The sequence below is a fragment of the Muscardinus avellanarius genome, assembly GCF_963383645.1.
Source record: "Muscardinus avellanarius genome assembly, chromosome: 5".
Classification (NCBI taxonomy): domain Eukaryota; kingdom Metazoa; phylum Chordata; class Mammalia; order Rodentia; family Gliridae; genus Muscardinus; species Muscardinus avellanarius.
This window is the reverse complement of record NC_137790.1, coordinates 48,026,897-48,171,075: the sequence shown is the minus strand read 5'-3', so window position 1 is coordinate 48,171,075 and position 144,179 is coordinate 48,026,897. Positions and strand designations below refer to the sequence as shown.

General features: G+C 38.1%; 4 protein-coding genes across 5 annotated transcripts; 1 reads left to right on the top strand and 3 right to left on the bottom strand.

The window, feature by feature from the left end:
- Positions 1-27,983: 27,983 nt before the first annotated feature.
- Positions 27,984-29,066, bottom strand: GPR15 (G protein-coupled receptor 15; the record flags this gene model as incomplete). The annotated part of the gene is made up of 1 exon (XM_080696847.1): positions 27,984-29,066. One exon carries the CDS (start codon positions 29,064-29,066, stop codon positions 27,984-27,986), a length of 1,083 nt encoding a protein of 360 aa, XP_080552973.1.
- An 11,584-nt stretch (positions 29,067-40,650) lies between these two features.
- Positions 40,651-45,680, top strand: CLDND1 (claudin domain containing 1; the record flags this gene model as incomplete). Of its 2 annotated transcripts, XM_080696263.1 has the most annotated exons (5): positions 40,651-40,689; positions 40,897-41,206; positions 43,477-43,587; positions 45,159-45,296; positions 45,460-45,680. In XM_080696263.1, the coding sequence occupies exons 2-5, from the start codon at positions 40,915-40,917 to the stop codon at positions 45,678-45,680; spliced, it is 762 nt and encodes a 253-aa protein (XP_080552389.1). In that variant the 5' UTR covers positions 40,651-40,689; positions 40,897-40,914. The 2 variants fall into 2 exon arrangements, with proteins under 2 accessions (XP_080552389.1, XP_080552390.1); XM_080696264.1 differs by lacking the exon at positions 45,159-45,296.
- Positions 45,681-62,916: 17,236 nt separating this feature from the next.
- Positions 62,917-63,843, bottom strand: LOC308263222 (olfactory receptor 5K1; the record flags this gene model as incomplete). Its single annotated transcript, XM_080696134.1, has 1 exon — positions 62,917-63,843. One exon carries the CDS (start codon positions 63,841-63,843, stop codon positions 62,917-62,919), a length of 927 nt encoding a protein of 308 aa, XP_080552260.1.
- A 14,946-nt stretch (positions 63,844-78,789) lies between these two features.
- On the bottom strand, positions 78,790-126,310 carry LOC308263481 (olfactory receptor 5K1-like; the record flags this gene model as incomplete). Its single annotated transcript, XM_080696497.1, has 2 exons — positions 78,790-79,509; positions 126,062-126,310. The coding sequence occupies 2 exons, from the start codon at positions 126,308-126,310 to the stop codon at positions 78,790-78,792; spliced, it is 969 nt and encodes a 322-aa protein (XP_080552623.1).
- Between the last annotated feature and the right edge of the window lie 17,869 nt (positions 126,311-144,179).

Here is a 144,179-nt window from a genome sequence, read left to right as displayed (position 1 = left end):
CAAGTCCCATAATACTGATAGCGCATGCTAACTAAGGGGCTACCGTGTGCTAGGCACTGTTCTAACGAGTTCACTGATTCAGTATTGGAGATAGCCCTTTGAGGGAATTATCCCCATTGCATGCATGAGAAAAACTAAGGTAGAAAGAGGGATGAGGTATTTGTTCAACAACACAGACCCATTTTGTCCAAAAGAATGCTACTTCCACCAGGCATAGTGGCAACCTTGGAAGGCTCAGACAGAAGGACTGAAGGTTCAAGGCCAAACACTGAATTTAAACTCTGTTTCTAAATAAAAAGATAAAAAGGACTGAGGGTGTAGCTCTGAGGTTAAAAATGGCCTTGGGTTTAATCTCCAGCCTCAGAAAATCAAACAAGCAAAAAAACCCAACAACAACAAAAGTAAGCAAGCAAGTAAACAAACAAACAAAAAAACCCTCTCTGGTTCCAAGGTTACACTTTGATCCATGAAATTATGAAAGTCAGTAGGAACCGAGCCCCAACCCCCAGCTCAGTTACTCCTCAGCTCCCAATCATGATTTGCATTCAATAGAAAAATCTATAAATGTCTGTGGGGTCCTTGATATAGTTATGGAAACAAAGTGGGAAAAAAATCTAAAGAGCTTGTATTCTATACTATTTTTATGGTTTTCTCTTTTTTGCTTTCCATGTTATATTAAAATTTTTAGTTGAATCTTTTACCGAGTTCAGAATCAAGGAATGCTAATATTGAGGCTTTTCTGGCATTGATTTTTTTCTTTTCAGTGTCAACCTGTGATTTGATGACACAACTATAGAAATAAGGATAGAAACCCTTTATTATGCAACAAACCACTTCCTGGGTCTGTTTACTCATCTATCTGTAATGTTCCAGCTAAAGTCTCCTGCACTTGTAGGGCATGTGCAAGCACATGTACACAGAGTGCTGAAAAACATGGTCTTGAGAACCACAGCTTCAAGATAGAATCCCAGGTCATTCTGTGTGCATAATAAGTCCCTCAATAGGATGATGGGAGGAATCCCTATGTTGCCAGGCACATAGTAAGTGCTTACTATTATCACTTAAACTCTATGATTCCAGAAAATATACTCAGCTCAGCCTACTGCAACCAAAGGCTGCATCTCAGTTCAGCTGGAAGGATAACAAAGGAAAGCATTTCTTCTTACAAGGTCATCAGATCTTACTTTTGGAAGGGAACCATTTTGGTCCATTTTCTGTTGCTTTAACAGAATACCTATAACCGGGTAATTTGCAAAGAAAAGAAATTATGTATTACAGTTCTGGAGGCTGAGAAGTCCAAAATAAAGAGGTAGTACCTGGTAAAGATGCTCTGCAGAGTTCCAGGGCAATAAAGGGGCTCATGGGATGTGACAGGATAAGGGGGGATATCCCATTTATAACAAAGTCGTTTCCTTCTTAACCTGCAATCCATTAGTTCAGCAGTCCACCAGCCCATCTGTAAGAGCAGAGGCCTCATGACCTAGTGCCACCTCTGACTTTGGGAGTGCAGTTTGTAGCATATGAATTCTGACACATTGAAACCATTGCAAATATAACTATAACCATTATAAACTATAACTATAACCATTATAAACCATAATCATTATAAACTATAAAAATAAACTATAACCATTTTTCGAACAGTATAAGCATAAAACATAAAATAAAGCAGTTGTACTTCCCTAACCACTGACTGTTACCTCTGCTTCCATTACTCACTAATACTTCTCCTTATAAATTGTTGCAGAAATGTCTAACCCTTATGCATATAACTATGCCTATATGCCTATTTTTATGAAAACACCGAAGGAAACTTACTGCAAGTATATACATTTTTTTTACACACTTTACAATATAGGCATTTCTATAGCAGCACATAGAGGTTACTTTTTTATTTTTAATGGCTCTATAACATTACATGAAGTTTACAGATTTATTTAATCAGTGAGGCATAGTGGCTCATGCCTGTAATCCGAGTACTTGGGAAAGCTGATACAGAAGGATTGCAGGTTCAAAGACAGCTTCAGTAACTTAGCACACCTCTGTTTCAAAATTAAAAAAAAAATTAAATTAAAAAAGGGCTTAGGGTTCAATCCCCAGTACCTTTTTTTAAATTTTATAAAATTAGTGAGCCTTATCACGTGGTATCCATGCTCATGTGCGTTTTCTCCCTCCAACTGGGCCACACTGTGTAACGAGAAAATATCGTGGAAACAGCAAAACGTGACTTTCAGGACCAGGCCATAAAAAGCACAGTGGCTTCTTCCTTGCTCTCCCTTGAATCACTCATCCTGACAGAAGCCAGTTGGCATACCAGGGGCTCCCTCCGACAGTCATATTGAGAGGTCTGTAGGGTGGTGAGACACTTACGCTTCCTGGAGGTTGGCGGCCCCATAAATGACTCACATTGGAGCTGGGTTTTATAGCCACAGTCAGACCCTCCGAGGACTGTAGCCTCTCAACACGTTGACTACAATCTGCTCTTCAACTACTGAGATGCGGAAACTGCATGACACAGTCATGCTTATAGTTTAATGCCTTTAAGTTTCAGGGTAATTTTTAATGCAGCAATAGGTATCTCGTAAACAAGGCCACAATGATTATCTACGTCCACTTGTTTATGAGAGAATATAAATGTCTGTAAGACAAATTGTTAGAAATAGAATTGAAAAGAATGTGAATTTTAAATTTTGCGTAAGAATGTCCAATTTAGAGCTGGGCATGGCGGCACACACTTGAAATCTCAGCGTTTGGGAGGCTGAGGCTGGAGGATCATGGTTCGATGACAGCCTCAGCTACTTAGAGAGGCCCTTTGCAACTCAGTGAGACCCTGTTTCAAAATAAAGAATAAAAAATAGGGCAGGGGGTGTAGCTTGAAGGTCGAATGCCCCTGGGTTCCATCCCCAGACCCGCAAAAAAAAAAAGAATGTCCAATTTAATTTCACAATCTCCCACAGTGAATGAATGAGTGGGCTTCCTCACACCAACCCTCAACATTGTAGCTCACAGAATTTTGCTACTTTATAATTTTAAAAATAATGTATTTTAGTTTGAATTTCTTAGTTATAAATGATGTTGAACATTTTAAATGTATTTTTGACCACATATTTCTGTTAACTGACAGTTGATGTATTTTATTCATCATTATCTGTATGGCTTCTTTTTTTGTTAGAGCTATTTCTATAAGAAAACTAGCCCTTTTTAATATTTGTACATTTTTTCTCCATTGTAAAATTTTTATTGTAACATGGCTTGTGAGTTTGTTTTTAGGTTAGAGGATTTTTTTTTCATAGTAAAAATACATCTTTTAAATATATTTTGGATTGCTGAGCTTGGTAGTGCACACCTGTAATCCCTGTAACTGGGGAGGGTGAAACAAGAGGATCCCAGGTTCAAGGCCAGCATGTGGTAACTTAGCCCCTCAGCAACTTAGTGAGACCCTGCTTCACAGTATAAAATTAAAAAAAAGCCTAGGGGATAGCTCAGAGGTAGAATGCCCGAGTTCAACTGCCAGTACTAAAAAACATATGCATATATATATTTTGGATTTTATTAAAAACTTTTTCTACTACATTTAAAACTAAAAAAACCTATATTATCTTCTATTTATTTCTTAAATGTTTTCTGTTTGCAGTGATGATTGGAAAATTGGTTGTCAGCAACAATAACAAAAGCCCTAATCTGAAGTACTTGCCAATTTCAAAGTATAAGTACTTCCACCAAGTCCAATTTTAGTCTACCAATGTGACCTCAGTCGACACACAGGAAGAAATGTGTATAATTCATTCTTGCCAGCTGGTATTTCCTAGCACTAGCATATCACTAAACAAGAAATGCACTGTAACATAAAGGGCAAGAAAGACTCAGCTCTTTATTTTTTTTTTTTGACAAGTGTGGTAAATATTGAAGTGCATATAAGTCTATTGCCCTCGTTAAAATATGTAAGCCTATTTATTTATTTATTTATTTATATATTTATGTATTTTCGTACTGGGGATTGAACCAAGCAGGGGATTTCTACTTCTGAGCTATACCCCCTAGCCTTATTAATTTTTGTTATCTATCATCTATCTATCTATCTATCTATCTGTCTATCATCTATCTGCTTACTGCTGTACTGAGGCTTGAACTCAGGGACATTCTAACTCCAAGCTACACTTCCTCCTTATCTTTTATCCTTTATTTTGAAACAGGGTCTCACTAAATTGGGGAGGGCCTCACTAAGTAGCTGAGGCTGGCCACAAACCCTCGATCCTCCTGCCTCCGCCTCCCAAGTACTGGGATTACAAGCATGTGCCACCACACCCAGCTCCTATTTTATTTTTTATTTTGAAACAGGGTCTCACTAAATTGCAAAGGGCCTCCTTAAATAGAAGCTGAGGCTGGCTGCAAACCTTAGATCTTCCTGTCAGCCTCCCAAGTAATGGGATTATATGTGTATGTCACTACAGCTGGGTCAGAAGCCTGTTTCAAAATAAAGAATAAAGATCTTGTTTCAAAATAAAGAATAAAAAATAGGGCTGGAGGTGTAGCTTGGATGTAAAATGCTCCTGGCTTCAATCCCCAGTACCGCAAAAAAAAAAAAAAAAAAAAAAAAAAAAAAAAAAAAAAAAGTGAAGGTGTAACAGGAAACCTCTCTATGTTCTGCTAAGTTTTGCTGTGAACCTAAAACTTCTCTAAATACAAAATCTATAAAGCCAAAGCTCATCTCAGATCCTTTGTTATACTAAAGTGCAAATGATTGAAGAGTCAAGTACTACATCTCCCAAGAGCCTTTATCTTTTCATATTTTATTTTATTTTGGTGCAGTACTGGGGATTGAACCCAGGGGCGTTCTGCCTCTGAGCTATACCTCCCAGCCCCAGTCCTATTTTATTTTATTTTACTTTTAATTTGAAACAGGGTCTGACTAAGTTGTTGAGGGCCTTGCTAAGTTGCTGAGGCTGGCCTCGAACCAGCGATCCTCCTGCCTCAGCCTGACCTTTCTTTCTCTTTTAACAGGTCAGGAAGCTATAAAGCTAATGGGTGAGGGCTCTGGCTCAGGCTGCAGGTGGGTGTGAGAGTTTATGGGGGCCCTGGCTTTCCCATAAATCATAAGGAACGAAGAAAAGCAGATGAGTGGCAGCGAGGTAGGGAGCAACCCAGAGAGCACAGAGGGCTTGGGTTCTGGTGTGGCTTGATAGCTTCCTGGAAGCGTGGTCTCGAGAACTCCTTGAGATTCATTTTCTCACCTGAGTAATAAGCTGAAGACTATAACGTCCGCTCTGTGCCTTCATGAGTATGAACTGAGACAGCACAGGAGCACATGCTTCATCAACTGCAGTAATGCAAACAAGACACAAAGAAGACAGGTGTGCTTTGGAAGCATCTAGGCTCAGGGCAGGCAGTAGTGTCGACCTGTCTGGATTCCATCCACTTTGTCTCCTTTTTCCTTAACTCGGTGTCTAAACTTTCTCATCTCTTCAATTGCAATCAAAGCAATTCTTTGTCCTGGTTGTTTAAAGGATGAACTAGACATGCTTTAAACTATTTAGAAAACGTCATTTACGGTGAAATGGATGAAACTGGAGGACATTATGCTAAGCGAGATTAGTCAGTCACAAAAAATAAGAAATCGGATGCTCTCCCAATATGTGGGAGCTAGGGAGGAACTCGAGACAAAGGAGATACTATAGATGAGCAAATAAGGCAACCTCACTGAAAGGGGAGGAGTTTGGGAAGAGGGGAATTCTCTAATGCACATGCTGTTCCTTAACAAACATATCAATGTCAACCACTAAGCCAAACATGAGAAGGAGGGAGGGGGAGGAAATGGGGCAGACTTGGGTAAGGGCTAATTGGATGATGTGTGCATGTGTGACTCCACCATCTTGTACCCCATTAAGATGTATGACTACAATGCACCAATAAAAAAAAATAAAAAAATTTGTGCTTGAGCTAGGGAGTACTTGGTATACCAGAGAGACTTCAGATAATGTAGGAGATCCTCGGTGGAGCCAGAGAGGAAGGGTAGGGGAAGAAGAAGGCTAAAAATGCTACCTGTGACTATATGTATACAGGTGACTATAACACTGTTAACCTGGACACTTGGCATTGGGAAGGAGGCAAATGGGGAAGGCACCAAGTACCGTGTAAATATATGCCATTGTTAACGTGATCTTCATTAAGATGTGAGACCACAATGCACCAATAAAAAAATTTTTTTAAGTTAAAAATAGAGTAATGAAGCCGGGCGTGGTGGCACATACTTGTAATTCCCCACGTTTGGGAGGCTGAGACAGGAGGATCGAACAGGTTTGAAGCCAGCCTCAGTTACTTAGCGAGGCTCTCAGCAACTTAGTGAGACCTGTTTCCAAATAAAATGTAAAAATAGGTCTGGGAGTATAGCCCGGAGGTAGAAAGCCCCTGGGTTCCACCCCCAGTACCACACACACAAAAAAAAGGCAGCACATGCAAATAAAATTTAAACTGAAAAATCCAAATTATTTTTAAAAAATAGAGCGATGATGCATTTGGAAAAGGGGAGCATTTTTTAAAATACAGGCAGAACAGGGATCAGTTCTCTTATAACTTGCTATGTACAGTTGAGAGCATCGTGTGTAGATGGGAACTAGAAAAATCCCAACTATTCAGTACCATTTTAATTTAATATTTTTTGCTACTAGGGGTTGAACTCAGGGGTAGTCTACTGCATAGCTATACCTTAGCCCTTTTTATTTTTTGTATTCATTGTATAAAACAAGGTCTTGCTAGATTGCTGAGAAGCTTTCTTAACTGCTGAGGGTCACTTGAACCGGTGACCTTATTTCAGCCTCCCAAGTTTGGGATTACAGGCACGCCACCAGCATGTCTGGCTTGTTGCTATTTTTTTTTTTTTAAGGTTCCATTCTTTACTGTGTTTTCATATGCCACTTGTTTTCTTGGGCTGAAGTAAGTTTTTTCTACAAAGCTGCTGGGTCTCTCTGGGGAGGTCTGAACCTTGCGTGTGATGGCTTTCCTCAACTCAGTCATGGAATCAGTCACCAGGTCACCCTTTGCTCTCCATCAATGACTGCCACCTCTCACTTTCATGAGAAATGATAAGAAAAATGAGTCATCCACCAGACCCTTCAAGAATGGCACGCGATGCGCAGCTAACCTCAACCCTGGCTGTCAAGAGGTGCCATAAAAAGCCACCTGAAACCTTTCATCCAAAAATACAGGCGCACATCTGTCTTCCTTCTCTTTTTCTCGTCTGGCCTTCTGAGTTTCATTTAACTTTGAGGCCTCTTGTCTGGCATTCTGAATTTCCTTTAACTTTATGAAACACCCAAACCTGAATTTTTAGTTCGAATAAGAAAGGAACCTGTAATTTAGCAACCTGTGATTTTCCTGTCTAAGGTAAGTTTCTGCATATTCATATGTAGAGACAAGGCATTTTGAATAGTCAACAAGAGCAGGTGTGCTTATTCTTCTGATTATCAGTCACCTTCCAGTCAGCAAGTAGTTTTAGAAAGATCGTTTTGCTTAGGCAGCACTGTTAATTTCCTCTTCTTCCTGAGATAAGCTTTGTTTCAATGACTGTTTTCATAACCCTGGCCATAGTTTTCTAATCTGTTGTTTTTCTATTTTATTTTAAATGACAACAGTGTATTTTGTTTTAAATGCTTAGGATGGAAATACAATAAAATATTAGATTGTAGAAAGAAAATAAAATACAGGACAAAGAATTCTAAATGAAATTCAAATATAAATTTGTGTGTGTGTGTATGTGTGTTTTGCCGAGAACTAAACCCAGGGATATTCTACCTCTGGGCTACATACCGCGTCCTATTTAATTTTTTACTTTGAAGCACGATCTCACTACATTTCTGAGAGTCTTGCTAAATTGCTGAGGCTGGCCCTGAACTTGTGATCCTCCTGTCTCAGCCTTGCAAATACTGGGATTACAGGAGTGCATCATTATGCCTGGCTCAACCTTCTTTGAAAGCCGGTTTTGTAAGTATTCACTTATTTATAAAGGGAGTAATTATTCGCATGACATGAGTGGGAAGAAAGATTCTTGTTCTTTTGAACTTTTATATTGTTCCTGTATATATGTATTCCCTAGAAAGCAAGCAAGCAAGCCAATAGCATTTTGAAATTGTTTAGCTGCTAATCATATTTTATGAGCATTTTTTCTAATTTATTAGAATTCAGTGTCTAAGTTTAGACTAAGTGAAGATCTGAAGATGGGGCACTTTGGGTATCAGGAGGGTGAATCGAGGGAGAAAAGGAAACTATGATATTGCAGAAACTAGTTCAGCCCAGTGCACAAGACAGCACAAGTCACTATCTGGCAGAAGCATTCATCTTTCAAAGAAGTATGTATATATTTTGGTATTGGGGAATGAACCGAGGAGAATTTCTTCTAATTCTAAGGTACACTCCTTCACTATTTTATTTTTGTTTTGAAACATGGCCTCACTAGGTTGATGAGAGTCTCACTGCTTGCTGAGGCTGTCCTCAAACCTGTCATTCTCCTGTCTCAGCCTCCCAAGTACTGGGATTATAGGTGTATGCCACCACACCCAGTTAAAAACAGAATTTTAATCAAGCTAACAGATAGGACTTCAGTCTGAGTCTTTGTCTTCATCTATTTATAAAAATTCTTTAAAATCACCAGACCAGCCGGGCGTGGTAGCGCACGCTTGTAGTCCGCGCACTTGGGAGGATGAGACAGGAGGATCGCACAGGTTTGAAGCCAGCCTCAGCTACTTAGTGAGGCTCTCAGCAACTTAGTGAGACCCTGTTTCCAAATAAAGTATAAAAAAATAGATATAGAAAGCCTCTGGGTTCCACCCCAGTACCACCAAAAAAAAAAAAAAAAAAAAAAAATCACCAGACCACTGGGATTGGATTAGACAACATTATGTTTATACATTTAAGTTACATACACAGAAAAAATGTTGAAAGATTATGAGATATGTCAAGATGGACCCAATCTGTGTTCTATCCACTCCAATCCTACTTGTTTCAGACTGGTACAGGGTTAACATGTGTAATGACCTGGTAGCTGCCCTCCGGAACACTTCTAAAATCTAGAAAGCGCCTATAAATTTCTACAACAGTACCTGTCCAATGTTCACCTTGGGAATGTTAATATTTGTTCAACAAATGAAAGATATACTCTACTGCCATGTAATTATATTACCCTGAAGATAATCTCACGTCACATTTGTATATGACAAGGTTTGTTCTAAAGATCTAAAATTGTTTGAAAAAAAATTGCCTGTCTTAAGCATCGAGAAAGTTCTTTTTCCAACATTAGTATTACAGGACTTGATTTTGATCTGTCTTAAATCCTATGAAATGTTATACTCCCATTTGATACACTTTCTACCCCAGTTGAACTGCACTTCCATTAGGAAGTGAAGAGCTCTGGCTTAGATGGTAAACAGTAAACCCATACGAAGACAAATCATTTTGCACAGCCTTTGCAATAAGTTGCATGGCCTATCTGAAGGATAAATGTGAATTAGTTATGACTTTTTCTAACACAAGGCTATTGCAAGATTCACAGGAGTGGATAAGAAAGAGAAGCATGCCTTATTAGTGATGCGGGTAGAAGGTTAATTACAGGCAAATGAATTCTTATTATATGGTGCTAATTCAGAGCACTAGACCCTAACAAAGCTTTTAAAGTACATATTAATGCTGATTCTAGAGGCTGGGAGGGATTGAACAATAAAGCAAGTAGAAGTCAAATTTTTTTTTGTGGCCAGGAGGGAGTCTGGTGACTGAGAAACTCACTGTAATATTTTTATCATGTTTTACAATTCCTAGGAACTAGGACCGATAATTAGTCACATTTATTGAGTAAAGAAATGATAAGTGGAAGCATTTTGCCATATAGTTGCGAGTCCAGGCCAGACCTTGCAAAAAAATTTGGATTATTGTTTTCAGTAGAAAGCCAGATAAAAGAATAGATCCAACTAGATTTTGATTTTTTATTTTTGTTGTACCGGAGATTGAATCCAGGGACATTCTACCTCTGAGCTCTACTCCCAGTCCTATGTTTGTTTGTTTATTTATTTATTTATTGCAGGTCTGGGGATGGAACCAAGGGACATTTGACCTATGAGCTACACCCCCTGCTCTATTTTTATTCTTTATTTTGAAACAGAGTCTCACTAAGTTGCAGAGGGCCTCACTAAGTAGCTGAGGCTGTCTGAGAACCTCGGTCCTCCAGTCTCAGCCTCCCAAAAGTTAGGATTGCAAGCATGCGCCGGCTTATTTTTATTTTTGAAACAAGGTCTCAATAAGTTCCTGAGGACCTCATTAAGTTCCTGAGGCTGTCCTCAAACCTGGGATCCTCCTGTCTCAGCCTCTCAAGTACTGGGATGACACGTGTGTACCACCATGCTGGGCTCCAACTGGATATTTTTTAATGAAGAAATATACTGAAGAGTGCAAAAATTCACTAAGGTTGTTAAAATTTTGAGAACAAAATAATTCTGTGGCAAGACTGGAAGTTTGACCCAAATGGCCTCCTGAATTAAAGTTGGATATTTAAGAGGACTCTGGTGCTGCCTTCCTACCAGTTTTAAATCTAGGGGTTTGATCATGGGTTATGCATATTTACATTAAGTGTAAATATGCATAGAAAAACCAGTCTCTCATGTTTTTAATTACAAGAATAACAAGTATCAAACTCTCAGTCCTCTCTTTCTTCTCAGCATCTCAGTATCTGGTAGAGAAACAATTTTAAGGAATTACTTTTGACAGGTGCTACCCTCACACCTACCCCACCTTAGAAAGTCAGCATTGTTTAGAGGGTACATTGGTAGAATTTCCTACCTCTGGGTTTTCCTTGCTAAGTTTACATTTTCAGCAGACTGGGATCATTGGGAGAAATGCTTTTCAGGAAGAGCTTCTACTAGTGAGGACTGAGATTTTTTTCAAGATGTCTCATCCTGGCTTTCAGGGTACTGATTCCCAGGCCACCTACTCTGTGGGGTTGCTTCAAGCCATCAGCCTTCTCCAGAGATGTATAGAGAACCCTGCATACTTTCTTCTTTCAGGGATTGGAAATTACTCTTCTTTTACGGCATAGGTAGGACCTCCATTGTTAGCAACCTCCAGCCACTGCACTGCTCCTGTGAGTCCCCTTTAGAAAGCTCCCCTGAGCCGGGCGTGGTGGCGCATGCTTGTAATCCCAGCATTTGGGAGGCTGAGACTGGAGGATCGCGGTTCGCGGACAGCCTCAGCTACTTAGGCCCTTTGCAACTCAGTGAAACCGGGTTTCAAAATAAAGAATAAAAATTGGGCAGGGGGTGTAGCTCAGAGGTTGAATGCCCCTGGATTCCATCCCCAGACCCGCAAAAAAGAAAGAAAGAAAGAAAGAAAGAAAGCTCCCTGAAGCATCATACTTTTGGTAAACCATTTGTTTCATCCTGGGTCTTGATATTTCTAATATAATCCAAGAATATAAGAATTTTGAAAAATAATTTTCAGTGTGAAGTAAAAGTTTAAGAGAGAGAGGAGAGAGAGAGAGAAGGGGAGAAGAGGGGAGAGGAAAAGAGAGGAGGGGAGAGGGGAGAGAGGAGAGAAGAGAGAGGAGAGAGATGTTTCACTACTGGATCACTCAGCATGTGAGGCTTTGGACTCCAACCTCAATGAACATTGAATGTAGACAGTGGGCCAGCTCCAGTGACACAACACCAAGGTGTGTGCCTGCCCTGTGGGGTCCACTGCCTGGCCTAGAAGGCTTAGTTCTCTATTTCTAACTAGGATCATTTCATACACGATGAAATGACACTTTCCTTAGAAATCTATCATAAAAGCTCTCTGTCTTCCTTCGTTAATGTCACTTCTTTTGTTAACAAACCCTCCTTTCAGCAAGGATTGTTTGTTTGTTTGTGGTACTGGGAATAGAACCCAGGGGTATTCGTCTCACAGCTACACCCCATTTTGGTTTTGGTTTTGAAAAAGGACCTCACTCGGTTGCTGAAAGTCTTGCTGAATTACCGAGGGGCTGGCTTCAGTTCTGCAATCCTTCTGTCTTCAGCTTCCCAAGTACTGGAATCATAGGCATGTGCCACCACTCCCAGGGCATTCTTTTAAATCTTAAAATTAACTTAATGTGTAAGATGATTGCAGCATATAGACCTACTCCCTTGTGAATTTAGAATCGTAGTCAAAATTTTAAGTTTGAAGCTACATAGCACAACTTTATCCCAAAGCAGGAAAGAAAACAAGGTCTCAGAGGCTTCTCACCAGAACTTCAGAGCTAGTGGCTGTTGTGGGTGCCAGATCCCATGAAGCCCACGGCCCGGGTTTTCTCTCATCTAATCTGGAGATCTTAGACTTGACTTAGAGATCTGAGGAGCAAAGTCCTCTCAGAGAGGATTTTTGTAAAATGAGATGGGAAAATGGAAGAATACAAAAAAGGGAACATGTTTTAACACCTGCAGAAATTGTTGAAGGTGGTTTTATTTTATTTTTTAGGACTGTGATTTAGCCAGGAATGCTACAATAACCCAGTCCCCTAAAATTTGTTCCATTCTTAAAAATAGACAAGAAAAAGTAAACAGTCAGAGACAGAGGTCACACATGAGACAGCCAGACTGGGAAAGCAGCTCCACCTCCAGGTTTGCTTTAGCCATGCTATATTAAAAGTTGTGAGAATTTTCCCAGAAAAGAAACCTATATAACAGAATGTTAAGATTGAAATTTCAACTAAGGCATCAAGATGAAATAAATGCAAAATTCCCAAGTAGGTTGCTAAATCACAATATGCAGATGGAACCGGCATAATTTCTGAGAACATTTTCCATAACTCTTGAATCCTTTTAGAAAATAAAGAGAAAGGATTTTTATGATCTCCTCAGACCAGTAGTCATGGAGTGGGGCCTCAATCTTTTTCTTTGGGGAAAGTTAGTTCCTTTTGCACTAAGCTCAGCAAGTAGGGGCTTCAGTAGAACTATTTGGAGAGTTCATTGTGTGTTCTTGGTACCTTAGGGACAATAGAGACATTGGTCATTCATTAGCACTTTTGTGAAAGACAGGAGCTCACTATTGTACAGTAGTAAAGACGGCTTAGTGGATTAAGGCCTAAAGGAGGCTGGACATCCAGGAAGAATGAGAAGTATTCCTCAGGTGTCAAAGTTGATGCATCTGCTATGACAAAATAAATGTTCAAAGAACCCCTACAACTGGCCTATATGAGTCACCTTCTCTATCTGCCACACCCAGTGAACACGAAGTCGCTCAGCAAAGAAAAGCCCATAAATCCCCTTCTCTCTCTCCCTGTCCTCACCTAAGGTTGACAGATAAAATCCAAAGGTGCTCAGTTTAATTTGAACTTCAGATAAATGATGCACATTTTTTATTCTATGTCCCAAGCAATCCCTAAGGCAAACTGAAAAAAAAAAGTAATTTGCTATTCATCTGAAATTCAAAATTTATCTAAGCGTCCTATATTTCTATTTACTAAATCTGACACCCTTACCCGCACTCCACCTTTCTCTGAGCAGCTGGTGAGTAGGTGAATGGTGAAGGGGAGGGAAGAACAGAAGTTGTTCTTTATTTTCTGAATTGACGCTGTTTTGTGATTCAGGGCTCTTTCCAAAGAGTAAACACAGAAGACAATGGACCTGACATGTTTTTCAGGGAAGGGCAGAGGAAGATTTCTCTAGTAAATATGTTTAAAATGACTGGATAAGAACAAAACAAAAATGAAAATTCTGTTTTGATTATACCACAGACATCTTTGTTAAATGACCTAGGCCTTTATATTGAACTGTTTATTGAGTGGCTCTTTTCCAAGACCACAACTATTAACATCTCTTGGAATTTGTGCTCTTCAGATCATATTTTGGGAAATTTTACTTTGTGGCATAGCTGTGATCATAATGAATAATTTTGACAAAACTTTGTTGAGAAATTAGTATATGAGTTACATTCCTAAGGGTTTTAAGAAAAAGAAAATTTAAGTGGGCTTAAGCAACAAAACAGAGTTTTAGGTGGAGGTACTGGGAAGCCTAAGAGTTGAGAAGACTTTAGATTCATCTACAGGATCAGCCATGCCAGCAAGGACCTGTTTTATTTTTATGTTTTGTGTCACTTTGGTGTTTTTTGTTTGTTGCCTTTTTTCTTCTTTCTTTCTTTCTTTCTTTCTTTCTTTCTTTCTTTCTTTCTTTCTTTCTTTCTTTCTTCCTTTCTTTTTTGTGGTACTGGGGTTCCTGGAAGCCCTTCTACCTCCGGGCTACACTCCCAGACCTATTTTTACATTTTTATTTGGAAACAGGGTCTCCTAAGCCAGCACACGCGGCTGGCTTGGAACCTGCATGATCCTCCTGTCTCCGCCTCCCAAGCGCGGGGATTACAAGCGTGGGCCACCACGCTGGGCATGTTGCCTTTTTTTCTTTAGTGTTAACAATGTAATCTTGAAGTCTGACTCCCTTGTTGGGAATAAGGTGGCTGCAAGTTTGGATGGGCCGCAGTGGGAGGAGAGAGGGCTGTCCTGGATTCCAGTCAGGCTGGTTGGTTCAGCACATACTCACCCTGTGGTGTCTGTGGCCAGGATGGATCTATGGAGGTCCTGAAATCTATCAAGGCTTTGCCATGGGCTGGGAGTGGGTCCAACTTTTACTAAAACACATGAGCTGTGTGGGAAAGAGCAGATGGATGATTGTCTGGGGGAAGAGAATAGGGGAGTCTTTTAACTATTGTTAGAAAAAAAGAATGTGTGAAAATGGGTGTTGTATCAACTAACAAGTGTCCACTACAGCTGGAAATTTAAATTTCTGCCATTGGCCGCATGTAGGGGTACCACAAAGCTCTTTAGCCAATCAAGTACAAAGGACACAGCTCAGTGCAGGACCCTGCATCCCAAATGTTCCCTGTTTGAAATGTGGTCATTCTTTGTTTGCTTGATGTTGAGGGGTCCAAAAGGTCCCAGGGAAGGCGAAGGGCTCTGATTGGGTGGGTCACTCGGAGGATGCAGGACAGTGGCTATTTACCAACATGAATAGCCATTTATCAACATTCTAACAACCTTCATAATCATACCCATGTGTGCTGGTTCAATGCGTACTATGAAAAATCACCCGACATTTTGCTTTCAAATAGACTCTTAATTTCTCTTACTTTCTACATTTGAAAAATGAGTGGGTTGAATTCAATGGCTTTAATAATTTCTCTGAGAACAATGTTTGCATTGTGTTCTGTAACAATTTACATAAATGAGCCTTTAATTCTACCTAGCGAGTACACTGCCATAGGTCTGCCTTGGGGTAAAATAAACAGTTGTGACACATTTCAAAATGCAGAGAACCAAATTTCCATTGGAGATCTGGCTCATTTTAATGAAATTTAAGTCCCAATTTAACCGGATGTCATCATTGAAATCCCCAAATGTGTTGTTTCTAAGATCATGAGGGTTTTCTGGTTGTTTCTCATTTTCTGTGTTTTGCATATACGATGAGGGGGAGAAAAACGGCCATTTAACATCTTTGAAACCACCAATGCTGTTTTGACCCTAACAGAAAGCAGAGGTACGCAACAGAAACAGCTAAAGGGAAATCAGATGGAGGATATTCACTCACCTGAGGTGTCTCAGTTATTGGCTCTGGGTGGGCTCTTTTGAGGGGAACACACACATTTGGCCTCTCCCCACTGGGATGAGTGTCTTTAAACCTATCCAACCTCTTAGGTTTTGCTTGGCTAATCATCTTAGATAGAGAAGAAATTTTATCCTAAAATCCATGAAAATCAGCCACAGTGAAGCTACTCTTTCTACCTCCTACCTTTGTCTCCCTCCTCCCCTGCCCTCCCTGCCCACCTGGCTGAAATCAGAGCTCATTATCCTTGAGGGCAGTTAAATTAAAGGCAGGAGGGCACTATATTGTATCCACCCCCTTTTTTTTTAACCTAGAGACGTGCATATGTTTGTGATATTTATAAATTTGAGTCTATCTGATGGAGTGTTTTAAGGATTTGCAGGTACATTTCTAGATTTTTTTCTGTACTTTTTATCATAGAAAATGTCAACGCCAAGAAAAACTGTTGACTTTTGAAAGGAGAAATGCTTGCCTATAGCTAGCATTTTCTCTTATTTTTAAAGCAAATCTATGGCTCGGTAGAATCTTAAACCTTTCCCTCCTTCTTAATATATTATTTCTGATTTAGTAATATGTATATACATAGCTATATTAACCAGCCCAGCTAAAAAATGTATAGAAATTTTTAAGGAAAGGCATAGAGTCACAGGGATACATAATGATCCTTTTATCATTTTCAATAAAAAATAGTTCTCAAAAATAATTTATAATATTTTCTCTGCTTTTTTTCCCTCCTTTGATACTAGAGGTTGAACTTAGAGGATCCTACCTCTAAGCTACACTCCCAGCCCTATTTTATTTATTTATTTATTTATTTATTTATTTATTTTTGTGTGTGTGGTACTGGGGTTCCTGGAAGCCCTTCTACCTCCGGACTATACTTCCAGGCCTATTTTTATATTTTTATTTGGAAACAGGGTCTCTTAAACCAGAGAAACTGGCCTTGAACCTGCCCAATCCTCCTGTCTCTGCCTCCCAAGTGCAGCGATTACAAGTGTGCGCCTCCACACCCGGCTTATTATTTTTATTTTGAAACAGGGTTTTGCTAAATTGCTAAGGCTGGCCTCAAACCTTTGAACCTCCTGTGTCAGCCTCCCAAGTATTGGGATTACAGGTGTGCACCACAAGCCCAGCTGCTCTGCTCTTTTTAGGAAGTGGCAACTAGGGAATACCAGCTGGTATAGAGTTATGGAGCTTATTTTTCAATCAGTTATTTGTTCAAAATATTGCTCTCACTTCCATTTCAGAAGCAAAAGAAATAGGAATGTAAATTTTTAACATTTCATGCTTGTAAAAAGCATTCTTCATTTTAATTTTAGCCAATGGTGTGATGCATCTGGCAGGTTCAGTTCAGTTCAACAAGCATGAATGCCTAGTATGAAAAAAATACAACCAGCAGCTATTCAAATACTGCTTCCCTGCCATGCTCCTGCCTCCCCCCAGGGTGAGTGGTGGGCCCTTCCTGACTGGTAGACAGACCTGGCACCCGATGGCTTGCTATGAAGAATGCATGTCCTACAAGAAGACAGGGGAATGGGGGGTTGCCTGAATGCTGGAATGATCATCACCATTTAAAATTTTAAGTGCGTAGCAGTTTTCAAACAGTTACCCTTATGGAAGTGGGTGCTCATAAGGTGACAGAGGGCCTTCCTGAAAAGAATACAAAGGTCATCATTAGGGAAGGTCTCAAAGCTAATGTTGAGGTTATGCTCACTCACAGAAAAAAACACAGCACAATGAAGAGGGAGGACACTCTCAGTATTTGTTTTACCACAAATTTATTTAACTACTTTTGCCTTGTGTACCCCATTTAAAAAACGGAACTAAATTTTAGCTGTTTTGGAAAATAAAGCAATAATAAAAATAGAAATTACCAGGCTCTAATATTTTACATTCGTTTACTCCTCCTTCTCCACCACTACCTATTTTTTTTTATCACCTCCTCCTCCTCCTTCTCGTGTGTGTGTGTGTGTGTGTGTGTGTGTGTGTGTGTGTGTGTGTGTGGTACTGGGAACTAAACCCAGGGGCATTCTACCATGGAGCTACACCCCCAGCCCATTTGTGTTTTCTTTTGAAGGTGGGTTTTCCTCAGTAGCTGAGAGTCAAGGCTGCCCTTGAACCTGAGATCCTCCTGTATTAGCCTCTCAAGAACTGGGATTACAGGTATAATAAGCCACCACACCAGATGTATTTTCACTTTTATATAAATGAAAGTCGTAAACTTTTAATATTCTTATAGGTGCTGTTTTGTGGTATACATTTTCATTTTTTTCATTATGGTATATGAACTCTAACTTATGTGTTCAATTCATTTAGGTTGTTTTTTCTACTTTTAAAAACACGGTTGCAATAAAAATGCATATACAGACATCTTTGAACATATTCATAGTTTCCAGAGTAAAATTCTAGAGGTGGAATTCCATTTGATATAGATTTCTAAATTTTTCTTAGAAAGAGAAATCAAATGACACAATAATTCTTCCTTATATCACACAGCACAAACTCTGGTCAAACAGCATTTAATGTTTAAATCTTTCCAAATATTAAAGGCAAAGCTTGTATTTTGTTATTTTAATTTGGCCGCCTTGATTATTTATATTAATATTTTCATAAATTTATTGATATTTTATTTAATTATAGAAATAAAATAATGGTAATTTGAAATTCTAAGAACTGCATAATTTACATAGTTCTGCATTGACTATTTTTTCTTCCCTAGTTTTTCTGATTCTACACTATTTGTAATAATGCATAATGGGCAGGTCTGTATTTCATAAGCACTTGCAAAATTGCTGCTGCCAAGCATTGGTGGCTCATGCTTGTAATCCCAGCATTTGGGAGGTTGAGACAGGAGGATGGCAGTTTGTGGCCAGCCTCAGCTACTTAGTGAGACCCTATGCAACTCAGTGAGACCTGTTTCAAAATAAAGAATAAAAAATTGGGCTGGGGGTGTAGCTTGGTCAGGACTGAAAAGGAAGAAGAAAGAAGAAGAAGGAGAAGGAGGAGAAGAAAAGGAAGAAGGAGGAGGAGGAAGAGGAGGGGGAGGAGGAAGAGGAGGAGGAGGAAGAGAAGGACAAGGAGGAAGAGGAGGGGGGAGGAAGTCACTGGCAAAAATTTTTCCCACCCTGTCAGCTCTCTGTTGAGGTTCTTGATGGTTTTCTTTGCTGTACAGAAGCTCTTAAGTTTAATGCAATACCACTATTGATATGACTTTTAGCTTCTTGTGCCTTTGGGGTCTTGTTGAGAAAGTTTTTACCTGTGCCAGTGTGTTGAAGTGTTGGACCTATGGACCTTTGATCCATCTTGAATTGACTCTTGTGCAGGGTAAGAAAGTGGAGTTTATTTCCATTATTCTGCATATAGTTAACCAGTTTTGCCAACATTATTTATTGAAGAAGTTATATTTTCTCCAGTGCTTTTGGCCCCTTTGTCAAAAAACCAATTGGCTGTAAGTGCGAATTTGTTTCTGAGTCTTCTATTCTGCTCCATTGGTCTATGTATCTGTTTTTGTACCAGTGCCACGTGTTTTTATGACTATTGCTTTGCAGTCGAGTTTGAAATCAGGTATTGTGATGCCTCCTGCATGGTTCTTGTTGCTGAGAACTACTTTGGTTATTCTGTTTTTTGTTTTTGTTTTTGTTTTTGTTTTTTTTTGCTGTTGTTCCAAATGAATTTAAGGACTGATTTTTCTATTTCTGTGAGGAATTATGTTGGCTATTTAATGGGTATTGCATTGAATCTGTAGATCACTTTTAGAAGAATGGCCACATTGATGATATTTATCCTGCCTATCCAAGAACATGGAAGATCTTTCCATTACTTAAGTTTTCTTTGATTTATTTTTTGTTTTATATTTTTTTACATGATGCATATTCACAAACATATCAAATTCAATCACTAAGCCAAACATGTAAGGGAGGGGGAGGAAATGGGGTGGGAAATGGGGAAGGGCTAAATAAGTGATGTGTGCATTTATGCCTCTACCATCTTATACTCTATTAAGATGTATGACTACAATACACCAATAACTTTTTTTTAAAAATCAGAAAAAAAAGAAAGCCGCCATTTCCATCTATCTTCGAGTCCTCCAAATTTGAATTTTTGCTTTAAAAATGAAACTACAGACCAAGTTTCGTTTCTAATTTACTACTTCTCTACTTGACGTGTCAGTTTTGCTTTGGCTCCAATCTGAGGGCAAGCGAGAGGGCACCGCGTCTAAGCACTGCATCTGAGCAAGGTTCTCGTAGCTTTTCTACTTTGCCTTGTGTGCACCTTTTTTAGTTTGCCGTTTGAAAAGTAACTATAAACTCAGCGCTATCAAAGATGTGCTCTTGTGTTTAAAAAAATCTATTACATCTAAACATTTTTAAAGACCATGACAGTATTTTCATTTGAATATGCCAATGTGATCCCTTCTTTAAGGAAGTACAGCAACATTTAGGAAATAACCGTTTTGAAATGGCAGTTACATGAAATGACTTCTATATAAACTAAGTGTGGATTTTCCCTGAACACTGAAAAATTGAACCCAAGGTTGCTCTAACCCTGAGCTGCACCACCAGCCCTTTTTTATTTTTTATTTTTTATTTTGAAACAAGATCTTGGTAGGTTGCTGAGAGCCTCACTGAGTTGCTGAGGCTGGCCTTGAACCTGAGATCCTTCTGTCTCAGCCTTAGGATTGGCTTCAATTAGATAAGAGCCTTAGAATTGGCTCCTAAAGTCAGCTTTGCTTTTTATACATCAGTTCTTAAAAAACTCAAGTTCTGCCAGGCCTGGTGGCACATGCTTGTAATCCCAGCATGTGGAAGGCTGAGATAGGAGGTTCGCGGACAGTCTCAGCTACTTAGGCACTCTGTAACTTAGTGAGACCCTGTTTCAAAATAAAGAATAAAAATAGGGCTTTGGTTGTAGCTCGGAGGTTGAATGCCCCTGGGTTCCATCCACAGACCCTTAAAAACAAAACAAACAAACAAAAACAACAAAAAACAAAAAAACCCACCTCAAGTTCTGGAATTAAAGGCATGTGCCACACCACACCCACTGATATGAGGAGCTTTAGTGTCAGTACTTCATTATTTGATTAAAAAAGAAGTTAACTTTGTGGGTTGTAGACTCCATGTAGAAGTTCTGTTTCTACCTCTTTAAACGTTAGTGTAATAAAGTACTGGGTAAATTACTAATAGGTAAATAGATAAAACTGTGTAATGGGTTTTTAATCATTTAGTAGAAAATTCTAATCCACTTAATCCACTTATATGTTTTCTTGAATGTTAATGTATTTACTCTTTTTTATAGTTTTTTGTGCATTGTTGATATTTTATATTTATATATTCTATTTTATTTTGTAGTTCCTATTTACTGTGTTTTTTTCTTTGCTTTATATTCTTTGTTATTGTCTGTGAGGTAGATATAAAATGACTCTTTTTAGCTCAACTCATTTAGTCTGAATTTCAGTAACAAAACTCCACAGATGTTTATGAGCTGTGGTTGTCCACAGTCTATTTGTGTATTTGTGTGTATATGTGCTTATAAGAGAAAGAAAGTAGTTTTGGGAATGTAGTGACTGATGGCGAGATGCCTGTCTTAGAATCTCCCAGTTACCTTAAGGAGATTTAACAAACTCATGGCTGTCGTAATGCACTCTATACAATAGACAGTTTGTATTCACAGCTTAATGTCAGAAGTTTTCATTGCTCTCAAGAAACTCTGTATGCCTACAAGCAAAGAAGGCACAAGTCACTGACCTATTCCTCGTGATGAGGAATGAGTTACTAAACTAATGAGTCAGATCAAAGCGTTAGGATTGACTTCTTAATTCAGCTTTATTTTCTACACATCAGGCAGTAGATCTGAAAATTTACTTTATTAAACTTGTATGGAGGAGATCCTATGTTATACCAGAAGGGGCAAGGTTAGGAATTTGTGAAGGTTTTGCATTTTACAGTTTTTAAATACAAAGAGTCTATACTCCCTAAGGGAAAAAGCAAAATTGCTTTTAATGACTTTGTCACAGATTTTAAGTTAAGAAATGGACTACTGAATAGTAGTCTATTCATTTTTTTGATGAATAAAATTTATTTGATCTAAAGACATCACAAGAATATCTTATATTTTCTGCCTCATATATAGTTAAGAGCAAATGTATGATTTATGGAATGCAGATCACAAATTATGCTAGCAAGGAGATCTTTTATACTTTATTTTGGACTAATAGAAAGATGAAGATGAAATCTTTCTAGCCAGAATTGATGAATTGATAAGAATAGATAAAATGCTAAATGTCCTATTAATGTTTACAAATATTAAGTACTCATTGATGAAGCTTGATTCTTGTTAACATGAGAGTGATAAGAAACTAGCTCATTATTAAGTCTTTTTTAATATATACTGGGGATTGAAACCATAGAGTTTTTACCTCCAAGCTCTTTTTTATACCCCCAGGTCTTTTTTAAATTTTTTGTGGCCCTGGGCATTGAACCCAGGGGCATTCTACCTCTGACCTACACCCCCAGCACAATTTTATTTCTTATTTGGAAACAGAGTCTCACACTAAGTTGTGGAGGACTTCACTAAGTTGCTGAGGCTGGCTTTAAACCTGTAATCCTACTGTCTCAGCTTCCCACGTACTGGGATTACAAGTGTGCAGGCTCTCCCAGAATTTTTTTTTTTTTTTCAGTCCTGGGGATGGAACCCAGGGGCATTTTACCTCTGAGCTATGTCCCCAGCCCTATTTTTTATTCTTCATTTTGAAACAGAGTCTCATTGAATTGCAAAGGTCCTCACTAAGTAGCTGAGGCTGTCCTCGAACCACAATCCTCCTATCTCAGCCTCTCCCAACTCTTTTAATATTTATTTTGTAAAGAGGTCTCCTTAAATTGCTGAGGTTCTAGCCAAGTTGCTGAGGCTGGCATAAAACTTGCGATCCTCCTGTCTCAGACTTCAAAGCACTCTCAGTGCCATGTATCCATCTTATTAAAATTTCTTATTTAAAAAAATAATGTCTGAGCCAGGCGTAGTGGCGCACGCTTGTAATCCCCGCGCTTGGGAGGCAGAGACAGGAGGATGGCGAAAAGTATAAAATAGGTCTGGGAGTGTAGCCTGGAGGTAGAAGGGTTTCCAGGAACCCCAGTACCACCAAATAATAATAATAATAATAATAATAATAATAATAATAATATCTGATTGATGATATCTTTTACTAGGTATATAAAGGATCACAAAAATAATACGAATATCATATCCTAAATCCTTTAAGTGTACCATTTGTCTAACTTAACCACAATTTGAGATAGCCGACTAAAAATGTATCACTGTAGTTTTAAAGTGCCTTTCAATCTTAGGAATTTTGTACTCTGATACATGATCTAAGCATATTTAACTTTAATAATATCTGCAGCCTGGTGTTGTGGCACACGCTTGTAATCTCAGTATTTTGGGAGGCTGAGACCGGAGGATCACAGATATGTGCCCAACCTCAGCTACTTAGTGAGGCCGCCAACTTACCGAAACCCTGTTTTAAAATAAAGAATAAAAAAATAGGGCTGGGGGTGTATCTAGGACATAGAATGCCCCTGGGTTCAATTCCCAGAACCAATAAATAAATAAATAAATAAATAAATAAATAAATAAATAAATAAAATCAATATCTACAGAACTGACTGAATACTTTGTCCCACTGTTTGGTTAATAAATGGACATTTTTTTTTGGGGGGGGCGGGTCTGGGGATGGAACCCAGGGACATTTGACCTCCGAGCTACACTCCCTGCCCTATTTTTTATTCTTTATTTTGAAACAGGACCTCACTAAGTAGCTGAAGCTGTCCGTGAACCACGATCCTCTAGTCTCAGCCTCCTGAATGCTGGGATTACAAGCATGTGAAAATGGACATTTTATGAGTTTATATTTTACTGTGCTTTAGGAGTCTTTATTAATAGTTTGGTACATTGAATAAAGAGTAGGGTTTTTTTGCTGTTGTAGGTTTATCTTAAGATGCATTCTCATTTATCAAATTCATTTAGGATATGTGGCTTCATTAAGGAAATGACAAAGACAGCAAGAAGGAATGAGAGTAACTCATCTTAAGGAGGATTTTTACATTTGCAATATACAATTAAGGGCCTGCACACTTAACTGTAAAACATAGTCACAGCTCTTTACAATTCCTTACTCCTGCAATTGATAAAGAATGTTGACTTAAATTAAAAGAACTTTAAATTAAAGAACAGGTATGTGTAGGGAGAAATCCGGTCCACGTCAATTTTTGTAAAAGGCAAAAGGAGCCTGCAGTAACTGCAAATTTTTTGGCTGTTGGAATTACCCTCTTGCTTTTTCTCTTGATGGCCCCTCTCTCTCCAATGAGGTGGGAGCCATTGTCAGTGGCCTGGATTTAGAAGGAAAGGTGTAATTCTTTTAGCATTGCTTGACTTTTGTGAATGAGCTCTGCAGGAAGACCAAGGCTCACTCTTTACTGGGGCACGTACACTCAAAGAGTCATTTTTCACTTCTGAGATATCTAGGAAGTGATAGAGAGTGATTTGAGGAGTTGAGATGAATCATAGAGAAAGGTTTTTTTTTTTCCTGCTCACTTTACCATCATGCTGTGCATTTCTGCATCTATTTAAAAATTAACTTGTAACCCCTAGTAATGGAACACTCTCAGTCACACACATCGCTTCCTTTTAAGACCATTAGTATAACTTCTGTGCACCATAGGAGTGGTGTTGACTGTCAGAATGGACAGATTACAGGACTCTCGAGGAATAGCAGGTTAGTTTTGATTTTTCATTATGGCCCAAATGGAATAAGTGAGTGTTTGTGACTGTGTGTGCCTTGATTATACTTACATGAAAATAAAATTTCAAACAATAGTTTGCCCAGGGTTTAATAAAAGTTTTCAGGGTAAATTCAAGGAATACTGCTTAAGAAATGCTTCTGAGGTTATTTTTCTTTTGTATTTGTCACTAAAGTCCTCTAGCTCTAGACAGCTTAAGAAAATGATAACAGGTAATATTAATTGCTAGTGATTTCTTCATACATTAACACTAAAAAAATATCATTTTTTTGGTATTGGGGATAGAACCCAGGGAACTTCTACCTCTGGGACACACTGTCAAACCTATTTTATTTGGAATCAGGGTCTCACTAAGTTGCTGAGATCCTCACTAAGCTGCTGAGTCTGGCTTCGAACCTGCGATCTTCCTGTCTCAGCCTCCCAAGTACTGGTATTACAAGTGAGTGCTGCCACATTTGGCTTGGATTATAAAATTTTATTTTGTTTTTCTAACTTTGTGAGTAACCTGCAAGGTGTGATCAAGTAGGATGTCAGAATAATTTTCTGAAAATTCTTTGCAATATGTGTTCATTTGTCCAATGCTGTATTAAATTACCACAAACCATTCCTCTGAGAAGTTTGAGATAAATAGTTTGAAAAATTTTAAATTTGTCTATTTCTCTCTCTCTATCTATCTCTATATATATATCTGTATCTACATATACACACACATATATATAAATTGAATTTGTTCATGTTAAACTGTGGGAGCTGGGTGTGGTGGCGCACGTTTGTAATCCCTGTGCTTGGGAGGCAGAGACAGGAGGATCGCGCGGGTTCGAAGCCAGCTGACTTAAGAGACCCTGTTTCCAAATAAAATATAAAATAGGTCTGGGAGTGTAGCCCAGAGGTGGAAGGCCCCTGGGTTCCATCCCTAGTACCACCAAAAAAAAAGTGTGAAATGGCACATAATTTAATAGTTTTTGGTAAGCTTTTCAATGCTACTATAATATCAATGGCATTTCATAATGAAATATAAATATTGTATTCATGTAAGTGTGATACAATAACATTCCAACTTAGTAAAGTTTTAAAATGTTTTCTATCAGAGCTGTTATCTGTCAAATTCTATTTTTCCTTATACAACTGAGTAATTATGAATATAAAATATTAATATTTTAAGGCATATAATGGTCATATCTATTTAAATTATCAAAAAGTCCAACAATATATTTTTATTTGGTATTATTCTAATTGTTATTCGTGATAACTAAATAAATGAAGCCATAGTCTCAGTATTTGTTAAGTAAGGGTGATTAAATATCATTGGATATTTTGATTTTTGACTTTTAAGTAGTGCTCAGTAACTTATAGAAATCCAATCACTTTATATAGTAATATTTTATTCAATATTTTAAAAAATTCTTTTGCTCATATTTCTTAGTCTTGACAATTCTAAAGACATATATATTACCAACTATATTCAGGTACAAAAGATTAAAATTTCTTTCTCAATTCCCCAACATTAAGAATGAGCTAAAACAAATAACCAGGTTTTCTTATTTTCCAACAAATACCTTAGCTGATTGATTCAGCTATTTTTAAATGCAATATTTCTCAGAATCAATAGATTTTATAGTTAGTGATAATGCTTTTGTTGATTCGCTTTAAAGAAATTTGTATCCATGTGTGTCTTCTACCTTCTGTATTTTGTTTTTGTTTAACCTCTGGGGAGCTACTCAAATTATTTTAAACTCAATGTCAAGTTTTCCATGAAACTTTACTTGTCATGATTTACAGTCTTTTTTTTTGTTCTTTAACCATAACAAGTTATTAAAAGACTGTTAGAAGATTGGTATTAATACTAATATGACATTAGAAACTATTACTTATAAAATATTTATATTTTAAAATTATTACATTTAATAGTGGCTTAGGGTATATTAACCAATTTATAAAATAAAAACTGTTTTAAATAAGCTATAGGAGGATGTCCAATATTTGAAGTTCCTCTAAATGTGAGAAAGACATAGGATGAAATTAAATTGCTTAGTCTCTGAAAAGTTTCTAAGTTCTTATTTCTGAACCTAATATTTAGTAATAAAATGGTAATTCATTCGGGTCAACAGAGGGGGTAAAAACAACCCATTTTTTTTCGAACTAAAAGATGTTTACAACTGTATGTTTGCCACTGCAAAGCCTTTTGGGGTGGCCACTAATTACATGTTTTTCACTTTAGAGTCTTTAAAGGGAATAGGCACAAATTGATTTAGTAAGTACTTTATTAGGTGAAGGCATTCAGAAAGTCCATTGGGTTGGGAAAAATGTGTACAAAAAAATAGTAGCCGGGCGTGGTGGCGCACGCTTTAATCCCAGCATTCGAGAGGCTGAGACTGGAGGATCACAAGTGAGGCCCTCTGCAACTTAGTGAGACCCTGTTTCAAAATAAAGAATAAAAAAGAATAGGGCAGGGGGTGTAGCTCAGAGGTCAAATGTCTCTGGATTCCATCCTCAGACCCGCAAAAAAAAAAAAAATAAAATAAAATAAAAAATAAAAAGTAACATTTTTGTTAATCGATTTCTTTCACTTTGAGTACAGAACATCCTGTCTCCTGTATTACTAGATCTCATCTTGAAATTATACACACCAAGCAAATGATGCTATAGGGAATCTGTAGCACAAACATTTTAATTAAAATACAAAATAATAGTCTGTATGGTGTATGGGGGTGGACCTAAGTATTTGTCAAGCTCCAATTACATTAGTAGTAACATTTTCATTTGATAAGTAGATAACAGGGTGATTAAAAACATATAATTAAAGCCAAGTCACACCTAATTTATACAGACAATGAAAACAAAGAGCATAATTTAACCCCATTAAAAAGTAACTATAGCACTATAACGAGATGCGTTTCTACCAACATATCTCATAAGGCAAATAAAGGCCAGATCTCGTCTTAGGCTTACTTGTCAAAATACTTTAGAAGAGCAAGTGATACAGCAAGTCCCGATCATGAAACCATACAAACTGATTTTTCTTCATGAGATTCTTTCGCTAGCTCAGAGCTATTTGTTTTAAAAGATGATGCTAGAGAATGATGAAGAGTCACAACACCTAGCTTTCTGTTGAGGTCAGAATCTCTTAGTAACTCAGAAGCAATTACAGAGAGCAGGTCTATTTTTTGTTACCTGCATTGTCACCACATTTCTCACCAGAAGAAGGTGGGAAGAATCCTAAATGTGTAATCCAGCTTAAAGTCCCATATAAAGGGAAGTGTAGAGGAAGGTATCATGGTTCTTGAGAAGAAAGACCCTGCGGTATATTAACAGTCATGAAGAAAGACACTGCTCCCCACAGAAGCTTTTAAGAGTTCAAGGATGGATGGGAACTGTGGTTTGCCTGATGATTTGATTGGCAAAGGTCAAATATAGCCCCTCAACTGAAACTCGAGCCCATGGCCTAATTATATCTACAACAGTGAGACTTTTTAGTGCTGCTTAGAAAAATTAACTCTGCCTTGGATTTATGAAGCAATAAAATTTCTCAATACTTATTCTTCTTTCTTTTTGGCTGATAAAAATTAACATCAAAAGAACAACAAGATTTGAAACGGCACAGCCCCTTTTAGAGTGACACAGACCTCTTTCTCCTTCTAACAAAATCCTCGGTATGAATGAGGTTGGAAAGAGCCTTAGTGAGGTGACTGTCCGATGTCTCAGTGGTGCTCCCAGCATCATAGTTCTTCAGGCAAGGGCACAGGCAGTGCACTATCGCCCGGCGGATGTAGCTGTCAAAGACGTAGTAAATGAAAGGGTTGACACAGCTGTTGGCAAATGCCAGAGGCCCACTCACCTCCATGCCCAGCTGAAGGAGGGTTGAGGAAAAGTGGAGTTCTTGCTGCAGCCTAGACACGATAGCCAGGAGCTTGAAAGTATTAAATGGCAGCCAAGAGAAGACAAAGGCAGCCACCACAATAAATATGATCTTTATGGATTTCCTCAGCTTTTTGTTATGCTTTCCTGACTGCTGGTAATGGGCACACAGCTTCCTGGTAATGCAGCAGTAACAGGTCACGATGGTCAGCAGGGGAACAAAAAAGGTGAAGATTAAGGCTACCAGGGCCCAGGTCAGTTTAACAGTGGTGGCCGTCTTCTCTGCACAGTAGGGCTTACCATCAATCAGCGTGAGCTCCCTGGACAGGGCAGTAGGCAACCCCAGGAGGCAGGAGGCACACCAAACACAGGCGCAGGCTCTGTAGGCACAGTCTCTCCTTCGGAACTTTCTGGACGCAGCTGGGTACATGATGGCCAGGTAGCGGTCCACGCTCATGCAAGTGAGCAAGAAGACATTGCAGTGCATGTTGACCGAGATCACATATGAGCTGCCTGTACACAGGAAAGAGCCCGTCCTCCACAGTCCTAGAGATGCTTCCTTATCCACCCAGAGAGGCAGCGTGACCAGGAAAATGAAGTCGGAGGCAGCCAGGTTGATGATAAAGATGTCGATTAATCTGCGGCTGCCAGTTTTGAAATGCAGTGAGGCAATGAGGATGAGGTTCCCCAACACTCCGGTCAGGAACACAGCCGAGTAAAAGATGGGAAGGAAGACAGATATGTAAGGAATGTGGAAGTGGGTCTCCTTGGTGTTAGGGCTCCAGCTTGAAGTATAGTAATAATCCAAATAGACTGAGGTCACTTCTGGGTCCATCACCGAAGATCAGATGCCAAATTTGGTACTAGGAAGTCTGGATATGAATTGTAGAAATCTGGAAGGGAGCTTCTTTTATATAGTGCCGCCTCCCCACCCCTTGCTTTAAAGATTTTGGACAAGCATGAAAACAGATTAAAAGAGCTGTTTCTACCAATCTTCAGAGAAAGCCCACAAGGCACACCTCTCTGATTGGTGTTGGTTGGTTGTGGTTGTGGTTTTCTTCATTTGCACTTGTTCATGAAGCTGAGTTGCTTTTTGACTTTTTTGTGTGTGTGGTACTGGGGATGGAACCCAGGGGCATTCTACCTCCGAGCTATACCCAAAGCCATATTTTTTATTCTTTATTTTGAAACAGGGTCTCAGTAAGTTGTGGAGGGCCTCACTAAGTAGCTGAGGCTGGTTGCGAACTTGTGATCCTCCTATCTCAGCCTCCCAAGTCCTGGGATTAGAAGAGTGTGCTACCACACCGGGCACTTTTTGACTTCTTTATTCAAGGTATTTGATTTGTTTTTTTAAATCTAGAAATTTTAATGAACCAACCTTTTAAAATTCTCACCTCCTTTAAAGACTTTTCCTTTTCAGACACTACATTCTCTTGATCTAGCCTTCTGTTTCACCTTTAAGATCCTGTTTACTAGCTGGGTGTGGTGGCATGTAATCCAGTACTTGGAAAGGAACACAGGTTTGAGATTACCCTCAGCAACTCAGTGAGACTTTCAGCAACCTAGTGAGACCCTCTTTCAAAACAAAAAATAAAATAAAGCAAGAGGCATAGCTCAGATGTAGAATACTCCTGGGTTCAATTTCTAGTACCACCCCCCCCCAGAAAAAAGATAGTGTTTTATTTTAAAACTTGTAAGATTAAGTTGATAAAGATATTCTTTTTTATTTATAATATTAGTGATATATGAAGAATATTAGTTTCTTGCTACATAAAAAGTGAATTGGAAATTTCCCAAGTCATACCAATTTATGCCTATGGCAGACATAATTGCAATTAGGGCATGGCATTTTTAACTTTTGTTTCACATATAATCAACTCTGCTTCATTCAATAACTTTTAAAAAATTCCCCAAAGACTGGCATCATGACTTGATATTTTATATTTATTTCTTATTTTCTTATAGATTAGGAGGTTTTCTCACTATTAACCCTCCATCAGACTGCAGCCTGCCTTTGATCTTCCCTTTGTAACACTACATTTTTTTAATTATTTCTTTTTCTTATTTTTTATTATAGCTAGTATAGCACCTTGCACATAGTTGGTTTTTTAGAAGTATTAGTTTATTAGATTGCTTAAGAAAATTCTCATTTCTATAAGCCGATGTAAGTAGCAGGGATTCATTTGTTTGGGTCAAACTGACTGCATTGATGTTATTTATGAAGCTTATAAACACATGTAAGAATCATGAAATCTGGTATTTTTACCTTCTTACCTGCTACTGTAATTCAATCAGTGAGGTTCCTTTTTGTTAAAAGTTAACATTTTAGATTAGGAGATTTTCTCACTATTAACCCTCCATCAGACTGCAGCCTGCCTTTGATCTTCCCTTTGTAACACTACATTTTTGTAGTGGTTATTTTATTTTATTTTTAGCTTTTGAGCCATGACTTTTCATTAAGTACCTCTACACATCAGCAAACTTCACTTTGGGAATCCTTGACCTGGCAGATGTAGATACCTTCATTAAGTGACATCATAATGGAGCTGCCAGCATAGGGATTCTAAAAAAAAAGATTTTTGGTAAAATCAAAACACTCAAGAAGACGACTAACACAGAAAGAATTTTTTTCCTCCTTCTTTCTTCCTTCCTTCCTTCCTTCCTTTCTTTCTTTCTTTCTTGCTTTCTTGCTTTCTTGCTTTCTTTCTCTCTCTCTTTCTCTCTCTCTCTCTTCTTTTTTTCAATATCAGGGATTGAACCTTGAACCCAGGGTCAATCTACCTCTAAGCTATACCCCAACCTTTTTTTTTTTTTTTTTTTTTTTTTACTTTTTATTCTGAAACAGGGTTTCTAGGGCTAGTCTCAAACATTCGATCCTCCTCTCTCAGCCTCCCAAGTACTGAGATTATAGGTTTGTGCCACCACTCTTAGCTCACAGAAAGGATTCTACCATAGGTTTTTCACATTTATTGCCTTGTGTATTATGATGACCAAAGTAACATTTAACAAAATTTGAAATTCACTCAATTGATTTCAATTTGTTACTGGCCAAAGTGGCTCATGGCTTTTTTGGACTTCACGATCCAAGCTTCTCTCCTCCCTTCCATCTCATTTAATGTCTAAGATTCCCGTTTCAGGTTGATATTACCATTGCACAAAGGAATGTATGTGTGTAGCAGACAAAAATATAATTGTTAAACACCCAAACTCCTTCATGTGAATGTCCATTTCTTCATAATTGGTATATTTAAAAGAATGTTACTGCTTGTCATACTCTTTCTCACTCATCTTAGTTACAGGCGAGAGAGGCAAAACCAGGGAAGGGTGAGAGTTGCCTTGACCTGGGGCAACCCCACGAGGTTACTCTGGAGTTGACTGATGGGCTTGGCCTTCCTTTCTTATCCTTGGCTTCTCTGTGCTATCCATTAATTTTATGGTGTGTGGGGGGGAGGGGACACTGGGCATATCTTTCACTAAATATAGACTGCAGATCAGAGGAACTAATTAACAGCACTGACATTTCTGGGACAGAAATTTTTCCTACTGGGTAAGCCTTAATTATTTATTAGCATAATCCATTTTTCAAATTCAAAGTAGGACAATATTTACTTAAAAACATCAACAGAATAATACAAAATAAACACTGACTCTATGTGTATGTGATCAAGTACTAATCATATATATTCTTTATTTTGTAAATGTACTTAAATTGTAGTATCAGAATTTTGCAATCAGAGGCTCTTTGGGTGTTTGAGAACATAAGACTGTTTCTGGGTCCAAGAATTTGTTTATTCTTTAGATATGTTTCATGAATTCTACATGAAAGTATAAAATGTAAACTAGTTCATGCTCAGACTCTAGAGAAAAACATTTGGTTATGCATTCATTCAGTATGCCTTTAATTGTCTTTCAAGTTTCTAATGTTGCTTGGCTGGTGATGTAAACAATTTCAAATAAATCTGGGTTTCTAAGAAAGCCATCAAAGCAATTGTAGACAAAGTGGCTTGTTTTAACATATATGGCTAATTTAAAGTGTAATATGTGGTGTAAAATGCCAAAATATGAAAATATCCATCAGGGACCAATGGTATTTTGAGACCTGCAGTAGGTAACAAATTAACCCGTTGAAGCCAAAAGGGGAACACAGCATGGTTCTGGGCTTTTAGTAACTCAGAGTACAATGCTGGCATGAGGGAGAACCTGCCTATATGCCAGCTAAAGTAGGGGATGTCATAGTTTTGAGTGCAATGGTCATGTTTAGGGCTTTGTATGCCCCTTGAAATACACAAATAGTAAGAATACAATAGTCACTTGTGGATAGATAAAACTCAGGAGCAATATTTTACCCAATAACCATGTGAAAAGGTGGTAGAAACACGGTGCTGACAATAAAAGGAAAAGTTGATATTAGTAACTGAATTACAGCAGGGATGCTCACCTCTTAAGAGTTGTTTTCCAAGAAAAATCTACTCCCCACTTTCCTCCCCAACACATGACAGAATTAATGCATCTGCCTTTGAACCCTCAAAGGCAGAGTCTGGGTATCTGACTCCCTGAGCGGATTATGAGTAGCTTGAAGGCAGAGCCCAATTGTTCTCTCTCCACTTGACTCTAGCAGACAGCAATTTCCTATCTAAAGTCCAATTTTGGAGTTTGAAAGTCATTGTTTCGGACCTGTGGACACAAGACCACATTACCCACGTTAGGGTCACCCAGGATGCCTATGGAATTGTAGATTCACAAACCCTGTACTAGGTCTATTGAATCAGAATCTCTGGGGATGAAGTTTAGCACTCTCTTTTTAACAACTATCTAAAGTGAATATCACACACATTGAAGTCTAGAACCCATGTTCATATTTACTAAATTAACCAACATGATTTATTATACCTCTTATGCTTTGTTATTACTTTGGTCATTGTTTTTTGAAAAAGTTTAAAAATTACCTCAAAATTTGAATTTTGTAAATGTCTTATAGCCTGAATCTCATGACATTTTAGGAATTAATTTGGATTTCTGGACCTACATATTCTCTTTCCAATTCCTGAGATATATTCAGAACTGGACCAAATGTTGAAGATGAGAAGAGAGTTAGGGTTTCTTCACTGAGGAATTTGTTCAAGCAAATATATTATCTTCTCTTCTATGGCTGAAGTTATGGCTTGCAGCCTCTGCACTACAGAGGGAAAGACATTGTAATAACAGAGCTACTCCAGTTAGGTTTTGATTCATGACATTATGATTATGGTACTTCTGTTTCTTTCTCATCAGCCAACTATGACCCCATAACAAGGTGGAGATTATATCATCAGATTAAATGCAAATGGCATAGCAGAAAGAAATCCCCTAGATATAAAGCTTTTTGTTCATAATTCTCTAAAGATATATTCTAGGATAAATGACAAGTAGCATGAAAGGAAACTGTTTCTCATGAATCTAATCTGGAAGGCCATGTGTATATTTTTATTTGTTAGAAAGATATACTCTCATCTTTTGCTTACATGAGTATCACAAAGTCACAAAGTACGTAGTCATTTAAGTAGTCCAGTTTAAGAAAATTGCTTATAATTTAGGAGTTTAATCTTTGTTCTTACAGTTACTTGGAGAATTTAATATATAAAGTAATACTGTATTGTGCCAACTTAAATGGCATGAATTTCCTGTTAGCAGTGTGATCCCCAAAACTTAATTTACTGGATTATTTCCCATGTTAACTCATATTTAAATAGATGGTAATGATGTTATTATTCTAAGAACATATACTTTAGGCTTCTTTGTAAGAATAGAGTTAATCTGAATTTATGTCATGCATAACAAAAATTCTTTATTTATGCTGGTGTCCCTGGCAACCCAGCACAGTGTCTGGCATGCAATAATGGCCAATATATGTGTGCAGACATGGGCTGAATCATGCTTGAAATCTGAGTCCATACCAATGAATAGGGAATTTTCATAAACTTGGACAGCTTTCACTTTCTTTTCCATCCTGTGACCTTCTTCACAACATAAACTAATATGAAGAGATGTTTCCAAGTCAACAATGGCATATTTTTTTAGTTAATTTATTCTAACATTTGAACATAGTATATCTAGCTAGATATAAAAATTGCTCTACTCTGGGCTTATAACACAGATGATGTGATGAGAAGAAATTAAGTCCTCTTTTTGTAGTTTGCAAATAACTAATCAAATTAATCAATCTTATTAGTTCCATATCTGCAATAAAATTACCTTTTGCAAAGATTTTTTTGTCTCAACATTCATACCTATAACTCTATACTCATACATGACAATTAGAAGAAAGCACAAGATTTTTTCTTCTATAATTTTTAACTTTCCCATGTTGGCTGTTCATGTCTGAAACAGCAAGGGTTGTGTTGCTGTATCTTTTTTAATCAGGATGAAGATAGCTGTTCTTCTTTCCCTCTGTCCATCTGCATTTCCATTGTCTCTGCCGCTTATATATTGCCTGACCTGGAGGTTTGGGGGACACAAATTCCCTCATGAAACTTGAATGTTATGAATCCATGACAACCATACTTTGTAGTTATAGACTTCTTTCAGTAGAATTATGAATTTATTAGAATTAGAACCTATTATAAATCTATTAGAATGATTAATCTATTAGAGCTTCAAGTGATATTACTAATTATCAGTATAACCATTTTCCTAATGAGGTCACTGGATAGGATCTAGAAAGAGATCATTTACTAAGAACCACTGTGATGATTTTAAAATAAAGGACAAAATTCGAATGCAAATTTCTTACATACATACATTCATTCATTCACTATTCTTCAGAAGCATGGCCATCCAAACAATTATAGTTTGTTATGTAATAAGGCACTGGACAGGAATTATTTTTTTTTAATTTTTTTTCAGGTCTAGGGATGGAACCCAGGAGCTACACCCCCTGCCCTGTTTTTTATTCTTTATTTTGAAACCGGGTCTCACTGATTTGCAGAGGGCCTCACTCACTAAGTAGCTGAGGCTGTCCACGTACCCTCCGGTTTCAGCCTCCCAAATGCTGGGATTACAAGCGTGCGCCACCATGCCCGGCTGACAGGAATTCTTAAATGAATGGAGTCATTTTAGATGGAGTTTCAATTTGATTTATCCTTGATTGATTATTTTGCCATCATTTTATATTGAATATGTACAAGGAAATTCAAAGACTGATAAAGTTTTTTGAGCATGGTTTTAGATGGAACTCAGAGCTTACATCTCTGCTTTTCTCAGCTCTGAACTCTGAAGCTCATAAAGAAAACAACTAGGAGAAAATATCTGCAAAAAACCATAATGTGGATACATCATGCTTAGTATAATTTTTAGGTCCTATCAATGAGCAATTAAAATAGAATAATATTTGAGCATGTTAAGGAATTTCATATTGAAGACAATTCTTAAGTGAAGAGTTGTTTCATAAGCACAAAATAAAAACAAGTTATAATATCTGAATGTCTGATTTTTATTGAGTGTACATAAAATATATTGTCACTGTAACATCTTCTTGCTGAACTAGAAAAGTCATTAACAGCCGGGCGTGGTGGCGCACGCTTGTAATCCCCCCGCTTGGGAGGCGGAGACAAGAGGATGACGCAGGTTCGAAGCCAGCCGCACTGGTGTAAGAGACCCTGTTTCAAAAATATAAAATAGGTCTGGGAGTGTAGCCCAGAGGTAGAAGGGCTTCCAGGAACCCCAGTACCACCAAAAAAAAAAAAAAAGAAGAAAAGAAAAGTCATTAACAAATTAAAGAGAAGCCTCATTTGTTTTTACTTCTAAACCTAAATTCCATAATCTGTACATGTTTGCATTAAGTCATCTTTAACATTTGTATGTTTTATATATATAGTCATATATATTAGACATATATACATATATTTGACTAGCTATTATATCCCGAATAGCAGAAAACTGAAGAAGAAATTTACCTCCATTAATTTATTAAGGATTTACTTTATCTACCTACTCAAGTTAGCATAAATAGAAATTAGAAAACACCAAAGATCCAAAGATGCAGAGATAAACCAGAACATGGTCGTGTGGTTGGTGGAACTGGGTGTGAGGAGGCAGTTCAGGTTTTCTTCTGTGCTGCGGTGGTCAGGATGGTCAAAACCTCAAACATACAGACACTTCCACACCCATACTAAGGTGGTGACTATAGTGTGTCCTGAAAGTTTTTAGGCATTCTGTAGAGTTGAAGGGTGAAAACATGATTCTCCTTTGCAGATACCCCCAAAACATCTACCTCCTGAGTTATGATGACTCAAATGGGACATGAGTTCAGGCCATGGAATTTTGTGAGCGGGGCTGAACAAGGACAGCACAAATGCTGCCCTGGCAAATCTTTACCACTCACTTGGCAGTTAGTCCAGAGGTTTAGAAACCAGCTGAAGCAAGCAGGAACATCTACATTTGTAAATGGCCTATTTTCAGCCTCCTGGGAAGGGGGATCTAGATGTTCTAAAAAGCTGTGAATATTGACCTTACTCAACCAATATAGGCAATCATCAAATATTTGCATATAATAATAATTCAGTAATTCTTTACTGAGCCCCAGATCCTGTGCTGAGCATTTTATGTATTTTTTTCATGTAATTATCATAATGATCATGTGGAATAGATGGTATTGTCACAAACATCCATTTTGGACAAAAAGACAATCAAGGCTTAAAGAAGGTTAAGTACATTTTCAAAAAATCACAAAACCAGTTGACTTATTCCAATGTTCAAGTTAACAAGTTAGTTACTCTCTGGGCCTCAGTTTCCCCTATCTGACGGGGGAACTGAGGTTCGCTTCTTTTTCTTTCCATTTCCCTTTCTTCTAGGTTTATTGTCCATGTGACTGTGGTAGAGAGGTAGATCCAAAAGAAAGGGGCTTTCTAGTGAGCGTCCAAGGATGGACATTTCGTGGGCACTGTGAGGTCTGGTCATGAGGCCATGCCAAAGTAGGACCAAGAACAAAGAGATAAAGAGAAACACCCCTGGCCACTGCCCTGCCTGGAGGTGACTGGCCACTAGCACACCAACCAGTGGTTTACATGACTACTCCTGAAAACCCTCCTCTTCCTTGCTCCACAAAATGTCCCTAGCCTGTAGAGAGAAGAGCTTTCTAACTCTTGTTAGAAGAGCTTTCTAACTCCCTGTCAGATGCCTCCTTCCAGGTTTTATTTCTAAATAAAGCCTGTTCCCTGCTATCAGGCCAGGTTTTCTTTGACCCCATATACTGCAACGCATTTTTGATGCTTGAATGCAGTCCTGACTCTTACTAATCATATGCCTGTGTGCCCCTACCACATTTTTTAGCTGGTAACTTTGACCAACTTTTTTTTTAAGATGATATATATATATATATATATATATATATATATATATACAAACACAGAGTCCTATTTGAATATTATATCCATCTATTAGCTTTATATATTGGGTATGAATATCAGTTCACCACCTCAGGTAAAAGAAATTTAACTACAATTAGAAGAAGACATATCATGACATCAGTCCATTAGGGTGGTGGAAATTTAATCTCAGCTTGGGTCTCCATCTTCATCCTGTACAGTGGCTAAATTCCAAGGCATTAGGAAGTGGAGAGGGACCCAAGGAGCCGTGCTGTTCCCTGAGTCTGCTTTCTCTGTAGGTAATGGTTGAAAAACCTACTATTTGCTGGTCCCAGGCTGCATTCATGTGTCCACTCATATTACTGAGAAGATGTCCTCATGCTCCTTATCTCTCCTATGTGTTGGTCTGTGCCACTTTGGGATTCTGCCAGAGAGAAGTGCATCACCAGATGTAGCTCCTGGACCTTGGACCAGAACTGTGAACTGAAGAAAAAAATAAAAAGAAAGAAAAAAAGGAAAAAAAAAGTCCCCGTTTCCTGTCTGTGAATTTCTGTGCAATACTTGAGGGTTTAGAATCATTTTGTTGCTTGAGTGCCACACAGTCATCTGTAATCTCCAATGCTTTTGGTGACCTTATCTGCTCAGGTGATGTTCCCTAAAATTCAGTTTTTCTCATGCTGTTTTCCAATATTTTAAAATAACACCATACTTCAGTATTTAATACTTTTAAAATCAGCTGAAATTTATTTTTTTAAAACAGCATTACCACAATAGAAGAATTGCTTGTCATAAATAGAAGGCATCCACAAACACAAATTTTATGTAACCTAATTAATGTTAGATTCTAGAAGCATACTATACCTTTCAAGACACATCCTTCCTAGTCTAAACTTGAGCAATCAAATCAGTAAGATTATCTGCTCCAATGAGAGTATGACTGTGGAAGAGGGAGGAAAATAAGAGGTTGACATTTCCCAAGTAGAGGCCCATTGCTGTTCATCTATACAGTGTTTTTATTTATTTTGAAACTGGTGATTAAACTTTGGGGTACTCTACCTCCTAGCTACACCCCAGCTCCCCCTTTAAGCAGGGTGGCTAAATTCTCCTGTCTCAGCCTCCCAAGTACTGAGATTATAGGTGCTCACGACACCTTTTAATTTTTAATTTCTTTTATTTTAGTGATACTGGAGATTGAACCCAGAGACATTCTACCTCCGGGCTAACTACCCTCCACCCCGCCCTTTTAATTTTTTTTTGTTTTGAACTAAGGTCTAGGCAGATTGTTGAAAGTCTCTAAATTGCTGAGGCTGGTCTTGAGCCTGAGATCCTCCTGTCTCAGCCTCTCAAGTACTGGGATTACAGGTGAGCATCATCACTTCCATCTTATTATTATTTTTTAAATTTGAAACATGGTCTCCCTAAATTACCTGTGCACTGGCCTGGAACATGCCATCCTCCTGTGTCAGCCTCCCAAAGACGGGATTAAAGGCATGCATCACCGTATTTATTTTTAGAGGTAGGGTGGTGTGATAGGGTGAGCACAGGACTGACGATCAGACCTCAGTAATATAGGTCACAATCATTGGCTAGCGGTTGCTAGAGACAGGCGACCTTAGTTTTCAGACCAAGACGTTTCTCCGCAAACTGCAAGAGCCCGCGGTCCTGGGCTTACCGCCTGGCCTCGGCGCCGAACTACAACCCCCACAATGCGCCGCGCGGCGCCCGGCATGCCCTTCGCCGCTGCCGGACGCTTTCCCTTGGCGCGTCCTACAACTCCCACAAGCCCCTTCGGCCCGGGGCCGGGGCCCTGCCCGGGGTGGAGGCGGAGGCGGAGGCGCGGGAGTTATGGAGGGGGCGGGCTCTGCAGGGAAGTGCGTCAGAGGAGGCGCGGGGAGAGTAGGGCGCTGTGGTTCGAGCTGGAGGGCGAAGCCGGCGGAGTAGGAGGATGGGCGGTGAGTGAGCTGGCGCCGGCTGGGGTCGCGCAGCGGCCGTTCTGCGGCGCCGGGCGGTTGCGGAGGCGCGGGCCGGGCTGGGCGCGGACCCGGCTTTCGGGGCTCCCGGGGCTCGGGGCCGGCTTTTGGGGCTCCGGGCCGGGAGGGCCGGGCTTTCGGGGCTCCCGGGCACCCAGGGATCCTGGGGCCCCCGGCTTGGGCGGGCTGCGACCTGGACCCGAGGGCGCGCTGAGCCGCCCCGCCCCGCCCGGCCGCAGGTGCCCGCACCTCCCGAGGTCACTGCAGAGCACCGGGGTGCAAGGAGATTTAAAAAAAAAAAAAAAAATCAAATCAGGATACAAGCCCAACTCGATGAGTTGTCGGTAATGATCGTAATTGCCCCGATGGTTCCTGAGTCACTTCCCATCTTCCGAGCTCAGCAGCCCCAGCTCGCGAGCCTGTGTCCTGCACCTTCGTAGTCTCTGCACTGGGTATTGACTCAGCGGGATCAGCCTGAGGCATTTTCCGCGGCCATTGACTACAGCCCGGGAGCCCTGTCCGCGCCCAGGAGTGTTCATATTTTGTCTGATTCGGAGTTTCTGTCGCTCGGAAGGGATCATTTAGTTTTTAATTGGATACATGTTCTACTTTTAGGATTTAAGGAGAGAACGAGGTTCCAGTCTAGGAGGTTCAGAGTATAAGGAAACGAGCAGTAGACAGGAGTGAAGGATTTGGCGGTGTAAAGAAGCTTGGCTTAGCCTTAATGAGTTGGGGGGGGGGTGTTGCTATCTAGCAGTATTATATGTTATTGTTCTCTTTCTATTCCGTAGACCTATGACTGTCTTTCCCTCTGGGTTAACATCTTCAACTCTGGCTTCCAAACAGCTCCTGACTTTTGCCCTTCTTTTCTTTTGGGAGGTTTTCTTCTTCAGAGAGAACTGGGAGGAGCTGATTTCCACTGCCTCCTTTTTCCAGTGTCTTTTCCCGCACGCAGATCCAGAACACTTAATGCTCTGTACTTGAGTAAAAATTCAGGCTGTAATTAAAAGTGTGTACACGGTACACTTCTGGCCATGGGCATGTCAGTTATTTGTATCTGTAATGTGTATGTCCATTTCAGTGTTGTCTGTTTTAGTATGCAGGTGATAGACTAGAGAACAAGACTTCTGTCTCCGTAGCATCCTGGGTACGTGAGCATTCAATAAGTACTTTCATGAGAATGAGTTTTGTTTTAAACTTAAGAATGTTTGCCTTTTAAAAAATCTCTTAATGACTATATATTACTTTAAAGAAACAAGGGATGGGAAATGGGGTACAGGTGAGGTAATTGCTTGCAATATTTGTTTTTATTTTTTCTTCAAGTCTTAACTATCTTCTTTCAACTTTTACACAGAGCAGTCTGAATGCCAGAATGGATAACCGTTTTGCTACAGCATTTGTAATTGCATGTGTGCTTAGCCTCATTTCCACCATCTACATGGCAGCCTCAATTGGCACAGACTTCTGGTATGAATATCGGAGTCCAATTCAAGAAAACGCCAGTGATTTGAATAAAAGCATCTGGGAAGACTTCATCAGTGATGAGGCAGATGAAAAGACTTACAATGATGCACTTTTTCGATATAATGGCACAGTGGGATTGTGGAGACGGTGTATTACCATACCCAAAAACACACATTGGTATGCTCCACCAGAAAGGACAGGTATTCCTCTATTTCATCTTCTCTGTACCTACTCAATAATACACAGTGTCCTCATGATTGCCCAATTAAATTTAAGCCCTACCACCTTCTCTCCCCAGCTTCTATTCATTACCATAGTACTCATTAATATTGGTTAGTTAAGTAACTGTCCTTATGTAGGGAAAGTCATTTTAAGTCTTTGTATTTATTTCCTCATTAAAATACTTATTAATCTTATACATGTCATGAGGAAATAATTGGAAAAGTACATTGGAAGAATTTAAATATTTGGTAATTGATAAAAAGACTGGCATACAAAATCAAGTCAGTAAATGTGAGTCATTTGTCCTTTTATGCGTTAGCTATGGTATAGTAGATATTTATCATTTGGCCCTATACTTTAGGGGATATGATTTGACCAACCCTATCTTTAAATCTGTATGTATTTGAGACTATTTATAGCTATTTTCTTTTTTCTTTTTCGGTTTTGGGGGTGAAACCCGGGGATATTCTACCTCCGATCAACACCCCCGCCCCCAGACCTATTTTTTTATTCTTTATTTTGAAACAGGGTCTCACTGAGTTGCAAAGGGCCTCACTAAGTAGCTAAGGTTGGCTATGAACTGCAGTCCTCCTGTCTCAGCCTCCCAAATGCTGGGATTACAAGAGTGCACCACCATGCCCGGCTAGCTATTTTCTTATTGAGTTTTCAGGTTAAAAAATTGTATTATAGGAAAAAAATAAGTTGTTTCTTGAGTTTATTTTATAGGCATTCATATTTAACACTGGATTTTAATTTCCAATTATTAAGCTAAAAAACCTTAGAGATCTTCATAAGGAACAACTTTACAGTTTGTCTTTATTTATGCTAACTTCTTTTGGCATCTTAGCATGGAAGCATTATATTCAAATGATAGCAGAAAGCAATGAGTTACCATACATTAGAAGGATCATAGTATCTCAAAACACACACACTCACACACAAAATAGTATGCAAAGAAATAGGAAAGAGTTGTCAAATTTTGTTGCAAAAAGTTTATTTTCGCATATGAGAGTACAGGGCATTTGATATTGGGGGCTTACCAGTTACTAATTATTTTTCACTCAACAGATATTGATTGGTATTCATTGATTGGTATTTGTGTTATAAAGTCTCATAATCTGGCAAACAATTCCTTTTTGGGAGCTCATATTCTAATAGAGTGATGAGTAATAAACAGGATAAGTACAGCAGTATAAACACAAATAATTTTACAGCTTATGTTAAAAGATGAGATGTGCTGTGGGAAAATAGAGCAAAATAAAGGGGATTTGGAAATATAAGGGGAGGGAAATATTAGTGGGCATAGGTTATGATTTGCAGTAGGACAGTCAAGATAGAAGACACCACTTGCATAAGGATGATGTAGGTAAAGATTGGAGAGAGTTGGCCTTATGGACAATCAGGGTTTTGGTGTGGGGTATGGAGTATCATTGAGGTTGGCAGGAACAGCTACTGCACAGGCCTTATGGCTGGAGCATACCTAAAATGTTCGAGGACCAGCAAAGAAGCCACTGGGCTGAAATGGAGGGAGAGGGGGAAGCTTTGGGTATGCTTTCAGAGATAAACTCTATAGGTTGGAATGGGAAAGCATTGAAGACTCCAAGCATGGTGCCTACAGTAGAAAGCCTCTACAGTAGAGAGGGGTCGTTGAGCAGTGGAGAGACCATCTAGTCAACCTGGCCGTGTTAAAAACAGGTAGGCAGCAGGCTGGGGTGGAAACTAGGGGATTGTTTAGGAGGCATTAATTCAGATGTGCAGTGATTAGGAATCAGACCAGTGTGGTAGGACTGAGTAGCAGCTAGATTCTAGATATATTTTAAAGGAAGAACCTCTAGGCTTTCCTGTTGGGGTATATATGAGCAAGAAGAGTAACTAAAGTTTTTGGTCTGTGGAACTGAAAGAGTAGAATTTGCCACCACCTGTAATGGGGACCATTTTTGGGAGTAGTCCAAAGTTATTTGCCATTGTCCCCTTTTCCTTCTTTCTAGTCTTAATATATCTACTCTGTCATTCATGCCCCTACTTTAAAAAAAATTTCCTCATGTGTCTGTATCCTCGGCCTGCCTCTGAGTACTGGTGGCATCCTTCGGGCATCTGAGAGACCTGTGTGTCACTTGGGGCCAAAGAGATTGCTTACTCTCCTGTAAACATCTTTCTACATCATTTTTTTACTTCAGAGGATAACAACTGAAAGAGATTATTGTAAATTGTTTATAATGAAAACAACAAGCAATCGTTCTTGTTCCAGAGTCATTTGACGTGGTCACAAAATGCATGAGTTTCACACTAAATGAGCAGTTCATGGAGAAATTTGTTGATCCTGGAAACCACAATAGTGGAATTGATCTACTTCGGACCTGTGAGTACTTTGATCTTAGCAGGACAGTTGGGAAGAAAAGGAAATATTGTGTGTTTGGTTGAACCTTTTCTTTGAGGAGGGCATAATGTGTTAGTGGGTAGTGTAAACTTGAAATAGGTTCTCTAATGGTATTCCAGTGAGCTCTTATTAATAATGTATTTTAGAAAGTAGAAACAGCCTGGCATGCTGGTGCATGCTTGTAATCCTAGCATTTGGGAGGTTGAGACAGGAGGATTGCAGTTCCCGGACAACCTCAGCTACTTAGTGAGGCCCTTTGCAACTCAATGAGGCCCTGTTTCAAAATAAAGAATAAAAAAATAGGGCTGGAAGTGTGGTTCAGAGGTAGAATGCTTCTGGGTTCCATCCCCAGTACCACAGAAATTTTAAAAGAATATAAGAAACATACACTTATCAAATTTCAAATGATTTGAAGTTGAAGAAGGTAGCTGATTAAATGTGATTATAGAATCCAGAACTTCAAAAGATGTTATTTAGGAGTCCATTTCGTTAAACGAAAGTTTAGTAGGGAAAAGAATAAATTTTCGTATGTGAGTTAAACACTTCCACTGCCTAAGTTCAAGTAGACGTTTGTGAAAAAAGTTGACCGCTAACTCTAAATGGGCCACTGAGTATCAGGCCTTCTAAGATATGATTCAGTCTTGGGGTGGTAGTAGCAAAGGTGTAAGCATAAAAAAATTAATATTCATACTGTTGTAAGATTTAAGCCTCAGATTTTAGGACCATAGAGACTTAGTTGAACTCACCTGGAAGAAGGACCACATTATTAGAGGAAGCATTGGATAAATTGCAGATATTCAGTTTTGCACTGAGAAAGGAAAGGAAGTTTAATATTAGTAGAGTTGAAGAGACACTAGTTAGAAAAAGGACTTTTTTTTTTTTTTTGCGGGTCTGGGGATAGAACCCAGAGGCATTTGACCTCCAATCTACACCCCTGCCCTATTTTTTATTCTTTTTATTTTGAAACAGGGTCTCACTAAGTTGCGGAGGGTAGCTGAGGCTGTCTGCGAACCGCGATCCTCCAGTCTCAGCCTCCCAAATGCTGGGATTACAAGCGTGCGCCACCACGCCCAGTTGAAAAAGGACTTTTATGAAGCTCCAGAAAGTAAAACCAACAGTAAGCCTTCAGTAACTGCTACCTGTTGGTGCCCTTTTATGTTCTTCATGACAAAGTTAGCAACCTTTTGAACAATGTGCTTTAGCAAAGAGACCTCAATATTAAAATACTTGTAGAAGCCGGGCGTGGTGGCGCATGCTTGTAATCCCCGCGCTTGGGAGGTGGAGACAAGAGGAAGAGGGTCGCGCAGGTTCGAAGCCAGCCGCGCGGGCATAAGAGACCCTGTCTCCAAAAATAAAAAAGTATAAAATAGGTCTGGGAGTGTAGCCCGGAGGTAGAAGGGCTTCTAGGAACCCCAGTACCACCAAAAAAAAAAAAAAAAAAAAACCACTTGTAGAGAAATGACCTAATTAGAATATGAAAGAAATTAACATTGTTGGAAAATGGTCTGATGTCATGGTAACATTTTTATTCTTTCTTTCCTTTTCAAAACCAGATCTTTGGCGTTGCCAGTTCCTTTTACCTTTTGTTAGTCTAGGTTTGATGTGCTTTGGGGCTTTGATTGGACTTTGTGCTTGTATCTGCCGGAGCTTGTATCCCACTATTGCCACAGGCATTCTCCATCTCCTTGCAGGTGGGTCTTGTTATCATACTAAACTTTTAGTTTCTTTCTGTTTGGTAGCAATCAAAGAATTGTAATTCATAAATATGCACATATTACTGCACTGTCATGTTGCCCAAAAGGCTACTTTGCTTGTATCTAGCTGATTTTTTTTTTCCTTATATTTTACCCCAAGGCCTGTGTACACTGGGTTCAGTAAGTTGCTATGTTGCTGGAATCGAACTACTCCACCAGAAACTAGAGCTGCCTGAATCTGTATCTGGTGAATTTGGATGGTCCTTCTGCCTGGCTTGCGTCTCAGCTCCCTTGCAGTTTATGGCTTCTGCTCTCTTCATCTGGGCTGCTCACACCAACCGGAAAGAGTACACCTTAATGAAGGCATATCGTGTGGCATGAATGGAAAGATGTCTGCTTTACAATTGCCATTTTTAATATTTTTTAATATTGATGTTTTACCACCCAGTTTTTAATTTAATTTTTATTTTTTTGTGGACATACATTTTATCCTGAAAATCTATTTTATTTATATACATACACCACTAAATGCACAATACCACTAAAACTGATGTGGTTTGCTGTTTGCTCCGAATGATTCATCTTTCAAACAAACTAATCTAGGTTCAAAGTCTAGACAGAAAGAAATGGATAGCGACTTGGACTCAAATTTCTGAAAGAAAATTGGCAATGAGAGATTGACTCAGAACAAGTTCCTCTAATGTCTGTTAGACTTGGCAGTAAAAGATTAACTGTATCTGTTGAACTAGAAACTTTATTTGGTAAACCTCTTATCACTGTCAAAACTTCATGTCACTTTGCTGTTGTAGATAACCAGTCAACCAGATGTATTAGTGCTATTTTCAAAGACTTAAACTCCATAAAATTGGGAAATTATTTAAGAGCCTTTTCCCTAAACTTTGGCACATAGCTTCTTTTGAGGTGAAATATGGCAGCTGTTTCTATCAATACTGTGTCTGTCTATAAGAAAAGAAGTGAAAAATACAGTGTTTACTTGAAGTTTTAATTTTATAACTGCAAAAATTTCAATTCTGCCAGACAAGCAGGTTAATCTTATTATATTACTTTTTTTTAAAGCCCTTTATAGGATTTTTAGCACCACCAAACCATTTTTAAGTTTTGTTCCTACCCTCTTCACACCAGGCTTATTAAAAAGAGTGCTTTCTTTTTAACATTATGTTAGGATCACAGAATAAAAACCCCCAACTGCTTTTTGTTTATTCCAGTTAAGTAACATAAAGAAGGTTCTACCATAATGACCCTCCAGAGCTGGGATTACTACCACAAGATCTAAAGCTGTGACTGTCCATTAACCTCCAACTATGGTCTTTATTTCTTGTGGTTAAATGATGTGCCTTTCCTTGCTGAAATCCCTTCCTGGTGTGTATCAACATTATTTAATGTCTTTAAATTCAGTCATTTTTTTATAAATATGTCTATAAACATTGAACTTTAAAAAATCTTATTTATTTATTCCATTACTATAGCACTTGACAGATTTTAAAAAATGTAACTTAGTAATTTCTTACCATATCCTAAATCTGTCTTTTTTAAAAAATAAAAATGAGAAGATACTCAAAGAATTGTGTACAGTGTCTGAACTGATTTAAATCTGAATACATTAGGGTAAAGAATGGGAATCACGATGGGGATCTCTGGAAAATGCATTGTTGCTCTTTGGGCCTGATTTTATGCCCTATGTTTGAATTTGCTTTATCTTCCAGAAAATGTAGAAACTTCTTCCCTACGTTAGAATAAGATAATTTTATCTTTTATGTTTTAGAATTTTAAAACATGATTTCAACCACTTTTATGATCTCTGTAGCATATTTAATGTGGCTAGTTTAAAGTCAAGTGGCTGTGGGTATTTTTTTCTATGTTAAATAAGTCAGTGTCATATAACAAAGCCAGCCTTGCTCTGTAGCCAGCTGTATGTACAAGTGGCTGCCTACTTAGGATTCTGCTTATTTTTAACTCTTGAAGTTTCATTGCCCTTTAGCATCTGTAGAATGGGCAAGAGAAAATGAACAAACACAAAACACTTGGGATTGGAGCTATTTAAAGTGTTCTTGCCTCTGACCCCAGAGTTATCTGTACCTGTTAAACCAAACCAGTCTTTAAAATGTACTGCAGAATAGTCAGAATAATTTTTTATTTCTTTAGTTAAAGCCTAATCAGTAGTAGCTTTAGATTTGGAAAGGTAGCCCAATAATTCTTGTTGCCAAATATGTGCTGTAATTAGTATTTTTAGCACATTGCAGAATAGCTGAGGTCATCCTCACTTGCAAAGACTTTTTTTTTTTCTCTGTAACATATAAGGCTGTGTTATTTATTGAATGTGAAAATGTAGCTTTTCTAATCAGGTGAACCATATGAAATTGTTCATAGCCAACCATTTTGATCAATCTAGTGCATAAAATAAATTTTAAGGTAAATACTATCAACAGGTTTTTTCCACTTGATCTTTGAAAGTAACCCCCAAAGTAAAAGTTAATGTCCAGATTTTTTAGAACAAAAATTTTATGGCAAGTTAAGAAATGTGTTTTAAGGCCTTAATTTTATCATTTCTAATTAAATGATATGAATGAATATTTTCTGTAGCTTTTTAGCAAAAGATTCATTTCAGAATTTCAAAACAGCCATAAAACATAGGAAGTTGATATAAAAAGGCAGAATAATTCTAGACTTGTTCAGATAACAGTTATGTTCCTACTATCTATATTATAATATACTAGAATCTTAATATTTTAATACTAATGTGTTAACATTTTACCTGCTCTAAGTATTATAGTATTTTTGTGTGCTTTTGAGGGAGAATAGTTAATAAATCTCTTATGTGTAAACTCAGGTATTTTCCCATGATTGAGAAGAATGAAATGGCTGTATGTAATCAATGTAGAATTTGATTGTTTTTCAATTTGGAAATTACACCTGTTTGTGGACTAGCCGTTAATGTTCAGTGGACAATAAGATACATAGTGTGAAGGGATTTTGATGTTTAATCCTCATGTAAGCTTTTACCTAAAGTGAGAACTTACTGAATTAACACAATTTGACTGATTACAGCACTTCCTGAACTTTCCTAGCTGATAGGTATAACTCTGAGGGTGAGCCTCTGTCCTGACCTAGATGGATGGAGTCTTTTGTCCTCCTTTCAGCCCTCTTCTCATAAGGGAATAATGACTCAGACCTTGAAAAAATAAAATGAAACAAGGGACGCTTATATGCATAAGGATTCTTTTTTTTCTATTATTCCTTAGGTGTTCTTGACACTATTTTAATGAATTGCACTTTTCCCTAGAGTCAGATTATAGATAAATGCCCGTGTCCTGCAGATTCATTATTTGAAAATCCTAAATGGCAAAAATATAACTGAGAATGACTATCTGCCCTTTAAAAGTTAATGTAGAGGTATTAAATTCTCTTAAGTGCCAGATTTTCTGTTAGCAAAACATACATTATTTTACATATGAACATATATACTTTCAACAGACTTGTATAAAGAAGAATCCAGTACCTTTATAGAGGTTTAGAAATGTGAAATAAGATAGGAATCCTCCTGTTTTTGTGTTTTGTTTGTAGTGCTGGGGTTAAATCCAGGGCTCTCTGCAAGCCAGACATACATACATCCCCACACTGAGCCACATCTCCAGCCCTTCTGTTTTATCTTTGTCTTTTAAAATATCTGAATAACAGTAATGCCTCACCTTTTATCTACTGATTCAGTGTTGGTGTCTTAGGTGTGAACTTTCTTGACCTGTCCTGCAATTTCTCATCTCTCCCCAGTCTGCCAGCCTGCTGTTACAAGTTTTCTTTACTCAGCTTGCCTTCTCATTGTATGTTCCTAACATCTTTGATTTTCTTGCTCCCAGAATTCCCCATGATGCCTTCCTTCATAATCCTTAGCTTGATTTCTTATGCCCTGCTGTTCATTTTCTTATTTCCAATTTTTTTTTAATTTTATTTTATTTTATTGGTGCACTGTATTCATACATCATAGTGGGATACAAACTATTGTAGACATACATGCACACATCGCCCAGTCAGCCCCCACCCGATCCCCACCCCATTCTCTCCCCATCCCTCCCTCCCATGCTTGGCTTAGTGGTTGACATCTAGTATTATAGCAATTTATCCAAAATTAAAAATGATAATCTCACATAACAGTTTCATTTGTCTGATACCAAGCTTTTGATGACTTAAAGATAACATTTCAATATTTCTTTTTGCTTTCTTTCTTACCAGAGAATATTTTTTCTTTTTTTTTTAGGTGAAGCTATCATATATTTATTTTTCAGAAAAAAATCTATGGAATATGGACTCTAGATACTCAAAACAATCTCGAAGCAAAAACAAAGCTAGAAGATGTATATTTTCTGATTTCAAACCATATAAAGCTACAATAATTGAAACAGTGTAGTACTGTTCTAAAGGCAGATATATAGACCATTGGAGTTAAATACAAGCCTAGAGCTAACTTCTTCCCTATATTGTCAAGTTATTTTTGACAAGGTTTCCACGAAGATTTGGTGGTGGAAATAATAATCTTTTAACTAAATATTGTTGAAAAATAATAATTACATGGAAAAGAATAAAATTGGACCCTTACCTAATCCCACATACAAATATAAATCTTAAGACTATAAACTTTTAGGAGAAAATCTGGGTCATAAAACCTCACAACATTGAAATTGGCAGTGATTTCTTGGATATGATTTCAATGGCACAGGCAACTGAAGAATATACAAACTCCCTAGAAAATAAAAGAAAATATTGTATATCCAAAGACAATGTAAACAGAGTTAAAAGTTACTAATAGAATTGGATAAAATATTTCCAAATGCTATATCTGAAGGTATATTAATATTCCAACTAGAAATCCTAAAAATTAACAACAATAAAGGCAAACAATACAATTTAGAGATAGGTAAAAGACTAACATAAATAATGAATCTCCACAGATAACCAATCTTAGTTGTCTGTTGGATGGAAACTCTTGTTTCTCTGGTTCTGGTGAGTGTTACCTATTTCTTCTTTGTAGTTAATCTCTTTGAGTATTTTCTCTAGCGCTGGTTTTGAAGACATAAATTCCTTCAGTTTCTGTTTGTCATGGAAGCTTCTTATTTCTCCATCTAATTTGATAGAAAGTTTTGCTGGATAGGAAATTTTTGGCTGGAAGTTGTTTTCTTTCAGAGTTTGGAATATGTTACTCCAAGCCCTTCTGGCTCTCATGACTTGGTTTGGGAAGTCTGGAGTGATTCTAATTGGTTTGCCTCTGAATGTCACTTGGCCCTTTGTTTTTGTTGCCTTTAAGATTCTCTGCTTGGCTTCCACATTGGTCATTTTGACAATTATATGGCGTGGGGATCCTCTTCTCGGATCCTGTCTAAAGGGAGTTCTATAAGTTTCCTGGATCTGTGTATCAACCTCTTGCTCTATATTTGGAAAATTTTCTGCTATTACTTCCTTGAAGAGATTGTTGATCCCTTTGGTTTCACTTTCTTTTCCCTCCTCTATTCCAATTATTCTTAGGTTAGCTCTCTTAAGATGGGCCCATATTTCTTCAATGTCAGATTCCTGCTGTTGGATATCTTTTTCTAGATTAGAAACTATGCATTCATTTTTGGATTGCTCATCTTCTAAGAGCGAGATTCTGTTCTCCATGTGGTCTAATCGGTTGTTTGTGCTTTGAATTGAGGCCTTTACTTCATTAATTGCATCCTTTATCTCTTTTTGGCTCTCTCTGAGTTCTTTTCGAAGCACCTCTATTATTTCTACAGTTATTTTCCTGATTTGATCTTCTAGAAATCTCTGATTTTCTGTTTTATCAGGTTCTGATGTTGTGGGGTTGTGCACATTCATTATTTCAGTGTTATTTCTCTCTCCCATGATTTCGGAGGTTTGTGCCTTCTCTGGGTTCTTCCCTTGGGTCACTATGGCTTCACTTAAGGTGCTCTGGATCTCGAGTCTGTATTATCTCAGACCCTACTACTCCTTTACTGGGTTGTATCACAGAGTCTCCGACCCAGGGAGTCGATAGAGGCTGCTTTAAACTATGGGGGGTGCCAGGTTGCACGCTCTCCTATGGTGTGATATCTCTGCCACCACCACTCCCTCACTGGGTCAAGTCCCAGGAGGCACAATACTGGGATTTCTCCTCTGTGGCCCGCAATTTGACTCACTGTTCTTGAGTACGTAGATGTAGCTGTACTGGACTCGGTGAATTCACTGCTGCTGCCGCCGCCGGTGGCAATATGGCGCCTCTGCCACGCCCTCGGCCATGAGGCTGGTGTATTTTTTCTTCTCTGGTTTTGATTTCCACTCTGAATCCCTGCAGCGTGTGCTGAGCTCAGCCACTGGGAGCTTTAAATGCTGTCTGCGCCGAAAGATCCCGCCTGGCTGTTCCGCATCGGCTCACCTCGGCTTGCTGTAGCCGTCCGCTGAGTTCGCCGCTGCCGCCGGCAGTATGGCGCTGCTGCCGCGTTTTCGGGCACGTGTGTCTCTTCTGTGGCCCTGAGCTCTGTTCTCAGTTCGCTTTCTCTCTGGAGCCTGGTGGTTTTTTTGTTTTTCTGGTGATGGTGTTTTCTGGCTATGAAAGGCGCTCTTTTTATGGTAATGGAGATTGGTTGTTAGCGGGACTCTTAAGCCCCGCTTTTCTCGGTCGCCATCTTCCCGGAAGTCCAAGCCTTATTTCCAATTTTGAAATACCAAAGATGCTTGTTTAAAACTAAAAGCTGGTTCTAGTAATATATATATATTTATAAAATATAAATATATAAAATTTATAAAATATAAAATATAAATATATAAAATGCTTTCCAACTTTACTGCTTGATAAGTCTAATCATCTCCGACTACTGATTTTTTACTCCCTACCACACATTCTCCAAATCCCAATAAACATTGTTGGAGACTCTTATTCTTCCACCTCAACTTCCAGGGAAAGCATTTATGTCCACCTCAAGAAAAGAATACTGGAAGGGACTCTTCCTGGATCTCCAACCCTAATTTGCTCCTCACTATAAAAGAATGTTTACCGTATTGAAGAGATTGCTGCCATCAAGATGTTTATCAGTGTAGCACAGTATATGGTAGTTAAGTATTCAGGAAACAGAATGTCAAACTTGTAATTCAAGGCCTGTCTCCTAGACTTTCCAAGCCCCCATTCCCCCACCTGTGAAATGCTGTGATTGCTCTAGCTGCCTCCTAGAGTTATGAGGAAGATAACATCCAGCATAAAATACTCACTCAAAAATGCTAGTTGTCACTGGTTGAGTCACAAGGGGTCTGGGTTAAAGCCTATAAAGTGGCTAGACTGCACACTGGAATTTTCTGGACAACTTTAAAAAATTGTTGTGTCTGAGAATCTGATTTAGTGTGTCTGGGATGGGCTTAGGTTGTTGCAGTTTTTAAGCCTTTACAAATGACTCCGTGGGTAATTATGTTTGAAAGCAACATTTAAAAGCAAGAACAAGAATTCTCTCTCTCTTAGACTTTTAGAAGTATAGGAGTAAATAGACCTGGCATAAGCCACTTCTTTTCTGTGTTTTCTTACACGCTACTGCTATTGACTGGACCTTTGAGACAGACCCCAATCCATCTTACCACTGTTGACTGAAGACATCTATGAAAAGTTTGCCCAATAAGGGCACTAAACACCCAAGAGATAATATAAAGCCTTGTTTTGACTCAGTTCCAAATTATTTCCTCTTATATGTTCTAAAACCCCCAGGGTGGTTTAAATGCTGTGTGTGTATATATAACACACACACACACACACACACACACACACACACACACACACACATGTTTTTCCCATAATTACTCATGATAAAATTTAATTTAGAAATTAGGCATGATAAGAGATTAACTTGTGTTTAAACCAGGCGTGGTGGTGCACGCTTGTAATCCCAGCATCTGGGGGGCTGAGACAGTAGGATCACTGTTTGCGGGGCAGCCTCAGCTACTTAGGTCCTTTTCAACTCAGTGAGACCCTGTTTCAAAATAAAGAATAAAAAAATCGGGCTGGGCGTGTAGCTCAGAGGTAGAATGCCCCCGGGTTTCATTCCCAGTACCGCAAACAAAACAAGACAAAACATGTATTTATATCTATAATAAAATTTATCTAAATGGTATCTCTCTAAAAATATAATTGGATTATAGGTAACAAACCATGAATAAAAGCTATGAATAAGGGGAGGAGGGGATATTCATTGTATTTAATCTAGTGCTTGCAAGGAGCCTGTGGTTTGAGGTGATTTGTCCTCCATAAAGAAGGTGGATATTTTCACCACTGCTTGTCATTTCACTGTATCCATGCTCTTGGTCATTACTAGGAATGAAAAAGGAATAACTCACCTTAATTTCTACATAAGTCAAGAAATTCTTCAAGTTGGATATTGAATGGCTTCTATACAAAAATGAAGGTAAAATGGTTCTGTCTCAATAGGTTATTTTGAGGGTTAAATAAGATACACATGTCGAGTCTAGAACAAATTCTGAAATATAAAAGCTCAGTACAGCCCGGCGTGGTGGCGCACGCTTGTAATCCCCGCGCTTGGGAGGCAGAGACAGGAGGATCGCGCAGGTTCCAAGCCAGCCGCTGCGCGCTGGCTTAGGAGACCCTGTTTCCAAATAAAAATGTTAAAATAGGTCTGGGAGTGTAGCCCGGAGGTAGAAGGGCTTCCAGGAACCCTAGTACCACCACCAAAAATAAAATAAAATAAAATAAGATAAAAAAATAAATAAAAGCTCAGTACATGCTAGCTGTTACTATTTTGAGGCCAACACCGTGCACAAGAGGAGGTGGCTATTTTTTTTTTTTTTTTTTTTGGTGGTACTGGGGTTCCTGGAAACCCTTCTACCTCCGGGCTACACTCCCAGACCTATTTTTATACATTTTTATTTGGAAACAGGGTCTCTTAAGTCAGCCTGCGTGGCTGGCTTTGAACCTACGCGATCCTCCTGTCTCCGCCTCCCAAGTGCGGGGATTACAAGCATGCACCACCATGCCCAGCAAGAGGAGGTGGCTTTTGGCTGGCCTGTGTGGTCAGGACCCAGCTGTTAAAACTTGCCTTCTGGCTGTTCTCCAATGGAGATTGGAGCTGGTGTTGGGGGACAGTCTTTGGTTTCTTGTTAAGGTTCCTGTCAAAACAGAGCCTCACTCATTATTCATGCTTGTTAGCTACTTATTTGCCCCAGAGTGAGTGGAAGGATTTTGGGTTTTAATACTTACAGTTTAATCCTATTTCTCAAGCAGAACTATGGTAAGTAAGACTTTTGGCCTTTGAAATTCACCTTACTTGGTGAATAAAGTTTAGCTGCATCAGTCTATTTAGTTTGAGTGGTGCTGCTATGACAGAACACCTGATACTGGATAATTTATAAAGAATAGAGGTTATGCTATAATTTTTGGAACAGGGAGGTCCAAGATCAAGGAGCCAGCAGGTTTGGTGTCTGATGAGGGGTCTGGTCTTCATTTGAGGGATGGCACCTCAAATGCTGCATCTCCAAAGAGGAGGTATGTAGCTCCTCACTTGTCTGAAAAGCAGACATGATGAGGTGAGGGGAGCTGGCAAGAGAGAGCAAAGGGTGGGGTTCTAGCCCTTTTAAAGGGCATAGATTCTGCTCTTAAGGGTGGAGCGCTTGTAGCCTAAACAACTCTCAAAGTCTCTACCTCTTAATATGGTTAATAGTGGAGATTAAGTTTCAGCATGGGTTTCGAAGGAACAAGCATTCGAACGATCAACTATGTTTACATCATTTAAAATTGGACCAAGATCCTTTAAGGCAACCAGAATAATCCCTGGGGCTTATTTTAGGCTCTTGAAATCAGTTATGATCATACACAATCCAGTTTAAGTTTTAAATTACATTGTTTTAAGTTTTTAAGGTGGCAGTGGACTTTAGGAATCCTCCTTGTAGATCAGTTGCTGAGTTGGGTATTCATGGTGGGGTATTCATGCTCACTTAACAAGATGCAAATGGAAGCTTTCTGGTTGCTGTGAATTCAAAGATGATTTTTTAGAAATTTCAAACACTTGGAGCTAAAACCCTCTCTAGGACTTGATTTGGAGATAGCAAAACTCAAATTCATTATCCTAGTCATCCAACAATTCCCCCAGGCAGTGCCTTTTCTATCTATGCCTTTTCCAGATTCCCTCTACCATCCATTTTAAGTAAAATGCTGGGAGAAAGAGAAGAGAAAAAAGCCTTGGGTCTGAGTGGAGGAGACTGTGGACACTCCATCATACAAACTAGGCGTGGGATACCTCTGATGTGATAGACACCACCCTGGTGAATGAGTAGAGCTACTCTGTTGTGAATTGCCTTGATTTTGAAGAAATTTTGCTTTTCAGTACTGAGGATGGAACCCAGGGGCATTCGACCTCTGAGCTATACCCCCTGCTCTATTTTTTATTCTTTATTCTGAAACAGGGTCTCACTGAGTTGCAAAGGGCCTCATTAAGTACCCGAGGCTGTCCGCAAACCGCGATCCTCTGGTCTCAGCCTCCTGAATGCTGGGATTACAAGTGAGCACCACCACGCCCAGCTATTTTTAATTCTTTATTTTGAAACAGGGTCTCACTGAGTTGCAGAGGGCCCAAGTAGTATCTGAAGCTGTCCTCAAACCTCCTGCCTCAGCCTCCCAAATGCTGGGATTACAAGTGTGCACCATCATGCCCAGCTGAACAAATTTTCTTGTGATCCCAGGTCTTCCTTTTACTGGTTGAAAAACTTTGGCTAAGTTCTGTCATTCATTAGGTCTCAGTAGGATAATAAATGTTCACTTTCATGTTCATTGTGAGACTTAAATAAAATAATACAATAAAACACTTAGCATGGAATAGTAAGCATCAGTTAGCTTTCTGTTACTGTGACAAAATAACAGACAAAAGAGAGGAAAGGTTTATTTTCATTGGCAGTTTCAGAGGCCTCAGTCTTGGGTTGGCTTGTGATTGTTTTGATCAATAGTTTGAAGTAACACTATGGGATCAGAAAAGGCCAAGTGGCAGCACAATGGTTTTCTTGGAATATTCTGTCTTAGAATACTGATTTGTGGAACACTCCTTTTGAGAACTTGGCTGCCTTGCTATGAAACTCACACCAAATGGAGAGTCCCTGTGTGGGTGTTCCAGTTGAAATCTCAAGCTAAGCTCCCATCTGACAGCCAAGATCATCTAGCTGTGTTCATGAGCCATCCTGGATGTCCAGCCTTGATGAGCCTTTAGATGACTCTAGCCCTGGCTGTGATCTTATTGTACTTATGGGACCAGCCAGCTGAGTCCAATTAACCTATAAAACTAAAAGAGGCAAGAGTAAACTGTAGTTTTATGCAGTTACATTTTGGAGTAATTTGTTATGCAGACATACTATCCTGAACAATGCTCTTTTTTACTATAGGCCTTCAAATTGTCATTTTTTCCCTCTTCCTAAATGGCCTTTTCTGAATTCACACTCTTAACTAGCCTTTGTCCTGGGCAAATCATTTATTTATTTATTTATTTATTTATTTACTTAAATTTTAACCCAGGGACATTCTACCTCCAAGCTATACTCCCATCCCTTTTTTAGTTTTTACTTTGAAACGTGATCGTGTTAAATTTCTGAGGGGCTCCCTAAGTTGCCGAGGTTTGTCTTGAATTTGCGATCTTCTTTTTCAGCCCCTTGAATATGCCTTTATTTATTTATTTTTATATCAGAAGGTTAAATATTTACTCTTCAGCAGAGATTTCACTGATCACATACTTTGGATTGCTTCTCATGTTTTTACAGCACCCTGAAACAAAACAGTATGCATCTAACTTTTTTTCACATATGGATGCACAACACATTTCATTTCTGAGTCCATGAGCAATCCCCTAATGAATCAAATGTTCTCTTGCTTGCTCATTGAGAAGGAAAGATAAACTCTATTGACCAGATTGGTTTCATTTTAATATCTAATCACAGATATATAGTTGTGCTAGAGATGGAGAAATATTTTGACTAAAATATTTTGAGTGCCCTTCAAATTTTATTACTTCACTTGGAGTATAGCTGCCTTTCAGAGAAGTCAATTTGCTCTGCTCTGTCATCTCCATTTATGATACCTGAAAGTAACACAGCTAGTCTGCATTCAGATTTATTGCAACCTTTAAAGCATGTCTCCCCACACCTACTTTTAAAATGCTAAAACTTCAATCTTAGCCACTTGGATTTGTTTAGAATATCTAACATGCCTCACTGGGAGCCATAGCCCAAAGGCTGTTGTCACCTTTCTTGTGTTCACTTTATGATTTAGTGAAGAAATAGTTCTATGTAATACATATCTCTGTATGAAAACTGTTTTTAAGATTCCAATTTCTCCCAGTAGATATTTTTGAATTTTTATCTGTCAGTTTTCCTTCATGAAATTTCCTTCATTTCATGTGTTCTTTCATTTTTATCATCTAAAGGAAGTATCAAACAAAATGTATTTGTAACTAATATCAGCTTATGATTCATTTTCCAAATTATCATGTTAATGTGATAGTACATACTTTACCACATTAGTGTTTGTTTTCTTTCCCTTCTGAAAGGGAGTTGCCTTTCTTGTTAACTCCTAAAACAGGACCAACTAGTTTTAGTTCTCCCTGTTACTCAAGATTGATTTATTCACCAACAAAAGCAAAACATAAGACTGTAACACAGAAAGATGAAGATATTTAAACCAAATAAAATAAGGAATTAATAGTTGATAAAAGGGGAACATTTGTTTGAAATGAATTATACTATTTATGCCATTTTTCTATCAAGTCATATCTGTGTTTCCTATTCAGTAAAACTGAAATAATTAAAAAAATATAGCTTAATAGTTATCTGTGTACTATATAAGATTTATAACAAATTAATATATTTAGCTTGTTTATGTGTTACTACTTTTATTTTTCATACCTACTTTATATAGTGATACTTATCTCATACTTATAGTGATACTTATCTCAATAAAGTATCTCTTCTGAGCCTTTTTGGTCTTCTTTTAATGTTTTCACTGTAAAAGATAAACTAAGAGTAAAATTTTGTTCGAATCATTACATTTTATTATTTATTTATTCATTTCTTTTGTGATAGTGAGTATTGAATCCAGGGGCATCTACCTCTGAGTATACCCCCAGTTTTATTTCCTATTTTTTATTTTGAATCATGGTCTAAGTTGTAGAGGACCTCACTAAGTAGCGGAGACTGGCTGTGAACCTGCGACTCTCCTGTCTCAGCCTCCTAAGTACTGCAGTGCAAGTGTGCACCACCACACCTGGCTGTATTTTATAATTTATAATAATAGGTTGGCATATGTTTGTACTGAAAGTAGATATTGAAATAATGAAGTATAATGATAGGAATATTTTTAAAGCAAAATTACACATTCGGATCCTGGAGTAGAAAAGAGACTATTACATAGTGGGGAGGGAGAGAAGAAAGAGGAGATGGTGAGTGAAGGTGAAGGGAAGGTGACTATGACCTGTGCAGGAGACATGCATATAGGGAAATGTCACAGTGAAACCCCTTAGTTTGTACAATAATGTGTGCTAATTAAAACAATCACACAAATGTTCAGAGGGGCCACGCAGATGGCATAAGAAGAACTAACTATTGCCTGATCTCTCAACTCTTCAAGAAAAGTTAAAATTTAATTTTATACAGATTCTCCTGAATTTGAATGACTGAAATTAAGTTTTCACAAAAACACTGTGCTTTTCTGTACTACATCGGCTAAACAACAACACAACTCTCTTCAATCCGTTGGTGACCTTTTGTGATTTCTCATAAAGTTTCTGAGAGTAGGTTTTGTAGACACCCTGAAGCCATATTATGCTGACTACTGAATGATATGAGCAAGTGACTCAGCATACAGTACTTCATTTTCTAATCTATAAATTAGGATAATAATTCTACTTCTCCTACAGGATTTTAGTGAGAATTAAAGGAGGTAATCTTTATATATAGCTTAGCACAAGATGGATACATAGGAAGTACCTAAATAAATTTGGTTGTATTGATGGTGAAGGTAAGTGTTTGGAGTCTTTATTAATTTAAATCAACCAAGAGTGTTGATTTATAGGGTGAATAGGGAGATGAAAGGTTGAGAACATTTGAGAAGCTTAGATACTGAAAAGTCAGACTCTCTTGCCTCTGCAGTATCGAAGCTCCTTGGTTTTGTTGTTGTTTCACAATAGCCATCTTCCATAAATCCAGGTGAAAACAAAATTTTACAAAGAACAGGTAAGTTTAGCTGCTCTGACGCTCTCCCTACAATGTAGCTCCTGTCCTGTGATTGCTCTCAACTCTGTAAACATTTAAGTTGTGGCAGATTATATAGATCATAGATGGTCAATGCAGTATGCCTCATTCCACATCCTCTTCCTGTGAGATATCAACACTTTTCTCCTTTCCTTAAATGTGGCAAACATTGGGACTGTTTCAATGAAGGAAGTAAGGCAGACATACTGTTATGTGACTTCCAAAACTAGGTCTTCCAAATGCCACGCCCTTCCATGTTCTTTTGGTTATTCATTCGTGGAACCCAGTAGCCAAGCTGTAAGGTAGCTCAATGCAAATTTCAAATTGATAGAAATAACTCAGAATGATGTCCACTTAAAATTTTGGAAAGGCATAGAAGACACTGGGACATCCAAGAGTGGACTGAAGTCTTTTATTTGCTCTGATGCAAGAATAATTTTATGTTAAAATACATGACTCGTAGCCAGGCGTGGTGGCGCATACTTGTAATCCCCGTGTTTGGGAGGCAGAGACAGGAGGATCGCGCAGGTTCGAAGCCAGCCACACTGGCTTAAGAGACCCTGTTTCCAAATAAAAACATAAAAAATAGGTCTGGAAGTGTAGCCTGGAGGCAGAAGGGTTTCCAGGAACCCCAGTACCACACACACACACACACACACACACACACACACACACACACAAAATACATGACTCATTTCTCTGCCTTGCACACATGCTCTAATATAGTCATATTTAGACAGGTTAAAATTTAACCTCAGAATTATATTAAACCAAAGAATAAAAACTTTAACAGTATTACTTGAGGGGAGCTGACTATAATTACAATATTTTGTTTCTCTAATGAGTCATCAGCATCACTTATGACCCAACATTTAAAATTATTTGGTGAGCTGGGTGTGGTGGCACATGCTTGTAATCCCAGCATTGGGGAGGCGGAGACTGGAGGATAATGATTTGTGGACAGCCTCACCTACTTAGGGAGGCCCTTCACAACTCAGTGAGTCCCTGTTTCAAAACCTAAAAGACTAAAAATTAGGCCAGGGGTGTAGCTCGGAGGTAGAATGCCCCTGGATTTCACCCCCAGTCCTGCAAAAAGAAAAATTAAATTATTTGGTGAGATAGGCTAGTTCCAAAAGCATTCCTTTCCCAAAGAACAGTACCAATTAAGAGCACTTTTCCTACTTTGAAAGTTGGTAGGAATTGAAGTTTAATATCGTTCTAAGAGGAATGACCCATGGAAGGGACTTAAATGGTGGGGCTATATTTGAGGGTGTAGACTAAATAATCTTTGGTTCACCAAACCCTGCATATTAACATAGCTGAAAATTCATCCAGATAACAAGAAATAAGAATTTAAACAATTTAATAGTTTAGCATCACATATAACCACAAAACAGTTCAAGAGTTAATCTTTGTACAGATAGTGAAGTAATATGATAGTAATTGATCAGAGTGATCTTGGTAACATAGCATACAATATGCCAATTTTTGAATGAAAGTTCTATCTAGGGATGTGTGAGCATTGTTATGATACATGAATATTTCTGAAAAAATGAACCATGGCCGGGCGTGGTGGTGCACGCTTGTAATCCCCATGCTTGGGAGGCAGAGACAGGAGGATCGCGCAGGTTCGAAGCCAGCCGCGCTGGCTTAAGACACCCTGTTTCCAAAAATAAAAAAAAGGTCTGGGAGTGTAGCCCGGAGGTAAGGGCTTCCAGGAACCCCAGTACCACCAAAAAAAAAGAACCATGTATAGAGTGACTTTCCCCTTAAATATTTCCCCCTCCTTCATGCTAGTGTCTGTCTTTACCCATTATGCCTAGAAGTTATCCCCTGAATTTCTGATATAGTACTAATCAGACAATGCTGGATTTCAGTGTCAAATGATCTTTGCAAAGATTGATTAAATAACATGAAGTTAAGGAGAGAAATGGAAAAATGCTTGAATATGGTTTCATTGATGAATAGGGCTGGGTAGATAACCCAATCAGAAAAATGCACAAGTGAACTAAATAGATATTTCACAAAAAAGAAATTCAAATGCCCAATAAATGTGTGAAAAATATTCAACATCATTATCAATCAACAAGATGCAAATCCACTAGGATGTATGACTACAATGCACCAACAAAAAATAAAAAAACTACCCTGAGATTTCACCTAACTCCAATTAGAATGGCAAACATTCACAACACAAATAACAAATGCTAGCCACGATGTGGAGAAGTGAGTTAAAAATGATTGAAATGCACGTAAAACTCAAATGAGAAGAGATTTAGAAATTAAATAGAGATGAATCGGGACAATTAAGAATTAAGTGGTGCCTTAAATTTTTGAGGAGCTGGGCGTGGTGGCACACACTCTCTGCTCGTAATCCCGCACTTGGGAGGCGGAGACAGGAGGATCACGCAGGTTCGAAGCCAGCCACGCTGGCTTAAGAGACCCCGTTTCCAAATAAAAATGTAAAAAATAGGTCTGGGAGTGTAGCCCGGAGGTAGAAGGGCTTCCAGGACCCCCAGTACCACACACACAAAAAATTGAGAAGCCTTTGCTATTTCTAAAAAATAAATCCATTATCATTATTATTACTATGACTTTTTGACATTAAAATTAAAGTTTTATCAAGATATGATATTTCACTCTTCTAGAAAAATAGTACCTAGGAGAAGAATGGCACAGGGAGTTCAGACTAACTCACTAACTCACTGACAAAGAAGTACCTCATGTTTTACATAATAAAACTTTTACAGGTTTTACTCTTTAGAACTTCACACACACACACGCACACACACACACACACACACACACACACACACACAGAGAGAGAGAGAGAGAGAGAGAGAGAGAGAGAGAGAGAGAGAGAACAATCTCTAAAGTTCTTATCTTGAAGAATGACATTCTGTCTTTAAGCCTTTAACTCTGTAACAACGTCAATTTGGAAATAATAATATTCACTTTTCTTTGACACTTTCATTTCCTTCTACATATATACTATCTAAATAATACCTTCCTCTTTCCCAAATGCTATCAAAAGTATCACAGGTTTTTGTGGTGTATTTTGGTACAGATAATCATGAAAGATGACATAGTCCATGAGTTTAGCAGCCTTTTGTTTCTTAAATGGATTAAGATTTTTTAAAATTTTTGTTTCATTGACTTAAGATTTCACACAATTACCTTTTCCTGTATATATTTTCACCCCTCACATTTTCCTTTGTGAATAAATTGCAATATGACATATTTTTATTATTTACCTACCATCTGTACATTTTCTCTGTGTTGTTTCACATGGATGTTATTGCTGCCATTTATAACATTAAGCTTCAATAGATACAATTTGTTTCAGATTTTCTTAGAGTCATTTTTTCTTCAGAATTTTTCTCAATACACTTATTACTTCTGTATTTCTAAGACTATAAATGAAAGGATTTAATACAGGAACCACTATTGTAAACAAAATACCAGCAGGCATATCTTTATCTCCTTCTTCAAGCAAATTTGGTCTAATGTACATGAAGAAAATAGACCCATAGAACAGGGAAACAGACAAAAAGTGAGAAGCACAAGTGGAAAAGGCTTTGACCCTTCCTTCTTTAGATTTCATTTTGAAAATTGTAAAAACAATGTAGACATAAGAAATTAAGACGCTACCTATTGTGAAGACTTCAATGGAACCAGCAAAGACAAATAGTACAAGCTCATTGATATATGGATCAACACAGGAGAGTCTGTACAAAGGAAGAATATCACAGTAAAAGTGATTGATGTGATTAGACCCACAGAAAGCTAACCTAGACAGCAGCCCTACGTGAATCATGGAATGCAGGTTTCCCGCTAGGAAGGCTCCCATAGTCATTTGAAGGCAGAGTTTCTTTGACATCTTGGTGTGGTACTGCAGTGGGCTGCATATGGCCACATAGCGGTCATAGGCCATCGCTGAAAGAAGGAAGCAGTCTGCAGTTTCCACAGTGCAAAGAATATAAAACTGTACAATACATTCAGGAAAGGAAATCCCTCTGTCCTCAGAAAAGAAGTTCTCTAACATCTTAGGAGTAATAGCACAGGCACAGCAAGAATCCACGAGAGCCAAGTTACCCAGAAAGATGTACATTGGTGTGTGAAGTTGACGCTGTGTAACAATCAAGGCTACCAAACCTAGATTCCCCATCATAGTGACCAGATAGATGGCAAGGAACACCACAAACAGAAGGGTCTTCTGGTGTGGGTAGTCGGCAAATCCTGTGAGGATGAACTCATTTTTCATGGTATTATTTTCTTCAATCATTTCTCACTTCTCTAGAAAAAAAATGGTAGAAAATAAGGTGCTAGTTTACAACATGTTCCAAACTCAATTGAATTCTCATTGACTCAGAGGAAGAGATCCTTTTCCATCTGGATGTTGGTGTATGCCCAATTCTGGGTGAAAATCAATCTTCTTACTCAGTTACCTATTTTCCTATTTAATGACAATTCCTCCGGCGTATTTTCAAGGAAACTTCAGATTGGGTGCACAAAGATGGCTTTTGAATTCTTGAGAGAAATATTCAACACACACATACACACATAACTTCTCTATATTATTTGGGTAAAGTTGATTCAAACTTTTAAGTGTCAGAAATTACTATCAATCATTGTTCCCAAAAAGGTTCAATGACTGCATACGCAGTGGTTTAAGAATGTTGTGTGAAAGACTATTGTTGTCCACCAATGTGCTCAAAAGCAGTATACACAATTGTCAAAAGGCAGAAACAACTCAAATTTCTATGGACAGATGATTTGATAAATAAAGTGTAGTAGACACATACAATGACGTATTTGGCCTCTTGCACGAATGAAATTTTGACATGTTACAATGTGAATATACCTTGAAGACATGATGCTAAGTAAACGAAGCCTGTTATAAAGGACAAATACTGTAGACACCACTTATACCAGGTACCTGGAGTATTTATATTTAAAGAAACAATATAGAATGGTAGTTGCCAGAGGGAGGGAGGAACTAGAGCTATTGACCGAGGGTATGTAGTTTCATCTCAAGGAGAGAGAACAGTTTTGGAGATAAATGGTGATGATGGTTGCATAATAATGTGAATGCACTTTGTGCTGCTGACCTGATAGTTATACATGGCTAAAATGGCCAATTTTATGCTATGTTAAATATCCTAAAATAATTTAAAAACTATTTCCATTTGCATAGTTCTAGTAATTTACTATCTTCAGTCTTAGTGTAGTATACAATTAAAAACTGAAATGGTGTTGGGGAAAAGGGGGCTATAGATTAGATATTTATATCTCTGAGGAATGGGGGTGGGGAGAGTGATAAGGATGGAAATAAGGAGGAGGGATAGAGAGGAGAGAAATGAAAAAAAAAAGAGAAAAGAAAACAAAAACCCTACTGTGAATAGTGGTTAAAAAAATAATAAACAACTCTAAGTCAGGCACGGTGGCTCACATCTGCAATCCCAGTACTTGAGAAACTGAGACAGGAAGATGGTAGGTTTGTGGCCAGCCTCATCAACATTGGCAGACCCTCCCCAACCTAGTGAGACTCTGCATCATATTAAAAATAAAATAGGGCTGAAGGTGCAGCTCAAAGGTAGAATGCCTCTGGGTTCAATCCCCAGTACCACTAAATAAATACATAAACACATAAATACATAAATACACTAAAACATTTGTGTATGCAATTCATGTGCATAAAGAATTTAAATTTCATTAAAAATTAAGAGAAATTTTAAGAGTGAAAAATTGAGAAATTCAATTGTGCAACTATATGTCAAAAAATAAAATCAAATGTCAAACACAAATTGGGAGATATTTGTAATGAATACAATAATGTTTCTATAGTTCTTTTTTCTTTGAGGTACTGGGGATGAAACACAGGGGTATTCGACATCCAACCTAAACCTCCAGTCCTATTTTTTATTCTTTATTTTGAAACAGGGTCTCACTGAGTTGCAAAAGGCCTAAGTAGCTGAGTCTGTCCTCGAACTGTGATCCTCCTGTGTCAGTCTCCCAAATGCTGGGATTACAAGCTTGCACCACCATGCCCAGCTACCAGTAGTTTTGTTCTATGGGAAATATATAAATTACTATGAATAAAACTAGAAAATAAGTAAAGAAAAACAAAAATATTTCATGGAAAAAATATTTTTTGCAGTACTGGGGATGGAACCCAGAGGCATTCTACCTCCAAGCTATACCCCTGGTCCTATTTTTTATTCTTTTTATTTTGAAGCAGAATTTTACTCAGTTGCAGAGAGCCTCACTAAGTAGCTGAGGCTGGCTGTGAACCTACGATCATCCTATCTCAGCCTCCCACGTACTGGGATTGCAATTATATGCCACCATCCCTGGCTTCAAGGAAAATATTTTTAACAAATTAAAAAGTTTTAGCTTTATTACTAATCAGAGAAACATCATTAAAATGAACTTTGAGGCTATATTTATTTTGCCTACCAAGGTTCCATTTTTTAAAATATAAATAGTAATGTATAGTGTTGTCTAGAACACCGTAAAATGGTTTCTATTTGCATTCCTGTTATGTGTATGAATTTGGTGCAGACATTATAAAACACTTTGATAATAGAATAATAGAATAGAAACTCCTAAAAGTTTACACCCTTTGACCAATAAAGATAAATATATTAGAAATAATAATAGAAATTAAGAAATAATAGAAATAATACCAATTCAGAAAAAAGATTTACATAAAATGATATTCATTATAATGTCATAGTGAACAAGTAAAAATATTTAATTGGTAAACATTTATTCAGTATGATTAAGTGTTAATGGATTATTTGAGGATGTATTATGCAATGTTTAAAAATTTTGTTTACTTAAAATATTTCATGAAGTGATAAAATAGTACTAAAATATTGTATAAATAATATTCCAATTAAATATAAACATGAAGGTTAAAATGATAGTAAAATATATTAAAATTTTCATGCCATACTTATTCGTAATAAAATTATAGGTAATTTTTCTTCTCTATTCTAATTTTCTCCAGTGACTATTATTCTTATAATCAGAAAACAAAATTTTGTAATAAGTAAATATAATGACATACTCATAGTTCTTTTATGTTTCATAATCTGACAAATCTATAATAAGCACTGGGTGTTCAATTAATGTTTTTTGTATTTTACAATGCTACAATGGACAGGTCATACTGGATGCATTGAAGAAATGCTTACATTATTTCTGTGAAAATGGCATAAATATTTAGGAATAATAATTTATTACCAATATTGCATGCATCTTAAACCATTAAGGAATGTATTCTAATTATAGTATTCATTTGTAAGGTCACGTACCTCTATGGAAAGTAGTATCCAAAGTGTCCACTTTTACATATAAAGTATTACCATTATTTTCTATGATTCAATAATGTTCATACTTATTAAAATCTCAAGATTTTCATTATAAAACTGATAAATGTGTCTTTATAGGCAAAGATTTATAACATATTGGTGAATGTTTTTTTCATCTACTTTATTTTTGTAACATTGAGAATCATTTATTCTTTGGCCTGATGTGAGCTGGTCTGTTGACCCTCCTAAACATTTTTAGACTGACAATTTTCTACATAGTTATTGACCACAACTACACCTGAAATGTCAAGAATGTAGAAAAAATATTTTGGGAAGATACAGAAAGCTCTCTTCTTTTTAAAACCATTGCTGACTTTAGAATTTCAGATTTGGTGGGTTGATACTTTTAGGAACAATATTTTCAAATGAACATTTAAATCTATATAATTTGTGTGGCTTTGCATTAAATAACTTACCATGCCAGCTTAGACCCAAAAAATAATATTACCTTTAGTTTTCCCAGTTGAATGAAATCACGTATAAATGTGTTTTATACTGATATCTTATTTCTCTAAGAATCAAAAGAGAAATATTTCTAAAATTATTTCAGAGGTTTAAAAGACTATCTTGAAACTATGTTCTGTGTTAATCTAATTGTCTAATATATAGGGAATGCCAAAACAAGTTTAATTTCTATTTTATTTTGTTTTATTTTACTTTACTTTTTGCAGTACTGGAGATGGAACTCAGGGGCATTCTACCTCCAAGTTACACCTCCAGCCCTATTTTTTATTCTTTATTTTGAAACTGGGTCTCACTGAGTTTGAAAGGACCTCATTAAGTAGCTGAGGCTTGCTGTAAACCCGGATCTTCCTGTCTCAGACTCCCAAATTCTGGGATTACAAGTGTGTGCTACCACACCCAGCTTAAATTCTATTTTATTTTTTTAAATTGTAATAGGAGAAAGCACATAATTCAAAGAAATTTCAAAAACCTTATTAATGTCTTCTATTATCACGTGATTTTACTTACTTTTTGATATAGTTAGATTTCTCTGGAATTCTGAAATGATATAAATAAATAGTCATTTGTCTAATTCTTACATAATAGACTTTGACTTTGAAGTAAAGGTAAGATTTCAAGGTTCTTGAAAATTTTAATCATAAGAAACTAGTGAGTGTAGATAGATACATGTTTTCAGAGTTAATGTTTATAGCAAAAAAAAAAAAGTTTAAATTCTTTCTCACCTATATTTCCCTGAGAGGCCAGTCAGTGGCTGGATAGATGTTAGTTTTTTAAAATAGCTCAAGCAATAAATTCTATCCTCTTGATTATTGAGAATATTTCTAGAGAAGTCAATGATGATATATGTCATTGGTTACGAATGGTATAAATATCCAAAATAACTCTAGGGGGAATTACTTGGCATTGACCTCAAAGCACAGCTTGGGAGATCCAATGTTCTGATCATCACAGACATACTAAAGTGGAATAATTGTGCCCTTTGAGACTTAGGAAGGCAAACACACATTTCTTAAATTTTTAAGGGTTATACATTGGTTTTCATTCATTGTATTTTATAATATTTGGATGTAAAATTCTAATTAAAAAAAATTTTTTTGCATTGGAATGGTTTGAAAAGGTTCCTGGAAGAAGTGAGAAGGAAAGTGGGATTGGTTGCATCAGAGTGGGGCAAGTGTGGTGCACGCAGAGTTTGAGAAGGACCACCTTTCCTACCTTTTTTATTTTGTTTTGTAATATTCATGTTTTATTATAGGAACTCTGACCTTAACTTTCTTTTTTTATTTTTTATTTTTATTTTTTGGTGGTACTGGGGATGGAACCCTTCTGCCTCCGGGCTAAACTCCCAGACCTATTTTATATTTATTTGGAAACAGGGTCTCTTAAGCCAGGGAGGCTGGCTTCAAACCTGCGTGATCCTCCTATTTCAGCCTCCCAAGCATGGGGATTACAAGCGTGTACCACCACGCCCAGCTTAACTTTCTTTTTTAAATTTAATTAAATTTTTTTATTGGTGCACTGTAGTCATACATCTTAATGGGCTATATAATGGTAGAGGCATACATGCACTCATTAAGCCCTTTCTCATTTTCCACCCCATTACCTCCCCTTTCCCTCCTCATGTTTGGCTTAGTAATTGACTTTGATGTTTATAAATGTACATCTTGCACATTAGGGAATTTCCCTCTGCCCCTTCCAATCCCCCGGAGTTAGGTCACCTTATTTGTTCACCTATGGTTTCTATTATTTTGTCTGGAGGTTCCTCCTATAACCCATTTTCTCCATAGCTTCCACATATTAGGGAGAGCATCTGATTTTTTACATTTTGTGACTGAGTATTCTCACTTAGCATAATGTTTTCCAGTTCCATTATTTCCCAGAAAATTCCATAATTCTGTTCTTTTTTTATGACAGAGTGAAATTCTATTGTGTGCATATCTTATAGATTTGTAATTCATTCATCTGTTTTTGGACATCTTGATTGGTTCCATAGTTTGGGAATTGTGAATTGTGCAGCTTTCAACTTAAGTATGGATCCATTAGTTTGGTAGTTTGGTTTCTAGTCTTCTGAGTAGATATCCAAAAGTGGTATTGTTGGATCAAATGGTAGATTCAGTCCTTCTCTTTTGAAGATCCTTCATACTGTCTTCTAAAGTGATTGCGCTAATTTGCAATTTCATCATCACTGTATTGATGATGAAATTCCTAATGATACTGAACATATCTTTATATGCTTATTGGCCATTTGTATTTTTTGTGTCTATTTCAATTTGTATATTCTACATGTTAGTCCTCTATCAGAGGAGTAGCTGACAAACATCTCTTATTCTGTGGGCTCTTTTCCTTAAATGAAAAGACACTTCTTGGTTTAATACTGTTCCATATATTAATTCTTGTTTTGATTTTCTGAGCATTAGGGGTATTACAGGTATATTTCACAACTCCCAGCTTGCTTTTCCCTTTTGTTGATGGCCATTTCCTATCGCTATTCCTCTTCGGCTAAAAGCAAAAAGAAGGTAGACTGTCTTTCTATATCAGTAAAACATCTTGAAACGTAGCAATCTATTCCTTTTACCTATACCAGGAGTTGGCAAACTTTCTACAAAAGACAAGACAGCAAATATTTAGGTTTTATAAGTGATAGCATCCTCTGTTATCTTATTTGCAGTCCTTTAAAAATGTAGACACCATTCCAGGATTATGGTCAGTACAAAAATAGGTTCCAGAATTTGTAAGGCACACTGGACTCTGATTTGGATTTCAAGGACTGACTGAGCAACCACTATTCATTCATTTGAAGCTACTTTTAAAAAGCACCACAGTTGCATTTTAGACCTTGCCTGATTTGCCCTTAGCAAATTTTTCACTCCCATATGTAAATGTCTCTTTACTTGGCAACTTCTGATAGGCGTCCCATACCTACATCTTAATGTCCTTTAATGGCTTTTGTGTCTCTGTAGCCCTTCTAAATGCTGCAGTTCCATAGAATTTTATCCTGTTCCTTCCACCTCCCTAATTCCCATAACTTCTTCCTCACAGCAACACATTGGACCAGAAGACTCTTCTTTCTTTTCCTTTGTGGTACTATGGATTAAACCCAGGTGCATTCTACGTCTGAGCTAAATCCCCATCCCATTTTGTTTTTTATTTTGTTATTATTTTATTTTTTATTAATTTTTTGTGGGTCTGGGGAGTCTCACAAAGTTTCTGAGAGTCTCCTTAAATTGCTGAGGCTGGCCTTGAACTTGCAAACCTTCTGTCTCAGCCACTCAAGTACAGGAAATACTGGAGTGTGCCACCATGCCCATCTCGGAGAGGTCTTATTATAAAACGTTTTATACATATTTCTTTCTGATTTTACAGTTTACCTTATACATTTTCCCTTAATTGCAGTATCTTCTATATGCAATTATCCCTACTTTTGGTTTTGATTTCCTCTCTAAATCATCTTCCACATAACCAAAACATGCTTTTAAAAATGTTTATCATTTAATTGTTAAGGTTTATTTTTATTAAAAATCCACCAATACCTCTCTTTTAACCAAAAAGGAGGGAAAAATCAGAATATATATTATATAACATATTATATAACATATTATATATCATAATTATTATATATTACACATATTATATAATATAGTATATATCATAATTATTATATATTACACATATTATATATAATATTTATTATATAACATACCACATATATTATATAATATTATATGTATCTGAATCACAGGATTCAGATACATTATTTCCTGGCCATAGGGAGTAATATGCTGTGTACCTAACACAACTTGGTCTTCAGTGTCTCTTTGTTTCTACACTATTAGACTCTGCTTCCTCTGCTGGGAGCCTTGCACTTTCATGATGTCCTTGGCTCATTCCAAAGGGGCTTAGAAACAATGCTGGAACATCTCCCAGCTACCACACACCAATACCCATTTGGTAGCTCAATATTTCCTTCCTCCACATCCTTACAAAGACAATTATGTTAAATGATCAATTAATTACAACTCAATACTGAGAAACCTTTTTTTTTTTTTTTTTTTTTTTTTTTTTTGGTGGTACTGGAGTTCCCGGAAGCCCTTCTACCTCTGGGCTACACTCCCAGACCTATTTTTATATTTTTATTTAGAAACAGGGTCTCCTAAGCCAGCACGCGCGGCTGGCTTCGAACCTGCGCGATCCTCCTGTCTCTGCCTCCCAAGCGCGGGGATTACAAGCGTGCGCCACCACGCCCGGCCTGAGAAACCTTTGAAGGACAGGGATCTAATCTTCTTCCATTTTGTATCTCCAATTGTTTTATATAAATTAAGTCTTAGGCCGGCATCGGAGCCTGCCGTGAGGCAAGGCCGGTACTGGGGCCTCCGAGGCCAGGATAAGAGCTTGCCGAGGGGTTAGGCCGGTGCTGGAGCCAACGAGGCCGGCAGCGGAGCCTCCCGTGAGGCATGACCAGTGCTGGGGCCTCCGAGGCCGGGATCGGAGCATGCCGAGGGGTTAGGCCGGTGCTGGGGCCAGCGAGGCCGGCATCGGAGCCTGCCGTGAGGCAAGGCCAGTACTGGGGCCTCCGAGGCCAGGATAAGAGCCTGCCAAGGGGTTAGGCCGGTGCTGGGGCCATCGAGGCCGGCATCGGAGCCTGCCTTGAGGCAAGGCCGGTACTGGGGCCTCTGAGGCCGGGATCGGAGCCTGCCGAGGGGTTAGGCCGCTGCTGGGGCCAGTGAGGCCGGCATCGGAGCCTGCCGTGAGGCAAGGCCGGTACTGGTGCCTCCAAGGCCAGGATAAGAGCCTGCTGAGGGGTTAGGCCGGTGCTGGGGCCAGCGAGGCCGGCATCGGAGCCTGCCTTGAGGCAAGGCCGGTACTGGGGCCTCCGAGGCCAGGATAAGAGCTTGCCGAGAGGTTAGGCCGGTGCTGGGGCCAATGAGGCCGGCAGCGGAGCCTGCCGTGAGGCATGACCAGTCCTGGGGCCTCCGAGGCCGGGATCGGAGCATGCCGAGGGGTTAGGCCGGTGCTGGGGCCAGCGAGGCCGGCATCGGAGCCTGCCGTGAGGCAAGGCCGGTACTGGGGCCTCCGAGGCCAGGATAAGAGCCTGCCGTGAGGCAAGGCCGGTACTGGGGCCTCCGAGGCCAGGATAAGAGCCTGCCGAGGGGTTAGGCCGGTGCTGGGGCCAGTGAGGCCGGCATCGGAGCCTGCCATGAGGCAAGGCCGGTACTGGGGCCTCTGAGGCCAGGATAAGAGCCTGTCAAGGGGTTAGGCCGGTGCTGGGGCCAGTGAGGCCGGCATCGGAGCCTGCCTTGAGGCATTACCAGTGCTGGGGCCTCCGAGACCGGGATTGGAATCCTGCCAAGGGGTTAGACCGGTGCAGGGTCCAATGGTCAGCATCGGAGCCTGGCGTTAGGCAAGTTCACTCCTGCGGCCTCCAAGGTCGGGACCAAAGCCAGCTTAGGGGTTTGACCGGTTCAGGGGCCAGCGAGACCAGAACTGGGTCCTCCCATGAGGCAAGGCCGCTGCGTGAGCCAGCGAGGTCTGGATCAGTCCACTGAGTAGCCAGGCCACTACTGGGACCATCAAGAGTGGGATTGGTACTTGCAACGCAGCATGCACAGAGAAATATCGCAGAAAATATAAATCAGACGCTTCTCTTAATCAGCAATAACTAGGAGGAAAAGGGCAACAGGAAGAGGTTGAGCTATAGAAAGGGCCCTATAGTGAAGCAACTAATGTGATCAATCAGAGGGTATGTAATACTGGAGGACGGAGCCTCTTTAAAATGCAGGAGGTACATAAACAAATGTATCAAAGTAAATCACCAAAGAAGTGTGGGATGGAGGGAGGGGGAGGGAATGGGACGGGGGCTGGAGGAGGGCTAATTGGATGATGTGTGCTTGTATATCCTCTCAAGTCTTGTACTCCAATGTGATTGATATATGACTACAATGCACCAATTTAAAAAATAAATTAATTAAAAAAAAAAAAATAAATTAAGTCTTATTGAAGGTAACTTAAATGAACAATTTCCTCCTAAATTCACTTTGAAAGGGTCAATTAGCATGCATTTAAATTAATTATGAATCTAAAATTGAAAGTGTCAAAAAGTGTGTGTGTGTGTGTGTGTGTGTGTGTGTGTGTGTGTGATTTCCTAGGACAAAGACACTAGGTTAAAATTAGAAGGAAATTTATCATAGATTCTCACATTTGTCCAAGTGTCCTTGTCCATAGAGGCAGGTTTGAATTCTGGGTTTGTTAAGGCTAGTCTGTATTCTTTTTTTTTTTTTTTTTGGTGGTATGGGGTTCCTGGAAACCCTTCTATCTCCGGGCTACACTCCCAGACCTATTTTATAAAACAGGGTCTCTTAAGCCAGCGTGGCTGGCTTCAAACCTGTGCGATACTCCTGTCTCTGCTTCCCAAGCGCGGGGATTACAAGTGTGAGCCACCACACCCAGCCTGGATAGTCTGTATTGATGCTGCAAAGGTTAGGTCTCTAAACATAGTGATTCTAGGTCCTGGAGCTACAGCCACTGGCCTTGCCCCAGGTCTGGAGGTGTTTGCCTGAAGCTGGGTTTGGCATAAAAACTGGACCTGTAGGGGCTGGCCTGGAGTCTGTGACTGTGGTTGCTAGCCCATCTCTAGCTTCTGCATATTTAAAAATAGGTTGTCAGGGTGGCACAAGTTTGTAATCCCCGCGCTTGGGAGGCAGAGACAGGAGGATCGCGCAGGTTCGAAGCCAGCCGCGCGCGCTGGCTTAGGAGACCCTGTTTCCAAATAAAAAATGTAAAAATAGGTCTGGGAGTGTAGCCCAGAGGTAGAAGGGCTTCCAGGAACCCCAGTACCACCAATAAATAAATAAATAAATAAATAAATAAATAAATAAATAAATAGTCTTTGTTATTATAGAGTCATAAATAAAATCATTACATATATTTTTAAAGTACATATATTTTTAAAGTTCAGTTTTCTGACATTTATAGTTATTTTTAATTAATCCAAGGATCATAAAATATGAGCACTTTTTTTTTTTTGTGTGTGTGTGTGTGTGGTACTGGGGATGGAACCCAGGGTCTTTCTACCTTTGGGCTACACTCCCAGACCTGTTTTCTATTTTATTTGGAAACAGGGTCTCACTAAGTTGCTGAGAGCCTCACTAAGTAGCTGAGGCTGGTTTAAAATCTGCACAATCCTCCTGTCTCAGCCTCCTAAGTACTGGGATTACAAGTGTGTGCCACCATGCACAGCTATTTGAGCATGTTTTATGATACCAGTAAAAGGCAAATTTTTAAAGAGAAATACAAGCTCTTCTAGATGTGACTTAGGAAGTATAGAAGAAGTTATGAAAAAAATATTAAGTTTATACACACAAAATATTTTTGACATCATATCTCTTTTCATTTTTTATCACGGTCAATGCTACAGATGTTTTTGTATATCCTTTTTCAATTAATGAGTTAATCCAATTCAATAGAAAGCTTATCATTTTTAAAACACTAAATTGCCAGGCATGGTGGCGCATGCTTGTAATCCTCATGTTTGGGAGGCGGAGACAGGAGGATCGTGCAGGTTTGAAACCAGACTCGCTGGCTTAAGAGACCCTGTTTCCAAATAAAATATAAAATAGGTCTGGGAGTGTAGCCCGGGGGTAGAAGGGTTCCATCCCCAGTAACACCAAATAAAATAAATAAATAAATAAAACACTAAATTGAAAATAACATCGTTATTTAGTTAAAAGTTTGCTTAAATAAATACCTCAAATTGGTAGGAATAATTTAGAATAATATCAGATTAAAATTTTTGAAAGACATACTAGTCTCTGGCACACTCACTGGTAGAATAAATTCTTTTATTTACTCTAATATAAGAATAATTTTATTTTATTTATTTATTTTTTCAGTACCTAGGATGGAACCCATGGCAATTCATCTCCGAGCTACACCCTCAGCCCTATTTTTTTTTTAATTCTTTATTTTGAAACGGGGTCTTGCTGAGTTGCAAAGGGCCTCACTAAGTAGCTGAGGCTGTCCAGGAACCTCAATCCTCCTGTCTCACCACACCTGGCTAAGAATAATTTTATATTAAAAACATGTTTTCCCCTATTCTGTGTGTAATAATAATTTAGTCCATTTATGTAGATTAAAATAAAATCATATATATATGCATATATATATTAAACTGGAGAATAAAATATTTAACAGTTAGTATAACTACAAAGGAGAAGGAACTATATGCTGCCTCTTCAGTGCTCCATCAGGGTCACTTGCGAAAAAACATTTTAATTTATGTGGTGCGACAGGCTTATTGGTAAAGCAGATCTGACTTACAAGCAAAACCAACTTTAAGACATTTTTCCTGGACTAGAAATGGGTAGTAACTGAAGGCTAATATCATCGTAAGAAGAATGATCCATGGAAGGGAGTTAAATGGTATGCCTATCTATACCTCCAGGGTGTAGAAGGAATATTCTCTGGTTCATCAAACTTTGGATGTCAAGATAGCTGACAATTCAGCCATCTGACAGAAAAAGCAAGAACTTAAGTAAAAATCAGGTAATTAAAGTAAAAAAAAGAGAAATCATTAGCACATTAAACATAACCACAATTCAAGTGCTCATCTTCATAAACACAATAAAGCAATATGATATTAACTAATTTGCCAACAGGGTGATCCTTATTAACACAGCATTCAAAATGCCAGTCTCTGATGATGTGTCTAGGGAAGTGTGAGAATTGTCCCAGTACACGAATATTCCTAAATAAACGAGCCATGTATAGAATTACTTTCTCCTTGAAAGGTCCTCTCTGCTTTGCATTAGTGTCTGCCTTCACCCGTTGTGCCTACTTGTTGTCCCTAATTTTGATATAGTAAACACTACTGGGCTTCAGTCAAATTATCTTTGCAAAGACTGAATAGATTTCATGAAGTTAAAGAGAGTCGTGTTGAGCTGGGCGTGGTGGCGCACGCTCGTAATCCCAGCATTCGGGAGGCTGAGACGGAGGATGGAGGTTCGCAGACAGCCTCAGCTACTTAGTGAGGCCCTCCGCAACTTAGTGAGACCTTGTTTCGAAATAAAGAATAAAAAGGGGCCGGGATGTAGCTCAGTGGCAAAGCGCCTGCTTTGCAGGTGTGGCACTCTGGGTTCGATCCCCGGTTCCAAAAAAAAAAAAAAAAGAAATAAAGAATAAAAAATAGGGCAGGGGGTGTAGCTCCGAGGTTGAATGCCCTGAGTTCCAAACGCGCAAAATAAATAAATAAATAAATAAATAAATAAATAAATGTATGCTTCTATTGGCAAATAGAGCCTGGTAGAGTTAAAATATTACAATATTTGATAAAGAATAATGTATAAAGAATGAACTAAATGAGGCATTTGAGAAAAGTTGAGGAGCCTTGAGATATTTTTATAAAATTGACCCATTATTATTTTTACCATCATTCCTTAAAATTAAAAGTTATATCAAGTTATCATGCTTCAATCTAGGAAATAATATCTGAGGAAATATTTTATACTTGATTCATTTTTTAGAAAAGCTACATATTTATAATTAAAACCATTTGGTTAAATATAACATAAAGTATTAATTTAATAGATTTAAATTTTGTGTAAAATAAGATAAATATTGATGAATATTTTTAAGAGATTTATTTCATGAGATTTTTTTTCTCCCCATACCATTAGTCCTCAGATAAAGCCTGTGTCTATTTCTATTTTGCTTAATTATCTTTCTTCCCATTCAAACAGCAGTGAGAGGTATTCATACTTTTTGCTAAATTAAGAGACAGAGACCAGAAGAGTACCATAGTGTCAGCCTGGGCATTGCTCTGTACATAAAGATTTGGTGAGTAAGGAAAGATGGAGAATCAGAGGGGAAAAGCTGTTGACTAAGATTGGGCTCTGTGACTTAAATTTGCAGGGGTGGCCTATGAATGGAGAACGGGTGACACTCAAATACCTGGAGAAATTTGGGGATCTATAATAAAAAGAAATCTCCTGAAAGGATCCAAGAAAGCAAAGTCCTGATTGAGACAAAAAGAGGAAATCTTGAAATGTTTGCGTATGATTGAAATGAGTGAGATAAGGTTTTTCTGGAGCTTACAAAGAGAAGTTCTTTGTGAAATTGGAAATAGACAATGTTGCATCTGCTGTCCCACTCCTTTTTCTGAATAGACTCAATTTGGTAATCCTCCTTGTGAAGCCAGCCTCTGGGGGCTGGCCATCTGGGGCACCTTTACATCCTGAAAATTGCCTTCTGGGAATTTAGATGTGACCTTAAAGCATCAAAAGAGGAGGTAGAAGGAAGACTTTTTATGTTTCTTGATATAGTTTCTCCTTGACCAAAATATTAGTAATTGAATTAATAACAAATGTTCTATTATTTAACAAGATGGAAATACTAGTGTTTTGGTATCCAGTGTATTCCAGCACCTGAGAATACTGCTTCTACCCAGTAGGATCTCAGTAAATATATGATGAATGAAAAATTTAAAAGTAATTCTTTAATGATGTCACATTATGATAGTTAAATCACATTTTACAACTTTACATTTTGCAATAAAAAGAAATTATTTTAGATGATCCTTACTCCACAGTTCACCAGCCATTTTTTTTTCTGTCTCAATACACCCAGTGTAGCATTCCATTGTTGAATCCCTCCCTACCTCTCAGAAAGGGGGACAGAGAGGTCAGCCAAACCCACTGACAATGAATTTCCTCACAGTCTGCATGAGGTTTAACTGTTTGTCTAGAACTTTATGTTATCTATGCATGTACACATGGAAGTCGGTGAAACTCTTTAAAGATGACTTCTTTTAAAGACAAGCATCCTGTATTTAGTCATTTAACCCCGTAATAACTTCAGTTTATAGATATAATGTTCACTTTTGCTTGTCACCTTAGTTTCTTACCATCTATACCCTAACTACAATAATGTACTCAAATGCTGTTAAACTGCTTTCCTCAAAATTTGCTTCCTCAAAATTCAACAACGTTGATGCTCATGAATTTAAGTGGTTTCACTAACTAAAATTTCCCAGGACCTTAAACTGTTTCAGCTTAACTGTAATCCTCATGCTCTAAGCTATTAAAGTGAACTGACTATAAATGTTTATGCAATTGTCCTTAGTATTTATAGCTGCTAGTGTTGCTCTTGTTTTTTGGGTTGTGATCATTCCCCAAACTGAGCTTGGCAACATACTAACACTTATTTGAATGACTTCGGAGTTTGGGTTTAATTTTTTTTTGTTTTGTGTTGAGCTTTAGTTCCTTTACACTTTCCAGTATCCTTCCCCTTTACATAATGCTATTTGATTCTAATATATTATAGTACATTGATATTTTACATGCAGTTTATGCATTTCCTCTGTATAATTTCATGTGGAAATTTCTTGTGTATCTAAATCATTAGGCTACCGTAGATGTCACTTGTTTAAACTTTCTTGAGATTATCCTTTTCATAAAAATTTTTTGCAAGACACTTTTTACTTCCTTATTTCTTAGGCTATAAATGAAAGGATTTAGTAAGGGAACTACTATTGTAAATAAAATAGCAGCTGGTATATCTTCATCTCCTTCTTCAAGTAAATTTGGTCTAATGTACATGAAGAAAAGAGACCCATAGAACAGGGAAACAGACAAAAAGTGAGATGCACAAGTGGAAAGGGCTTTGACCCTTCCTTCTTTAGATTTCATTTTGAAAACTGTAAAAAGAATGTAGACATAAGAAATTAAGACAGTACCTATTGTGAAGACTTGAATTGAGCCTGAAAAGATAAACAGTACAAGTTCATTGACATATGGATCAACACAGGAGAGTCTGTACAAAGGAAGAATATCACAGTAAAAATGATTGATGCGGTTAGACCCACAGAAAGCTAACCTAGACAGCAGCCCTACGTGAATCATGGAATGCAGGTTACCCGCTAGGAAGGCTGCGATGGTCATCTGAAGGCAGAGTTTCTTTGACATTTTGGTGTGGTACTGCAGTGGGCTGCATATGGCCACATAGCGGTCATAGGCCATCGCTGAAAGAAGGAAGCAGTCTGCAGTTTCCACAGTGCAAAGAAAATAAAACTGTGCCATACATTCATAGAGAGAAATCCTTCTGTCCTCAGAAAAGAAGTTCTTTAACATTTTAGGAGTAATAGCACAGGCACAGCAAGAATCCACGAGAGCCAAGTTACCCAGAAAGATGTACATTGGTGTGTGAAGACAATGATCTTTTGAAATCAGTATCACCAGACCAATATTTCCTACCATGGTGATCAGATAGATGGCAAAGAATATCACAAAAAGAAAAGTCTTCATGTCTGGGTGATCTGTAAATCCTGTGAGGATAAATTCACTGATCATGGTATGATTTTCCTCAATCATTTCTGATGTCTCTGAAGAAAAAAAAATTTGAGAAATAAAGTTCTAGCTGGTTTAAAATATCCTCAAAACACTACCGAGCTCTCACTGGCTCAAAGGAAAAGAATCATTTTCTAAAAGGGTTTCCTTGTATATTTGGACTTTAGGGTATGCTCAGTCTTTCAAGTTTATTACCTTTTTACCTACTTATTGAGCAAGTTTCCAACATATTTTCAAAAAAAATTTCAGTTAGATGCACAAATGGGCTTTTGAGTCCTTAAAATATTCAGGGCAAACAAACAAAACAACAGCAGTAGGAACAACAACAGAAAACCTCTCTGTGGGTTAGGTTAAGCTGATTTCATATGATTCATAAGTTCAGTATCAGCACTTTATTTCAGTATTTCCAAATAATTTCAAAGACTGCATATGCAGTGATTCAGAATGTTTTTAAGACTTTTCTTTTCCACCAATGTTCTTAGCAGCATCAAGAACAAATACCAAAAGGTAGAAACAACTCCCAATGGACAGAAGAATGGATGAAGTGTGGTATATATATATAACATTATTCATGCTCTAAAAGTAATAAAATTTTGACACATTACAACATGAACGAATTGCTATGATAAGTGAAATGAGATAAACACATATATGATTTCACTTACATGAAGTATCCAGAGTAGGCATATTTATAGAGAAAGCATGTAAAATGGGGATTGCTGGCAGAGATGGGAATGGGGAGCTCGGGCCTAATGGCGCTGAGTTTCAGTTTGAGAGATGGAAAAAGTTCTGTATATGAGTAGTGGTGACGGTTGTACAACAACAAAAATATACTTGAAACCATTCACACACAAATAAATATAGCTAAAATGGTAAATTTTATGGTATGTCTATCCTACTACAATTTTTTTGAAAAACTATTTTGAATTGAATGTTCTTTGTTATTTATTATATCCAATTATATTGAAATATACAGTTAAAATTCTATGATTTAAAAAAAAGAGGGTGACTTACAAAGTATCTACTACTGGCGAATGGGATGGGAAAGTGGTTTAGATGGAAGCAGGGAGGAGCTGAGAGAAAAAAAAAAGTTGCTGTGATAAAACCCTTCCAGATTACTTATAACACCACTAATAAATTAAATGTAAAATTATTCATGTGTTCAATTGCATCAAGAAATTTAAATGTTATTAAAAATTTGAGAAATTGTAAGAGTTAAAAATTGGCATAATTTTAAAAATCATGAATGAAAACAAATGCCAAATACAAATTTAGAGATTATTTGCAATAACCAGTAAATCTTTCTTGGTTTTTCTCTATGAAAAGATTATGCAAATTAGTAAAAGTAATTATTAGAAAACAGGCAAATGGCAGAAACATACGCCTTTAAGAGAATTACAATTTTTAATAAGTAAAGGTGTTTGACTTTATTACTAATAAGAGAAATATCATTTGATATAGCTACATGAGTATATTTATATCACCTGTCAAACAACAAGATTTTTAAATAATGATTTTAAAATAAATTAAATAGAAATCTAATTGTATTTCTGGGTGTCAATGTCAATATAAATTAAACAAAAATTATTTTGATAAAAGGTTAGTGAAACTCTTATTAAACTTTACACTCTTTGACTAGTAATGATGACTCTATCAGAAAGAAATAAATTGAGCCGGGCGTGGTGGTGCATGCTTGTAATCCCGTGCTTGGGAGGCTGAGACAGGAGGATCGCATGGGTTCGAAGCTAGCCTCAGCTACTTAGTGAGGCTTTCAGCAACTTAGTGAGACCCTGTTTCCAAATAAAATATAAAAAAGTTCTGGGAGTATAGCCTGGAGGTAGAAAGCCTCTGGGTTCCACCCCCAATACCACCAAAATAGAAAAAAAAAAAGAAGTTGAAACAAAGAGGTTTACATATAATATCCACTATAATCTCATTTATAAAACAAGAAATGTAAAAAACATAAACAATCAGTATAATTAAGTAAATATTAATTAACCATAGGATGGTATGTTTTTCAACCATTAAAATAATGTCTACCTAGAATATTTATTGTAATGATAAACCCAAAAACTATTGTGGAAAAAACAATAGAAAGTGTCATATACAAAATAATTTCCATTCTGAAGAAGACACAAAAATGTTAAAAAAAAGAAAGCATGGAAACATATCAAAACATTATTACCAGTTTTCTCTGTGTAATGAAAATTATAGGCAATTTTTCTTCTTTGTACTTTCCTCTATTTCAAATTCTCTATACTATTACTCTTATACTTGAAAGATAATTTTTTATTAAGTATATGAAAAATCATGGTCTTAAGTATGCTGTTTTTTGTAGCTTGATAAGGCCACAATAATAATTGGTAACCCAGCAAATGTTTTCTGTACTTCACAGTTCTACAGCAGATAACAGCACAACGGATGTATTGAGGAATAGCCTGCTTTCAGAACAGTGTTGGCAAGTATAAATAATAATTATTCACTGACAGTATTGTCTGCATTTCAAGCTACTCAGTACTATACTTGCATCTTGTAGAAATGCATTTTTAACATTATTTGCTTCTGTGCATAACAGTTGTCAACATTCACTCTTTTTTTTTTTTTTGGTGGTGGTACTGGGGTTCCTGGAAACCCTTCTACTTCTGGGCTACACTCCCAGACCTATTTTTTTAAATATTTTTATTTGGATAAAGGGAATCTTAAGCCAGCACGGCTGGCTTCGAACCTGCGCGATCCTCCTGTCTCGCCTCCCAAGCACGGGGATTACAAGCGTGCGCACGCCGGGCCTGACATTCACTCTTTTTAATGTCAGGTGTTTCTTTTGCATTCCTAGATTTTATGGTGCTCACATTTATTAAAATTTCAGAGTATTTTTTTAAATGTTCTTTTTCTATTAGATATTTCTTTATGTACATTTAATTTTTACCTATTTGAAACATTTTATTCTAATCTATACTGGTTTATTTTAGTTATTTTGTGAGTAATTTATTCACTGACTTGACATTTATTAAATACCTGCTCTGCTTTCTTTAGATTGCCAGTTTGTAAGCTTTAGATATTTCCAGATTGACAGTTTTCTGGATGGTGACTGGCTAAAACTATACTGCAAATTTCAGGAACAAAGGAAAAATATTTTGGAGAGACATAGGAAAATCTCTTCTATTTTGATTTTCTGAAAATATTGCTAACTTTTAAATGTCAGGTTACTCGGGTATAAGATCTCCAGGAGCACAACTGAAAAAAAAATGGAACATTTGCAGTCTATATACGGAGCCATCTTTTTTCATGAAATGTGTTACCATTTTTATTTTGAAGTCATATTAACACAACATGATTTCCTTCATTTTTTCCAGTTGATTGCAATTGGCCAAACAGAAATAAGTTTTACACTGATATCTTCTCTAAGAATCAAAAGAGAAGCTATAATGCTCCCTAAGATTATATTCAGATTTCAAATACTGGTTTGAATTTATAGTCCTGGCTCTTATTATTTGTTTAATATATCAGAAATGCTATACAGGAAGTTTTTAAATTCTATTTTATTGTAGAGGCTAATGATAAGTTTTCTCAACTTTTAAGTTATAGGATAAACCACATTTGAAGAGTTTTAAAAACTTTATTAATGTACTCTATTATTATCATAAAAGTATGCCTTTATTTATTTATTTATTTTTGGTATTTTGGGCTTCTCTTGATTTCAGAAGTGAAACAAATTATTAACAAGTATTTGCCTAGAGCTTACAAGATAGACCTCAGAGTAAAGTGAAGACAGATAATCTTAAATTTTAAATCTTAAAAGCTCCTAAATAACTTAGAGAGATAAATATTTTGAGGGATAATATTTTTAGCAAAAATACATCTTAAGTTTTTTTCTCACCTAATTTTTCACTGATGATTGTTTCATACAGAGGCCAGTTGATTGCCTGATGGTAGTTTTTAAAGCTTCCAGAAATAAAACTCTATCCTCTTTATCATGTAGAATATCTCTGCAAAGAGGTCAATGATTATATATTTATATCATTGGTAGAGGATTATTCAAATATTCAAAATAATTCTAAGGGGATTTACTTGGCATTTGCATCAAGTACAGCCTGAGAGACCCAATCTTCTGAACATCTGAGAAATACTAAATTGGAATAATTAAGTGTATCCTTTGAGACCTAGAGAGTACAGCACATTCCCATTTCTTTTTCTTCTTTTTTCTTTTTTCTTTTTTTCTTTTTTCTTTTTGGTGGTACTGGGATTCCTGGAAGCTCTTTTACCTCTGGGCTACACTCTTTAATTGGAAACAGGGTCTCTTAAGCCAGTGAGACTAGCTCTGAACCAGGGCGACCTCCTGTCTCTGCCTCCCAAGCGCCGGGATTACAAGTGTGCACCACCACGCCCGGCGCACATTCCCATTTCTTTTCTTTCTTTCTTTCTTTCTTTCTTTCTTTCTTTCTTTCTTTCTTTCTTTCTTTCTTTCTTTCTTTCTTTCTTTCTTTCTTTCTTTCTTTCTTTTTGGCGGTACTGGGGTTCCTGGAAGCCCTTCTATCCCCAGGCTACACTTGGAAACAGGGTCTCTTAAACCAGCGCGGCTGGCTTCGAACCTGCGTGATCCTCCTGTCTCCGCGTCCCAAGCACAGGGATTACAAGCGTGCGCCACCACGCCCGGCCTGCACATTCCCATTTCTAAACAAACAGGCCATATTTAAACATCCGTTATGGGCCATATTTTGATTTTCCTTTGACTTTATCCCATCTTTTCTTGTCACTATTTTGGATATAAAATATCAAGTGAACCAGGCATGGTGGCACACACTTGTAATCTCAGTACTTGAAAGGCTGAGACAGGAGGATCACAGGTTTAGGGCCAGCCTCAGCTACTTAGTGAGGCCCTTTGCAACCTAGTGAGACCTTGTTTCAAAATAAAGAATAAAAAATAGAGCTGAGGATGTAGCTTGGAGGTAGAATGCTCCTGGGTTCAATCCCTGGTACCATAAAAAATAAATGAATAAAATAAATAAATAAATAAATAAATATCAAGTGAGAAGGAAATATTCCCACTGAATTGGTCAGCAAATGTTTCATTGAGAATGTGAGAACTGGTAGCAGTGGTTGCCTTGGAGTTGAAAGTATAAGAAGAGATTGGAATATTACCTTTCTCATCTCTTTTTAATGGTAGAATACAATTTCTAGAATCTTCTTTTTTTTAGAATCTTCTTTTAAAGTTATAATATTCTTACACCTTAGTTTCTAAGACGATCTTTTAATTTTTCTTGCAAACCCAGAAGCAAATTCTCAAAAGCTTTTTTCTCAAAATATTTTCTTATTTAGTACTCTCCTAAAATTTATAGTATTATGACTCCTTCGTATCCATCAGTCTCAAGTCTCAATTTGTTTAGTTAATTATCGTGTTAGCTTTCCATCGCTGTTACAAGTATGGAAGATAGCTCACAAAGAGGAAAGATTTATTTTGCCTCACAATTTGGGGGGTTTCTGTCCGTGACCACTGGCCCTGTTGCTCTGGGCCTGTGGTAAGGCAGTGCCTCAGGGCAGAAGCATGTCACAGAGCAAAAACACTCCCTTCATAGGATACAAAAAAGAGGAATAAAATGTGGTCGAGTCCCAGCATTCATCTCACAGGCACTCCACCATGACTTGAAAATCAACCACTAGGACCACCTCCTAAAAGCTCCATCCCCACTCAGTAATACTACTCTGGGGAGCAAAACTTTAACACTCCATCCTTTGGGGGACATTTATGATCCAAACTATAGTAACTACTTATCTTGATTTTCCTAGCTTTTTATCACTTGATCTTGCTTCTCATTATATTCTGCACTTCACACAGATGATCCCTAAGCTAAACACTTTGGTTCTAGGTTCTATAAAAAAGTCACTTTTATTCTTCATTTTATACTTTTACCCGTGAGGGGAGGAGGGAAGTTCAAGGAAACAGATCAAATGATGTCATATGCATGTGTGGAAATATCACTATGAATCTCACTATCAGGTACAATGAAAACACACCAATAAATTCTTAAAATATATAAAAGTAAAATAAAATTTTGGCTTATGAAATAGGGTGGTGATGTTGGGACAGAGATCAGCCTAAGGGACAAAGTGTAAACACAATTCTAGGCCTTGACTCATTGCTTGTTAGTTATTGTGTGTGTGTGTGTGTGTGAGAGAGAGAGAGAGAGAGAGAGAGAGAGAGAGAATGTATCTGGTAGTCAAAGCTTGTGATGTGCTAATCAGCTTCAAAGACCAGATGCATCATTAGGGCTATGATGCTAGCTTTTAGAAATTAACATACAGCATAAAGGATGAAATCTGTTAAGGAGTCACCAGAAACAGCACGTTTTCAGTGCCCTGGACTTGTTATACATCAAGATTTGTACTTTTTCCAACTCCCCACCTATGTGCTCTCTTAGATACAAAACATCCTTATCACAAAGCAGAGATGTTTATGTAGGACGTGGCATTGGTATGATGACTAACTTGGTTCCAGGTTGATAGACTGGCCTTATCTCCCTCAACACCTAAACTACCCTCATAGAAAAACAAGAAAAATCATTTTAAAACATACCCTAAGCTAATTAACATTCTTAAACCCGAGTTCTTTTCTTTGTCCTGAGAGCAGCTTGACACTGTCCTGGGACAATGCTATGCTGTGCTTCCCTTCTGCTAGACCAAGGAGCCTCAGTAAAGAGCCTTGTTCCCACTTCAGTTGCGTCTCTGATTCTTAGGGTGGAGAGAACAAGAATTCCCGGTCCAGCATCAATGACACTCGCTGTAAATGGAGACATGTTCCTATGCTTAAGAAAAGGGGAGAGCAAGAAAAATTTTAATATTGAACATGCTGGGTATGAGGTGCTTCTGAGATGTCTGAAAAAATGTTCAATTAGAAATTGAACATTAGCATTTAACACTCAGCAGAGAAGTATAAGTGTGCATTTATGTGAATATGTAAAATTATCTGACAATTGTCTGCAGGTGGTGCCTGATGACTGGAAAGATCAGATACATAAGAAAAGTCTAGAGCAGTGCTGTCTATATAAATCAGTGAAAGCCTAAAAGACGGAGTGCTATGGTAACCACAAAATGTTGTTTAAACATGTAATAATATGAAAATTATTAAGATATTTTTCTTAGTTTTTCACATTAAGTATTTTAAATCTGATGTGTTTATTACCCTTGAAGCACATTGTAATTCAGACTATATACATTTTGGTGATGTAAAGCCATAAGGCTAATGGCTACCTATTGGATATCTCTGGTCTGGTGAGGGGATTGGTAAGGGATAGTAATATATATATATATATATATATATATATATATATAGAGAGAGAGAGAGAGAGAGAGAGAGAGAGAGGAAGAGAAATAAGAGGATAGATAGGATACTATTCAAGAGAATAGTAATTCTTTAAAAAGTGAGTGATTAAAAGATTCAACTAATTTCAGTCTTGTTATTATAAAATGCATTTTCCTTAAAGCTGAATATTTCTGCCTTATTTTGATAAAACCTTAATTTGCCTCACTGCCAATATGCCAACCTTTAGTTTCTGTTTCATTTATTTTAGTTTTTAGCATCAATTTCAAAAAGCAGTCTTTGCTTGCTGTTCTCATTAACCCTCTAATTGCTTGCAACTTAGCTTTCATTTCCATCATTTTGGGGAAATGGGAACTCTTCTACAGTGTTTAAAGGAGTGCAAACTAGTTCAGCCACTATGAGGATCAGTGTGGAGTTTCCTTAGAAAACTGGGAAAGCCGGGCATGGTGGCGCACGCTTGTAATCCCTGCGCTTGGGAGGCAGAGACAGGAGGATCGCACAGGTTCAAAGCCTGTCTCTCTGGCTTAAGAGACCCTGTTTCCAAATAAAAATATAAAAATAGGTCTGGGAGTGTAGCCTGGAGGTAGAAGGGCTTCCAGGAACCCCAGTACCACCAAAAAAAAGAAGAGGAAGAGGAAGAGGAAGAAGAAGAAGAAGAAGAAGGAGAGGAGGAGGAGGAGGAGGAGGAAGAGGAGGAGGAGGAGGAGGAAGAAGAAGAGGAAGAAGAGGAGGAAGAAGAGGAGGAAGAAGAGGAGGAAGGAGGAGGAGGAAGAGGAGGAGGATGATGAGGAGAAGAAGGAGGAGGAGGATGATGATGATGATGATGATGATGAGGAAGAGGAGGAGGAGGAGGAGGAGGAGGAGGAAACTGGGAAAAGCCGGGCATGGTGGTGCACGCTTGTAATCCCAGCATTTGGGCAACTGAGACAGGAGGATCACAGTTTGAGGACAGCCTGAGCTACTTAGTGAGGCCCTCTTCAACTCAAGACCCTGTTTTAAAAATACAGAATAAATATAGAGCTGGGGTGTAGCTCAGAGGTAGAAGAAAAAAAAGAAGAAGATAAAAAGACCTGGAGAACATTATGTTAAATGAGATTAGCCAAGCACAGAAAGAGAAGGGACATGTTTTTCTCTCATATGTTTGAGCTAGGGAGTATTAGAGATACCAGAGAGACTCCAGATAATGGAGGAAATCCTCAGTGGAGCCAGGGAGGAAGAGTAGGGGAGGAAGAAACCTGAGGTTAATTAATGGAAATGCTACCTGTGACTATGTGTATACACATGAATATAACATTGTTAACCTGGACTCTCAGTATTGGGAGGGAGGGAAATGGGGAGGTGGGGGGAGGGGAGGGCACCAGGTGCTGTATGAACATATGCTATTCTCAACATGATCTATATTATGATGTGAGACTACAGTACACCAATAATATATATATATATATATATATATATATATATATATATATATATATGTTCCCTATTCAAGTTCAGTTATCTTTCCAGAGCCTTTGTCATCCCTGATCTTTAAAATATTGGATAGTTTACTGGTAGGGCATTCTAGCTATGATCTATACACCCAACCCTATTTTATTTTTTGTTTTGAGATGACAGCTAAGAGCGTTTTTTTATTTTGATGCTGAACGCCTCTCTAAGTTACTAAAGTTGGCCTCAAATCTGCAATACTCGTTTTAGCCTCCCTAGTACTGGTATTACAGATCAGCCCCACCACACTTGGCTGTTTTCTCATTTTATTTTATTTTATTTTTTAATTTTTTTTTTACTGGTACATTGTATTCCTACATCTTAAATGGGATACAATATGGTGGAGACACACATGCACACATTACCCAATTAGCTCTTATCCAGTTCCCACCCCATTCCCTCCCCCTCCCTTCTTCTCATGTTTGGCTTAGTAATTGACATTGATATGTTTGTTAAAGTACATCATGTGAATTAGAGAATTTCCTTTTCCCCTCCCCTCATCCCTTATTTTCCCATCTATAGAATCTCCTTCTTTGTCTAGAGTTCCTCCTACGATCTATTTTCTCTCTAGCTTTCGCATATTAGGGAGAGCATCTGATTTCTTATTTTTTTTTGTAACTGAATAATCTCACTTAGTGTAATGTCCTCCAGTTCCATTTATTTCCCTGTAAATAAAGTAATTGTGTATTTCTTTATGGCTGAGTATAATCCCATTGTGTATATATCACATAGTTTTATAATGCATTCATCTGTTGATGGACATCTTGGCTGGTTCCATAGTTTGACAATTGTGAACTGTGCAGCTATGCACATAGATACACATGCATTAGTTTGGTAGTTTGGTTTCCTTTCTTTTGGGTAGATACCCAGAAGTGGTATTGCTGGATCATACTGTAAGTTTGTTTCCACTCTTCAGAATATCCTCCATACTGTTTTCCAATGTGGTTGCACTAATTTGTAATCCCACCAATAGTGTAGTAGAGTTTCCACCTCGTCACATTCTTGACAGCATTTGTTTTTGTTTGTGTCTTGAATGATTGCCATTCTAGTTGGAGTTAGGTGGAATCTCAGGGTAGTTTTGATTTGCATCTCTCTGATTGATAATGATGTTGAGCATTTTTTCATGCATTTATTGGCCATTTGAATTTCTTCCTTTGTGAAGTGTCTATTTAGTTCATGTGTCTATTTTTTGATTGGGTTATTTATTTTCTTAGTATTGAGTTTCTTGAATTCTCTGTATATTATAGATATTAGTCCTCTGTCAGAGGGGTAGTTGGCAAAAATCTTCTCCCATTCTGTTGGCTCTCAGTTGAGGTTCTTGATAGTTTCCTTTGCTACAGAAGCTCTTCAGCTTCATGCAATCCCACGTATTGATTTGCCTTTTAGTTTCTTGTGCTTTTGGTATCTTGTTGAGAAAGTTTTTATCTGTGCCTATGTGTTGCAGTATTAGACCTATGCCCTTTTCAAGGAGCCTCAAGGTCTCTGGTCTGATTTCCAAGTCTTTGATCCATCTTGAATTGACTCTTGTGCAGGGTTAGAAAGTGGGATTTATTTTCATTTTCCTGCATATGGTTAACCAGTTTTGTCAACACTACAACACTATTTATTGAACAGGCTATCTTTTTTTCCAGTGTATGTTTTTGGCCCCTTTGTCAAAAATTAATTGGCCTTAAGTGTGTAAATTTGTTTCTGAGCCTTCTGTTCTGCTCCATTCGTCTGTGTATCTGTTTTTGTGCCAGTACAATGCTGTTTTTAATACTTTGTAGTATAAAGTCAGGTATTGTGATTCTTCCTGCAATTTTTTTGTTGCTGTGTTCTCTCATTTTAAGAACTGTTTCTTTCCATCTTTTTTTCCCCTCTCATTTTAAAAGCTGTTTCTTTCCATCTTTTTTTTTTTTTTTGTGTGTGTGTGTGTGTGTGTGTGTGTGTGTGTGGCACTGGGGATTGAACCAAGAGGCATTCTACCTCTGATCTAAACCCCACTCTGATTTTATTTCTTATTTGAAAACAGGATCTCATTAAGTTATGGAGGTCCTCACTAAGTTATCAAAGCTAGCTTAGAACCTGCAATCTTCCTGTCTCAGACTCCCAAGTACTAGGAATAAAAGTGTGCACCACCATGCCCAGCTTTTTTTCCAACTTAACATGGGAGTTTGTTGACGTATAATCTGTTACCATATCTTCTTTCTTAGAAAATAGTACTTGAAATAGTACTTGGCAACTTGGTACAGCTCATATATATATATGTGTGTGTGTGTGTGTGTGTGTGTGTGTGTGTGTGTGTGTGTGTGTATGTGTGTATATGTATATATACATATATATACACACACATATGAGCTGTACCTATATATATGTACATATATATTATATATAATATAAATATTATATATTTATATATATTTTTATATATACATATATACGTACCAATAAATATATATATATTTATTTATTTGTGATACTGAGAATGGAACCCAGGGGCATTCTACCTCCAACATATACCCCCAGCCCTAATTTTTAGTTTTTAAAAAAATTTTTTTGAAACACCGAGTTGAAAAAGGCCTCGCGAAGTACCTGATGCTGTCCACGAACCACAATCCTCCAGTCTCAGCCTCTTGAGTGCTGGGATTACAAGCATGCACCACCATGCCCGGCTCAGCTCCTATATCTTTATTTGTAGCCTTATACACATAATTGAGATCTGTGGGTTATATCCATAGTAGCTAATCATTCCAAACTCACCACACTTGAAAGAGAAATACCTTTTACCTAAAATAGCTTTCTTGTCAGACTCCCTGAGGCTGTCCCTAAAGATGCTCACATAAAATGAACCTGGAGAGTTAGCCAGGTAATGGGTTAATAGAAGGACACACCATTCTAGGCTGTATACTATGTTCACTGCTACAATTTGGATACGGAATGTTCTCCAAAGACTCATGCATGGAAGATTTAATTCCCAATGAAGCGATGTCCAGAGGTGGAACTTTGGGGATGTTATTAGATTATGAGAGCTTCTGCCCCATGGATAGATTAATTAATTAATTAATTTATAATCTGTTAAATTTTTGGGAGGTTGTAGAAACTCTTAGTATGTGGGTCCTACTTGAAGGAAGTAGGCTACTGGGAGTGTGTCTTTGAAGGATGTATTATGTCCCCAGCCCTTTCCTTTTTTTCTTTCTCTCTTTCCTTCCTGATGTCATGAGGTGAGCAGCTTTCTTTCACCACGATGCTCTATGCACATTGGGCCCAAAGCAATGGAGCCTGTTAATCATAGAATGAAACCATGAGCCAAAATATGTCCTTCTGTATTTAAGTTGTTTTTCTTGGTTCTTTTTTTTTTTTACAGTGATGAAATTTACTAAAGTATTCTTTTATGCCTTTATTCAATAGAGTGTCAACTGTCTATGCCACTGTGCTAGTGGCATGATGCTTGTCTTTTGGGATAGGTAGTAAACAAGTCATGCTCAGTGTCTGCCCTCAAGATTTTATTATGTAGTGGGGAGAGACACAATAAGTACATGACAATTGTATTAAGAATGGTGATAAACATGGAAGAATTTAACAAATGGACTTATATTTGGCTGGGAGTGAGGACAAGAAAACCATTCCAGGGGAAACAGCATAAAAAATGAGGCCTTGAGAACATATTAATTAAACAGCTAATAGAAGGAAGTAAGAGACAAAGGATATTCATGCCATACTTACCTCTTGGAGGGTGTGTGTGTGTGTGTGTAATACTAGAGATTGAACTCAGGAGAGTTCTACCTCTGAGCTATAACTTGGCCCAATTTTATTTTATATTTTGGCCTCAAACCTGTGGCCCTTCTGTCTCAGACTTCCAAATATTGGGATTACAGGCATGCACCATTGTGCCTGGCTCTACTTGGAGTCTTTGAGTTGGTAATTAGCTATTTGGGTTCTAGGTACTGAGAAGTCAACACAAATTCAGTAGACAGTGATTAGTAAGGCTGGAACAGGAATCTGAGGTCAGAAATAATGGAGCTCTGTACTCTAAGGGTCAAGACTTCCAAATATATCCTAAGAGACTGGGGAGACCTGCAATGTCTCTGAATTAAACATTTAATTCTCATCTATGTTACCAACGTTTCTTGTGTTCAACTTGATGTCGTTATCATCAAGTTTCATGAATTTTTCCTTAGAAGGTCTCACATGTCTTTTGTTTCTACTACTTTTCTCAAGACTGTACCTGTGATTCTCAACTCATGTTTCCAAACTTGTAATACATTACAAGCAGTGTTTGGTAAAATAACACTGATCTACTACCAAAGGAAAATGTTAAAGTTCTTCCCCTTGAATATGTAATAGAGCCTGGTCACATCATTGAATGATTCTGTCAAAATAGAAATACTACGTAAAGTACAAGCAAAAAAGGATTTTGTTAGTAGTATGGACTTTTATTTTTTATTTGTTTAAATTTTTTTTGTGGTACTGGGGATGGAACCCAGAAGCATTCTACCTAGAGTAACATCCCCAGCCTATTTTTTATTCTTTATTTTAGAAAAGGGTCTCACTGAGTTGCAAAGGACCTCACTCAATAGCTGAGGTTGGTTGTGAACTGTAATCCTCCTGTCTCAGCCTCCCAAATGCTGGGATTACAAGCGAGTGCTACCACACTCCTCTTAGTAGTATGTGCTTTTATTGGGAGCTACTAATCTCTGGCTGTTCAGCACTGTAAGATGGTATTCTAATGCATGTTGAAACATGCTCAGGAACAGATCAAAATCCAAAGACTGAAGTACAGTTCCACTTCAATGTATCACTTGTACCACTGTAAACAAAAAAATATATAAGTTAAACCACTGAAATTGGAAACTGATGATTTTGTTGAAGTTATTTCTGTTTTTTTTTTTTCTCACTGCTCCTCTCCCTATTCCTTCCTTCTCCATACAGGATATTGAGATTAAAACTGGTATTCTAACATATGCACATAATATAAATGGAAGTGATTACTTCATTGATTCTCTCTCTCACCCCTCTTCCTACCTTCCCTTAAACCACCTCCCTTGCTCTATTGGAGTTTCTCCTCCATTATCTGAAGTCCCCCTGGTATCCCAATTACTCTGTAGCTTCTATATATGAGAAAAAACGTATGTTTTAATGCTGCTGTTTTATCATTTTTTTTGCATTGTGCTGCTAAAATGTCTACTATTTACAGTATATTTATAAAAGAAGCAAAATGTTTGAGAACCATTAAATAATAACTCATGTAATAACTCCATACCTGTCTGGCTAGCTTATATCCATCTTATTTATTTTTAAAGTGATAACCTTTAATATCACCTTGTTATTTACAGGATAAAATTCAGATTTTTAAGTTCAAGCTTCAAAGTATGTTATAGTCATAGATTCCCTTACCACATCATTCCATATTTTCTTATGCTAGCTTAACATGTGTTTTGTTGTTGCTTGGTTCATAGATCCTTGTTTTAAAAGAAAATTGAACTTTAATACTTTTAAGAAGAAAATAAAGTTTTTCTTCAACATAGTTTCCTAAGTTCTCTGTTATTCTAAATACTTATGTATTTTTATTTATTTATTTATTTATTTATTTATTTATTTATTTAGTGTGTGTGTGTGTGTGTGTGTGTGTGTGTGTGTGTGTTACTGAGGGTTGAACCCAGGATCTCATGCAGGCTAAGTAAGTTCTCCATCACTGAGTCACATCCCCAAGTTGTTTTTATATATTTGTGCCTCCTGAACACGTTTGCATATATGGCTCTTTGTCTGCAGGAATTGTACTAATATTGGGAAGAGGTTTTAAAATGCAATAATGTATCAATATTGGGAAAGATTTCCAATTTTATTTTATTTATTTATTTATTTATTTATTTTATTGGTGCACTGTATTCATACATCATAGTGGGATACAAACTTTTGTAGACATACATGCACACATCGCCCAGTCAGCCCCCACCCGTTCCCCACCCCATTCCATCCCCATCCCTCCTTCCCATGCTTGGCTTAGTGGTTGACATCTAGTATTATAGCAATTTATCCAAAATTAAAAATGATAATCTCACATAACAGTTTCATTTGTCTGATACTAAGCTTTTGATGACTTAAAGATAACATTTCAATATTTCTTTTTGCTTTCTTTCTTACCAGTGAATATTTTTCTTCTATTTTTTAGGTGAAACTATCATATATTTATACATTTATTTTTCAGAAAAAAATCTATCCTAATATGGAATATGGATTCTAGATACCCAAAACGATCTTGAAAAAGAACAAAGCTAGAAGATATATATTTTCTGATTTCAAACCATATAAAGCTACAATAATTGAAACAGTGTAGTACTGTTCTAAAGGCAGATATATAAACCACTGGAGTTAGATACAAGCCTAGAACTAAATTCTTCCCTATATTATCAAGTTATTTTTGACAAGGTTTCCACGAACATTTGGTGGTGGAAATAATAATTTTTTAACTAAATATTGTTGAAAAACAATAATTACATGGAAAAGAATAAAATTGGACCCTTACCTAATCCCATATATAAGTATTAACTCAAAATAGATAAAAAACCTAAATATAAATCTTAAGACTATAAACTTTTAGAAGAAAATCTGGGTCATAAAACCTCACAACATTGAAATTGGCAGTGATTTCTTGGATATGATTTCAATGGCACAGGCAACAGAAGAGTATACAAACTCCCTAAAAAATAAAAAACATATTGTATATCCAAAGACAATGTAAACAGAGTTAAAAGTTACTAATAGAATGTGATAAAATATTTCCAAATGCTATATCTGAAGGTATATTAATATTCCAACTAGAAATCCTAAAAATTAACAACAATAAAGGCAAACAATACCATTTAGAGATAGGTAAAAGACTAACATAAATAATGAATCTCCACAGATAACCAATCTTAGTTGTCTGTTGGATGGAAAATCTTGTTTCTCTGGTTTTGGTGTGTGTTACCTATTTCTTCTTTGTAGTTAATCTCTTTGAGTATTTTCTCTAGTGCTGGTTTTGAAGACATAAATTCCTTCAGTTTCTGTTTGTCATGGAAGCTTCTTATTTCTCCATCTAATTTGATAGAAAGTTTTGCTGGACAGGAAATTTTTGGCTGGAAGTTGTTTTCTTTCAGAGTTTGGAATATGTTACTCCAAGCCCTTCTGGCTCTCATGACTTGGTTTGGAAGTCTGGAGTGATTCTAATTGGTTTGCCTCTGAATGTCACTTGGCCCTTAGTTTTTGTTGCCTTTAAGATTCTCTGCTTGGCTTCCACATTGGTCATTTTGACAATTATGTGGCATGGGGATCCTCTTCTTCGATCCTGTCTAAAGGGAGTTCTATAAGTTTCCTGGACCTGTGTATCAACCTCTTGCTCTATGTTTGGAAAATTTTCTGCTATTACTTCCTTGAAGAGATTGTTGATCCCTTTGGTTTCACTTTCTTTTCCCTCCTCTATTCCAATTATTCTTAGGTTAGCTCTCTTAAAATGGGCCCATATTTCTTCAATATCAGATTCCTGCTGTCGGATATTTTTTTCTAGATTAGAAACTATGCATTCATTTTTGGAATGATCATCTTCTAAGAGTGAGATTCTGTTCTCCATGTGGTCTAATTGGTTGTTTGTGCTTTGAATTGAGGCCTTTACTTCATTAATTGCATCCTTTATCTCTTTTTGGCTCTCTCTGAGTTCTTTTCAAAGCACCTCTATTATTTCTACAGTTATTTTCCTGATTTGATCTTCTAAAAATCTCTGATTTTCTGTTTTATCGGGTTCTGATGTTGTGGGGTTGTGGGCATTTATTGCTCTAGTATTATTCCTCTTTCCCATGATTTCGGATGTTTGTGCCTTCTCTGGGTTCTTCCCTTGGGTCACTATGACTTCACTTAAGGTGCTCTGGATCTCGAGTCTGTAGTATCTCAGACCCCACTACTCCTTTACTGGGTTGTATCACAGAGTCTCCAACCCAGGGAGTCGATAGAGGCTGCTTTAAACTATGGGGGGTGCCAGGTTGCACGTTCTCCTATGGTGTGATATCTCTGTCACCGCCACTCCCCCACTGGGTCAAGTCCCAGGAAGTACAGTACTGGGATTTCTCCTCTGTGGCCCGCAATTTGACTCACTGTTCTTGAGTTCGCAGATGTAGCTGTATTGGACTCGTTGAATTCGCTGCTGCTGCCGCCGGTGGCAATATGGCGCCGCTGCCACGCCCTTGGCCGTGAGGCTGGCTTATTTCTTCTTGTTTTGAATTCCACTCTGAGTCCTTGCAGCATGTGCTGAGCTCAGCCACTGGGAGCTTTAGATGTTCCCTGCGCTGAAAAATCCTGCCTGGCTGTTCCGCGGTGGCTCACCTCGGCTTGCTGTAGCTGTCCGGTGAATTCGCCGCTGCTGCCGGCAATATGGCGCTGCTGCCGCATCCTCGGGTGTGAGGCCTGTGTATCTCCTCTGTGGCTCTGAGCTCTGTTCTCAGTCTGCTTTCTCTCTGGAGCCTGGTGATTTTTTTGTTTCTCTGGTTATGGTGTTTTCTGGCTATGAAAGGTGCTGATTTGGTGGTAATGGAGACTGGTTGTTAGCGGGGCTCTTAAGCCCTGCTTTTCTCGGTCGCCATCTTCCTGGAAGTCTCCAATTTTAAAAATATATCTTTTATACTAAGAAAGCCAGGGCTAGCTAGCAGGAAGAAGAGACTTGTAATTTACATTTGTAAAAGAGGAAGGTTGCAGCCAGGAAAGAAGGTTTCTTTACATTTCTAAAACAATTTCACACATCTTGGGGGATAAAACAAAAGGTAGAGGCCTGTATTTGGAGACAGGACTACTCCCCCCTCCTGCCCCAAATCCAGCTGCAGAGATAGCAGAAGCAGAGCCAGAGCTGGAGATAAGGGGTAGCATTATTTCCAGATCAAAGGACCTGCTTTGGACTTGATCTGGATAAAACACTTAGTAAACTGGAGTTCTATGGCATTTTCATTTGAATTGCCCCCCTGTGCCCTGCTCTGGCACAGGGCTGTAACTATCTCTATATTTCTATCTTTTTAATAAACTTCTTTAAATCTTCAGCAGCTATCCAAGCGATGAATATTTATTCTTAGCTTAGGACAAGAATCCACAGTTTTTCTGTTTGTCTGTTTGTGTGGTGGTGGTGGGGGAATTACTTCTCCCCTCACACACACCACGCACATTTCATCCGCAACAGGAATGATCCCCAACAGCCAAACCCGTGAGACTGTAAAGGGACCACAGGATTTTCTACTCCTCCACTTTTCCAACCCACCCAGTCTTCTTATTACTCATTTCACATAGAATCCACTCAAAGTCTTACTGCTCTTTAGTTCTTTTTTTTTTTTTAAGCTATGTAGGTTAAATCCATGCCAGTTGTTAGTCCCACAAAAGATGTGCTTTCCCTGCCTATCACTCCTGGATTCAACTTGTAAATCACACTTGGAGAAAATAGGTAAAAGCTGAGTATGGGTTTTTGTGCCACTCTCCCCAATGATGTTATCTGGGCATGAAACTGTATTTGGCTTTAGAAAGAAACAGTGGAAAATAACCTGGAAGGTACTATTCCAGGAATGACCTTTCACCAGTGAAATATGGAGGTAGATGGATAAATAACTTTATCACTCCTTGGTGGGCCAATTTCAAATGTGTTTTACATAGCGTTTCAGAAGGCATCTGATTTCTTACAGATGCAACATGCTAAGGCAGTATTTATGATTTTTCCTGTTTCCTCTGTCTCATTCTCCATCCCTTATTATACATTCTGGGATTCCCTCCTACATGAACTACCTCTATTCATATCCCATCTTTTAGTTGGCTTTTGGATAAACTCAAATTAAGATGGGACAGTTCAACTTGTTTACTAGAATTAATACTCACACTTTGTAATCCAAACCTAACTTATACAGACATGTTATCTCTGAAAAGTTAAACTTTGGGGTTTAGTTGTTATTAAGTAACACTTGAAAAAAACTTAAATTATACTTAAAAGAAATCATTATTATTATTACTGAGTTGTTTTGTAGTTGAAGACCTTTTCAATGTTTTATAAATGAATATCAGTAAGAAATAACTATTGACTAAATTATTGTAGTTTGATAGTTTAAGAAAAAATTTGGCCCAAAAGTACTTCCAAGTCTTTCACTAGAGGAGTCATACTATTCTACAGCTGAATAATACAGGAGTCCTTTGTGAAATAAACCTCTGACACAGACTACCTGAGGGATAGGACACTAGGGTGATCTGCCCGACATTGGACTACTATAATTTTCTTTAATGAAGTTTCGTTATCAGTTTTTTGAAGAGGTGTATCTAAGATTCCTTATTTTTTTATATCATGAAAGTATGATTCTTGAAAAAAGAGACCTCCAGCCCTTACTGCTAATGATGCCTCTGGCCCAAAGGGATACCACAATACAAATGTTCTTCTCATTCTGTAACAGAAAGATACCTTTGCCAGAAGTCCTTATCTACTTCCTAACAATGCCCATTGTGCATTGTTTGCAAAGAAAGAAAGCCTACTTGCAATTACAGTATTTATCCAATTCCCAGTCTCCAAGGGTCAAACTTTTAATAAGGTCTCCAGTGAGTACATTCAAGTTTACTAAAAGTTTCATTGGGTATTATTTATTTAAGCAAATTTCCGCAACTAACCAGGTAAAACAAACCTAGTCTTGCAGAGATTTGGTGATTCTCAGTGAATACAATTTCTTTTTTGAAGAGAATCTTCAATATTTTTTTTTACTCTGGAGTTAAAAAAAGGAAAATTCTCTAAGTTGTATCATTTAGTCTTCTGGTTCTCTACATCAGAGTTTCCTGTTTCTATCTCTATTGATATAAGTATCAGTATTTGTGTAATATGTTAAAATATTGACATAAATATATGGATATAAGTATAAAGCTATTTATATTTATAATCTTGATCATGAAGATAGCAGCCAGGCCTGTGCTGAAAGACAGAAAAAAAAAATTGTCATTTGTTACTTTCTCAGAGAAACTATAGCGGTTTATTTTTTGTTTTGTTTTGTTTGTTTGTTTTTCCTTTACTTTCATTTAGTGTGAACAGATCTTCTTGACTCCATTCACTAAACACCAGGGACTTTTAGCCCTCAGGACTTAAATTCACAACTGGAGGTTGATGTATTTTTAAAAAAGTTAGGATGCAATAGCTGGGTGTGGTGGCACGCATCTATAAACCCAGTACTAGGGAGCCTAAGACAAGAGGGTTACAGGTTCAAGGCCAACCTCAGCACCTTAGCAAGACTCTAAACAACTTAACAAAACCCTGTTTTAAAAATAAAAAATAAGCCGGGTGTGGTGGTGCATGCTTATAATCCCCGCACTTGGGAGGCGGAGACAGGAGGATGGAGCAGGTTTGAAGCCAGCCTCGCTGGCTTAAGAGACCCTGTTTCCAAATAAAAAAATATAAAATAGGTTTGGGAGTGTAGCCCTAAGGTAGAAGGGCTTCTAGGAACCCCAGTCCCACCAATAAAATAAAATAAAATAAAATAAAATATAAAAAATAAAGAAAAGCTGGGTGTGTATCTCAGAAATAGAATGCCTCTAGGTTCAATCCCTAGTGCACACACACACACACACACACACACACACACACACACATATATATATATATATATATATATATATATATATATATTTATATAAATGAAAAAGTATACATATATTTTGTGTATCAGTTGACCATGGTGGTACATGCCTATAATACCAGTACTTGGGAAGCTGAGACAGGAGGATCACAGGTTCAAAGACAGAAGTGAGCTCTTAGCCACCTAGCAAGACCATTTCAGAAAAAAAAAAAAAAATTGGTGCTGCAGCTCAGAGGTAGAATGTCCCTGAGTTCAATTCCCTGTATCTCTCTGTCTCTGTCTCTCTGTCTCTCTGTCTATCTTTCATGTATACCAATTAAATTTTACCTATTTATTCACCTATGGTAATATAATCACTCTTTAGACCAACTTTTCTTGATTTCCCCTGTGGCACTTTTAAATGTTTTTAATTCTCTAAATGCTTATTTTGTTAATTTTCTTCTTTTATCTTACTTTCTTTTTCATTTTTCATCTCTCTGTCTAACCCTGTTCTGCCCATTTCCTCATCCTCTCCAGGTTTCCCAGTACTCTCTATTTCTTTGTTTTCCAACTGAGTCTCACTAGGAACTGCGTGTCTCTGGAAGTTCCTGTGCTCATTAGCTGATTACTCAACCTTTTTACTCACCACAGTTTTTGTTGAATCTTTGGACTTTAGATGAAGCACTTTCAGAGATGGTTGCAATTGGCCTTGTCAATGTCAAGATGTTTAGGAAAAATTGGCCATCCTCTATTTCAACAACTGAGCATCACATTGATTTGACTTGGCGTCCACACCCAAAGATTGGGTGCTGAGTCATAATGTAACAGGAATATTTGTTTCCCTTTTTTGTCTCCTCAAAAGAAAGATTTAATTTTGGGGACACAGATAGGGTGAGCATAATGTGAATTATTGGGTAGGTCTACCAGGAGGGTCACAGAGTACCAGGAGGGTACTCTGTGAAAAAAGAAAGAGAGAAGGGATGAGTCTGCCACATGTTATTTTTTTAAAAAATAATGTCCAGAAATTCCAGTCCTCCTCATGCAAAGTAATTTGGGTGGCTACATCTTACTGTGACTGTGCTAAATTAACCATTCTGGATTTTCCAGTGGTATCTGAAGCTGCAGTGTAATGGACTAGAAGTCTCTGACCACAGCTGAGTAAGCCAATCTCCATTTCTTCTTGTGGGGCAACTCCTCCCTGTCCAATTTTTTTTCTCTCTGCCTTGCTCATCTCTGGGTAGCTACCTAATATTTTCCTATCAAGATCATTTAGGGAACAGGGTGTATGGTCCATCTTCTGTAGCTTCTTCAATCTGGACAGGGATGTAGACATGTCAGGGCTCTTGTTCTTGCTCTCAGTCAGGACAGGTCTTGTTGGGATAAGAAAGGCTCCTGGAAGGCAGGTTTGTTCAGGGATCCCTGATAGTAGTTGGTGTATACTGTAGAGAGGGGTTATTCCAGCCCAAGTCTCATTTGATATTTGATAGTATGGAGTTGAGAAGAAGCAAATTTCATTAACAGGTTTAGAAGACAAGGACCAAAAAGTAACAGTAGGAGTATTGTGGCTAAAGGCCTCATGAGGGAAAAAGCCAAGACATCCAGGACCATGTTTCATTTTATGGGTATCATTCCCTGGTAGCTTGCCCCCTCAGGTTGAATGTACTTTCTGTTAAATGTCAAATACTTTCCTGTACCTGATCTGATTTATTTACATGAAAACAGCAATCTTCCTAAAGCATAAGGCATACTTCCCTTCTGGCCTTTGTAATCATATTCAATACTCATCTGTTTTTTAAGAACAACTCCCACAAGAGAGCTGACCTGGTGGAGTAGGTGGGTGAGTGTTTTGTCTATAGTCACTAGCCTAAAAGCAAGTTCTAGAGATAGGTTTTGTAGATCAAGAAGGAGGATATGAACCTAACTATTCCTATTGCCATTTTAGAGGTGATACCAAGGCCAATCAGGAAGGAAATAGATTAGATTGCTCATTTGGGTCTGGTCTATGAGGGAGATGAGGACCATAATAGAGGTAGGAGCATTCAGGTATTACCAGGGGCCAGGAATGTAGAGGAGGAGAGAAATGCACAACTATGCATTTTGTGTTGGCAAAACTGATTAACCATACATAGAAACATGAAAATAAACCCCACTTTATCACCCAGGAAAAGAGTCAATTCAAGATGTATCAAAGTCCTGGAAATTAGACAAGAGACATTGCAGCTTTCTGAAGAAGGCATAAATCCAACACTTTAACACATAGGCTCAGATAAAAACTTTCTCAACAAGACCCCCAAAGGCACAAGAAATTAAAAGGAGGATCAATATGTCAGACTGCATTAAGCTTAATAAATTCTTTGCAGCGAAGGAAGCTATAAAGAATCTCAACAGAAAGCCAACAGAAGGGGAGAATATTTTTGCCAGATACTCTTCTGATAGAGAATATCTAGAATATACAGAGAATTCAAGATACTCACCACTAAGAAAACAAATAACCCAATAAAAAATGGACAAGTGAACTAAATAAGCACTTCACAAAAGAAGAAATTCAAATGGCTAATACATGCATTAAGAATGTTTAATATCAGTCGGGTGTGGTGGTGCACACTTGTAATCCCCACGCTTGGGAGGCGGAGACAGGAGGATCGTGCAGGTTCGAAGCCAGCCTTGCTGGCTTAAGAGACCCTGTTTACAAATTAAAAAAATATATATAAAAATAGGTCTGGCAGTGTAGCCCAGAGGTAGAAGGGCTTCCAGGAACCCCAGTACCACCAAAAAAAAAAAAAAAAAAAAAAGGAATGTTCAATGAGAAACATGCAGGAGGCATTACAATCCCAGACTTCAAACTATACTATAGAGCAATAGTAGTTAAAACAGCATGGTACTGGCACAAAAACAGATATACTGACCAGTGGATTGGAATAGAAGATACAGAAACAAACCCACACATCTTTAGTCAATTAATCTTTGACAAAGGGGCCAAACTCATAGGCTGGAGAAAAGACAGCCTTTTCAACAAGTGGTGCTGGGAGAACTGGCTAACCATTTGTAAAAAGATGAATCTAAACCCCTATATCTCACCAAACACAGGAATCAACTCAAGATGGGTCAGAGACTTAGAAATTAGACCTGAGACTGTGAAGTTAGTAGAGGAGAGCATAGGTTCAACACTACAACATATTGGCACAGGCAGTAACTTTCTCAACAAAACCTCCAAAGCTCAGGAAATTAAAGCAAGAATAAACAAGTGGGATAACATCAAACTAAAAAGTTTCTTCTCATCAAATGAAACTATCAATAACCTAAAGAGGAAGCCTACAGAATGGGAAAGGATCTTTACCAGCCACCATTCTGATAGGGGGCTAATATCCAGAAGATACAAAGAGCTCAAAAGACTCTACACTAGCAAAACAAACAACCCAATCAAGAAATGGGCAAATGAACTAAATAGACACTTCACAAAAGAAGAGATACAAAGGGCCAATAGATACATGAAAAGATGTTCTTCATCACTGGCCATCAGGGAGATGCAAATCAAAACTACACTGAGATTCTATCTAACCCCAGTCAGAGTGGCAAGCATAAAGAAATCAAACAACAACAAATGCTGGTGAGGATGTGGGGAAAGAGGAACTCTTTTACACTGTTGGTGGGAATGCAAACTAGTTCAACCACTATGGAGATCTGTGTGGAGATTCCTAAGAAAGGTGGGAATAGATCCACCATATGATCCAGCTCTACCACTCCTGGGTATCTTTCCAAAGGGGTTGAATTCAGAGAAATACAGCAACATATGCATACCTATGTTCATAGCAGCACAATTTGTAATAGCCAAAATATGGAACCAACCCAGATCACCATCAACAGATGAATGGATAGCAAAACTGTGGGAAATACACACAATGGAATTCTATTCAGCCATAAAGAAGAACAAAATTATACCATTTGCAAGAAGATGGAAAGCCCTGGAGAACATTATGTTAAGTGAGATCAGCCAAGCACAGAAGAAGATACATATGTTTCCTCTAATATGCCCAAACTAGGAAACACAAAGGATACCAGTGGGACTCCAGATATTAGAGGGGAAATACTAGCTAAGTTTGAATGGAAAGATAGGAGAGGAGGAAGGCCGATCTTGATTAATGAGGGTCTACACCTGAACATGTGTAAAATTATGAATAAGACATGGTTAACCTGGACAACTATTGGTGGGAGGGGGGAAGGGAAAACGGGGGCGGGGGGGAGAGGGCACCAAATATAGTTTAAATGTATACTATTTATGTTCAATAAAAATTGTTAAAAGAAAAAAATAAATGTATACCATTTAGTTTCAATAAAAAATATAAAAAATAAATAAGAAATAAAACACTAAAAAAAAACAAAAAAAAACAAAAAAAGGAATGTTCAATGTCATTTGAAATCAGAGAGATGCAAATCAAAATTACCCTGAGATTTAACCTAACCCCAATTAGAATGTCAATCATTAAAAACACAAATAACAACAAAGAGTGACAAGGGTATGAAGAAGTGAGAACTCTAATTTAATATATTTTTTTGGGATTACAAATTAGTGCAACCACTTTGTAAAACAGTATGGAGGATCCTCAGAAAAATGGAAATGAACCTACCATATGAATCAGCAATACCACTTCTGGCTATCTACCCAAAAGAATGGAAACCAAACCACACAATTCTTAATTATCAAAATACGGAACCGGCCAATATGTTCATCAACAGATGAATGGATTACAAAACTATGGGAAATGTACACAATGGAATTTTACTCAGCTATAAAAAAGAACAGAATCATGTTATTAGCAGGGAAATGGATGGAATTAAAGAACATTATGGTGAGATTAATCAGTCACAAAAATTGAAAAGTCAGATATACTCCCTAATATATGGAAGCTAGAGAGAAAATGGGACTCAAGAGGGACTCTAGACAAAGGCAAAACATCAGAGAAGTAAAGAAGGTGACCTAACTAAGGAAGATGAAAGGGGGGAAGAAGGTAGCTTCCTAATGTGCATGTTGCGCATTCATAAATATATTAAAGTCAGTCACCAAGAAGAACAAGAGAAGGGGATGGAATGAGGTGAGAATTGGGGAAGGGCTAAATGAGTGATGTGTGTATCTATGCCTCTAACATTTTGTATCTCACAAAGATGTATGATTACAATGAATCAATAAATTAAAAAAGATTCTTTTGTCATTGCTGCTCTGTGCATATATTAAATAACTAATTCTAGTCTCAAAGACATGTACATGGAAGGGGAGGGAGGGAGTGGGACCTGTAGGGAATTTTTACAAGAGTTGTGCATCTATATTTCTCCCACTCTATAACTCAATATGATGTATAATTACAGTGCACCTAAAAAAGGACAAAAATTATTTTTCCCAACAAAAACAGCATAATCTATGATTTTTATAGTTTCTATATCAAAGCAATGCATAATCTTGTATATAAAATTGTACATTGACTAGAAACCCAACTTCTGGAAGCCTGTGTTGTCTTTAATAAAGACCCCCAAAAAAAGTCATCATATTTTATCCTAGATAAAAAGAAGCCAATAGTATTTTTTTTGTGTGTGGTACTGGGATTCCTGGAAGCCCTTCTGCCTCCGGACTACACTCTCAAACCTATTTTATACTTTTTATTTTGAAACAAGGTCTCGTAAGCCAGCGTGGCTGGCTTTGAACCTGCGTGATCCTCCTGTCTCCTCCTCCCAAGCGCGGGGATTGCAAGTATGCGCCACCATGCCCGGTGAAGCCAATGGTATTTTAAAACCCACATCCTCCCCAAACCACACATACTCTATTCTCTTATTTAAAAAAAAAAAAAAAAAAAAGGACTTCCGGGAAGATGGCGACCGAGAAAAGCAGGGCTTAAGAGCCCCGCTAACAACCAATCTCCATTACCACAAAATCAGCGCCTTTCATAGCCAGAAAACACCATCACCAGAAACAAAAAAATCACCAGGCTCCAGAGAGAAAGCGGACTGAGAACAGAGCTCAGAGCCACGGAGGAGATAACCGGCCTCACGCCCGAGGATGCGGCAGCAGCGCCATACTGCTGGCGGCAGCGGCAAATTCACCGGACGGCTACAGCAAGCCGAGGTGAGCTGCTGCGGAACAGCCAGGCAGGATTTCTCGCTGCATGTAAAAACTAAAGCTCCCAGTGGCTGAGTTCAGCACACGCCGCAGGGATTCAGATGGAAATCAAAACCAAGAACAAATACGCCAGCCTCATGGCCGAGGGCGTGGCAGCGGCGCCATATTGCCACTGGCGGCAGCAGCAGAGAATTCACCGAATCCAGTACAGCTACATCTGCGTACTCAAGAACAGTGAGTCAAATTGTGGGCCACAGAGGAGAAATCCCAGTACTGTACTCCCTGGGACTTGATGCAGTGGGGGAGGGGTGGTGGCAGGGATATCACACCATAGGAGAACTTGCAACCTGGCACCCCCAGCAGTCTAAAGCAGACTCTATCGACTCTCTGGGTCAGAGACTCTGTGATACAACCCAGTAAAGGAGTAGTGGGGTCTGAGATACTACTGACTCGAGATCCAGAACACCTTAAGTGAAGTCATAGTGACCCAAGGGAAGAACCCAGAGAAGGCACAAACATCCGAAATCATGGGAAAGAGGAATACTGGAGCAATGAATGCCCACAACCCCACAACATCAGAACCTGATAACACAGAAAATCAGAGATTTCTAGAAGATCAAATCAGGAAAATAACTGTAGAAATAATAGAGGTGCTTTGAAAAGAACTCAGAGAAAGCCAAAAAGAGATAAAGGATGCAATTAATGACGTAAAGGCCTCAATTAAAAGCACAAACAGCCGATTAGACCACATGGAGAACAGAATCTCGCTCTTAGAAAATGATCATTCCAAAAATGAACGCATAGTTTCTAACCTAGGAAAAAATATCCAACAGCAGGAATCTGATATTGAAGAAATATGGGCCCATTTTAAGAGAGCTAACCTAAGAATAATTGGAATAGAGGAGGGAAAAGAAAGTGAAACCAAAGGGATCAACAATCTCTTCAAGGAAGTAATAGCAGAAAATTTTCCAAACATAGAGCAAGAGGTTGATACACAGGTCCAGGAAACTTATAGAACTCCCTTTAGACAGGATCGGAGAAGAGGATCCCCACGCCACATAATTGTCAAAATGACCAATGTGGAAGCCAAGCAGAGAATCTTAAAGGCAACAAAAACAAAGGGCCAAGTGACATTCAGAGGCAAACCAATTAGAATCACTCCAGACTTCACAAACCAAGTCATGAGAGCCAGAAGGGCTTGGAGTAACATATTCCAAACTCTGAAAGAAAACAACTTCCAGCCAAAAATTTCCTACCCAGCAAAACTTTCTATCAAATTAGATGGAGAAATAAGAAGCTTCCATGACAAACAGAAACTGAAGGAATTTTTGTCTTCAAAACCAGCACTAGAGAAAATACTCAAAGAGATTAACTACAAAGAAGAAATAGGTAACACACACCAGAACCAGAGAAACAAGATTTTCCATCCAACAGTCAACTAAGATTGATTATCTGTGGAGATTCATTACTTATGTTAGTCTTTTACCTATCTCTAAATGGTATTGTTTGCCTTTATTGTTGTTAATTTTTAGGATTTCTAGTTGGAATATTAATATACCTTCAGATATAGCATTTGGAAATATTTTATCCCATTCTATTAGTAACTGTTAACTCTGTTTACATTGTCTTTGGATATACATTTTTTTTTTTTTTAGGGAGTTTGTATACTCTTCTGTTGCCTGTGCCATTGAAATCATATCCAAGAAATCACTGCCAATTTCAAGGTTGTGAGGTTTTGTGATCCAGATTTTCTCCTTAAATTTTATAGTCTTAAGATTTATATTTAGGTCTTTTATCTATTTTGAGTTAATATTTGTATATGGGATTAGGTAAGGGTCCAACTTTATTCTTTTCCATGTAATTATTATGTTTCAACAACATTTAGTTAATAGATTATTTCCACCACCAAATGTGCATGGAAACCTTGTCAAAAATAACTTGACAATATATGGAAGAATTTAGCTCTAGGCTTTTATTTAACTCCAATGGTTTATATATCTGCCTTTAGAATAGTACTACACTGTTTCAATTATTGTAGCTTTATATGGTTTGAAATCAGAAAATATATATCTTCTAACTTTGTTCTTTTTCAAGATCGTTTTGGGTATCTAGAGTCCATATTCCATATTAGGATAGAATTTTTTTCTGAAAAATAAATATATAAATATATGATAGTTTCACCTAAAAAAATAGACAAAAATATTCTCTGGTAAGAAAGAAAGTAAAAAGTAATATTGAAATGTTATCTTTATGTCATCAAAAGCTTGGTATCAGACAAATGAAACTGTTATGTGAGATTATCATTTTTAATTTTGGATAAATTGCTATAATACTAGATGTCAACCACTAAGCCAAGCATGGGAGGGAGGGATGGGGAGAGAATGGGATGGGAATCGGGTGGGGGCTGACTGGGCGATGTGTGCATGTATGTCTACAAAGTTTGTATCCCACTATGATGTATGAATACAGTGCACCAATAAAAAATAAATAAATAAAAAATAAAATAAAAAATGAAAAAAAAAATAAAAAAAAAGAAGAAAAATATTTGAGGGGGGTTAAGATGGCCTTGGCGGCAGCTAGAATATTGGAAATGCAGACAAAACATATACATCTGAATTGGAACTTTTGGAAAAATTTCCTGCGAAGGAGGACTGCAGCTTCTCTACATCATTAAGAATCTGGGACATCACCTGTAAGTAGAGGGTCTAGCGGAGACCTAGGAGGAAGGCGGTGGTGGCAGCAGTGGCTGAGATTGTGGTGGAGACTTGTATTTGGGAGACATCTGATCCAACCCACCCTGATCCTCTGAAGAAATTACCCCAAAGGTCGAATGCTACTGTTGCACATGCTTAGGAACACTGGACATTATACAGTATTGGAAAAGATCTTGGGAAAGATTTGAAATGGTGGAGGCAGTTGCATTGGCAGCAGCAAGTACTCAGGGGAGGCAGAGATCTGACATAATATACCTGGAACTTTTGAAGAAATTACCTCAGAGGCAGAATACTACCACCACACACCCTTGGGAACGTGGGACAACCTGCTGGGTGAAGAGGGTGCTCGGATCAGAGCCTGCCGAGGGGTGAGGCCATTGCCGGGACCAGCGAGGCTAGGTTTGAAGCTTGCTGTGAGGCAAGGCAGGTGATGGGGCCTCCAAGGCCAGGATTGGAGCCTGCCGAGGGGTTAGGCTGGTGCCAGGGCCAGCAAGGCCAGGATCGGAGCCTGCTGTGAGGCAAGGCCTCTACGGAGGCCTCTGAGGCTGGGATTGGAGCCTGCCAAGAGGTTAGGCTGGTCCTGGGGTTAGCGAGGGTGGGATCCGAGCCTGCTGTGAGGCAAGGCTGGTGCTGGGGCCTCTGAGGCCAAGATCGGAGCCTGCTGAGGGTTTAGGCTGGTGCTGGGCCCAGCGAGGCTGGGATCGGAGCCTGCCTTGAGGCAAAGCCAGTGCTGGGGCCTCCGAGGTTGGGATCAGAGCCAGCTGATGCATTAGGGCAGTGCCGGAGCCAGAGAGGCCAGGATTGGAGCCTGCTGTGAGGCAAGGCTGGTGGTGAGGCCTCCGAGGCTGGGATTGGAGTCTGTCGAGGGGTTAGGCCAGTGCCGGGGCCAGCGAGGCCGGGATCAGAGCCTGCTGTGAGGCAAGGCCGGTTCTGGAGCCTCCAAGGCCTGGATAGGAGCCTGCAGAGGAGTTAGGCTGGTGCTGGGGCCAGCAAGGCCGGGATCGGAGCCTGGCTTGACGTATGGCTGGTGCTGGGGCTTCTGAGGCCGGGATCGGAGCTTGCCAAGGGGTGAGGTCAGTGCCAGGGCCAACGAGGCCAGGACCGGAGCCTGCTGTGAAGCAAGGCCGCTACTGAGGCCTCTGAGGCAGGGGTCGTCGCCAGCCGAGGGGTTAGGCTGGTGCCGGGGCCAGCAAGGTCAGGATCGGAGCCTGCAATGAGGCAAGACTAGTGCTGGGACCTCCGAGGCCAGGATCGGAAACTGCTATGAGGTAAGGATGGAGCTGGAACTTGCGAGACCAAGATAGGAGCCTGCCAAGGGGTTAGGCTGGTGCCAGGGTCAGCGAGGCCAGGATCGGAGCCTGCATTGAGGCTAGGCCGGTGCTGGGGCCTCTGAGGCTGGGATCTGAGCCAGCCGAGGGGTTAGTTCAGTGTGGGGGCCAACGAAGCCAGGATCGGGGCCTCCTATGAGGCAAGGCCGGTGCTGAAGCCAGCGAGATCGGGATCAGAGTCCTCCGGGTGGCCAGGCCACTACTGGGGCCATCTAGAGTGGGATTGGAACTTGCAATGCGACATCCACAGAGAAATAGCACAGAAAATAAAATCCAGATGCTTCCCCTAATTAGCAAGAACTAGGAGGAAAGGGGTAACAGGAGGAGGTCGAGTAGTAGAAAGGGCCCTATTGAAAAGAAGTTAAGGTGGTCAATCAGAGGGGAGGGGATGGGGGAGGATGGAATCTCTTTAAAACTCATGAGGTACATAAACAATTATATCAAAGATAATCACCAATTAAGCATGGGATCGAGGGAGGGGGAGGGAATGGCATGGGAATTGGATGAGGGCTTATTGGATGATATGTGCTTGTATATCCTCACATGTCTTGTATTCCAAAGTGATGTATGACTACAAAAAATAAATAATAAAAAACATTCATTATATTTTGCATTTATTCAATATAACTTTTTGTTTCATATTTTACTTTTATTTTATTTTTTAAATATATTTTTATTGGTGCACTGTTGTCAAACATCTCAATGGAATACAAGACTTGTGAGGATATACAAGCACACATCACCCAATTATCTTTTATCTGATCTCCATTCCATTCCCTCCCCCTCCCTGGATCCCATGCTTGATTTAGTGATTGAGTTTGATATATTTGTTTAAGTACATCATGTGCTTTAAAGAGATTCCATCTTCCCCCCTCCCATCCCCTCAGATATGTCATCTTAATTGCTCCTCTATAGAGCCCCTTCTTCACCTAGAGTTCCTGATTTTTTAATTTTTGTGATATTTCCCTGTGGATGCCGCATTGCAGGCTCTATTCTCAAAAGCCCTGGCACCAGCCTCGCCACTCAGCAGGCTCTGATCCTGGCCTTGCAGGCCCTGGCACCAGCTTTGTCACAGGGCAGGCTCTGATCCCAACCTTGTTGACCCCAGCACCTGCCTCACCTCACGGCAGGCTCCAATCCTTGCCTCGCAGACTCCAGAACCGTCCTCGCCACCCAGCAGGCTTCAATCCCAGCATTATTGGCCTTGGCACTGGCCTTGCCATATTGCAGTCTCCTATCCCAGCCTCGCAGGCCCTGGCATCAGCCTTGCTGCCCGGCAGGCTCCTTTCCTGGCCTCAGAGGCCCTGACACTGGCCTCACTGTGCAGCGGGCTCCATTCTCTGTCACTGTGAGCAGGTTGTCTACAGATATTTCCTCTTTTTTCCCTTTTTTTTTTAATATGAGAAAGCAGTACATGTCTTTTGCAAAAGCTTGGAGCCTGAATACCTAGTGGCAATGAATTTTGACTCCCCTACAAAGGCAGAGGTCCACAGCTTCACTACAGAGAGCAGGCTTTGCTGCTCCAAGTGCACCCTGGCCTCCAGCGCTGCACAGAGGAGCAAGGTGGCCATGCCACTTTAGCATGCCTCCATAGCATGTTGTCCAGAATTCCTAAGCATGTGGGGCAGGAATACTCTACTTTCAGGAGGTTTCCTCAAAAGTTCAAGGTGATTGGACTACATCTGTCTACCTTCCAAACACTGGTCACTGCCACCACCACCACTGCCTCTACTGCTGCCACACCACCGCTGCTGCCACCACTGCCATCTTGGTTCTTTACTGAACACCTTTCCCACACAGCATCTTTTCCAGAATTCCTGAGAATATGCGGCAGTAGCAGTATACTTTTGGGAAGATTTCTTCAAAAGTTCAAGGTGGACTGGACTGGATCTCTGCCTCTCCCAAATACTGGCTGCTACCACTTCTGCCACGGCCATCTCTGTTCTTTTCTGAATACCTTTCCCACACAGCATGTTGTCCAGAATTCCTGAGATGCACAGCAGTAGCAGTCTACCTTTGAGGATATTTCTTCAAAAGTGCAAGGTGGATTGGATTGGATCTCTGCCTCTCCCAAATACTGGCCGCCGCCACTCCTGTCGCCGCCACTTCCTCCCAGTTCTCCCCTGAGGACCTTTCTTACATGGTATGTTGTCCAGAATTCCTAAGCATGTGTGGCAGGAGCAGAGATTTCTTCAAAATTTCAAGGTGGATTTGTCTGCATCTCCTGAATACTGGCTGCTGCCGCCACCATCTAGACCCCTATTTAACATTTATAAATAAAAGAAAACAGTATGTGCCTTTTGCAGAGGTTGTGAGATCAAGCACTCAGCAGCAATGGATTGTATCTCCTCTCCAAGAGCAGAGTCCACATCCTCACCACATAGAGCAGGATCTGCTGTTTTGAGCACACCATGGCTCCCAGCGCAGCATAGAGGAGCGCGGTGGCCAGACGCACTGAGTTCCCTGGGATGCGCAGCTGGGCTTCCTGCCCAGCACTGCTGGGCTCCCTCCAACATGCCCAGAACATTTTTCTTATAAGGTATGCTGTTAAGAATTCCCCAGCATGCGCAGCTGAAGCGGTCTTTTCTCTAATCTCTTCTGGGATGTTCTTTCAGAAATCACTTTTCTTGCATGGTGGGCGTCTCGCTGTCATCTAGCCTCTAATTGTGCCATTATACACTCTATCTCCTATATTCTAGCTAGGAGATCATGGCTGGAAATTTCTCCTTAAGTTGTCCCAATTAGATATGAAAGATGGAACCAAAACCTGGTGTCCAGGGCATCTCAGAGGAATGCATGTCCTATTCGGCAACCACGGTCGCCACTGCGACCATGGCCACCACCATCTTGACCCTACTCTCCTAGTAAATAATCTCAATATAACTTTAAAAGTTATAGGTTACCCCTAAAGTTAAGACATTAGACAAAAAAGTTTTTTTTGTTGTTTGTTTTGTTTTGCGGGTTTGGGGATGGAACCCAGGGGCATTCGACCTCTGAGCTACACCCCTGCCCTATTTTTTTTTCTTTATTTTGAAACTGGGTCTCACTGTGTTGCAGAGGGCCTCACTAAGTAGCTGAGGCTGTCCAAAAATCTTGATCCTCCAGTCTCAGCCTCCCAAATGCAAAAGTTAGTATCTTAAGTCACTTTTTTCTGTCAAAGATACTCTGCAAATGATCAAGTCTTGTTATCTAGGGAGAAAAAACATTGTATAAGATATTTAAAGACTATATCATCTGTAACCATTAAAAATGGCATTGCATTCTTCATATAAATGTGAGCCAAATTGATGTCAAGGGGAAAGAGATATTATTTTTCCATTAAGATAGCTTGCCTGGAATGCCAAAATGGTGCCGGGCCTTGTTTAGTGGATTTGACCTGGAACACCCAAATGGCATCCAGCCAGGATGGCATGTTCATATGAAACATGCTTATACTTAGTATATGGCTTATTATTATTATTATTATTATTATTATTATTGTTATTATTATTAATTATTTTTAGTAGCAAGTAGGCTCTGGACATGTGCTCTGCAGGGAAGTACTGGTTTTAGAATTGTGCACCCGCAAAGTTGAATTCACTGGAGTCTTTTTTCCTATCCTGGCATTGCTGCTGGCTTGGAGGAGCAGAGCTCTTGAGCCATGGCAAAATTTTAAGGATAAAGAAAGGGAGTTATGCACTGGGAGTGCTGTGTTCTTGTCCCTGAAAGGAATGGTTAGGGTAAAATAACTGCTCACCGGAGCTACTCTGAGGGGTGAATAGGGACGAGAAAGTCAGGTGTGTGATGGCTTGTCCTGCTAGATCTAAAAACTGGCAGAGAGAATGAGAGGGAAGAGCTGTGTGCATGGTGTCCTGGCCTGGTGGGTCTAAAATGTGGCAGGGATAATTTGGGGAGAGCCATAACATGGCAGCCTAGCCCCTGTAATCCAAAAAGCAGTGGGGCAATTGGAGCAGAGCCAGGCACATGGTGGTAGTGGACTGACCTACAGAATTTAAGAAACTTGGGGGCAATTTAAGACCCAGGCACAAAGCAGCCTGACCTGTGGAGTCTAAAAAGCAGTGGGGAGCCGGGCGTGGTGGCCCATGCTCGTAATCTCAGCATTCAAGAGGAGACCTGAAGATTGTGGTTTGCAGACAGCTTCAGCTACTTAGCAAGGTCCTTTGCAACTCAGTGAGACTGTTTCAAAAAATAAAAAGACAAAAAATAGGACTAGGGTTGTAGCTTGGAGGTAAAATGCCTCTGGGTTCCACTCCTAGTTCCAAAAAAAAAAAAAAAAAAAAATCAGTGGGGATAATCAGGGGAGAGCAAGGCACATGGATGACAGCCTGGTCCACAGAACTTAAAAAGGTCTCAAAGAGAATCAGAGAAGAACCAGGCATATGGCGGCATTATACTTAGATATAAAATGTCTCCTGAAGAGCTCATTTATTAATAGTCAGTATTGATATAGTTGAGTGATGAGGGTTGTCATCTCATTAGTGAATAGACACTATGTAATGAATTTATCTGGGTGTGGCTGGAGAAGAAGGCAGGTCCCTGGGGCTGCAGGTTTGGGGGTCATGTGTGATTCTTCCTTCCTTACACTCTCTTTCTTGCTTCCAGCCCCCCATGATGTGGAGAGCACAGCTCATGTTCTCTTCCTCTCTGCCTTTTGCCGCCATGCTCTGAGATCCTCAGTCCTCTTCCTCACATGGATTGAACCCTAAACTGTAAGGAAATAAACCTTTCTTGTTCATGGTCATTCTTTTAGATTATAGCTGTGAAGAATGCTAATCAGCAGCTTGGTCCACAAAGTTTAAAAGCCACAGGGAAAATTGAGGAAGATCCAGGCACATGGCAGCCTGATCTGTGGAATGCAAAAAGTTGTGAAGAGAATTGGGGAAGAACCAGGCACATAGTGGCCTGGCCTTTAGAATCTAAAAAGTAAGCTGGCCATGGTGGCGCATGTATGTAATCCCCACGCTTGGGAGGTGGAGACAGGAGGATCATGCAGGTTCGAAGCCAGTCTCGCTGGCTTAAGAGACCCTGTTTCCAAATAAAAATATATATATAAAATAGGTCTGGGAGTGTAGCCCGGAGGTAGAAGGGCTTCCAGGAACCCCAGTACCACCAAAAAAAAAAAAATCTAAAATGTAACTGGGAAAAGATAAGGTAGGGCCAGACGGAAGGCACCATAGCCCATGCATGGGGTGTGTGTGTGGGGGGAGGGAGAGTGAAGGGCATCACTGCCTGGCTTTAGGGAATCCCCAGTATCTTACTTTATATATAGTGGAGTCATGGCTCCATTATGTCACAGGGATGCAAGTTTCCCTCAGTTATTGTCTCCCCCCAAAAATGATTTCATCTGAGGGGGCACAGATAAATTGGGCATGTGGGTTATATTAGATGAGTTTACCAGGAGAGTCCCAGAGCGAGCTGGGCTGGGGGCAGAAAGAAAGAAGGGATGATTCTGTTGTATGGTGTGTTTTTATACTATTCAGAAATACCACTCCTGTTCATGCATAATAATCTGAGGTGGTTTCTGCTTATTATTACTGCACTAAATTTACGAACTGAAATTCTTTTCTGGTGTCTAAAGCTGTAATGTAATGGGTTGTAAGTCTCTGAACATAGTTGGGTGAAGCAATCTCCATATCTCTTTTCAAAAAGGCTTCTCCCTGACCCATTTTCTTTCCCTGCCTTCCTCATCTCTGGATAACTACCTAACAATACTAGCCTGACTGTGTCTGGAGATGTTAATCTGACAGTGAGATCAAAACCGTAAGTGAGAAAGAAATGGTGGCACATGCTTGTAATCCCAGTACTTGGGAGGCCGAGACAGAAGGATTACAGGTTTGAGGTCACCCTCTAGAATTTAGCAAGACTGTCAGCAACTTAGTGAGACCCTGTGTCAAGGTAAAATAAAAAAAAGTCTGGAGATATAGTTTGAAGGTTAGAATGCCTCTAGGTTCAATTCCTAGTACCAAACACACACACACACACACACACACACACACACACACACACACACACAAAATGAAGGTAGCTTTATGTGCAGAAAGGTAGTTCTAATATTCACCATTTTTATGCATTTTTATTTTTTCAAAATGGAAAGTTTTTACCATAAAAGTATTACTTTTATATATACTCAGAAAAATAAAAAACATAAATCAGAAATATATAACAAAATTAAATAAGACACACACACACACACACACACACACACACACACACACACCCCTGCAATCTTCCTGTCTCAGTCTCCCAAGTACTGAGATTATAGGCATGTATCATTGCATCTTGCTTATTTATTAACTATTTTAGAGATAGTTTCTCCTGAAGTTGTCCAGGTTGACCTCAAATTTGCTGTCCTCTTAACTCAAGCTTCCTAAGTAACTGGGATTACAAGTATTCATTACCACATCCAATTTGTAAGATCTTACATATCAGGAGTTAATATTTTCTTTTATAACTACCTTCAATATTTCTCTTGTATTATTATTTGGCTTTAACTCTTACTTTTGAGCATATGCAATTTTTTAAGTGTTACATAGTCACTGTCTCAGAGTCTACTTAGGAGAACAGAGCATTTGCAAGCAGCTAGAGAAAATGTATTTTGGGAAACAATAACAAAGAGCTGGAAAAGCAAAGAGTCAATGCAACCCAGAGATTACTACTAGTGATAAACTCCTCCAGGGAGTAGTGTTGTTACCCAGAAGTAGCTGGACCCACTAAGATTCAGTGAGTACCGGAGATGCCGCCTGTAGCAAACAAAGATGGAGAAATATTGTGGATCACATCTACTTCTCCTATATTTTATAAGTGCCTTTCACCAGTAACATCTAGCTAGGTGTCATTTGAAATAGATTCTTAGAAATACAGTTTGTGGTGACCATTTTATTGTGAGATCAACCAGACTGGGAAAATGAGAAAATGGGTTGAGAGAAAAGAGATGAAAGATCTGGAAAACCACATATATAAATTATCCTATTTGTGATTTCTGGCTTTGCTGTTTTATTTATCAAGCTCTTTCATTTCCCCAAATCATTTCTGTTGCAGGGGATAGGTTGGGGGGGGGAAAGGTGTGTGGTGTGAAATAATCCCCCCCCACCACCAGACACACAGAGACAAACAGAAAAACCGTGGATTCTTGTCCTAAGCTAAGAATAAGTATTCATCGCTTGGACAGCTGCTGCAGATTTAAAGAAGTTTATTAAAAGATAGAAATATAGAGATAGTCACAGCCCTGTGCCAGAGCAGACACAGGGGGGCAATTCGAACGAAAATGCCAACAAATTCCAGTTTCCTGAATTTTTATCCTGTCTAAGTCCAGCAGGTCCCTTTGATTTTTGGAGATCATGTTACACCTTATCGCCAGCCCCGGCTCTGCTTCTGTTATCTCTCCAGCTGGGTTTATGGCCTGAAAGGGGGAAACATCTCTATCTTCAAACACAGACCCAGATTTATGGCCGGAGGGGGGAGGCATCTCTGTCTTCAAACACAGGCTTTTACATTTTGTCTTTTCCCCCACAATGTGTTAAATTGTTCTTAGGAATGCAAGGACATGTTAGCTAACCCTGGCTTTCTTAGTAAAGACGATATGTTTCAAGGTTGGACATCTTTCCCAGGACTGATACATTAATACTTTTTAAACTCTCTTCCCAATACCAGTACAATTTCTTCTACTATTTGTATTTAATTTTGAGTCTTACATTTTTAGTCCATATGGTGTAAAATGTGAATAGAGATCCGACATTATTACTAAATGAAAGGCTAGTTGCCCATATGTCATTATTTATTTATTTGAATTCAGACTTAATCATGTTCAAGATTTTAGAGCAGTGTTTCTTTACCTCTGTAGTTTATATTTTGATCCATGTGTCTTTGTATATTTTGACAACATGCCATATTGCTTTGTTTTCACTCATTCTACAATGTTTTCTAAAAGCTCATCATGAACAGTTATTCTCCCAGATGATTCTTAATAGAATTTTATGTAAATTACAAATATGAGAATTTTAAACATGGGAATTTTTTTGGGGAAAACTTTTAGTTATACATGTTAAGTTGGTAACCTAATGACAATCTACTTCCCACTTTCACTATTTGAGCTGACCACACAAAGTGTATCAACACTTACAGACATGGAAAAGCTATCATGAGGTTACCCTTCAGCTAGGTTGAAAGATCACTGTGATCTAGAAAACAACCAGAACAAAGAGGAGAAGGGAGCTCTCAAGTAAGACTTGAAACTGGTAGTTTCTCTAATATGCAGAGACCATTTGGAGAGTTGTTTGGAATCCCTGTAGAAAAAGCTTTGCAATTGAATATATGAGAAAATACAATGAATCAAAGACTAAGCCAAGATGATTATTAATTCCAAAAAAGTAAGATTTTCTGCAAGAATGGAATTTTTTTTTTCGGGTCTGGGGATGAAACCCAGGGGCATTTGACCTCCAAGCTACATCCCCTGCCCAATTTTTTTATTCTTTATTTTGAAACCAGGTCTCACTGAGTTGCAGAGGGCCTCACTAAGTAGCTGAGGTTGTCCGCGAACCGCGATCCTCTGGTCTCAGCCTCCTGAACACTGGGATTAGAAGCGTGCGCCACCACGCCCGGCTTAAGAATGGAATAATTGTCATAGTACTCGAAGATCTTTTTTCTATAAATGGAATATATGCACTCATACTAATACCCTAACATGCATGATACACATTCGAAAACATATTAATGTCAATCTCTAAGCCAAACATGAGAAGGAGAAATGGGGTGGGAATTGGGTAAGTTCTAATTAGGTAATGTGTGCATGTATGCCTCTACCATCTTGTACTCCAGTAAAATGTATGACTACAATGCACCAATAAAAACCACTGAATATTTAGCAAATAGTAATTGTGATGCAGATGTATTAAAAGTGTTATGTGATATGAAGGATTAAGTATGCATATTATTGTTTCACATAAAATATTAATAGTTTTAAAAAGAAAAACAATGAAACAGAATCATAAGTACATTTAAAATAGGAACTTTTAAACCTATTTAAAATAATTGAAAGTGGTTTCTGGACTGCTACTTCTTCATTACAAATATTGATTTTTTTTGGTGGTACTGGGGTTCCTGGAAACCCTTCTACCTCTGGGCTACACTCCCAGACCTATTTTTATATTTTTATTTGGAAACAGTGTCTCTTAAACCAGGGAGGCTGGCTTCCAACCTGCGTGATCTTCCTGTCTCTGCCTCCCAAGCGCAGGGATTACAAGTGTGCACCACCATGCCCGGCTCAAATATTTATATTTTAAGAGGATTAAAGTGCTTGAAAAGAAACACATTAAAATTTAATAACTATCTACTTAGAAAAAAGAATTAAGAGAAAGTAATAACTCACTTCAACATAATAACACATATAATAAGCCAACATCTAACATATATGGAATGGGGAAAAGCAGAAAAATTTCTAAGATCTAGAATAAGATAAGAATGTCCACTTTTGCTACTTTTATTCAACATAGTGCCAGATGTCCTAGCCTGAGCACTCAGGAAAGAGAAAGGAATGAAGAGCATCCAAATTTGAAAAGAGGAGGTCAAGTTAACACTGTTTGTGGTTGACATGATCCTACACAAAGAAAATCCCAAACCTTTGACCTAAAACTATTGGAGTGAATGAGTTAATAAAGTTTCAAGGTACAAATTCAATTGAACAAAACCCGTAACGCTGTTGTAACGTTAATAGCAATTTATCTAAAATGAAAATTGAGAAAGCAATCCCATTTACAGTAGATACAAAAATACTATAATGAGATATTATTTCACATGAACCATAATAGTTATAACCAAAATGACATAAAAAATAACGAGCTTTTGTAAGAATATGGTAAAATTGGAACTCTTGTGAACTGCTATTGGCAATGTAAGGTGATAGGGCTACTTTTGCAAACAGTCTGATAACTCCTCTCAAGATGGATGGCTTGGGTTTGGAATGTCCCCCTAAAGGTTCTGGTGTTGAAATCATGTCCCCATGAAGCAAAGATCAGACGTGGAGCATGGCTGGAGGAGGTGGGTCTCTGGGAGGCAAGGCCTTGGGACCTATATATGTCCTTGGATGTTTCCTGTCTATCTCTCTGCTTCCAGCTCCTGTGATATGAGAGCAGCATCTGTCCACCACACCCTGTCGCAGCAGTTCCTGCCTTGGAGCTGGCTGACTATTGACTTGGTTTTCTGAGACTATAATAACATTGGGATATGCAATGAAAATATGTGGGCCTAGTTAGTAGGAGGTGGTACTATAGAGGTAGAACTTGTAAGCATAGCGGCTTTTTGTGTAGGTCAGGTGAATTAATCTGTGACTATTTGAATTGCTGAATGATTGTCCCAAGAATTTTTAGCTTTGTTTATTCCAAAATGTTGTACTATAGATGTAGACTTTTTTTTCTCTTGCTTCTCTCAGTCTTTTTTGGGAATTAGGAATGATTTAAGTTCTTTGAAAGACCTCAAAGGCAATATTCCAATAGGATATAATTTTTAATAACAGAGAATCCTATTTGTAAGAAAGCAAAGCAAGTTTTGCTATCAAATGTATATCACATAGAAACTGGAAGGCTTCCATTTTGTAACTGTACTTTAAGTATCCACCGTGTAACTTTTTGTACATGTGTCTATATGTTCCACTCCCAGATGTACTGGTTTTGTGTTTCTTTTTGTAAAATCTTCCCAGTGATACCGGGTGCACGTTTGTAATCCCCACGCTTGGGAGGCAGAGACTGGAGGATCGCGCAGGTTCGAAGTCAGCCGCGCTGGCTTAAGAGACCCTGTTTCCAAATAAAAAATATAAAATAGGTCTGGGAGTGTAGCCCGGAGGTAGAAGGGCTTCCAGGAACCCCAGTACCACCAAAAAAATATTTCCAGTGAAATCTAGCCAACCAGAATAAATCATAAAAGCCATACTCCAACCAATGAGGAATGGCATAGCGGCCTTTGAGTTGGTGAATAAAAAAATGAGCCTACTTGCCACACAGTGTGCTTGTGCCCCTTTATGCAGAAGTAAATTTTCTTACTGAGTTACTTTTAGATTTCTGAGATTTTATTTGTAGCCCCCCTAATATCCATTTCTAACATTTGGGGGCACATCCAGGATCTCTGCCATTTGAGTGAATGGCATGGGCTCCTCACTCAGGGGGGAGCATGTCCTACTATCTTGTTGCAGGTGTTCCTAAATTCCAGCTTGGTTTGACTTGGCAGGTCCATAACCGGCTGAGATCCAGTGGTGAAAGTCTCTCAGCCACCATCCAAAGGAAAACAAAGAACAAACATCCACTTTATTCTGCAGATCCGTTCCTTACACAGGGTTCTGCACAACATGGAGCACACCCACATCAGCAGGATGTGCATATGCATGTTACACTTTTAGTCCTTGAACACGCAGGTCTCACTTTGCATAGTCTTTGCACATGTGTGTTAGATTTTGCTTAATCAATACACATAATTATATGCAGTGCAAATGCATAAGATATGCTCCCACACCAGCTATAATATGGGAGATGTGTGCACTCATGATTGTGTAGGATGCATGTGTGTCCGCAGCTGTGTGAGGTCATGCCATCACCACCATCCTGTACTCCCTCTGGGCCCCCACATTCCACCCCCTACAGGGTGGTGGTGCATAACTTGACTAAGAAAGCATTACATTGGGCCCCCAAACCAAAAGAATCTGTTAGGACATTTAAAGCTTCTATAACAGCATGGGCTAAGACTTATAGCTGTAGCTCTACATAGATGGTACAACCTTTTGGAACAAACAAAGCTAAAAATTCTTGGGACAATCAAAACAGAAATAAAAACAGAAGTGATGTGCAGAAACAGCTCTATTCTCACAGTTCTGTGTTTTACCTTATTTGAATTAGCTGGCTGCCTGGAACTGGTTGATGCTCAGAGGATGTGATTGACTAAGTGTCATCTCTTTGTCACAGAACTATACTCCTAAATTAGGCTTTTATGTGGTTTGCATAGGAAGCTAGGTAGCAGTTTATCATCTAAGAAAATAAGTATAAGCTGGGCATGGTGACGTACACTTGTAATCCCCGCACTTGGGAGGTGGAGACAGGAGGATCGTGCAGGTTCGAAGCCAGTCTCGCTGGCTTAAGAGACCCTGTTTCCAAATAAAAATATAAAAAATAGGTCTGAGAGTGTAGCCTGGAGGTAGAGGTAGAAGGGCTTCCAGGAACCCCAGTACCACCAAAAAAAAAAAAAAAAAGAAAGAAAAAAGAAAATAAGTACAGAGATTACATCAGGCCTAATTAAATTCACATTAACAGTAAGAATGTGTATAAATCCATCTAAGGACAAGTCATACATATAATATTTATATGTATATATGGGGACATATAGTTATATGTATATTATGCATGCATATATGTATTATATGTATGTACACAGATTGAGATAGATAAATGTATAAAGTTACTTAACAAATGTATAAGGTTAAAATATTCAAAAGTGTTAGTTATATTATTCTCTCAAATTCTTAGTAGGGTTAAAAATTTTCAAAATGAATTGGGGATTAAGTATGATAATTCCACATCTGTTCTGAATATCTGCCAACTCCATAGCTTAGACTCTTAAAATTTGTATTTTCCTTTAGTTTACATTATTTATAATATAACTTTATGATTAGGGCCATGAATCTTGAACCAGATAGTCTGGCTTTGATTCTTGAGCTCCATCAATATATCTGTGTGGAAAAATTATGAAATATATTTGTCCTGCAATTTTTAATTGTGGGATTATTGAAGTAAAAATTATTAATAAAAGTAAAATATCTAGTAGATGTGCTCAATAGTGAAGTGATCTAAAGTCCATTTTATTTTTTATTTTTTTGCAGTACTGGGGATGGAACCCAGGGGCATTCATAAGATCAGATGTGAAATGTCTCATTCAGGAAAAAGGTAGCACATTATTTTATTGCACAATAATTATAATTTATTTATCTTTATGAAGCTAATCTAGGTGTTCATCAATCGATGAATGGATTACAAAATTATGGGATGTACACATAATAGAATTCTACAAAGCAATAAAGAAGAACACAATTATGTCAAGGAAAATGGAGACCTGTAGAACATTATGTTAAGTGGAATTAGCCAGTTGCAAAAAGTGAAGGGGTATGTTTTCTCTCATATGCAGAAGCCAAGTAATAACTGGGATACAAAAGTGTCTTTAGATAATGGATAAGAAACCTTAGTGGAGTGAGGGAGGCGGTCTAGGGGAGAGCAGTGGTAGCAGAGGGAGGGAGAAGGAAGCACGTTCAGTGATACTTTCCACATATGTGAGAAGACTAATGCCAGTGTGGATGTCATGCATAGGGAAGGGGAGAGTGGGCAAAGAGCTGGATGGAAGCTCAGGAAGTGCTGCCTGCATGTTTGTCCTTATTGCCATGAACTACATTATGATATGAAACTACAACGTACCCATAAAGTTATGTTGGTGCATTGTATTATAAAATGTTGATATGTTTGTATGTTTGTATTTATGTGTTTTGAGAGTATTCTCAAATATCACCATTCAGATTCCTTAGGGTGGCATTTTAGGATCTCAGGAACCTGATCTGTGTCCCCCTGTACTTCTCACACTTTTTCTAACACTTCACCAATTTGAGGGCTTTGTCATACTTTTTACTCCCCATTCTTAGTAACACACTTATTTCCATAAATATTGATTCTGGTCAGTCTCAATTTTTTTTTGCTCTACCAAAATCTTTTCCATCATTTAAGCTTCAATTGACTTCTAATTTTGCTTATGTAACTAAACACTACAGACAATATAACCTTCTTTTTCTGAACCCCCAAGCATTTGTAGAAAAGGCAGTATTGATTCAAACTCCAGCTATATCTTACTTCCCTGAAAGAACTTGGGCAAGCTACTCAATATTTCAATGAATGAAGTTTCCATTAAAGACAAGCACAAAGAAGTAGATCTAATTAGGCTATGGGCAGTATATTTTAAATGTTCAAATAGTCTATACTTATGTTTAGTAAATAATTTTCTTTTATATTTGTACTTTGTTGGTGAATAAATATTTTATGAAGGGAATTAGGGTTTTCTCTTCTGCTTTATTTATGCTTTAACAACACCCTTTTTTTAGTTAATGCCATGAATATACTACTACTTTTCAGTAGAATTAGTATAAGTTTTTGGTACACTTATTGATCAACATACAATAATATCTTGAAAATAAAGCATGATTTATTTAATCTACTAAGTAATTTCAATCCCATTTATGTTAGACATGTAGAGCAAACTATATGAAAAAATTGAAATTCATAGAGATTTCATCATCAGTAGCATCATTTCTATTGTAATGGATATACGACCAATATGTGATACTCTATCTTAGAAAACTTGACAGTAAAAATGGCTAAAACTAAAAATGAAAATATTCTTAATCAGTGAGTATTATCTATGCATATGTATTTAAATACAACCTCTTGAAAGAACTAAAGTCAATTTTTTGTGGTACTGGGGATGGAACCCAGGGGTGTTCTACCTATGAGCTACAACTCAGCCCTATTTTTTATTCTTTATTTTGAAACAGGGTCTCACTGAGTTACAAAGGGCCTCACTAAGTAGCTGAGGCTGTCTGTGAACCCGGATCCTCCTGTCTCAGCCTCCCAAATACTGGGATTACAAGTGTGCACCACCATGTCTGGTTAAAGTCCATTTTAAAAGAAAATTCAAATATAGCTTGATTGCAGAGATGATGTTGATTAAACAATAATTAATATTTGAAATCTTAGAATGTACCTTAGAGTATAAGACTATACACTGGAATTTTAAAAATTGCAAAAAAAATAAATGGATATTATCTTTATATAAACTATATTTTATTCTTCTAACTTGTTGGATTTGTTTAAATTTCTGATAAGTTTCACCCTGGCAATTAGGAATTATTTTTTAGATCATACCTGGTGAAATATTAGTCTTTGAAGTACATTTTAATAAAATCTCTACTTTCTGCTAATTTCATTAAAATGCCATTATATTGTAATAATTTAATATTTTGTTAATGAAGGAGAATTTTTCTACTTCCTCATTATTTGTAGATTAAGAAAAATATTATGAAGATGAGATAAATTCTAAGGGAGATGATTGTTTTATAGTGTGTTACAAAATGTTTTCTTCATCACAATTCTTTTCAAAACATTTATTACTTCCTTATTCCTTAGGCTATAAATAAAAGGGTTCACTAAAGGAATTACTAGAGTGTAAAAAATAGCAACAGGTATATCTTGATCCCCTTCACTGAATGAACTTGGTCGAATATACATGTAGAGAAGAGAACCATAGAATATTGTCACAGAAAGAAAGTGGGATGCACAGGTTGATAAAGCTTTGCCTTTTCCCTCGTTCGATTTCATTGTGAATATAGTGAAAATAATGTAGAAATAAGAGAGTAGTACTATAGTAATAGTAAAAACTTGAACTGACCCTGAAAATATAAGTATCATCAATTCATTGATATAAGGGTCAACACAGGAGAGTCTATACAATGGAAGGATATCACAAAAAAAGTGATTGATTTTATGAGACCTACAGAATGTGAGCCGAAACAAAAACCCTACTTGAATAATAGAATGCAGGTTTCCAGCTACATAGGCTCCTGTGGTCATCTGAAAACAAAGTTTCTTTGACATCTTGGTGTGGTACTGCAGTGGGCTGCATATGGCCACATAGCGGTCATAGGCCATTGCTGCCAGAAGAAAGCAGTCTGTAGTTTCTGCAAGACAGAGAAAATAAAATTGTGCCATACATTCAGAGAGTGAAATCCTTCTGTCCTCAGACAAGAAGTTCTGTAGCATCTTGGGAGTGATAGCACAGGAGCAGCAGGAGTCCATCAGAGCCAGGTTTCCTAGAAAGATGTACATTGGGGTGTGAAGATGATGCTCCATGTAAATCAAGGCCACCAGACCAAGGTTCCCCACCATGGTGACCAGGTAGATGGCAGAGAACACCACAAACAGAAGGGTCTTCAGTTCTGGGTGATCTGTAAATCCTGTGAGGATGAACTCAGTGGTCAAGGAGTGGTTATCTTCAGTCATCTCTACCTTGTCTGCTGAGATAGGAATTAGAATGATATAACATTTTAATGAAGAGCATAGGATTTTCAAATAAGTTTTTCTTTTTATTACAGGTAGAGTAATTTCTTCTTCAGTCATCATCTTCTGAGTCTGGATTTCAGCTACAGTTGCTTCTAAGGGCATGTGTTCTCTTAAAATGTCAACATCCGTGACATCATTCTCTGACTATTAAATTTACAAGGACATTTTGATAATAACAGAGTTGCAGCTCCAAGAGAAAAAAAATGTGCCTTATGCATTTATATAACAATTGCATTAAAATTTAGGACACCACTATTTTTTGTAAATTCCCTAAAATGATTTTTAGATCAATTTTCCTATAAATATTTATTTTTCTTTTTGCAAAAAGTTTTTATATAGTCTCCTAGAGAAGTTAATACCTTAAATACACATTACACAGATATGTTAAGTTCATATCTTAGACATTGACCAAAGGCATTATGGATGGTGTAGGGGACTCTGTGTATAAATTACCTTGAAAATCTGAAGGAATAAATTTCATTAGATTGTCACCTCATTTTTTTCCCCAGTCCCTTTGCCATTTTCACAAATATTAACTGTATATATTCTATTATTACTATTTTATAAATATCTAAGTATTTTTCTTTCTTATTAGAGTATAGTTTACATCTAGTAGTTATTTATAAATTTTAAATAATTGTCCCAAGATAAAAGAATCTCATTTTCTGAATTGTGGAGTATGTCTTCTCTATGACACACAATATAGAATTTCTTATTTAAAATTTACATTCCTTTATTTTTTTACATGTACTTGAAAATCTTATTAGAAGAAGTTAAATGTTAGTTTTTATATTCTATAAAAGGAGTTATAAAATGCTACGGAGAGATGGCAGAATTTGCTCTACTCCTAGTTTCAACAATGACCTGGTATGGGTAACCTTAGTTTTAGTAACATATTTTTGAAACTTAGTGATCTTTGTGCCTCTATGCACTAAGATTGTTAATTTTTAAGGAAATTCTAAATTAAGTGTTCAAAATCATCATTCTAAGTAATTAGCTATTTTATTTCAATTCACTCTTTTTTATATTCTTCCATTTCCTCACAATTGTATAAGATTCTTAAAGTATACCATAGTAGATAAAAAGCTAATTAAATCTTGATTACTACTATACTCCAGATTTAGACACAAAAGAACTCTGTAAATTCTAATAGAATTTTTTATATATGCAGTTAATAAATAAATGTTAGACTAAGATTGCTGGGTTACATATACAGTTGACAAATGTCTTTCAGAACAATAAACCATAACCTTGGGAATTATCTGTTATTAGAGATGGATTTATTTGCATTTCTATTGGATAAAAATTAATGTTAATATGAGCTGGTAGATTTGTAAATTAGATCAGTCAGTAGAAAGCAAGTCAAACTAGGGCTTACACACAATATTTTCTTTGTTTATAATATTTTTAAATTCAAATATTATTGATGTATTGAGACATAAAGATTGACAAATATTATCACACGAATTCTATGGTCAAAAAAGTTTTTCCCATAATGAAAATATGAAAAGGGAGTTGATATTTGCTTTAAAATATTAAATTTATGCCATATACTTAGGTATTAGAAATAACTTTCAAGATATAAGACTAAATTATTTCACTGATATTTTGTAATTTTTCTGTATGTTTTGAAATTTTATCTTATAATAAAAAATTCAAATAAATTATAATATTGTACATCATTCTACTTTTGCATATTATTCAATTTTAAGAAGTGCTAGGAAGATAACAAGGGAGTTAAAATTTAGGATCAATGAAAATTCAAAAAATTCAAAAAATTCAAGAAAATAAATACTTATGGCTTCAAAAATGAGAAGAAAGTTATACTTTTCTCACCTGAATTAACATGAATAGCTTTTTGAAAATACATCATTTGCTTTATGGTGAAGTTCTCAAAATTTAGAATATATATGCACTTTGCTCTAAAAAGAAAATCTCAGAGGTCAGTGCTAATTATTATGTTCCATACACTTCCCAGTTAGAGTTTTCCATCATATCCTAAAGGGATTACCCTGCACTGGTATCAGTTTATTCCCTGAAGAAATGTCCTAAAAACATAAACTACTTGAAATTACTTAAAGATGTCCAGTGAGATAATGAAGTTAGATTAAATATTCTTCAATAAAGTGTGTTTTACAACTATGTTGCTGATTTATATATGTTGCTGATTTTCTTCACCATTCTGTGCATAACATATAAAATAGTGTTTTTATGTAAAAATATATCTCTGTTCATGCTCATTTTGTTATCTTCTCCACACTTCACTCTACTTTTGGCAGAACTTAAATTATCTTCTACTCTTTTTCTCCCTACTGAGTCTCAATAGATACTGGGTGTCTCTGGAAGTTCCTGGGCTCATTATACATTATTACTCAATCTTATTACTATATTCAGTATTCTTTTTATGCTCTGGTTGAACCTGAAATGAAGAACATCCAGAGAAGATGAAATATTTTCCATAACAACTATTCTAATTCACATTCCCATCAACAGTAAGAAAAGGTTTACTTTTTTCTACATCTTTGCAATGAGTTGTTATCTTTAGCCATTATGATAATAGCCAACTTTAATGGGTGAGGTGATATCTCATACTGGTTTTGATCTGCATTTCTCTGAAGATTAGCAGTTCTGATAAGTTTTGCATAAAACTATTGCCCATATTCTTTTGAGAAATATTCATTTAAGAATATTTTCCAGATTTTAATTAGGTTATATCTTTTATTTTTTCTTGAGATTTTGCTTTAAATGTTCTAGACATAAATCCCTTAACAGATTCATAGTTTTTAAAAATTTTCTCTCATCCTGAATATTATCTTTTTACTCAATTCATTGTTTCATATGCTGTACAGAAAATTTTTTACTTAATGAAGTTCAATTTGTCTATTTTTGCTTTTATTTTCTTTGCTTTTGGGTTCTCCAAAAACTCCTTGCTCATTTAAATATTTTGAAGCACTTACCTTATATTTTCCTCTAATAGTATTGAAATCACTGATTTCATTACTGGGTTTATGTCTGATGGAGTTTGAGGAATGACACTCAGAGACAACACAAAGGCAGAAAGGAAGTTTGTTGTAAAAAAGAGTGGAAGAGTGCCGGGCGTGGTGGCGCACACTTGTAATCCCCGCACTTGGGAGGCAGAGACTGGAGGATCATGCAGGTTTGTAGTCAGCCTCGCTGGCTTAAGAGACCCTGTTTCCAAATAAATAAAAAATATAAAATAGGTCTGGGAGTGTAGCCCGGAGGTAGAAGGGCTTCCAGGAACCCCAGTACCACCAAAAACAAAAACAAAAACAAAAACAAAAACAAAAACAAAAACAAACAAACAATAACAGTGGTAGAGTGTTATAGCATCTCATGCAAAAGCTCGGCCAGGAGACTGGCAAAAGCCTAAGTCCACCATGAGTATGAGCATCTTCTTCAAAAAATTATTTTAAGATTATTTAGATTAATATGTGTAAATGGAATTTTATGAATAAACATTATAACTAATGGGCAGCGGTGTATGAGAGAATGAGTCAGCAGAGATCTTTTTTTCCCAAGGATAAAGTTTGGGCCAACATATAAGATTAAATTCAAGCTGACCTTGTGATATGAGGCAAAGCATACTTTCTATGATTTATTAAATGTCTGGCACCCTGTCCTGAAGTCTGCTAAAGACTTTTTCTGTCCTTGAAGTTTTCTGCTTGCATGACTGTGGTTTTGTCTATTCTGCCAAGAAAGAAAGTATAAAGATTGTAACAAGTCCTGAATAAAGTTAGAGAAGCTTGCATCTGGTCTCATGTGTCAGAGTCTTCTTTCTAATGACCTCGACTCTTCTCTCACCAACACATGTCCCCCGACTCCTGCTAGGGCTGGACCCCAGCAGGAGGGTAAATGAGGAAGATCACCTTTGTAAACAGTGGGGACTTTGATGTCTAGTAGCTTCTTTCTGGTATTTTCTTCATTTTCTGAGGATTAGGGTCTCCAAGCACAATGAAGATGGTATTGGATTTCTTGTGTCTTTGAAACTTCCTATATTACAGCTGCTTTGAAGTAGAAACCATTGTCACTTTGTAAACCCCTGGGCAGTCAAAACTTGAGACAATTTATGATAAAAAACACCCTTGTTGCCTCAAAAGCCTTTTCCTTCAGTCATAAAAAGGCCTCTGTCCAAATAGTATACGTGTCTACCCATATGAACAGAGTTTTCATGCTGCTAGTCTTAGGAATATGAGTGAGATCTATCTGCTAGTCCTCTTCTGGGTATCAATCATTTCTTTGGATTTCTGGTAAAGCAATCTTCTTGCTAAGTGAATTTTTTGACATATCTCAGTAGCTTTTATCACTTGTTGGGTAGTTTTAAAAAGATATTTTACTGAGAATTTAAGATGGTGCAATAGAGAAAGACAGCATGTTTGGGTTGCTCCAAGACTCAGAACTCAATCAGTGGGAAGACTACTTTTTGGCAAGAGAAGAAAAGCAGTCAAAGCTCAGTAGAAGAAAGACAAAGAAGTGTGATGGAAGTAAATGCAACACAGCAAAGGACTGAAGAGTTTCACTCATGTCACATGGTGAGTAGAAAGTGGAGGTGGGTGCCATTTTGGCAAACTCATGCCAGGACTGGAGGCTGCTGGGACCAGTGGCTCTCAGAGACCAATTCCATAAAAACAAAAACAAAAACAAAAACAAGAGAAAACAAAAAAACAACCAACCAACCAAACAAAAAACCCAGTAATTTGTTAAGCCAGTAATGGCAAAAAACCATTTCATCACATTCTTCTCTCCATGCTTGAATGCTTCAAGACCACCAGATGGTGAGGCCTAGGTCCCTCAAGTTGTTTCACAAGGTCCCAGCAAGAAGAACTCCTGCAAAACAGGAGGACAATGACTACGCTCACATTGGCAGAGTCACATCTCGATCCTCTGAGAACAGCTACCTCTCCTTCCCTCAAAGCTTTGACTCCTTGTCTACTTTTGAGAACCCTGAATTGCCTGGAGCTGGTCTTGAGCAAATAGACTACTTAGACAAACTGTCCAGAAAAATCCTGTGGCTACAGCTGGACTCAGATAGAAAAACAAAAACAAAAACAAAAAAAAACCCACCAAAACCTTCCTACAGAGGCCCCAGTGTCTACATCCTTCCTCATTAAGACCATTGTGAATATACTGACCAACCAGCCAAACTGTCTAGCAAACTCCTGAGAGTGATGCTGAACTTTTCCCTTTCTGCAGAAACCTGAGATATACTCATCAAAATGTTGAGTTCATAAACTGCCCCAGCGATACACTTTTAAGCTACAGGGACTTGTTTGGCAATGCACAGATCCATTTGGATCTGTGAGGTTGCACATCATGCTACAGAGGTGAGGGCAGGGGCTACCATCAGACAAAACAGAAATATGAATTAGCAAACAGTTCCTAGAAACACTTAGGCAAGCAGGACCTAGGGTTAGCAGTTCATCACACTCCTCCAGGGACTCAAGCAATCACCACCAGCAATGGTATATGTGGGGTGCAAAAACTTGGCCAACTGTGATGCATGCTATACATTATCAAAACCAGCGGAAAGGTGGTGGCATTTATGGGTCATCAAAGCTTATCCAGCTGGGTCACAAGCTTGGAACATAGTAATTTCTGGCACTGTTGAGTTTAAGGACAATGATCACATAGACCAGAGGTCAGAGATCTGCAATGTGACAACAGGTCACAACTGCAGAGCAGCAGTGTTGTTTGTGAGGAATTAAATTCCAACCAGCAGGCTGTAGGTTCTGAAAAGAACATCACAGTCTCTGATTCTACTGTATTTGGGCCTGGAGAATGTGGTGGCCTGCAGCTAATTAGAGGCTCCTGTTTGCTTGCACTATCTAGAAACTGTATCTTGTTAAAGAGATTCTGGGGGACAAATTCAAAAGTCTGATTATATGAGGATTTGTTGAGGTAAATATATACCTCCAGGATATGCCTTGTTATAAAGGGATAACAAATATACATAGGATTCTCACACAAAGAGGCAGAGAAATACATTAGATTTCATTACATTAATTACATTACATTTTAATACATTAGAAATACAAACCTGAGATTTCTGAAAAAAATGAGAAGAAAGACAATGAAGAAAAAACAAACTCCCACAACTCAACAACAGGGGAGATCACCAATACTGAACTGCAGAAAATGAGAGCAGAATTCAGAATTTTGATTTCAAACATGATACAAAACCTTATAAATGGCTGGGCGTGGTAGCACACACTTGTAATCCCATGCTTGGGAGGCAGAGACAGGAGGATTGTGCAGGTTCGAAGCCAGCTGTGCGCGCTGGCTTAGGAGACCCTGTTTCCAAATTTAAAAAAAAAAATGTAAAAATAGGTCTGGGAGTGTAGCCCAGAGGTAGAAGGGCTTCCAGGAACCCCAGTACCACCAAAAAACAAACAAACAAACAAACAAACAAACAAACAACAACAACAAAACCTTATAAATGAAATTAGGAAATCTGTATGGAAAATGAAAAAAGATATGAGTAGAGAAATTAAGGCCCTAAGTATGAAACAAAACAAGGATTTGAATTAAATGAAGTTAATAAATGAATTAAAGATCTCAAAAGAAACTACCTGTGGCAAGCCAAATAAACAAGGTAGTGACACATCTCAAGGACCTCAAGGACCACATGGAAAATAAAATCTCACTCCTGGAAGATCATTGCATCAACAATATAGAGAAGATAATACTAAAATATGACCCAAACAGTTAAGAAATATGGAATAATATAAAAAGATATAACTTACAGATAATAGACACTGAAGAAGATCTATAATAGCAAACCAAGGGCAATAGAAAACTCTTCAGAAAAATATCAGAGAATTTCTCAAACACAGAAAAAGATTTGGACATTCACATACAGGAGACAGAATTCCAAGAGATCAAAAAAGAAATCCTCCATGCCACATAATAATTAAAAGGACTAATATAGAGGCAATGAAAGAATTTTAAATGAATCTAGGGCAAAAGAACAAGTGACATTCAGGGTAAAAATCATGTAAAACACTCCTAACATCTTAAATTACGTTGTGTGAAACCCAGGAGGGATTGGTATGATATACTCTGAACTCTGAAAGAAAAATAAACAAAAAACTTTCAACCAAAACAGCTACATCCAATAAAGATATCATACAAAAATGATGGAGAGCCAGGCATGGTGGCACATGCTTGTAATTCCCATGCTTGGGAGGTGGAAACAGGAGGATTGCACAGATTTGAAGCCACCTATGCTGGCTTAAGAGACCCTGTTTCCAAATGAAAAAGTATAAAAATAGGTCTGGGAGTGTAGCCCAGAGGTATAAGGGTTTCCAGAAACCCCATTACCACCAAAAAAATGATGGAGAAATATAAAATTTCTACGACAAGCAAAAACCAAAAGAATTTATGACTACCAAGCTGGCACTAGAGAAAATAGTTAAATAAGTAAAACACAAAGAAGAAAAGAGAAATAAATACCAGGATCATAGGAGGGGTGAATTACACAAGATACACAATTAATCAAAAGATAAATAATATATAACAAACAGGAAATATCACTGGAAATAAAATTTGACAGGAAAATATGACAGGAAATAAAAATCATCTCTCAATAATAACACTGAATGTCACGGGTCTAAACTCCCCAATTATGAGACATAGTCTAGCAATGTAGATTAAAGAACATAATCCAACTGTATGTTGCTTTTAAGAAACTCATCTTACAGGAAAAGATAGCCTAGAGATAAAAGAATTGAAAAAGATATATCATGCAAGAAGGGCATGATGGTGCATGCTTGTGACCCCAGTACTTGGAAAGCTTAAACAGAAGGATTATGATTCCCAACCAGCCTCAGGGATATTAGGCCCTCCACAACTTAGTGAGACCGTTTCAAAATAAAGAATAAAAAATATGGTTGGGGGTGTAACTGGGAGGTAGAATGCCCCTGGGTTTCATTCCCAACGCTGTAAAAGAGAGAGAGAGATAGCAATGTTCATATTTGACAAAGCAGACATTAAGCTAAAACTTAACAGAAGATACAATAATGCTAATGCAGGTCACTTTTTTCTAATGAAGGAACACTCTAAAAGAAGATGAAACGCTGGGCATGGTGGCGCACGCTTGTAATCCTCGTGCTTGGGAGGTGGAGACAGGAGGATCGCGTAGGTTCGAAGCCTGCCGCGCTGGCTTAAGAGACCCTGTTTTCAAATAAAAATATAAAAAATAGGTCTGGGAGTGTAGTCCGGAGGTAGAAGGGCTTCTAAGAACCCCAGTACCACACACACACACACAAAAGATGAAATGATAGTAAACATTTTTGCCTCAGAAGTAGGTGAACTCATTTTATAAAACAAACTGTTTGAGACCTTCAGTTTCAAACAGACCCAAATACAATAGTACTGGTAGAATTCAAAACACCACTCACACCATTAGATTGATTTTCCAGGCAGAAGATGATTAAATACACTTAAGAACAAAAGAACGCTATAAAAAATGGACCTAATAGACATAAACAGAATATTCTAAGCAACAACTGCTGAGTACACATTCTTCTCAGGAGCTCATAGAACCTTCTCCAAAATAAACCACATTCTGGGCCACAAATAAAGTACTAGCAAGTTTAAAAAATGAAATATAATTCTCTGCATCTTTTTAGATCATAATGAAATGAATGTAGAAATCTGACAATACAAAGAACAAAAAAATTACATAAATACATGAAGATTGAATGTTATACTCTTAAATGAGAACTAGGTCATAGAAAAAAATAAATTGAGAGATAAAAAATTTCTAGATTAAATGAAAACAGAGACACTACATACCAAAATCTATGGGACAACTTTGATGGCGGTTTTAAGAAGAAAATTTATAGCACTGAGTGCCCACATTAAAAAAACAAAACAAAGTCGCTGGTTGTGGTGGCACATGCTTGTAATCCCTGCGCTGGGGAGGCGGAGACAGGAGGATTGCGCTGGTTTGAAGCCCACTGTGCTGGCTTAAGAGACCCTGTTTCCAAATAAAAATATAAAAAATAGGTCTGGGAGTGTAATCCGGTGGTAGAAGGGCTTCCAGGAACCCTAGTACTACCAAACAAACAAACAACAATAACAACAACAAAACAGAAAGTCATCAAATAAATAACCTAATGATGCATCTCTAGGACCTGGATAAACAGGAACAGTCTAAACACAAAGCCTATAGAAGGCAGATGATAATTAAAATCAAAGCAGAAATTAATGAGAGATTAAAAAATCAACAAAAAATTGGTTCTTTGAAAAGATTAAAAAGATTACTAAACCCTTACCTATCCTAACCAAAAGAATCAGCCCACATTTTTAAAATTAGAAGTGAAAAAGGAGACATCACCACAGACAGTGGGGAAATCCAGAGAATCATCAGAAACTATTTTGAAAATTTATACTTCACTTATATAGAATACATTTACAGATTTCTAGACACATACAACCAACTTAAATCAAACCAAGAATATAAAAAAACCTAAATCTACCAACAGTAAGCAAAGAGAAACAATAATAAGTCTTTCATCAAAGAAAAGCCAAAATCCTGAAGGATTCCCAGCTGCTTTTTTGATAAAACCTTTACAGAATAATTAAACTTAATATTTCACAAGGTATTGGGTGACACTGAAAGAGATGAAATCCTTCCAAACTTCCTCCATGAGCCCAGTATCATCTTAATACCCAAACTTAGTAAAGATTCTTTAAGAAAATTATAGAACAATATCACTAATGAACCTAGATATGAAAATTCTACACAAAAATACTACCAATGTGTATTCAAAACCAAATCAAAAAAATTGTTCTCCACAACCAAGTTGGTTTCATCCCAGAAATGCAAGGCTGGTTTAACATATGCCAATTAATATTTGTTATTCACCACATAAATAGAACTAAGGTTAAAAAAAAAAGTCACACAATCTGCTGGCGGTACTGGTGCACGCTTGTAATTTCACCATTTGGGAGGTGAGACAGGAGGATCACGGTTCGAGGACAGACCCAGCTAGTTAGTGAGGCTCTTTGCAACTTAGTAAGACCCTGTTTCAAAATAAAGAATAAAAAATAGGGCTGGGGGTGTAGCTCGAAGGTAGAATGTCCCCGGGTCCCATCTCCAGTACGTACGTACATACATACATACATACATACATACATACATACATACATAAATGGATGAAACTGAAGAACAGAAAGATTTAAAAAATCACGAAATCATCTCAATATATGCTAAAAAAAATTTTTACAAAATCCAACACCATTCATAGTAAAAACACTGTAAAAATTTGAAATAGAACTTACTTCAACATCCTTAAGGTAATATACAATAAACCCAAAGCCAAAATTATATTGAATGCAAAAAACCCTTGAAAATCAGGAGCAAGACAAGGGTGCCCATCATCACCACTCTTTTTCAGTATAGTCAAGACTCTTGCCAGGGTGACAAGACAAGAGAAGGATATTAAACAAATTCAAATAGGAAATGAAGAACTGAATCTATATTCACAGATGACACAATCCTGTATTTATAAGATCCAAAAAATTCAACCAAAAGACTTCTATATCTGATCAAAAAATTTAGCAAAGCACAAAGTATCAATAACACAAAATTAATCTAAAGAAATTCATAGCTTTTCTATATGCCAATCATGAATCCACTAAAAAAACCCAGAAAACAATTTCATTCATGACAATCTAAAATATACTAGGAATAAACCTAATTAATGAGGTAAAAGACCTGTGTAATAAAAATTTTAAAACACTATGGGAAAAAACCCTCAAAATCTTAGAAAATGAAAAGATCCTTCTTGCTCTTATATAGACAGATAAATGATGATCAAAATGGAAAGTCTACTAAAAGTGATCTACAGAATCAATGCAATTCTCATCAAAATTTCAATGCCATTTCTTTTAAAGACCAAGAAAAATTAGTCCTAAATATTATTTAAAGAAAAATAAGACCCAGAATAGCCAAAGAACCTTGAATGAGCCATCACATCACAATTTTACTTAATATTACACTACAGAGCTGCAGTAATAAAACATCATGGTATTGGCACCAAAACAGACACATAGATCAATGGAACAAAACAGAAGATACAGAAAAAAATTCATACATTTATAGCCAATTGATTTTTGACAAAGGTGCCAAACACATATGTTGGAGAAAAGACAGTCTTTACAACAAATACCATTGGGAAAACTTTTTATCTATTTGTAGACAAATGGAACAAAATCCTTACCTCTTACCCTTCATAAGAGTAAATTCAAATGTATCAAAGACCTAAAAATTAAATAAGAGACTTTGAAGCTACCAGAGACAAAAGTCATTCAGTAAAATGAGAATAGAGTGGGACCTTCTTCACCTTGATAAAGAAAAACTAGCTTTGGAAACCTTTTGCAAAGAGCCGCTTACAAAATGGCAGTATTACAATTTCCATAAAACAGCTCTTTAATGCATATAAATGGCGGAGATTATATATTAAGTAATCAATTTTAATGTCTTTGAGAATAGAGTTAAAAGCATGCCACAAAATGAAGAGAAATCATTCAAGAAAATATACTAAACCCTAATAAGTGCAATGAAAATTTGTGGCATTTGAATCATGACCTACTCAGTCGTCCTGCCTTCCCAGTTCAACCTGACTAAAGCTCCACTTAGTGCAGATGTGGCCACAAGTACAGAAATCCATTTACTCCCTGCGTCCTCTTTGGGGGTTTTGTTACTTTACCAGGAGAGTTCAGCCTATGGCATTTGTCAATAACCTCAGATATATGGCCAAATGCTTCCTCTTTTGTCACCTGGTCCTCATTCATGAGAAAGAGGCTTCCCTTTGGGCATAGTAATGTTGGGGCCCGAGTATCCCTGGATCTCTGTTTGTGTGTAAGCCTGAGGTTTCACACTGAAGGAGTAGGCTGTGAAGAACAGAACTTATTGTCTACCCAGGGCCCCCATCTAACTCAGAGGTATAATTGAGAACGCAGTCATTGTTCCTACTTCAGTTCTGGCAACCTAGTCTCAATATGTTTCCCAGGGGGAAAAATCTAAAGAACAGTAGGCACAAAAGAATTCCTGGAGAGATTGGCACATAGTGCAGAAAAACTTAAGCCTAATGGTGTTCTCAATAACAGTGAAATTTTTGGTAAAAGGAAATGGGGTGAAGCTTGGAGGAATTATTAGCTGCACTATGATCCAGGTGGTTGCCTAAGAGAATCATTGAGAGAGAAAGCTTAGAAGGAGCTTGTTTGGGGTCAGAACAAACTTCAAACATTTTCCTCAAAACTATTTCTATAAATTATGGAACCAGCCAAGATGTGCATCAAAAGATGAATGGATTACAAAACTATGAGATATGTACACATGGAATTTTACTCAGGTATAAAGGAGAACAAAACTATGTCATTTTGGGGGAAAATGGATGGGACTGGAGGACATTACTCTAAGTGAGATTAGTCAGTCACAAAAAGCAAAAAATCTGATGCTTTCCATAATATGTGGAAGCTAGGGAGAAAAAAGGTCAAAGGAGAAACTCTAGATGAAAAAGGAGGAAACATAGATGAGCAAATCAGGTGATGTAACTAAGAGTGATGAGAGGGAAGAAGAAGGAAATTCCCTAATGTACATGTTGTACATTCACAAACATATCAAAGTCAAACAGTAAGCCACACATGGGAGGCGGGGATTGAGTGGGAATTGAGGAAGGGTAAAGGAGCAATGTGTGTATGTATGCCTCTATCATCTTGCACCTCATTAATATGTATGACTACAAGGCACCAATAAAAAATTTAAAAAAGCTGGGTGTGGTGGTGCACGCTTGTAATCCCAGTACTTGGGAGGCTGAGACAGGAGGATAGCAGAGGTTCGAAGCCAGCCTCTACTATGTAGTGAGGCTCTCTGCAACTTAGTGAGACCCTGTTTCCAAATAAAGTATAAAATAGGTCTGGGAGTATAGCCTGGAGTTAGAAAAGCCCCCGGGGTCCACCCCCAGTACCACAAAAAATAAAAAATAAAAACTCTATTCCTACAAAGGGGCCTGAATTCAGTTGGCCCCTTTCCATCTTAATTGGAAAAAGCAGTTCCCCAGGGCATTCTCAGAAACAGTGGCATGATCATCCACTATTGGTGGAGGCTAGTAGGAGGAGATAAAGACAGAAAGAAGGCAGATGTGGTGGTGCACATTTGTAATCTCAGCGCTTGGGAGGCTGAGACGGGAGGTTCACACAGGTTCGAAGCCAGCCTCAGCTGCTTAGTGAGGCTCTCAGCAACTTAGTGAAACCCTGTTTCCAAATAAAGTATAAAATAGGTCTGGGAGTATAGCTTAGAGTTAGAAAAGCCCCTGGGTTCCACACCCAGTACCACAAAAAAACAACCCAAAAGAAAGGAAAGAAAGAAAGAAAGAAGAAAAAGAGACAGACAGACAGAAAGAAAGAAAAAAAGAAAGAAAGAAAGAAAGAAAGAAAGAAAGAAAGAAAGAAAGAAAGAAAGAAAGGAAGAAAGGAAAGGACCTGGTCTAAAACCACTGTCATCACTGAGTTTTGCCTTCTGAAGTGCAGCATTAGAGTCTTCACAGTTCAGAAAAAATAGATTTTACAGCAACAGTCCATCAGTAACTCAATAAATCAGTCACTAGTAAACAATAAATAATATCAATAACAAGACCCAAGTGATGGAGGAAATGGATGAAGCCTGAGAAATGAAAGGTTTCTAGGTGGTTTGGCGAAAGGCCAAACTTTCCGAGACTCTGGGTGACTCCTGGTCTATCTGGAATTTCATGTCCCCGGCCCACCGGTGAGAGTGGGAATTGGCCGCAATCACACTTTTAATAATCTTTAACCAGGTCTCTTTGTTCTCCCTTGCTCTTGTAATTTACCTTTAATAATTGTATTTTGTAAGCACATGATGTATGTTCTATATCAATCACTCTGTATTGTACTTTGATGTTTTCTTTCTTATGAAGTCATAATTTTAGCATAGCTGAAAAAGAGTATAAAAACTTAGTCCTAGAGAATAAAGTTGTCAGTTGCCCATCAGGCAATTGTCTGTGCCTTCATTTCAGGTCAGCTGCCCATCAGGCAGCTGTCTGTGTCCTCATTTCAGGTCTCTCTCTCCCAAATCCTGGAGATGAATCTCCACACCCAAGGATAAGGGGACAAGTAAACAGGAGAGCCAATATGTATTACCTTAAAATACTTTTTTGCTCATAACAAAAATCATGAGATAGACAAAACATATGACTCCCAAACCAGAAAAAGGAGCAGAGTATTCAAAGGGAGCATGATGGGTATGTCCTCTAGGATAGTTTTTCCTTGTGAAGAAAATTGAACAAAAATGGTCTTTAAAATAGACATAAGTATGTTTAAAGAATCAGTAAATCCAGAATTAGAGATATCAAAGAAAGGTTGCATCAAATAGAGACTACCAATAAAAAGAAATGATTAAAAATGAAAATTTTGGAGTTAAAGTACTATAAGCAAAATTTAAAAATTTAACTGAAGAGCTCAAAAATGTATTTAAACTGGTAGAAGGAAGAATCATCAAACTCAAAGATATATCAATATAGGGTATGCAATCCATAGAAAACATATATACAATGAAATTCTAATGCCTGTACCACTTAGTGGTAGTAAATGCAATTTCCATTTTAGGGACCAGTCCCTAAGTTTTCCCCTTATGAACAAGATGGTACAAAGGGTGCATGCACATAGTTAAGTGGGGTATAAATGTTCATCCAACTTCCAAGATTTGACAGAGTAACCAGTTCTCTAAACTTTGTCTTCATTGGCAGCCCACTCCCACTTCTGGAGAGTGATTCTGAGGCTGCATGAAGCTGCTTCTAACTCTGTAAGAGAATCAGAGGCTAGTGTAACACCATCAATACAATGGTACAATTCTACAGCCTCAGGCTTCTGCCAAGAGGCCAAATCCTGTGCAGCCAGACTGTGACATAAGGTGGGGCTATGCAGGGATCACTGGAGCAACCTCAGAAAGGTCCAACTGTGACCTTTCCAGGTTAAATAAAAATTTTCTTGTGTTTTTGGAGTAATTCCCATGGAGAAAGAGACAACTGCCCAATCTATAACATAATGCAACTGTCCTAGCTCATATGACAGATGATTCATAAGTTTTGAAATGCTAGGTATGGCTGCATGCAGAGGCAGTGTCACCTATTTCAACTCCTGATAGTTCACTGTCATGCACCGGGAACCATTAGATTTTCACACTGGCTACACAGGAGAGTTAAATGTGCTATCAGTTGGGCAGATTATATTTGCCTTTTTTAGCTTTAATATTTGTTCAATTTTCTTATGCCCCCTTGGAAATTGTACTGCTGTACATTCACAATCCTTGTGGCTTGGGGATGTTGTAAGGTAGCATGATGGGTATGTCTGCACAGTCAATCCCTGTACTACATCCACCCCAGGACCCACCACTCAGGTATGGAGGATACACATCATATTGCTTAGGAGACAAATTTCAAATCCCCAAATCACTGGGGCATGTTAAATCATCACATTGCAGAGAACCAGAAAAGAGTCAATTCCACATGTAGCCTCAGATCAACACTTTCTCCTAACCAGGTACCCAAGCCAAGTCCCTAGTATGAGAGAAAGTACAGCTGACATGTTGCAACGCTGCCAGGAACATTCACACCACCTGTCTTGATGCATCTTGATGTGTTATCGGGACCTCCAGAGCCCTCCAAATGTTTTCTGGCTAGGCACGTACATTGTCCATTCCTCTGGCAAGGTTCATGTTGCCAGATGTGCCACTACTAGGAACCACAGGGTGATTGGAGCCCACATGTCCCCCACTCTGTGCTCATCCTTTTGGGGCTACTCCTGGAAATGTTCTGGGGGTACTCACCACATCCTGCTAACTATGCTAATTGTCAAAGACCCGGTCAAGAGCCAGCTGTGGTTGCAGATGGTGAGATCCCAAGGATGATGAAAGCATGTGAAGCTTCCATCTTGAGAACAAACAGCAACTTTATTCTCAGGTCTATTCCTTATATAGGATCCCATGAAAAATGGTGCATGTACATGTCAGAGTAGACATGTGCTTGCATGGTATGTTCTTGGCATGAACATGCACATGTACAATATATGGCACAGATCCACTTCAGCATGATATGTGCATGCCTGTTGTGTTTTGCTTAGTAACATCTTACAAAATTGTGACTATATGGGATGAGTGCATATCTGCAGGTGGCTATCTAGGTGAGGTCTTGTCTGTGCTGCAAGCCTGTACTCTAGGCCTTTACACTATCATACTGTGTATATATGGAGTGCATTTTGTGTGTGTATGTGTGTATGAATTGTACCAATATGTAATTTAGTCTAATTATCCTCAAAAGTTCAAAAACTTCAGTTTAAAATCTACATTGACTCTTATTCATAAATTATGAATGAGGCATCTCTCTGAGCCTGAATTAATTCAAAGAATTTCTGGGCTGCAATGTGGTCAGACATTAATGGTCAGAACAGAAGTGAAAGGCAGAGGCAGCTTGACTTTCACAGGTCAGTGTTGCCTTATTTTAATCATCTGGCTGCCTGTGACTGATTGAAGCTCAGTGTTCATGAATGATTATAACTCATCTCTTCATTATAAGAATATATTCCTAAATTTGGCTTTCATCTGCTCTGTATAGGAAGTGAGTTTGCAGTTTATTATTTAAGAAAATAAGGGCAGAGTAACCCTCAGGACTAATTTAATCCAAATTAAAAGCAGAATGTATATAATTATGTCTAAATATATATATAATATATATGCATATTTTTGTGTATACATATATGTTTACTATTTGTATGTATATATTGATAATATATAGGTATATGCATTACATGCATGCATATATATGTATACATTTTGAGGTATATGAATATAAAAAGTTGTATGGGTATTTTTTTGTGTGTGTGGTACTGGGGTTTCTGGAAGCCCTTCTACCTCCGGGCTACACTCCCAGACATCTATTTTTTATATTTTTATTTGGAAACAGAGTCTCTTAAGCCAGTGAGGCAGACTTCAAACCTGTGCTATCCTCCTGTCTCTGCCTCCCAAGCACGAGAATTACAAGCGTGCACCACCATGCCTGGCTAATATTTTGTTTAATTGGTTAAAATTGTATGTGAGTATTAGTTGCACCATATTCTCAAATTTTTGGTAGGATTAAAATTTTTCAAAATGTATTGGAGGTTAACTCTGATTGATTCACATATCTTTTGAACCTCTGCCAACTTTATAGCTTAGATTCTTAAAAATTCATTTGTTCCTATAATTTATGTTATTTAGAGTGTGGCTTTAGGAATAAGACCATGGATTTTGGAGCCAGCCAGCTTGGATCTGACTCCTGAGCTCTGCCATTGTGCCTGTGAGGACAAACTATGAGACTGCTCTGACATTTTTTTTTTAATATGGGGTTATTGAAATTAAAAAATTATAGTACAATACTTAAAAGATATGCTGAAAAGTGAAAAGGATACCACTGAGAACTTATTTGTAGGCTCAAAGAATGTGTGCGGATTAACTTGAAACATTAAGAGATAAATTGAGTAAGGGCAAGACACATGAATGTAGAATTAGTATTTAATAATTTTCCTTAAATTGAAAGAATAGCTATTAGAATAAATGACTAGATGTGATGCATTAGTTTAGATACTTTGGTTGATTCTCTTAAGCTCCTCTCAGCTTCAGTGCTGACTATGTCCCTAGGTTGATTTTCTTCTTGATGGCAAAATGGAAGTAGGCTCTGATAGATGTTATATCCTTTTATTCAGAAAACAAGATTCTTTTTGTCGTGGATGTCTT